At 32.1% G+C, this 134,981-nt stretch overlaps 17 protein-coding genes and 1 non-coding gene across 20 annotated transcripts; 6 read left to right on the top strand and 12 right to left on the bottom strand.

The window, feature by feature from the left end:
- Positions 1-1,407: 1,407 nt before the first annotated feature.
- LOC123909390 (26S proteasome regulatory subunit 6A homolog) lies at positions 1,408-5,967 on the bottom strand. Its single transcript, XM_045960227.1, has 10 exons — positions 5,749-5,967; positions 5,522-5,638; positions 5,069-5,176; positions 3,780-3,971; positions 3,475-3,666; positions 2,862-2,980; positions 2,614-2,701; positions 2,169-2,288; positions 1,929-2,069; positions 1,408-1,683 (listed from the first exon to the last, which is right to left on the bottom strand). The coding sequence occupies exons 1-10, from the start codon at positions 5,863-5,865 to the stop codon at positions 1,606-1,608; spliced, it is 1,272 nt and encodes a 423-aa protein (XP_045816183.1). The 5' UTR covers positions 5,866-5,967; the 3' UTR covers positions 1,408-1,605.
- Positions 5,968-8,657: 2,690 nt separating this feature from the next.
- LOC123909397 (26S proteasome regulatory subunit 6A homolog) lies at positions 8,658-12,797 on the bottom strand. The gene is made up of 10 exons (XM_045960231.1): positions 12,557-12,797; positions 12,315-12,431; positions 11,859-11,966; positions 11,305-11,496; positions 11,001-11,192; positions 10,390-10,508; positions 10,138-10,225; positions 9,705-9,824; positions 9,474-9,614; positions 8,658-9,062 (listed from the first exon to the last, which is right to left on the bottom strand). Exons 1-10 carry the CDS (start codon positions 12,671-12,673, stop codon positions 8,985-8,987), a joined length of 1,272 nt encoding a protein of 423 aa, XP_045816187.1. The 5' UTR covers positions 12,674-12,797; the 3' UTR covers positions 8,658-8,984.
- A 1,660-nt stretch (positions 12,798-14,457) lies between these two features.
- TRNAE-UUC lies at positions 14,458-14,529 on the bottom strand. The gene has a single exon. It is a non-coding gene; the product is annotated as a tRNA-Glu (tRNA).
- Positions 14,530-17,703: 3,174 nt separating this feature from the next.
- Positions 17,704-18,422, bottom strand: LOC123909403 (protein RALF-like 33). Its single transcript, XM_045960235.1, has one exon. The coding sequence runs from the start codon at positions 18,213-18,215 to the stop codon at positions 17,841-17,843; it is 375 nt and encodes a 124-aa protein (XP_045816191.1). The 5' UTR covers positions 18,216-18,422; the 3' UTR covers positions 17,704-17,840.
- A 368-nt stretch (positions 18,423-18,790) lies between these two features.
- LOC123909409 (26S proteasome regulatory subunit 6A homolog) lies at positions 18,791-22,016 on the bottom strand. Its single transcript, XM_045960244.1, has 10 exons — positions 21,825-22,016; positions 21,582-21,698; positions 21,249-21,356; positions 20,834-21,025; positions 20,540-20,731; positions 20,032-20,150; positions 19,782-19,869; positions 19,589-19,708; positions 19,360-19,500; positions 18,791-19,084 (listed from the first exon to the last, which is right to left on the bottom strand). Exons 1-10 carry the CDS (start codon positions 21,939-21,941, stop codon positions 19,007-19,009), a joined length of 1,272 nt encoding a protein of 423 aa, XP_045816200.1. The 5' UTR covers positions 21,942-22,016; the 3' UTR covers positions 18,791-19,006.
- A 2,649-nt stretch (positions 22,017-24,665) lies between these two features.
- LOC123909415 (50S ribosomal protein L18-like) lies at positions 24,666-26,778 on the bottom strand. The gene is made up of 2 exons (XM_045960251.1): positions 26,673-26,778; positions 24,666-25,203 (listed from the first exon to the last, which is right to left on the bottom strand). Exon 2 carries the CDS (start codon positions 25,199-25,201, stop codon positions 24,857-24,859), a length of 345 nt encoding a protein of 114 aa, XP_045816207.1. The 5' UTR covers positions 25,202-25,203; positions 26,673-26,778; the 3' UTR covers positions 24,666-24,856.
- A 7,837-nt stretch (positions 26,779-34,615) lies between these two features.
- On the top strand, positions 34,616-36,464 carry LOC123909426 (probable indole-3-pyruvate monooxygenase YUCCA10). The gene is made up of 4 exons (XM_045960259.1): positions 34,616-35,227; positions 35,412-35,645; positions 35,953-36,078; positions 36,219-36,464. Exons 1-4 carry the CDS (start codon positions 34,616-34,618, stop codon positions 36,396-36,398), a joined length of 1,152 nt encoding a protein of 383 aa, XP_045816215.1. The 3' UTR covers positions 36,399-36,464.
- A 1,403-nt stretch (positions 36,465-37,867) lies between these two features.
- LOC123909432 (heavy metal-associated isoprenylated plant protein 35-like) lies at positions 37,868-39,752 on the bottom strand. Its single transcript, XM_045960273.1, has 3 exons — positions 39,530-39,752; positions 39,365-39,440; positions 37,868-39,248 (listed from the first exon to the last, which is right to left on the bottom strand). The coding sequence occupies exons 1-3, from the start codon at positions 39,590-39,592 to the stop codon at positions 38,176-38,178; spliced, it is 1,212 nt and encodes a 403-aa protein (XP_045816229.1). The 5' UTR covers positions 39,593-39,752; the 3' UTR covers positions 37,868-38,175.
- A 6,935-nt stretch (positions 39,753-46,687) lies between these two features.
- LOC123909441 (respiratory burst oxidase homolog protein B-like) lies at positions 46,688-53,186 on the bottom strand. The gene is made up of 12 exons (XM_045960285.1): positions 52,267-53,186; positions 51,976-52,135; positions 50,881-50,929; positions 50,546-50,659; positions 49,360-49,788; positions 48,703-49,089; positions 48,502-48,597; positions 48,286-48,401; positions 48,046-48,148; positions 47,832-47,908; positions 47,157-47,674; positions 46,688-47,053 (listed from the first exon to the last, which is right to left on the bottom strand). The coding sequence occupies exons 1-12, from the start codon at positions 52,784-52,786 to the stop codon at positions 46,944-46,946; spliced, it is 2,679 nt and encodes an 892-aa protein (XP_045816241.1). The 5' UTR covers positions 52,787-53,186; the 3' UTR covers positions 46,688-46,943.
- A 12,785-nt stretch (positions 53,187-65,971) lies between these two features.
- On the top strand, positions 65,972-70,630 carry LOC123909450 (formin-like protein 11). Its single transcript, XM_045960296.1, has 4 exons — positions 65,972-68,056; positions 68,381-68,571; positions 68,962-69,197; positions 69,775-70,630. The coding sequence occupies exons 1-4, from the start codon at positions 66,393-66,395 to the stop codon at positions 70,501-70,503; spliced, it is 2,820 nt and encodes a 939-aa protein (XP_045816252.1). The 5' UTR covers positions 65,972-66,392; the 3' UTR covers positions 70,504-70,630.
- A 1,645-nt stretch (positions 70,631-72,275) lies between these two features.
- LOC123909461 (ATP-dependent DNA helicase Q-like SIM) lies at positions 72,276-78,971 on the top strand. 2 transcript variants are annotated; one of them, XM_045960312.1, is made up of 16 exons: positions 72,276-72,471; positions 72,648-73,207; positions 73,644-73,863; positions 73,978-74,088; positions 74,405-74,594; positions 74,674-74,980; positions 75,110-75,327; positions 75,653-75,709; positions 75,857-75,937; positions 76,092-76,155; positions 76,330-76,429; positions 76,508-76,591; positions 77,330-77,417; positions 77,752-77,868; positions 77,986-78,078; positions 78,216-78,971. In XM_045960312.1, the coding sequence occupies exons 2-16, from the start codon at positions 72,655-72,657 to the stop codon at positions 78,216-78,218; spliced, it is 2,286 nt and encodes a 761-aa protein (XP_045816268.1). In that variant the 5' UTR covers positions 72,276-72,471; positions 72,648-72,654; the 3' UTR covers positions 78,219-78,971. The 2 variants fall into 2 exon arrangements, with proteins under 2 accessions (XP_045816268.1, XP_045816261.1); XM_045960305.1 differs by having other exon boundaries at positions 72,358-72,471; positions 78,336-78,969.
- A 4,285-nt stretch (positions 78,972-83,256) lies between these two features.
- LOC123909477 (autophagy-related protein 18a-like) lies at positions 83,257-86,387 on the bottom strand. Its single transcript, XM_045960320.1, has 4 exons — positions 85,443-86,387; positions 84,684-84,891; positions 84,361-84,487; positions 83,257-83,692 (listed from the first exon to the last, which is right to left on the bottom strand). The coding sequence occupies exons 1-4, from the start codon at positions 86,172-86,174 to the stop codon at positions 83,602-83,604; spliced, it is 1,158 nt and encodes a 385-aa protein (XP_045816276.1). The 5' UTR covers positions 86,175-86,387; the 3' UTR covers positions 83,257-83,601.
- A 3,003-nt stretch (positions 86,388-89,390) lies between these two features.
- Positions 89,391-90,395, bottom strand: LOC123888671 (pre-mRNA-splicing factor CLF1-like). The gene has a single exon (XM_045937788.1). It carries the CDS (start codon positions 90,393-90,395, stop codon positions 89,391-89,393), a length of 1,005 nt encoding a protein of 334 aa, XP_045793744.1.
- Positions 90,396-94,604: 4,209 nt separating this feature from the next.
- Positions 94,605-96,382, top strand: LOC123888679 (bidirectional sugar transporter SWEET7b-like). Its single transcript, XM_045937800.1, has 6 exons — positions 94,605-94,647; positions 95,040-95,076; positions 95,181-95,397; positions 95,771-95,932; positions 96,036-96,158; positions 96,251-96,382. The coding sequence occupies exons 1-6, from the start codon at positions 94,605-94,607 to the stop codon at positions 96,380-96,382; spliced, it is 714 nt and encodes a 237-aa protein (XP_045793756.1).
- A 1,014-nt stretch (positions 96,383-97,396) lies between these two features.
- LOC123909488 (DEAD-box ATP-dependent RNA helicase 16) lies at positions 97,397-104,921 on the top strand. The gene is made up of 14 exons (XM_045960331.1): positions 97,397-97,888; positions 97,990-98,079; positions 99,395-99,523; positions 100,080-100,180; positions 100,492-100,606; positions 100,962-101,093; positions 101,441-101,506; positions 101,922-102,098; positions 102,307-102,402; positions 102,572-102,709; positions 103,846-103,928; positions 104,036-104,073; positions 104,192-104,403; positions 104,582-104,921. The coding sequence occupies exons 1-14, from the start codon at positions 97,547-97,549 to the stop codon at positions 104,702-104,704; spliced, it is 1,842 nt and encodes a 613-aa protein (XP_045816287.1). The 5' UTR covers positions 97,397-97,546; the 3' UTR covers positions 104,705-104,921.
- A 2,821-nt stretch (positions 104,922-107,742) lies between these two features.
- LOC123909497 (lysine-specific demethylase JMJ25) lies at positions 107,743-114,008 on the top strand. Of its 2 annotated transcripts, none has more exons than XM_045960349.1 (13): positions 107,743-108,711; positions 108,824-108,966; positions 109,068-109,167; positions 109,283-109,415; positions 109,567-109,621; positions 109,710-110,349; positions 110,480-110,809; positions 111,328-111,729; positions 111,847-111,919; positions 112,662-112,747; positions 112,991-113,110; positions 113,267-113,337; positions 113,676-114,008. In XM_045960349.1, exons 1-13 carry the CDS (start codon positions 108,157-108,159, stop codon positions 113,773-113,775), a joined length of 2,808 nt encoding a protein of 935 aa, XP_045816305.1. In that variant the 5' UTR covers positions 107,743-108,156; the 3' UTR covers positions 113,776-114,008. The 2 variants fall into 2 exon arrangements, with proteins under 2 accessions (XP_045816305.1, XP_045816299.1); XM_045960343.1 differs by having other exon boundaries at positions 107,756-108,711; positions 111,328-111,741.
- A 14-nt stretch (positions 114,009-114,022) lies between these two features.
- Positions 114,023-115,807, bottom strand: LOC123909513 (psbP domain-containing protein 7, chloroplastic). The gene is made up of 3 exons (XM_045960357.1): positions 115,180-115,807; positions 114,751-114,961; positions 114,023-114,590 (listed from the first exon to the last, which is right to left on the bottom strand). The coding sequence occupies exons 1-3, from the start codon at positions 115,499-115,501 to the stop codon at positions 114,278-114,280; spliced, it is 846 nt and encodes a 281-aa protein (XP_045816313.1). The 5' UTR covers positions 115,502-115,807; the 3' UTR covers positions 114,023-114,277.
- A 955-nt stretch (positions 115,808-116,762) lies between these two features.
- Positions 116,763-121,008, bottom strand: LOC123909520 (zinc finger protein GAI-ASSOCIATED FACTOR 1-like). The gene is made up of 3 exons (XM_045960364.1): positions 120,575-121,008; positions 119,351-119,747; positions 116,763-118,092 (listed from the first exon to the last, which is right to left on the bottom strand). Exons 1-3 carry the CDS (start codon positions 120,774-120,776, stop codon positions 117,096-117,098), a joined length of 1,596 nt encoding a protein of 531 aa, XP_045816320.1. The 5' UTR covers positions 120,777-121,008; the 3' UTR covers positions 116,763-117,095.
- Positions 121,009-134,981: the final 13,973 nt, after the last annotated feature.

The raw sequence follows: 134,981 nt of genomic DNA on the forward strand, positions 1-134,981 counted from the left end.
AGAGAAGGAGGAGGAGGATGATTGGCATATCTTTTTTGGATGTGGGGTGAGTAAAAAGTGTGGGTTGAAGCAGATCTTTGGAGAATAATTGAATCACGGTACAAGCAATTCTATTCCATATATGTTGTAAACTTGTAATGAGGATGCAATTAGTGCGGGTAGAATTGCTATGGTAGCTTTGGTCTTTATGGAATAACTGTAACAATTAGGTGTGGAACGGTATTAAGGACATGCCAAGAGAATGTGTGACGCGTGCAGCACACAACTAGGCTGAATGGGACGTTGTCAATACAATGCAACAACACATCCCTACTACTGTTACGCGCTCAGAACTGATGTAGTGGCAACGGCCAGATTACGAAATGTTAAAGTGCAATGTTGACGCGAGTTTTTTCACTAGTACAGGTTTGTCAGGATGGGGTTGGTGTGTGCGGCATTGTCATGGCTATTTCATCATTGTCGGTAGCGGTTGGACTCAAGCAACACTCACAACAATTGAAGGTGAAACCATGACATTATTACAAGCTTGTCATGAAGCGGTTGCACAAGAATGGACCAATGTGATGTTTGAAAGTGATTCTAAAATAGTTGTTGATGCTTTACATTCAAATATTAGTGGTATATCTTAATTTAGCTCCATTGTTTCTTCTATAAGTTGTTATCAGAGTCAATTCAAACTTTGAGGTCAAGCTTATTAAACGGCAAGCAAACATGACGGTTCACTTTTTAGCTAGGGCAACTATATCATGGGCTGGCCGCAATGTTTTTGATTATGTTCCTCGTATTAAGAACATTATTATTTTTAACTTTCACAAAATCTTTCGCAAAATCTAACTTGGTTGTTTCGTAACAAAATCAATCCAACAAATTGTCTCGATGTAAATTTTTTAACAATTGTAAGAAAATTCACAAAAGTTCCTCAACCACGTCCAGAACTAATGTTGCACCATACAAGTAGAAATAAAATTTTGAAAACGAAAAAGCCTACCAAATTGACCCTTCCAAAAATGTTTACCATTGCACCAAAAGGATATTCCAGTAACATCCGGTACTGTACTGGTATACTTTTACATTTAAAATAACAAAAAAAAAAAAAGGTGGAAACAGTACAAACCAATTTTTGTTGTTTATTTTTTAGATTGTCCTTAAAATTAGCCACAAAAACAAATTTACAAGCTGAGTAAAAGTTTGTTACTGGATACCAATTGCGTATTTATTTATGTTTGCTAAGTTTATCAACTGTTGCATAAATTATCCACAATTCTTCGAAGATAACCTATAATATAATAACAGCATTTTTGTTATTGGTTAACCAATTTTATATAATTTTACATGAACCAGACACATGATCGCTCCACCCACATATTTAACTGGTTTATCACAAAGCCATGTATTCACCGTGATTAATTAAATAGTGCATGGGAATAAAGTTTCTATTACTTCTTTGAATTGATTGTATCACAGGTTTCCTAAAAGACGATGACAGGATATTGGTCATAAATCATGTAAATAAGTAAACAAATGTCAAACATCAAATAAGGCATTCGCTTAGTCTGTGATGTTTCAGATGTTTTGAACGAAGCATAGCTTGTTCGAGATTCTAGCTTAAGCATAATAGTTCAGGCTTGCTTTCTTCTTTGCTTGGACTTGAATTATACCTTCATTGAAGTCCTCATGGTTCACCTACATTTTGAACAAAAATAAAAATGATATTCCCACATCAACAGGTAAAATATATGAACTAGAAAAAATGGCAATAATTATGACAACAAATATATACACTTAGCATTGTAAACATATTTCATCGTTTATATCAGAGTGTAAACATGCTTAAAGTAGCATTCTGGTGAAGTAATATGAAATATAATTAAAGCAAAGAAGATACAGGGTGTTTAAATTAGTTGTTCCCAATCTGGAAGAAAACATACCTCAGTAGCATCACGGCGTAGAGCCAACATGCCAGCCTCAACACAGACAGCCTTCAGTTGTGCTCCGTTGAAATCGTCGGTGGACCGAGCTAGTTCTTCAAAGTTGACATCGGGGTGAACATTCATCTTCCTTGAATGGATCTGAAATATCAAGGTGGAAGAATTCATCAAATATTCTGCTGCGGAAAAAAAAAAAAGAAAAAAAAAAGAGGAAAAAAGCAGATGAAATTTGAATTATACCTGCAGAATTCGAGCTCTTGCTTCTTCGGTTGGGTGTGGAAACTCGATCTTCCGGTCCAATCGACCAGATCGCATGAGGGCGGGATCAAGAATATCAGCACGGTTAGTTGCAGCTATCACCTGCAATTAACAAGAATAAAGGAAAATGGCATTTTAATCACTTACATCTTAAGTGAACAAAAACAATAAATTTGGTTCTAATGACTCGTATTCACTATTCTATGCTTTTTTTACAGTATCACTATTCAAGTTGTTAAAATGAAGGTCATCATGAAAGAAAATGATAAATAGACGGTCAAAAATTGAAGGGTGGAACAAAACACAACATTTAAGAACATATAACTATTATGCTTAACCTAAAGTGTGTAGTGATCTATGAAACTTTTCCTTATCACATCAGTAAAAAATATAACCATACAGACAGAATGAAAAATTAAAGACAAACCTTAATCCGGTCATCACTACTAAAACCATCAAGCTGATTGAGCAACTCTAACATAGTTCTTTGTACCTCCCTGTCCCCGCTCACTTCACTGCAATCAGACACAGTATGAATCATGAGGTTACTGAAATTCTATACTTTTTTTTTTGACAAACTGAAATTCGACTCTTGAACTAATAAACACTCCTATCACAATGAAAAAAAGGAAATTGGGAAGTTGATCTAAAATCCTGCATGCTGATAAGTAATACCTATCAAAACGTTTTGTTCCAATTGCATCAATTTCATCAATAAATATAATACATGGTGACTTCTCTTTTGCAAGTTGAAATGCATCACGAACAAGTTTTGCTCCATCTCCTATGAACATCTGTAAAAAATATCAGGCAACACCATCAATTGACTGTAAAGAATGTAAAATATAAATAACAATAAATCTTTGTACAATCAACAGGGTCATTGACATCAAGGTTGCCAAACTCGAGTTTTTACGTCAACTCGTTTTAAGCAAGTGGAATTGACTCGTAAATTTGTATGAGAGTTTACCTACGAGAGTTTTACCTCATTAAAATTGTATATACTTATATAATACCATAAATCATTAATAGTTAAAAATTTCAACTTAAAATGATCGGTACGTTCTTTAGATTTGGTACAATTTTACCAGTTATAAACAACCTTGATTGACATGCACCAAAGTAAGTATTACACGCGAGGTAATGGAAAATAAGGCACTATTGTATCACTATTCAATTGTATTATAAAATGAAGGGGGGACAAACAAGTACAAATTGAATCACTATCCATTCCATGCTTAGAATGATATACTGGATTAAAGGAAAAATTAGATTTAGATGATCATACCTGGACAAGCTGAGGACCTGCCAACTTCAGAAAAGTGGCATTTGTCTGTGCAGCACAGGCACGGGCCATTAAAGTTTTTCCAGTCCCTGGTGGTCCATATAAGAGCACTCCCTTGGGAGGACGAATTCCTAACTTCTGGAAGCGTTCTTTGTGGGTCATTGGCAAAACAATGGCTTCAACCAATTCTTGGATCTGTTGACAAAAACAAAGTTATTGATCAGAAGATCAGTCATTATCTTATTGACCACAAATTCATCTAAAAAACAGATGTGATACAATAAATTATGACAAAAATTAAAGCTTACCTGCTTCTCTAATCCACCAATGTCATTGTAGTCTTCTGTTGGCTTTTCATCAACTTCCATAGCCTTAACTCTAGAATCATACTCGGAAGGAAGAGTATCCAAGATTAAGTAACTATCTTTGTTTACACCAACAAGATCACCAGGTTTTAGCTTGTCAGGGTCGACAAGTCCAACAACTGGAAGAAATATTGTCTGCAGTACAGTCAAGAAAACATTATTTAGGTTATGGTTGCAACAAGTTATATGAAGACCTTCCCTTCAATACCTAACTATACTATATTGTCAACTAAGACCCTTAGGGTCCGTTTGATCTGCTAAAAAATCAGGGACTGGACAGGACAACTGTAGTTGTACTGTGTTTGATTGTAAAACTGTTTCAGGAACTGGACAAACTGGGAGGCAATGGACAGGACAAAAACAGAATTTTTTGTCCCTCACTAAACCACAGCACAACTTTTTGTCCGCAGTACAAGTTGTCTAAAATGCCAAAATACCATTTTATTAACAAAATATCGTATAAGACAAAAAAATGTTCAATATCCCAAAAGTTTGTTCTGTGCTGTTCTGTCATGTGTTGTGCTGTTCTGTCTTGTACTGTTCTGTCCAGTACTTACCCTTTAACAAATCAAACACACCCTTAGGGTCTGTTTGGTAAAAATAAGCTATAAGCTAGCTGATAGCTGAAAAGCTAGCTTATAGCTGATAGTTGAAAAGCTAGCTTATTGAAATTAAAGTGTTTGGTAAAATTAGCTTTTAAAGTGGTTATTAAATATAAAATTACATAATTGATAGTGGGTAGTTTATTTTTTAGAGTGAGTAGTTATTAAATTAAAGGGTAAATGTGGAATAAAGTGTAAAAAGCTATAAGCTATAAGCTCAAATGCTACTTGAAATAGCATCTGAAAAAAAGCTATAAGCTAGTACAAAAAGCTTGTTACCAAACACCTCTAATTTTTTGAAACAAGCTTATAAGCTCATATAATAAGCTATAAGCTAGCTTATTTGCGTTACCAAACAGAGCCTTAGTGTTGTCTATGGCGGTCAATGGCAGTGAGCCAAAATCCACAATAACAGCCATTTTGTGACGCTGCAATAGCGGATTATGACCAACCATATTGGTCGATATTTACCAAATCAGAGAGGCCAAAATCCACCACCGATATTCGATAACACTTAAGGCCTCCAAAAAACAAAAGGCAAATAAATACATATAAGAAACAATCCTAAAATGGTATATGAATAATAGATATTGAAATATGAATACAATGTAATGAAATAGTCTATGGCACCTGTCGAGTAGAAGTTTTCAGCACAACACATTTGCCCTTCCTTTGTGAGTCAAGATCAATATTGGCACCATCTTCTTCGGCTTCATCTTCAGGATTCATTTCCAAGATCTAAATACAAAGTTTGGATAGTTCAATGAGTTTCAGCTAAGTAGTTAAAGTAGGATTCAAATCGGGTGAAGGGATAAAAATACCAACATTAACAACTAATTATACTTACTTTAGCCGTTTTAAAAAGATAAAAAAAAAATAATAATAATAAAAAAAAAAACCGGAAAATTAGAATAGACATGAAAAACCATCAAAACTCAATGTCATCAATTCCAGAAAATTCATTCATAATACAAAAGTCTATGATTTCACAATAAAACCCTAAAATAACATAGCACAGTAGACAGATTCAATGATTTGTAAACTGTACTGAACAGAAACTGAAAGCAATTAACAGTAACCTACCTCAACAATGTTACCAACAAGGTAGGGCAATTGTTTATTAAGTTTAATCTTCTCCTGATTTTCCTTAATCTTCTCTTTATACGATTCCAATTCCAGATTCGTTCTCTGCAACTCTTCCTACAAATCGCAACATAAACAATTCAATCAAAATCATAAAATGCAAACCCTAACACGATAAAGTTACACAACTAGAAAATTGAAAGAAAAAAAAAACAGAGAAATTGAACCTTGAGGATACGGATCTCGTTATCGAGAAGACGAGATGCTCTGACGATATCGTCGGTGTTCATAGTCGCTAACTGATCATCTTCGAAGTTCGCATCTTCAACCATTGCGCTCGCCATATTGATTGGAATTTTTCTTCGGAAAGAAAACCTAATGCAAGTGTAGGTTATCGAAGTAAATAAGAGTTTCACATAAACTTGTTTATAATAAAAAAGTTTTGGGCTGTTAAATATATAGAAGATTTTATATTTATATTTATATTTATATTTAAAATAAGATAATATTAGATTTTAAATGAATATTTAGAATTTGTTTAATGTTTTTAAGATTAGTTTGTTTTTTAAAGGATATGATTTAAGAGTTTCTTAATTTTTTAGCCGAGTTATATAGTTATAATAACATGAGAAATGAAAAACAAAACATGAAAGTATGTAACAATATATTTTCTTCTTCCTATAATTTTTTTTCTTCATGTAATGTAGAGCTCATGTTAAGTACATCTGGTCCAATTTACTAAATTTTGTTAAGTGTCAACATGTGCTGATAACCGACATGGATTCAATGCAGTCATTGTGATGTAGTCAGTGTATCACAATCGTCTGATTAAAATCAAACAATTCAGATTCAATGCAGTTAAAATATTTAAAATCAGATTTTTAAATATAAGTCATTCGATCTCAATTGAACAATTTTGATTTTAGTAACTGCACGTGCAATCATGGGTGTTGACTGCACCCAATACAGGTCTGCTCTGCTAATAACATGTTATATGTTATATGGAGGGATGATAAGAGCAGTGATAATATATAAGTGATAATATATATGGAGGGATGAAGAGAAAAGAGAAAAAAATATAATCAGTCTTATTCATCAAGAAAGTGTAAGAGATATTTCAAAAATATATAAACTTGGAAATAAACATTGTTTTACTGGTTATATGATTATGGTTGAGAAATATATTAGAATTATTAAATTGTCCTAGTGGTTGCGCGTTGAAGGATTCAATTGGAGGAACATGGTTTGATTCTTGCCTCTTGTTGTTTTGCGTTTTATTGGTTAATTAATTTGAATTATCAGAATTCGAATTTTTAGCAAAAAGTGTAACAGCAAGGAATCGAACATGCATCCCTTCGTTATGATATGTTTTGAATTGTAACCGTTAATAATGGTTATTAGGAGAAGTTATTCTCTTGATCAAATCATGGTTATTTCTTTATAAATAGAGAAAGTTGGAAACAGTAAATATAAGAAAACTGACATAATCAAACCAAATTCTCTTCCACTTACATTTCTTCTAAATCATCCTTCACTTCATTAATGCATGAGTGAATTATTGGAATCATATTTTTGTAAAATGTTATCAAAGATATGCTTGTTCTGTTAGTGCAAATCACTTCAAGGTGATCAAAGTATCCTGCAGGGTATTCGCTGTACATCCCAATTGCATCCAATACACATTATTGGTGGGGCCGAATAGAACCTAAAGGTTAGTGTGAAAACATACTTTGAATCTTTATGTGCATTCGTCATCGACATCTTCTTTGTTCAAGTGTTGCAGTATCTTCCCCCAATAAAATCTCCAACAGAGAGCACTTTACATGAGTCATAAATGTAATGAGCCAAAAACATGGATCATGAACTTATACGGACATCCACTAATAATATTCATACCAAATATACATATTTAAAAAATTGTATGACCAAAAATTGAAGAATAGTGCAATGTGTCTTGCGAGACAAAATACTTGCTAAAATCGTCAAAACACATGTGTGAGGATTTTTAAACATATAAATAAATTTTCAGTTGGCTTGTGATGAGAAACACAGGTTTAGTTGGCTCATGATGGAAATTACGGGTCGATGGCCAAGGATATTACTTTGCTACACTTTTGATAAGTACCAACAATGGGTAAATCGACGTATATAACATTTTTTTTGAACAAGGAATCGACAATATAACTTAAGTACTTATTGACTTTTTTTGCAAGTTATTTCGTATCAAAACTCATTAGTTTTATTAGTAAAATAGTCATTTCTTACCTCTTGCAAGGTATTGATACATGTCATGAATTCTGGACTAGAAAGGAAGATTTGGAGCATCAACTTGCTCACTAAGCGAGCTCAAAGTGAGCGCTCCGGGTGAGATCAAGGCGAGACCAAAGCAAGAGCAAACAGAATGTCAAAGACGTCCCAAATCAACACCCTCGTTTAGGGAGATTCAGTGAGGTCAAAGCGAGAAGGCTCGCTAAGCGAGCATATCCTAGCTTAGCGTGACAAGACCGTCTAAGAAGCTGCAATGTTGATGTTGCAGAAAACTCAATGGTGAAGAAAGGGCAGCTCGCTAAGCCAGCCATATTTCGTTAAGCGAGCTAATATTTTTAGAACATGCAGAAACCGAATTTTGGGAATTCTTAAACTTTGGAGAACTCAAAAACAGAGAGAAAACAAAGCAAGACCTGTTTCATAAAAGATTGAAAGTGGATTCGCACAATCGTCGAGAAATCAACCATTGATACTTGTTCGTCTCTTTTCTTCTCATCTTTGCAAAGCTACCATAATGAGTAGCTAAATTTTCTTTGTTGGGATTAGATGTAATTAATCGTACTCGTGTGTATTATTTTGATCATGGTGTAATATATGATTCTAGTTATTCATTAATATTGATGTTATCCTTGTTTTCAATGCTTTAATATGTGGATTTTAATTGTTATTGAGAAATACCTTTTAAAACTATAAATACCTTTTGCAAAAAAATAATCTAGAACTAGGATAATCATCTCTTATAAGCTAAATTCTAGAGATAGATTTAGGTTTAACATTCACTAAGTATCGATTCTTAATGTTATCATATTGGTTAATAATAAGTTGAGAGATCGTCGATTAAGCAATACTATTGAACTTACGTCATTGATTAGACATAAATAATGGTTGTCAAGTGATATGTGATAATATTGATTAATAAATAGATACGGTATAATTGATCAGTTGGATACATGAGAAATAGGTTAATGAAGTCTAATCCTAGCAACCACATCTCTCTGTTAATTTCTTTACCATTCACCCCTGTTATATTTCTTTAATTTACGCAAACAAATATCTTTCAACCACCCATTTGAGCATGCAGTAGTGTCAAAAACTCTTAGGGAGACTGTCATGCATTTGGATCCCACAATGCTTTCGCTTAGTCTGCGATGTTTCAGATGTTTTGAACGAAGCATAGCATGTTCGATATTCTAGCTTAAGCATAATAGTTCAGGCTTGCTTTCTTCTTTGCTTGGACTTGAATTATACCTTCATTGAAGTCCTCATGGTTCACCTACATTTTGAAAAAAAATAAAAATGATATTCCCACATCAACAGGTAAAATATATGAGAGAAAAAATGGCAATAATTAAATTATGGCAACAAATATATATACACTAGCATTGTAAACATATTTCATAATTTTTATCAGCGTGTAAACATGCTTAAAGTAGCATTCCGGTGAAGTAATATGAAATATAATTAAATGTCTAAATGTATAATTATTGAACTCAATTCTTAATCCCTCAAACCACAACCGATGGTCACCTAAAAGCTATTCTTGGATTATATATTAGTACTTGACAGGATTTTGTCGTGCTTATAAAAAATGAAGAAATTTTTCAAACAAAAATGTCAACCCAATATCTTGTTAGACCATACAGGGTGTTTAAATTAGTTGTTCCAAATCTGGAAGAAAACATACCTCGGTAGCATCACGGCGTAGAGCCAACATGCCAGCCTCAACACAGACAGCCTTCAGTTGTGCTCCGTTGAAATCATCTGTGGACCGAGCTAGTTCTTCAAAGTTGACATCGGGGTGAACATTCATCTTCCTTGAATGGATCTGAAATATCAACGTGGAAACAGTCATCAAATTTCCTGTTGCAGAAAAAAGAAATAGAGAAAAAGCAGATGAAGTTTGAATATTCCATACCTGCAGAATTCGAGCTCTTGCTTCTTCAGTTGGGTGTGGAAACTCGATCTTACGGTCCAATCGACCAGAACGCATTAGGGCGGGATCAAGAATATCAGCACGGTTAGTTGCAGCTATCACCTGCAATTAACAAGAATAAAGGAAAATGGCATTTTAATCACTTACATCCTAAGTGAACAAAAACAATAAATTTGGTTCTAATTACTCGTATTCACTATTCTATGCTTTTTTACAGTATCACTATTCAAGTTGTTAAATCGAAGGTCGCCATGAAAGAAAATGATAAATAGATGGTCAAAAATTTAAGGGTGAAGCATTTAAGAACATATAACTATTATGCTTAACCTAAAGTGTGTAGTCATGTATGAAACTTTTACTTATCACATCAGAAAAAAAAAATATAACCATACAGAATGAAAAATTAAAGACAAACCTTAATCCGGTCATCACTACTAAAACCATCAAGCTGATTGAGCAACTCTAACATAGTTCTTTGTACCTCCCTGTCCCCACTCACTTCACTGCAATCAGCCACAATATGAATCATGAGGTTACTGAAATTCTATGCTTTTTTTTTTGACAAACTGAAATTCTACTCTTAAACTAATAAACACTCCCTCTATCACAAAATGAAAAAAGGAAATTGGGAAGTTGATCTAAAATCCTGCATGCTGATATGTAATACCTATCAAAACGCTTGGTACCAATTGCATCAATTTCATCAATAAATATAATGCATGGTGACTTCTCTTTTGCAAGTTGAAATGCATCACGAACAAGTTTTGCTCCATCACCTATGAACATCTGTAAAAAATATCAGGCAACACCATCAATTGACTGTAAAGAATGTAAAATATAAATAACAATAAATCTTTGTACAATCAACAGGGTCATTGACATCAAGGTTGTCAAACTCAAGTTTTTATGTCAACTCGTTTTAAGCAAGTGGAATTGACTCGTAAACTTGTACGAGAGTTTACATCATTAAAATAATATTAAAATTGTATATAATACCATAAATCATTAATAGTTAAACATTTCAACTTAAAATGATTGGTACGTTCTTTAGATTTGGTACAATTTTACCAGTTAACTCGCAATAAACAACCTTGATTGACATGCACCAAAGTAATTATTACACACACAAGATAATGGAAAATAAGGCACTATTGTACCACTATTCAATTGTAATAGAAAATGAAGGGGGGACAAACAAGTAAAAATTGAATCACTATCCACTCCATGCTTAGAATGATATAATGGATTAAAGGAAAAATTAGATTTAGATGATCATACCTGCACAAGCTGAGGACCTGCCAACTTCAGAAAAGTGGCATTTGTCTGTGCAGCACAGGCACGGGCCATTAAAGTTTTTCCAGTCCCTGGTGGTCCATATAAGAGCACTCCCTTGGGAGGACGAATTCCTAACTTCTGGAAGCGTTCTTTGTGGGTCATTGGCAAAACAATAGCTTCAACCAATTCTTGGATCTGTTAACAAAAACAAGTTATTGATCAGAAGATCAGTCATTATCTTATTGACCACAAATTCATTTAAATAACAGATGTGATCCAATAAATTATGACAAAAATTAAAGCTTACCTGCTTCTCTAATCCACCAATGTCATTGTAGTCCTCTGTTGGCTTTTCATCGACTTCCATAGCCTTAACTCTAGAATCATACTCAGAAGGAAGAGTATCCAAGATTAAGTAACTATCTTTGTTTACACCAACAAGATCACCAGGTTTTAGATTGTCAGGGTCGACAAGTCCAACAACCGGAAGAAAGATTGTCTGCAGCGCGATCAAAAGAAAACATTATTTAGGTTATGGTTGTAACAAGTTAGATGAAGACCTTCCATTCAATACCTAACTATGAGTATACTACATTGTCAACTAAGGCCCTCAGTGTTGTCGATGGCGGTCCATGAGTGAGTCAAAATCCCGCAATAATGGCCGTTTTGTGGCGCCGCAATAGCGAATTATGGCGGAAAAACCCGCCATATCTGCCGATATTTACCATATCAGAAGCCAAAACCCAACACCAATATTCTATAACACTGAAGGCCTCCAAAAACAAAAGGCAAATCTTAAAATGGTATATGAACGATAGATATAGAAATATGAATACAACATAACAAAATAGTCTATGGCACCTGTCGAGTAGAGGTTTTCAGCACAACACATTTTCCCTTCCTCTGTGAGTCAAGATCAATATTGGCACCATCTTCTTCGGCTTCATCTTCAGGATTCATCTCCAAGATCTAAATACAAAGGTTATCATGTCATAATCAGAAGAGTAAAAAAAAATAAAAATAATTAAAGTATCACGATTCAAATCGGGTAAAGGGAGAAAAATACCAACATTAACAACTATTATACATACTTTAGCCGTTTTAAAAAAATAAAAAAACCCGGAAAATTAGAGATAGCCATGAAAAGTAAAACCATCAAAACTCATTGTCATTAATTCCAAAAAATTCATTCATAATACAAAAGCCTATGATTTCACAGTAAAACCCTAAAATAACATAGCAGTAGCACAGTAGACAGATTCAACGACTTGTAAACTCTAACTGAACAGAAACTGAAAACAATTAACAGTAACCTACCTCAACAATGTTACCAACAAGGTAGGGCAATTGTTTATTAAGCTTAATCTTCTCCTGATTTTCCTTAATATTCTCTTTACACGATTCCAATTCCAGATTCGTTCTCTGCAACTCTTCCTACAATCCGCAACATAAACAATTCAATCAAAATCATAAAGATGCAAACCCTAACACGATAAAGTTACACAACTAGAAAATTGAAATTAAAAAAATATAGAATAGAGAGAGAAGAGAAATTGAACCTTGAGGATACGGTTCTCGGTGTCAAGAAGACGAGAAGCTCTACCGATGTCATCGGTGTTCATATTTGCTAACTGATCATCTTCGAAGTTTGCATCTTCAACCATTGCGCTCGCCATATCGATATTGAAGTTTGATGAAATTTTTCTTCAGGAAAAAGTTGATGAAGTTTAGAGTTTAAATAGAGTTTATAGTTTGATGAAGTTTAGTTTTTTTCCTTTTGTGTGTTTAGCAAGAAAGTAGAATTTTTTTTAAAAAAAAACAAATATAATACATAATTTTTTTTTATATAGTATGGATGATCTATAAAATTTTGAAAAAAAATTATAAATCATTTAATATGTTATTGAAACTCATCAAAATTAATGGTTTATGGATTTTTATTGACTACCGTTAATTTTGGTGGGTCTCAATGACATATCAAATGATTTTCAATTTTTTTCAAAATTTTTATGGATGATCTATATCATATAAACTTTCAATCCAACGGTGAATTTTATAAAATTCGTATTCGTTATAGTATACTTGCTAACTTACGCACCATGCACCGCTTTCCGAAATCATCAAAACCGCAAATTTATTGTTCTAACTTGATTTTTTATCGGTCTCAACCATTTTTTATTCTATTTTTAACACTAATCAGTATCCAAACATAATCCAAAATATAATTGTGTTGATGAATGTGAGTTATGTACACTTGCAGACGATCATAATGTTTTGCAGTAAACCTGAATTAATTAAACAAAATAGCGAACATGTGAGAAGCTTGCGAAAGATAGAGATAAAGTTTGATAAACATTTTGACTAAAAGATAAACGAGACTGATGAAAAATTAGGTTAAAACAACAAATTTACGGTTTTGATCACAGATAACAGGATTTCGGAAGACATTTTCCAAAATCATTTTGGAAAATATTTTCCAAAGCAATTTTGAATTCTGCGTTCCGAAATATTTGATTTTTTGGAAAATGTTTTTCAAAATAGTTAACTTTTTGGAAAAAGGTCATGTTAACTTGTGCCCTAAGGGCACATGTTAAGCTACATAAAAATAGAAATATAGTATTTAATGATACAAAGAATTTAATGTTTAGATAATTGAATACACCACAAGTTCAATAAATGTTTTCCACATTTATCTTCTTAACATGTGCCCTTAAGGGCACAAGTTAACATTCTCCTTTGGAAAATAGAATCCGAAATAATTGAATGTGTATGAAAAAAAAATAGAGCTGTAAACTACATTTAAGCGTCTGTTTGGTTTGGAGTTTCACAACCCCAAACGTGAGTCTTATTTATGAGGGCAAAATTAGAATTTCAAGGGTTAAGAAACATGGGGGTGGAAAGAGAAAATTTCTCAACAAATTTTCAATTGGCTTAATTGGCTCATTTAGTACGCTTTGTGATGACACCTTTCACTGTTTTTTTTTTTGGTAGATACCTTTTGTTGTATTAACTATTAAGAATTATCGAAAAAATAATGAAATAAAATATACTCAAATATTCTTAATTTTTTCACGATACAATATGCTCAAACACATTACTACCATGAATGCAGGAGTTTTTTTTTTCTTCTGTTTGCGCAGACTGAAAAACACATTACCATTGCAATATGTTGAACAGGTTTCACAAACTCCCCCGTATTGGATGACCCTCAGTCAAAAAACAAACAAGTGTAATTATCTTTAATAGAAACATCTCACAAAGGGGTGAACAAAATTGTACACTAAACTTGAAGTCTTGTCCCATTAAGATAAGAATAACTTATAAGAGAAAGAGAGAGGAGTATAATAGCTTTTGATGATGAAGATTATATCAATGAATGAATATTGAAGCACCGAGAGTATAAAATGAAGTAAACAACACACTACAGTGTAAATTTTCTGAAATGGTTTTAATAAAAAAATTCCATTGCCGGGAATCGAACCCGGGTCTCCTGGGTGAAAGCCAGATATCCTAACCGCTGGACGACAATGGATTCCTGTTAAGCTTCTACAATAGTTCATATTTATTTATATTAAACATCTCAGATACTACTTCTTGTTTGTTTTTTGACTGAGGGTCATCCAATACGGGGGAGTTTGTGAGTTGTGCGACACAATTCATAATGTTCTCAATATTTCAATTAATTTATAGACTTGGTCTGGAAATATCAATTTCCACGGTCGAAAATTAAGTCCTGCATGCTAAAAGCTACGACTAGTAGCGACGACAAGTTCACAATCTCAAACCACATTACCAAACATATTGTTGGTGTTTTTGAAGTTGAAACGAGGTTCAAAAGTTACTGATTTTTGCATAGATTGTTTTTATTGGTGCATGATGTTTTCTTTTCTTGCTCAAAACATCATGTCTTGGAACTTTAGTGTCATATGATCATATCGTAGGCAATGCATGTCGTCTTTTTTCAAAACTTTCATTTCAGGTGATATGGAGTAATCGTTATTGGTGGTTGGTGTCAAGCTAAGAGCCGTCAAGGTTGAAGTTAGTAAGGGTATTTTTAAACACTCTAACGCTCGAGTAGTATGAGAATGTGAAGTGAGAGATTTTTGAGATAGAAGTTGCATACATTCGTCCTCCTTGAGAAGGTGTATATATAGGTTACACATAGGAATGACATGGTACTTCTAGAGTGGATCTATTCGGTCTTTAAAATTTTGGGACGGATGAATTGACGGACATAAACCTCAACGCAATCCAAAACATTAGATTATACAAAATGCAAGCAAATAGGATTACCTATGTGCTTCCTCCAATTTTATATTAATTTTTCAATGAATCTAGAAAGTTAAATTTTACTATGAAATCGGGAGGAGTATTATTAGTTAGGGAGACCACATCTTTGGGTGTCACAAACCTATTATTAATTAATAAATTAGTTTTGTGGCTATATAAATTATAAAAATATACTATTTAGTAAGGAATTATTTTGCAAAAAAAAAAAAAAATTCTATGTGGCAACATTTAAAAGTGACAAATTATAACCACTGTCTCATTTATATATGGTTAGCCAATTTTTAATTATGAATTATTTTTTTTCTTATGATGTTGATAAATTAATCCGTATTCATTCCTCTCAAGAAATAAACACGCCCATTTTTGGGTATATATTCTTTAAAATATACTCATTTCACTATACGCCCCATTTTTTTCGCGTAAAAAAAAAACAATAATTTTTTTTCTTCTTTAAATAGCTATAAGTATTTTTTTACAAAACAATTATTGTTTCCTTGAGTAATGAAAAAAACAAATAAATAAGAGCAATATTTTTTTGAGAAACGTTGTGTATAGCGAAAAATTAACATCACAAAGGCATAATGGATAGTTTAAAGTCAAAGATGTCAACACAACAACCACCCTATATGTATCGTTAGCCAAGACACTTTTCAACCGTCCATTCCTTTTTCGTGACAAATTTGTGACTTTGTCTGTCGCGATAATTAACATCTTTTTTTTTTCTTTCTTTCTCGATCAATCAAAGGAGTCGCGGAGCACTACTAAGCCTACATCTAACCTTTCATTTCAATTATATGTTCCAAATCCTAGAAAGTAAAGTCCGATAATAGTACCATTTATTTATATTTTTAAACTTGATATTTAACCTAAAAAATGATTAATTTGAGAGATCAATTTCATTACCTATTAGTGAGAGGCCCAATTAAACTAGAGCAAAGTTTAGAAATTGACATCGGAAGAATTCAAATTTAAGATCTAAAGAATTTCAAACTTAAAATTTAAAGAACACACTTCAAAATCTCAATCTTATACCATCAAACTAACTAGGTGGTTAATACCATTTAAATATATGGTAAACAAGGCCAATTGTTAGGCAAGGCAAGTACTAATTAAAAATTATTGAATCACTAGCCTGTCTCATTGACAATTTAAGGGCTTTTAGCTTGGTCCCCTCCCCCAACAGCATGACCTATAGAAGCTCACCTCTTAAATATTTTCTGAAAGTGACTAGTAGTAAATAGTAGAAAGCTTACCCAAACCTTGATAGTTGATACATGCTTGCCATGTTTGAAAAAAAATGGAAACAACTTGTGGGGTCCTAATGTATAAATAACCAATGGTTTAACAAGGGTCCACTCTTAACAACTCATTAACAAGTATCTTAATCATATAAGACAGATAATGAGAGTTCAATTTTTTTTTCCTATCAAAATATGTGTAAAAAAATAGAAAAGATGGGGAGTCAACAACAACTATAATAGAAAAAACCTCTTCCAGCATACTGCTTTTACTTTTTTATTAGTATATTGATCAATGGAAAATGTTATTTAAACACAATTTTTTAACAAAAATATACGGAGGATTACTAATTACAACAACAAACACATGATTGTCTGAAATTCGCTTTGATTGACTCAGTTCCCCGCATAATCGAATACAAAGGATTGGGTCATGACGAGAGCCCAAATGTACGGAGGATTATAATTGAACTAAGAGCAACCATTTAAAATATTAAGTATATATATTAGTCACATCACTTCATGCGTGGCACACCGATGTGAGATTTTTTACTCACACTTGCTCGCCTTAAAATTGTAAAACATAAGTTCTTTCATACGATACATCTGCATTGTTGTTGACTCACAACATCAATAGGACGACGTTTGATCCCAAAAAAATTGATACAAGAAGTCACTTATCTGTAAGTCAAACTATCAGCTATGGTGCAATTGTTTGGTTGCGAGGAGAACCTTTATATTTGAGGACTATGACATTGGCTTAAAATCAATTGTATAAGTGGATTGAACACCACGTATTTCATTTAAAATCTGACTATCACCACGGACAGAGGTTTCAATATACAGTAAAAATAAATGGAAAAAAAGAGTAAGTTCAATTTTTAAGAGGTTTCATTAAGATTTTATTTACTAATTAACAACCAAATTTTGAATTATTCATAGTCCTCCATATGAGAACCGGAGAGCTATAAAGCACAAACACAGATAAGAACATCAGACATGATAGGAACATTGACGCATTAATACAAACAATAATTTTAAAAAATAACATAATTCAGTATAATCATAAGTGTTTTTGTCATATCTATGTCAAACACTGAATGCCCGCACCAAGACATGTATAACCGAAGAGTGTCTTCACGGCCGGAGAGTTAACACACACAAAAATGCAACATAAATAAATAAAAAGAAGAGAGATTTAATTTTACAAAACACGTTCAAATCCAAATAACAGTAGCACTATATTCATCATCAACATTGATCAACATAAACAATAATCAATTACCATTAATATTAAAAAAATAATAATAATAATTTAGCTCCTGCACCTGGTAATTGCACTGCAACCACGGCTATAAGGATTAGCCTGAGCACCGGGTCGACAATTGTAATACGAAGCACCACGACGAGAACATGGAACTGTGTTCCTCTTCATAGCACCGTAGCTGATGTACTTAGTGGTAGCTAAAATGCGCCGATTGATCTCAGAATCAAGCTCAAATTCCTCATCTCCTAGACATTCGGCTATTGAGCCGCCTTTACAAAGTGGCTTTGTTAAGGATGCCCATCCCAATCCCATTTCAAATTTGTGGTCCCCACCAGCAACTGCGGTCGGAGTGAAACTCATCGCCAATAGTGTAGTGGCGGTGATGATGATCATGATGAAGGTTAAGGAAGATGAACTTGCCATTGATGAATGAAATTTGTTTTAGTTTATGTTTTTCAGATGAAATGAATGAATGAAATTATTATAAGCTATGGTATGGTATGAATATGAAATTAAATGTGCCAGTTGTGAACTTTAAAAACTTTAAAAAGCCTTTATTGTTGAAAAATAGGACACTTGATTTACGTATGTGCCATTGTGATTCTTTGAATAAGCACTTGTTAACGTTGTCGTTACTCGGTGTTTGTTTGAGTTGGAAGCATGAAATATTGAAAATGGAATACAACATGGCACTAATAAAATAAGGAATACGCGTTGATAAATAGGACTATGGATATTATTTAACTATCAAAAATAGATTGGTTTAAGAATTTAGACCCTTTTATTTAGAAATTAAATGTGAAAATATCCGTTTTAAAAGTTGTGTATTTAAAAGTTGAAATATTACTTTCGAATTCTTTTAAAACATACTCTTAGGGCTTAAGTTAACAATACCTACAATTTATTTATTATTATTTACATCAAATACTATTATCAATTATGAATAACTATAGTAATTTTATAATTATTGAGATAATGATTAATAAAAGATGCTTGACTATGTTTAACTTTAAAGGGTACCTAATAATGCCTTCCATATATTTAATGGTAGACCAAAGATGGAGGGGAGGGAGGGCACATAAGAGACGTGTGAAGCAACTAATAGTAATCTACCTCAACAATGTTACCATTTACCAACGAGGTAGGGTAATTATTTACTTTAAATTTTTGTTTTAAACTCGAAAACGAAATGTTGCCTTGTTCGAGATTCTGGCTTAAACATAATAGTTTAAGCTTGCTTTCTTCTTTGCTTGGACTTGAATTATACCTTCATTGAAGTCCTCATGGTTCACCTGCATTTGAGACAAAAAAAAAAGATACAAATTAAGTTCGTCTTGAGTTTTGGCACTGAATTGAACCGAAAAAATGGCAATAATTACGGCAACAGATATATAAAGATTTGATGACTATACACTAGCATTGTAAATTTTAGCAATATGAATTCACAACAGAAGAGAAAAAAGGAACAACAAAAGGAGGGTATGGTTCTAATAAAATTTTCAGATACAAATATCAACCCAACATCTTGTTAGATAATTAGTTGTTTCAAATATGGAAGAAAACAAACCTCCATTGCATCACGACGTAGAGCCAATATGCCAGCCTCAACACAGACAGCCTTAAGTTGTGCTCCGTTGAAATCATCTGTGGACCGAGCTAGTTCTTCAAAGTTGACATCCGGGTGAACGTTCATCTTCCTTGAATGGATCTGAAATATCAACGTGGAATCAGTCATCAAATATTCTGTTGCGAAAAAAAGAAAGAGGAAAAAATCAGATGAAGTTTGAATAACATACCTGCAGAATTCGAGCTCTTCCTTCTTCATTTGGGTGTGGAAACTCAATCTTACGGTCCAATCGACCAGAACGCATGAGGGCGGGATCAAGAATATCTGCACGGTTAGTTGCTGCTATCACCTGCAATTGACAAGAAAATGGCACTTTGATCACCTGCAATCGACCATAAAAATATGAAAAATTAAAGACAGACCTTAATACTGTCATCAGTACTAAAACCATCAAGCTGATTAAGCAACTCTAACATTGTTCTTTGTACCTCCCTGTCCCCACTCGTTCCACTGCAATCAGCCACAATATGAATCATGAGGTTGCTGAATTTTAATACCTACTTTTGCAATCTAAAATTCTATACATGAAATAATAAACACTCCCTCTACCACAAAATGAAGAAAACAATATATATTGGGAAGTTAATCGAAAATCTTGCATATAAGTAATACCTGTCAAAACGCTTTGTACCAATTGCATCAATTTCATCTATAAATATAATGCATGGCGACTTCTCTTTTGCAAGTCGAAATGCATCACAAACAAGTTTTGCTCCAGCTCCTATGAGCGTCTGTGTAAAATTTCAATGTTGTCAAATATTAATCCCAAATTCGCAATAAAAAGATGGGAAATACGATTTACACAAACAACAAAGGAAGGAGTACAAATGAAATAGAGGGAACGAGACTGACCATTGTTAGATAGATAGTAAACATCAGAATCAGATACTAGTAACCAAGCAGGCTTGTACTCAAAATAAAGAATATAAGAAATAAGAAATAAATAAATAAAACTACGATCAGCAGGGTCATTGACATGCACCGAAGAAAACATTAGCCAAGAAAAGACTCTACTCAAGATAACGAAAAACTGAGCGTTATTGTATCTCATTTTATCCACGGTTAGAAATATATAATGGATTAAAAGATAAAAAGATAAAATTGATTTAGATTGTCATACCTGGATCAGTTGAGGACCTGCTAACTTCAGAAAAGTGGCATTTGTCTGTGCTGCACAAGCACGGGCCATCAAAGTTTTCCCAGTTCCTGGAGGACCATATAAGAGAACTCCCTTGGGAGGACGAATTCCTATCTTCTGGAAGCGCTCCTTGTGAGTCAATGGCAAAACGATGGCTTCAACTAATTCTTGGATCTTTTGACAAAAACAGTTATTGAATGAGAAGATCCAGTTATATTAATGACCACAAATTCACAATAAAAACTTAAGTGCTTCAATAAATTAGTACAAAATTACCTGCTTCTCTAATCCACCAATGTCATTGTAGTCCTCTGTTGGCTTTTCATCAACTTCCATAGCCTTAACTCTAGAACTATACTCCGGAGGAAGAGTTTCCATGATTAAGAAACTATCTTTGTTTACAGCAACCAGATCACCAGGTTTTAGCTTGTGGAGGTCAACAAGTCCGACGACTGGAAGAAAGATTGTCTGTAGTACAGTCAAAAGAAAAACTTAATGAGTTTAATGGTTGCAACATGTTATATGAAGAGCTTTCGTTCAAATATCTAACAATTGTTGACTAAGACCCTTAAAACCAAAGGCAGAAAATAAAACATAAACCAAACAATGTTAAAATGGTATAGGAACAATGAATATTGAAATATGAGAACATATATTTCTACTCCAAACACTATGAAATGGTTTATGTCACCTTTCTGGTTGATGTTTTTAGCACAACAGATAATCTCTTCATTTGGTAGTCAAGATAAGTACTGGCATCATCTTGCTCATCTTCATCTTCTGGATTCAATGCCAATATCTAAATGCATAACATTATCATGTCATAATTGGAAGAAAAAAAATGCATAAAATTAGGAGAATCATATAATACCATCAAAATCTATTGCCATCAATTCCAGAAGATTCATTCATAATACAAAAGCATGTGCTTTCCCAATGAAACCCAAAGATAGCATAGGACAGTAGACAGATTCACTAACATAAAAGCGCTACTCAAAACGCAAAGCAATTAATAGTAAACTACCTCAACAATGTTACCAATGAGGTATGGTAATTCTTTACTGAGCTTAATTTTCTCCCGATTCGATTTAATATTCTCTTCGTACGATTCCAATTCCAGATTCATCTTCTTCAAGTTTTTCTACAGCCACAACATAAACAATTCAACCAAAATCGGAAACACAACAAAACAATGCAAACCTAATGCAACTAAGTGAGTAGAATGCGGTAAAGTTACACGTAGAAAAATTAAAAAGAGAAAGGGAACCTTAAGGACGCGAATCTCGTTATCGAGATCACAAGAAGCTCTGATGATTTCATCGGTGGTCATGTTCGCAAATTGGTCATCTTCGAGGTCTGCATCTTCGCCCATTGCCCTTGCCATATCGATTACAACTAGTGTGTATACCGATGCGCCACACAAGGTATATATAAATTTGCAAATATATAAGTTTGAGAGAATTTTTTTAATACTTCCATGTAAAAATATCATTTTTATAATTAAATTTAAAAAAACCGCATTAGTATAGTATCTTTTGCAAGAATTTGATAATGGACTTCTCAACTGTGTGAAGAACATTTCTACTGAAATGTGAACTTTCAAATGATTAATTCAAATAAATTGAAACATAAAGTTTAACCCATTTTTTACTGAATACATAAATATTAACCAAGTATTAATATAATCCAACAGTTAAAAAGTACTAATGCACTTTCAATAATTTTTCATGTCAACAGTAAATAAGTATTGATGCACATTCACTGTTGTCAATTACAAAATTAGATAGAAAGCCTGATCTTTGTGGTACTGTGGTGGCAATTCCAGTCACTAGTTGTGTTCTGATTCTGCTGTACTGTTGCTGGTGCACCGGTTAATCTTTGTGCGCTAGCGTGGTTCTGTTTATACTCGGTCTGCTGCAGAACTTGGTTAGTGCAGGTTTGTCTCTTATCTTGGCTGCTTGTTTTTATTCTCTTGGTATCCAGCCTGAGCTAGTGGATGGAGGAGCTTTTGGTTCACTCCACGAGGCTTTAATTTTAATCACAGTGGAAGAATATTCACTTGTAAGTGTCTAAACCCTAATGAAAGTGTCTAAACCCTAATACCTAATGAGATTGTCAACTATTTTATCCTGCATTCTTCTTTTCTTCAATATATAGAAACCAGCTCCATACTTGATCAACAGAATCACGCTACACAAAATAAGTTTAAACAAAAAGGCAAAATAAATTGATAGTAGACAAAGAAATAGAGTAAACATTGAAAAGAAAAATATGTATAATTCAAGTGCTTTGTTAGTCTGATATATGAATTTTTTTTTGTAATGTTAATCTAAAACAGTATCTATGATTCACTCCTATTCGCGAAAAGTTACAAGACTAAACCAACATACACATTGTTTCAAATTCATACCGATATATTTAAATAACCATTGCATCATTTAAAATATATTTTGGAAATTCTTCAACAAAATAAAGAATGACAAATAATCTTACTATGTTGCAAAATCCTGAATTAAACCAAATGAAGCTCTAGCTCAAAATATGGAAGCCACTGAAAATTATGAAGGGTAAAGACAAACAAATAACTCAAAAATTCAGAAACTAAACAAAAATTCAATTTACAAAGTCACAACATAGCTTCTTCACAATGACCAACACTTCTAACATTTTACAGCAATACCAAACAGCAACCCAGAAAAGCATACAGAATGAAAGAAGAGTTAATCTAACAAACCTAAAGCAAGGCAAATTTAAAATTTTAGGGTTATTTATATTTTGAGGCACAAAGTGAGAAATGTAATGAAAGAAGAGACTCACCATAAAGTAAATAGCAGGAACGAGTCTCTCCGAAGATCTCAATAAATAACCATAATATGACTCTTGTGTGACTTGAGCCTCTCTTGTCTATCGGCCTACGGAATGGAAGTGTGGATTTTTGCAATTTGCATGCAAGTGAGGATGCTTGAAATCAAGTGAGGAGGAATCTCCATTAGAGAAAGCATAGCGCACACTGCATTGAAGCTATAATTTGTAATTTTAAGTGTATGTTTGGCTCTATTGTGAGAAAGATTAAGGGTACATTGGATTGAGATTTCAAGAAGTTTTAAAAGATTTTTCTATGATAAAAGAATCTTGTGTTATTCAATTAAGATTTTTATAAAATACAAACAATTTTTGTGGCATTCAATTAAGATAATCAAATTATTATTTTTCTTCTTCACGACAGCAATAGACAAGAGAGGCTCAAGTGAATCGGTTTTTTTGGAGAAAAGATTGATTCCGGAGGTGTAAAATTAATTTGACATGTTTGGTTACTCTCGAATAAAATTGATTTTTTTTTGCCTCCAAAGTTAATTTTAATTTGAAGTTAGAATTTGTAGCTTTTGAGTTTGAACTACTAATTTTTACACTTATATTTATTATTCAACTCACTTTTACATTAATATAGTCAAACATAAATCATTTTATCGTCGACTCAATTTTTCTTATGCTCAAAATTAGTGTTCAATTCACTTTTACACAAATGTACTCCAACATAAATCAAACTTGATGACTAATGAAAAAAGTGATGTTAACTAATCCTCAATTTGACTCCAAATATAATACTAAGAATAGATTCACACTTACTGATGATACTGTAGTTCCAAATTCAATTTTCAAATTCAATTGAATAAACATTATCACCCAAAATACCATTTGCAATTTTGCAAGCCACACCCAGGTTTGCCATAAACCCAGCGCACCCAGGCTTGCCATAAACCCAGCGCACCCAGGCTTGCCATAAACCCAGCGCTTCAACCTCATATGAGGTAGAGGGACACCATGAAACCAAAACAACAATCATCAAGCAGGGCAGGTGAGATTACCTGCTCCGATAACAACTGAAACTTTTCCAATTTGTGTAGCCACAAGGAATGCAAAAATGCCCCCGTTCACTTGAATAGAAGTGGAAAGACTTAAGATACAAATCAGAATTAGCAGTACTTTCTATCCTTTTTTGGACCCTTGCTTTGGGGGATATCACTGCCCGAGAAGATCATCAGGTTCCATCCAATTCACTCTAGTTTCTATGTTAATACGTATCTAGTTAACCTTGTTAAATTGAATCTCAGTGAAATATGTTCCATGAACAACTTTTGATGGTGTGATGATAAAAATAAACATGAGCAGCAGAAGTTTAATTAGCATTCTTATTTCCTACATCAATAATACAAAAGCCTTTCATCTCACATTCCCAGAAGACAAGGTTCAAAAAGGATGATCTCTCTCATGTACAACAAAACATACAAAAATCATGACTCAAAGCAGCTTAACACCAGCTTCCCTGAGAGAATCAATAACCGCTTTTACCTTTCCATGATACCTCTGTTCTCTCTTCAAATGAACAGAAACAGCAGGAATGTCCTTAAGCGAAAGGCGTTCTGCAAGTAGCTTCCCAATCTTTGCTGCTGCAGCAACATCCCGAGTAGTTTCCAAGCTTGATCTCAAGGCTTTCTCCTGTGAGCTTGCAGAAGAGGCAACAGTAGCAGTTGGAGTGTGGATAACTTGAGCAGTCACATACTTATTCGTGAAATGCATCTTCAGAACATAAGGTTTGAGAAAATTTGTAATCCTGGGAGGCCTGACTGGAGGTGGGATAACCATATCTGTTTTGCAATATAACCATAGTTGAAATAAAAATAAGAATATTTTTAAAATGTTCACTTATTTTTGGCATAACAGGGTCATACATAACTCAAGAAACGAAAAAGAAAAACAATCTTAAAAAATCATCAACTTTCTACCACAGTGGAAAACTATAATCAAATATGAAGTCAAGCATTGCAATGTATCCACAAATTACAAGTTCATTTCATGTTTTAACAACCTAGCATATCTGCATATGCAAATTTCAAAAGATCAATTAAATATAAACATTTCCTGTTTTCAACATTCCTGGACTGGTTATATGATGCAAAACCACCTAAATTTATGGACTATGTAGGGCTTCTCTTTCAAATTTTACATATAAAATATTGATACCAAAAAGGACAAGCAGTAATTTGCACAGAAAATTATGTCACCGAATAGCATATTTAAAGAATATTCTTCCATTGTAAGATCGCATATTAGTAATTCAAGGATTCCACTAAACTCAAGAATTTGTTGGCATTGCAATACTTAAAAAGATTTGCATATCTCATCCTCACACTTCATTTCTAACAGTATGTGCATTATATCCTAATCTAGAAGAGAAACATAGAGCCACTTCTTTATTCTTTGTAGATCTCTACTTTCTCAGAATAATCTTACCAACATGATTGAGAAGCACAAGATAATTATTACCTCATAATAGCTTTTTATGGTTGGATTAATATGCTCATAACGATAATGATAAAGATGTTTCTTTTACCCTAAATTGTCATGAGATTGACCTTCAAATTTGGGTTCACACTGGCTTTTCTAAACATGACTAGTTCAAGGGAAATGCTATCTCTATTCTATGTTTTTTCATGTTCATTATTGTATATAGATTCTCCTGTATCAGAATATCTTAACCTATATCAAAATATTCATTAAAATACACTTGGAATAACACAAGAAAGTGAAGAAAGTGGATACAATGTAATACTTAAATCCTGCACCTTTGACCAATTCCCTTTTCTGAAAATGATATTTATGAACAAACTTCAATGTTATCATGAACTAGGTAGTTGCAGTGATTTGCGGTGAGATCGACAGAATCACGGTAAGCCACCACAATTACAACAAAAGCTAGCTACATTATGAAGTTTCAACAAAATCACGGCGATTTTGCGAAACTCGCCGCTACTCCAAACATACATGCCTTGTAAAATCCATATTGAAACTTCCAAAATCCCTCCCCAATCTTAGCAACAGTATTACAAAATTAGGTTTAATTTTTCAAATTAATTTCTAATAATAGGATTGGGAAAATATACTTATAAACATCAAGTTCATGTAATTAGAAAAGAAATATAAAATTAAATTTCAACGTATACACTTAACAAACAATGGAAAAGAAGCTATAAAATCCAAATCCAGTAACAGAAATAACAATAAAGAAATGTTTAGCGACGATAACAAAAAATGAAAGCAGAAGAATCTTGCGAACCTGTTTGTGACGGGAACGGGAAGGGAGTGGGTTGCCGGACTGGACGTGACGGCGGCGAAGAATGCACGAGAGGGAAGCAGTTTTAGTCTCTACCTGAATTAGTATTTAGGATTTAATTGATATAAGATGGTGTAAAATAATTTTATACTAATAATCGATATCAATCATATTTTCCGTCATTTTATCCTATTTTCTTGACATAACATGACAAAATAATGATTATTTATGGGAGGATCATGTAAACTTATTTTATATCGTCATTGCATATCAATTAAAATCATTTTATTTAAGGAAAAAAAGTTTTGTATTTCTAGTTTTCTACATGCTATTATACTCTTAATTCACGGAAAAATACACAAATTAAATATAAGAGTGAATTACACTATTAGGTAAAATTAAGCTATAAACTAGTTAATAGCTGAAAAGTTAGTTAATAATTGATAAGCTAACTTTTAGTTGATAGTTGAAAAACCGATAGAATGAAATTAAAATGTTTAGTAAATTTAGCTTTTATAATTATAAAATAACATAAACGTATATGATTATTTTATGTGAGCAGGTAGTTATTTTCATGAGTGGGTAGTTTTTTTATTAAAATAATAAGGTTAAAATTGAAATAAAAGGTAAAAAGTTATAAGTTATAAGTTCAAATGCTACTTGAAATAACATCTGATAAAAAGCTATAAACTAATAAAAAACTTGTTACCAAACACCTCTAATATTTTGAAACAAATTTATAAGCTACTATAATAAATTATAAACTAGCTTATTTATGTTACCAAACACACCCTTAATTTTTTTTGAGAGATACTTGAATTACACTATTATTTTTTTCTTGTGTGGAAATAATATACAAGTTCTTGCACTACCATATCCCCTTTTATACAAAAACATGTGCAAGAATAAGAAAGAAAAAAAAATATCCAAGAAAATTAAGCATAAATTTCATTCTTCTATCTATCCCTTATATTAAAACATACTTTTTTTTATTATTTTTTACTTAAAAGAAAAACATACATTGTTCTACTTTAATAAACACATCATTTTAATATTAATTTTTTTATTTATATTTTCTAATTAATATACTCCTTACATCACTCTTAATTCAGCATCTATAATATATTTATATGAGTTTAATTAGAATACTCTGACAGTGTAATGTCATTCTACACTGTCAACCAATTAAAATTATTCTATCAGACGAATCATCCTAAAAATTAAAAATAGAAAAAATCAACTGAAATCTTTCTCAATGAATATTTTCTTGATCATGTCTCTTCTTTAACAATTTGATTTGCATCATTTTGCAATCTTTCACTCCTCTTCATTGTCGACTCTCTCCTTCTTATACTAAGTTTTCAGTTGCACTGTTCTTGGCCATCCCCATTCAAGTTTCAACCAATTTTTGTTTTTTTCAATACCATTTGTTTTTTAATTGATTTATGATTTTTTTTTCTTGGTACAAGATTTATGAAGAGTTATTTATCACATTTAATTAAGATATTTGGAGAGCGATGACATTCTCATCTCATCGTTTGTTCTAACTTTAAAATGGTAAACATGTACTCATGAAGATTAATATAAAATGGTGGTATCGGCAGGTCTTTTAAAAACAACGTGTCCTTAAAATTGATATATGAAACATGAGGATAAATTCTAGCCCAAAAAATATTGAATCGGCAGGTCTTTGAATCAGCATAGAATTTCTATACATCGATCCAAATAGAATGAATATCAATATCATAGGATTTTTTCTGTAAACAAATAAATAAGAGACACTAGAAGAAAACAAATATTATAGGAAAGATTTGATTTGATTTGATTTCATGTGTCTGATAGAATAATTTTGATAGAATAATTTTAATTGGTTGATAGTCTAAAGTGACATTACACTGTCAGAGTATTTTAATTATTAAACTTTATTTATATAATCGTAAATACACCGATACTTATTAATAGGGATGTCAACGGGACAGAGAATCTGCAGGGGAAGCTTTTCAATTCCCTGCCTCAAAGTGTATGCGAGGGAAATTTTGCCTCCATCCCCGTCTCCACGAGGGAATATTTGTCCTCGTCCCCACAGATTCCCACGGTTCCCGCGAAGATCTACGTATATCAAATATTAACAAAATTTTTATATTTTTCGGTCAAATTATGACAGTACTATGACGTTATTTTTTCTGTCTTATGCAAAAAAACAAATATTTTGCATCTTTCTTTTTTTAAAAAATAAAAACAACACATAATGCATTAATAACCAAAAAACATTGCAAAAACATTTGACTACTAATAATCATACAAAACCTAATAGCCATGATATTCCATAGCAAAGTATGAATGATCATATATGGACGGATTCGGGGAATCCACGAGGACGGATGCTTCGTCCCCGATCCCCGCCCTAAAGTGTATGTAGGGGGTTTTTGCCTCCATCCCCATCTACACGGAGATAAAATCTTTGTTTTCGGAGCTCTGAACGGGGCAATCCCCACGAGGATCCGCTCCACCGGATGCAAATTGACAACCCTACTTATTAAAGTTCATTGAATAAAAATATTTTTTTGAAAGTTAGTAAAAAACTAAAAATATTATTCTCTCTATAATATTTTTATATTTTTTTCATAACATGTGTAAAATTAATTAATCAGATCATTTATTTTGAGACGTAAATAATAATTTCTTCTTTTTTTACATAAATATACAAAATTACTTACATATTTTTTTTTTAATTTGTATACTCAAATCGTCAGGAGTGAAGGAAACCGGGAGTATATGGTTTGAACTTTTTTAGATCAAAATCAAATTACTAAATGACGCTAAAACAATTTTGTATAATGTGCACAATTTTTTTTTTTTTTCTTCTTAAATCACACATAAGTTATGTATTTAATTTTTTGTATTGGGGTCAATTGAAATGTAAATTCTAGAATGTTTAGAAAAGTGAAGGTTGATGGAGCTTAGAGATCTCAAGTTCCATGTTTTGACACACCATGCAGTAGCACCTAAAAATATTTTACGGTTATATTTGTGCTCTTGTTTTAGAGTATTGTTAGATGTAATTCAAATATTTATTTTTGGAGAGTGTTGGTGTACTAGATCATGAGGTTGTTGAGAGTAAAGTCTATGTATTGTAACAATTATCACATAGTGTTTATTCTCTGGTTGTCGGTTTTGAGAACGACACCGTGATGTTTTCTCCAATTTTGGAGTTTTCACGTTATATTCTTGTGTTGTGATTGCATTCTTTTATTTTCTCTATGTCTGTTTTTCACAACATTTTGGTCAAGTAGTCTAGTGGATATAAATTTTACCTTTAAGGTATAAGAGTGAAATGACATGGATTCGAACTCCGACCTCCTGCATATATAATGTAATATCCTCGCCAACTGAGTTAAGTTCACGAGACACGCACAAGTTTTTTTTATTATCGAATTAATATATCTAAAGATATTTTATTTGATTTAATGGTCAGATTTATTGATTCAATGATAAAGATAAATTTATGCATGATATATAAAATTTATCTCACTTATGCACCATAAATCAAGTCTAAAACATCTCTTCTCCTTCAAGATCAACGAACGAGAAATCAAGTGGGAGTAACATAGAAACATATAAATCAACTTTACGTTACAATACAATACAATGGTCTAAATTAATTAAACATCTCTTTCTGGTGTAATGCATGTGCAAGAAGCAGATCGATGATGATGGGTTACGACTTACTTCTTATCTTTCCTTGTAGTAATTTGGTTTAACAATGATCAAAGAATTGTGGGTTCCTACAAATTAAGAATGTATATAACACTATTTTCTCTTTGATTTGAGAATGGTCTTAGTTATCATATGAGAACGGTCAAAGTATCATATTTGAATGGTCTCAGTGCCATTATTGATTGATATTGTAATATTAATGTAGGTGGTATTGTAGTACCACTGACTCATATATTGACATAGTAGTATGAATTCGAATGATATCGTAGTACCATTAAAGAAGATGTATTCTTTGTCCGATTTGTACAGTGCAACAACAAATCGGTATACAGTTGTAACTGGACTGTTTTATCCTGCAGACTTCGTGGTTGATAGTCTGCTTGCAAAAATTTGGGTAGTGCCGCGAAACGTCTTAAAGAGAGCGACCTAGTCCGAGACTCAACCTAGTGATCTCTTCGGTGGTTGGAATATTATTTTTAAACGGTTTTTTAAATCCGGTAACAACATGTACCCTGTTTGATTTAGAAACTAATTATGAGACTGGACAAAATACGTAGCAATCGTGAAAGGATTGACACACAATATTTTTATGGGAGTTCACCACATAACCGGTTGGCTAATCCAGTGTTAATTCGTTATATGTCTCACGCTAGAAGACTTAACTGCTTCACCGTAAAGGATTTTCTCTTCCTCATAATTGTGAACCACTGTGTTTCACACTAGAGGGTTTTCCCTTATTCAACTGAGGACTTCCACCTGATGACTCTCATCAGGATTTCAATGCTTCACAATAGCGAACAAGTTGTTATCACTAATTGATAACTCCGTTATTACACACTAAAAGTGATATAATTCAAGGGATTTTGGAGGTCCTTTTGACGTTTTTGAGCTTGGAATGAAGGAAATTACATGGTTATTGAAGCTGCTTGAAAAGGAAGAAAAATGGATCAAAATGGGTGAAAGTCTGTAATTTAGCTTGGGGCGAAATTTTCTGCGCTTGGGGCAAAATTTTTGCTGTCAGAAAACTGAAGTTTCTATTTTTGCGCCTCGGGCGGAAAAAGCTGCGCTTGGGGCGGAAATCTGCTGTCATGTTAGTTTCGTGGTTTCCCTTGGGGCGAAATTCCTGCAGCCTGAGGCAAAAAATTTAATTTCTTGCCTCATATATAAAAGGCAATCGAAGATCTGGATCAGGGGTTCGAAAATTGACTGGGAAAAAGAGCTTTTTGACAGAATTCAGAGATCTAGGAGCCTGGAAGCAAGGATGGAAGTGTGGAAACACATCAAGATCATCTTGTAATCATGCTTTCTTTTACTCTTTTGAATGTAATTTCTCATTTGACTATATCTAGCTAAATTACCATGATTGGTCCTTAGGGGATTCTAATTACTTTTGATCTTGAACCATGTGATTGTCATTTGATATGATTAATGAATTACGAAGTTAGTTTCTGTTGATTATTCCTTGTATGTAATGTTTTGCATGACTTGATAAATTGTGTGATGATTTCAATCATTTGTTTTACTATGAAAATAGGGATGAATTATCGATCTAGAAATAATTGATCAATTGACTTTCGCTTAAGACATTTTGGATTGTTAATTGAGATTTAAAGGATTAAAGTTTTTATTCCTCACTTGATCATCGATAATCCTAAGAAATTAGGGATTAATTATTCCAAAACCGAAAATTACAATAAAAATTACAATAAAAGCATCTTAATCCAAAATATTATTGTTTTCTAGTTAATTGGAATAAAAATAAAGAAAATATTATTGTTTACAATAAAAATCGATTATTCCAAAACCGAAAATTACAATAAAAATAAAGAAAATTGGAATTAATTGTTTTCTAGTTAGTCCAATATTACTAGACCACACAAATCAACTCAAGAATGTTTCTTATCATGTGAATTGTGCTTCAAGTTGGGCCAAAGGATGTTTCTATTTTAATGTATTTTTTTATAAGTTTCATTCCACATATTTAGTGAACTCACGATCTCATCATTGTTTCTCAATACCTACACATTTAAGTGCACAATTAATAGATAAATTGTTCATTTGCTTCATTATAATGAAAACCAAAATTAACGAGATTCTAACATATTTTGTTTTAACATGTCATGACCATCATGATGCCACAATGGAAAAAATCAACAAGAAAGGATTTGGAGTGTGTATTCGAAGACGAGCGATACTTATAATATTAATTTTGATTATGATTATTTAGATGATAATATTGCAACAATAAAAGTATCTAGACGCCTTCATTCCTTTCTTACAACATATGGAGTAATTTGAAAGGAGAGCGCATCTTTATGAAAAACAAAACCATCTTTATGTGACATAATATAAAATGGTGTATTTTTGTATGTTTTCGATCATGCTATGTATTTTTTTTCACATAATCATGTATTTGTCATATTTTTTGTTTATTATGATAAGAATTAATTAAACATTTTTTTTATTAATAATACATTTTTTATTTGTACGAAATAAATTATTCAATTCATATTTCAAAGTATGATTTTATAAAATAAAAAAAATATCTTAAAGTATGACATGTGAGGTCCACTCGAGAGACTCATTTTAAGGACCACTGAATTGGATTAAAATAAGTGTGTTACTTATAAATGATGTGTCGTGAAAGACCTACTCAAAAAACGTAAGAACCCAAAATAAGAAATAATGTGTTGGAGATGTTCTTAGAATATTATAAATAAATCAAATTAATTAAAAAGTTGTTCAACTATTTCGAAATAATTTTAAAGTAAGAGAATTATTATTGACATGTATTTTAAATTATATCTAAATTATTAATAATGTTTTGATATTATTTATAGAAGAGTATTTCTTTTTTCTATTAATTTTTTTCTTTCATTTTTTGGATACATAGACGAAATAACAAACTATTGAAAACTAACCCACACAAAATGAACAAACCGGATTTGAACCCCAATGATGGCGCCCGACCTAAGAATTTCGGCATTTATCTCAATTGAGTCAGAATTTGTGGACAAAAAAATATTTCAACTACGACATAACATTTTCAATTTAATGTTATAAATTAAATTCAATGTATTTAGCCTTAGGGACGGATCTGGAGGGGGGCAAACAGTGGCCACGGCCCCCTCCCTAATTACATACATATATACATAATATATAATATACAATTAGTATATTATAATTTGTAATTATATCTATTATTTATCATTTAGATTATATAAATAAGAATTTAATTGATATGTATTTATAGTGTAAAAATATTTATATTGTCGAACAATTATAGATGTTGAGTTATTAAAAATATAGCATTTTAATTAAAAAAAATAGTTGTTTCAATTGGTAAGAGTTTTGGGTCTCTTAAGTAAGTGGTCAAAAGATTGATATTTGACTCTTGCACATGAACAAAATTAGATTGAGGGGGAAGAACTCATTTTTTGTGTCCCACATATTTCCCGGAGACTTTTAGTCACCAATCACTATTAAACAAGAACTTCGTAAAAATAATACTATAACATAAAAAAAATAATTACATAGACAGTGTAACAAAAAACCTACATTAATTTTGATTATTTTACTATTTTTCGGCCCCAGTATACTAAGCTCTTGGATCCATCCTTGTTTAGCCTAATATATGCTAATACAAAAATTATATACGAAAACGTTTTTTTTTTAATTGAAGAAATACGAAAACGTTATAAATTAAGTTCTATGTATTTAGCCTAATATACATATGCTAATACAAAAATTATATATGAAATATTGTCATTTTTTATACCATATTTAACACGGATGATACAATTCATCTAAAGAAAAAAAAAAGAATGCTAATAAAATTGATATTATTTATAGAAAATATTTATTTACAAAGAATAATGTGATAACTTAAATTATATGTATTTAGACCAACATAAAAATACTAGTATAGAAATAATGCATTTTTTTAATACCATTTTTAACATAAATGGTACACTTTATCAAAGTTTTTTTTTTATATATAGAAAAATGTATTTTTAAAGAAAATTCATATAGAATTTTTTAAATAAGAAAAATATATTAATTCAATGAATGTAAAATCAAACATAAATGTCATGGGAAAAAATTGTGTTTCGTTCATGCATCATTTCATGTTTTTAAGCTTCTATGCGTGATTATAAATTCCACAACTTCTTGCTGGCTTGAAAATATCAAAGATACTTTGATCATAGGACGTCACCAACAATTACAATATGCAAGAATCCACAGTTGTAATTGTAGGTGCCGGTCCTTCTGGCCTAGCCATTTCAGCTTGCCTAACACAAAATTTCATCTCTCATATCATACTCGAAAAAGAAGATTGTTGTGCTTCTCTTTGGAAAAGAAATGCTTACGATCGTTTAAACCTCCATTTGGCTAGTGAGTTTTGTTCTCTACCTTTCATGCCTCACCCACCCTCAGGCCCAACTTACCTATCCAAAGACCAATTTCTTCAATACATAGACAAATATGTCGAACATTTCAATATAAAACCTCGCTATTGTCATGTGGTTGTGTCTGCTGAGTATGATGAAGTTACTAACAAATGGAGGGTTGAAGCAAAGAACACGCGAGAAGACACATCAGAAGTTTATGAATCAAATTATCTTGTGATTGCCACAGGTGAAAACAGTGAAGGTTATATTCCTAATGTGCATGGACTAGGAACTTTTGAAGGAGAGGTGGTACACTCCAAATACTACAAATCTGGTTCAAAATATGAATCAAAAAATGTTTTGGTAGTTGGTTGTGGTAACTCAGGAATGGAGATTGCTTATGATCTCCATAATTGGGGTGCTATCCCTTCCATTGTCATTCGAAGTCCGGTACATTTTTTAACTTACACTTCCTATACAATAATATTATTTAGATTAAAAGAACTGTCTGTTAAAAAAAAACTAGTGTAACATTAGTGTAATATATATATATATATATATATATATATATATATATATATATATATATATATATCGTGTGTTGTGATATTAATTGTTTTATTTATTTTTGTAGTTTCATGTCTTCACTAGAGATTTGATTCGTCAAGGGATGCAAATGCAGAACTATATGCCGACTAATGTTGTGGATATAGTCATCACTTTTTTGGCAAAACTAAAATATGGTGATCTGTCTAAGTATGGGATTTATCGTCCCAAAGAGGGACCTTTACATCTCAAAAATATTTCAGGAAGGGCACCGGTTATTGATGTTGGAACTATTGGAAAGATTAAGGAGGGAGCTATAAAGGTGAATTGATTAGTTGATAGTACTTTATTTGTGTACAAAAATAATTAACACAAGAATTTAATATTCTTCCATTGCATAAATTTAGAATTTTGTATAAAATGTTGGAATACTACTTTTAATTAATATAACATTAAAGTACTATTCCTGAGTTGATCTCGTATTTGGGTTTGAGCTGCATCAATTAATTTTTCCATTTTCAAAAAGATTAAGGTACTGATATGAAATACTCCAGATACATTCACTTTTGTTGACCTCCTTTTGCTTATATTTTGGGATGGAGTAGTAACTTGTAATTTTGATGTAACAGGTTATTCCTTCGGGTATAACGAAAATCGAGAAGAAGAAAGTTGTCTTTGGAAACAACACAGAAGAAGAGTTTGATGTGATTGTTTTTGCTACCGGTTACAAAAGTGTAGTTAATGGATGGCTTAAGGTATATGTTAAAAGAACAATATACATTTTACATTTCATATTTGTGCAATATTGCTCTTTTTATCATTTGGACAATTAGTTCTCATACTCCTTCTAATTCTATATTAACCGATTATTTTTTAATATATGTCTTTTGTGAAGGATTACAAATATGCTCTTAATGAGAAAGGGATGCCGAAAAGTGCTTACCCGAACCATTGGAAGGGGGATCATGGATTGTATTGTGCTGGACTATCAAGGAGAGGCTTATTTGGAGTCAAAGAGGATGCTGAATTAATTGCAGAGGACATCAACCAATCTCTCAATTTACATAATAAATGAATATTATCTATTGAAGAAGAAGTTTTCTCTCTTCAATTTCTACGGGGGTTATTAAAAGTATGATTCAGAATTGAATCTCAAATAATTGTAGTGTGTTATCTAGTCACAATAAGAAGCGCTGGAAACTACAACACTCGTTTCAAGGGTCTTCCATAGATGCGATCACCCTAATTTTTGGTTCTCATGATTGTTATTTATTTATTTATTTATTTATTTCTTTTTTTAATTTTGTTTTCATTTGTGATAGATCATTGGCCTTTGGCAAGTTTTGACCGTTATAATGAATGAAAAACATATTTTGCCATTCTTTTATTTTTCTTATATGAGTTCACTCATAACTATTATTAGTTACTTGAACTTGATGACTTGACTCTTGTTGAAACACTTTTTCACATGCATGTATTAAAATAATCTAGGCAATTTTTGTTCTTTTATAAGCTACTAACCAAATAAACCCACCCTCAAATTATCATTTTGTTAAGCCCCTTTAAGCCTATTTATCTCATTTTTTGTTTTATAGCTCACTACAAGCATAGCAGTAAAAAACAATAACATGTCTCAATCACTAAGCCTATTTATCTCCTTTATGGCCTAGTTACCCTTAAGATTATCTCATCTTTACCTTGGCCATGTTACAACCTTAATAAATACCTTTTGTTCATTACGTGCATGTGTTTAAAGTGCGGATGTTATGTCAAACTTATGGTAGTGTTAGCTTTCATGATGTACTTTGAGTGTAAACAATACCCTGAACACTTAGTGATTGAGAGCACTATATATATACATATCTTGTGAGAGTTTCTATAAGTTTTGATACACTCTTTAGTTGATTTGCTCTCTTGCTCATTTTGCATGTCATAAGATGTTATTTGTGATTGCCATGTTCTTTGAAGTTAATTAGGATGTTCATTTTGCTTACCAACTTTGCACTCTTGAGATTCTTTGAAATTGCATCAGGCTTGGTTTTGAATATTTCTTGAGTCTAGAACTTACTAAAGAATAAGTGTGGAGGATTTTATATGTTTCCAAATTGGAGAGTTTCTTTTGCCGCCCTACGAGTTTCTCGCGCGAGCTATTTTTACTCATCTTCTACTTAAGTAGCGGATGAGTAAAAATGAGAAATTTGAGAAAAAAACACCGTCTGTTACCTAAGTAACGGATGTTGGACCAAAATTGATTTGTGAACAATTACTTCCATAAGTTTTAATGATAACAAAGTATTAAAAATACAAATTAAATTTGCTAAATGTATATCATCTCTTAATACCTTTTATCATCTCTTAGTACCAACAGAGTCGTTAAGACTTAAGACAACAAATAGATGATAACAATCCTGAGATGATCAATATGATAACCCATTATACCCTAGTCCTAGTAACCATTTCCCTCCATCAGATAGCAATAACAATTAGCAATATCAATTAAATTATAGGAAAGGATAAAGTATAAAATTATATCAACATGAAGAGTAAAGTTAAATGATTTTTAAATATGAGTATTCTATTGTCTTAGTATGATACATATCCATGAAGAGCAACGACAACCAGTAAACAAAAGCCGTAAACACCCAGAATTCTTCTAGTATTATTCTACTCAACTTTCCATCCATCATTCATTCAAAGCAACAAAGGAGTACTCTTCTTTTCTTTACTTTACTTTACTTTACTTCATGATGATACTGATTCATTCTTATCTACAGCATTACAAAATTCTCCCATACCAATACAAATTCTATTGTATTTTCAAAAAGCACTCCAACCCAATTATTACAAGCAAATCACATAACACAACACGCATTAGGATTTTCATCACTAAAATAAACAAACGAATCCGACGGTTGTGATGTCGTATACGTTTCATGTTCATACGTGTACGGCCTAACATGATTCTCCATCTCGTTTCCAGAATTCACCACATGCGCGTATTGATACGGTTGCGGAGCCGCATAATACGCTGCACCGTAACTACTACTGCTAGGATACGCTGTATGATGATTCACCGTATAAACAGGTGGACCCGCAGCAGGAGGAGGAGTACCACCATAGTACTGCGGTGGGTAAAACTGTTGGTTATTGTAATAATGACGTGGCGGACCCTCATTGGCTAGATTTGAAATTGGAACTGAACCTTGATGAAAATTACTTTGACCTTGACCAAAACTTTGACCATAACCTTGACCATGTGACCGATTACTTGAACCACCGGTATCAATAACACTCTCATTAGCGTCATTGTTGATAACTTTACCTTTCCCTTTCTTTTTCTTCTTTTTTACTCCGCTGCTATCACCACCGGTTGAACCGGTGGCACCACCGGTGGCACCGATTTTCTCAATCGTTGATGTATCTTCATTATTATCACAAGGAAATTGAACTGCGACGCTAACTTTTTTCTCGGTTACTGGTCCAGCCGGTAACACTACTGTTTGTTTCCTCACTTCCGTCTTTGGTTCATGAACATGTACTACACCGGTTTTCCCGGTTGCGGAACCTTCGCTGGGTTTATTAACGTTACCGTTAACGTTAACTTCGCCGTTTTCGTTACTGGTTTTAACGGCGTTGCCGTTAACTTCAACGTTTTTGGATTTGGATGTGTCAGAGAGAATTTTAACTTTACCTGTTTCATTGTCGTTTTGTGTGGTTTGGTTTGTTTCTAATTCTTCTTCGCTGTTTTCAGATTCTGGGTTGGTCTGTTGTTTTCTCTGCTTGTTCTTTTTGGAATCTGTTGGTTCTGGCCATAACTCAACATGTTTCCCTGTTTTGGTTAATTTCTTGATCAAAATATCGCTGTTTACGTTCCCTGTTACTATCACTTTTTGTTGTCTCAAATCAATTTTTATGTCATTAACACCTAGATTATAAACACAAGAGTATATAAAATCAAATTTTGAAAACAATAACAACAACCCAAAAACAGAGTGAAAAAATTGAAAATAAAAATGAAGAAAAAATGAAAATGATTATTACCATGTATGCCTTGAAGAATTTTATGTACTTTTCTCTTGCAGCCTTCGCAGTGAATGGAGACTTTCAACACTGTTGTCTGAGACACAGAAAAAAGTAACAAGTTCAGAAGGAAAAAAAAAATTAAATGAAAGTGAAAATAAGGGGTTGGGTTGAAGAGTTTTTTACCTTGAAGTTGAGATGCTGTGAATGTTGTTCGGGAGGTTGAGGTTGTGATTCTGATGCGGCCATTTGAAAGTTTGAAGTTGAGAGAGAAAAGCAGAGAGAGAGGATGCTATTGTTATGTTAGTAGAGAGAAGAGGAATATTAGGGAGAAAGGGTGCTTTGAAATTGATGGGAACGCTTAAAAAGCAGAGAATAAAGGCATCAAAGAATATTTTTAGCTTAAATTAAAGTAAGGAAAGTAGCATAATAGTGTAAGCTTTCATGAAAAGAAGGACCTCGAAAAAGAGACAAGAAATATCCTGCTTAAATAAAACCAGTCATTTGATTGATTTTTTAAAAAAGTTAAAGGAATTCAATTTAGAAGTAGACACCTATCAGTCAATGTAAGCATTTGATGCGGTTTCAGCTTTTTTGCTCTCTTGAAAATCAATTTCCAATGTTTTTGATTAGCTACAAACAATTATGTTTATAGGCCGTTTGGTTCACAAAGGACTCATTATGCCAGAGGAGTTCCTATCCTTATTTAAAGTGTTTAATGTGGCGTTTAAGTCATAAAATTCTTTTATTTATTGAATTAATTTTTTGGATTGAACTCTCTTCATGTGTTTAAGTCCTAATAATTAGTGTTTTTATTGAGAGTTGTACCACGAAAAAGACCGCCTAAAAGATGAATTAAGGTGTTCTACCGCATACTAATAAATGAGTGAAGTCGTTGAAAGAAAATGACTATTACTGGATCGATGCCAATAGAGTGAAAGCCACCATAGATGTCGGCTAAGGGCATGAGAATGTTAGGAGTACCACATTGAAATTGAACATGCCATAAAATTCTCTCTCATGTTAAACTAGTCTTTTAGTTTAGAGTCTTCTCGTGTGCTTAAGTATTAACATCCGATGAAGTAACCGTAGAGAGGATGAAGAGAGGATGAATATTGATGTGTATTTGGGTGGGTTTAAAGAAATTTCTACCCTTGATGTTTTTTAGTTGCAATTAAATTTTATTATTAAATTGGTCCCCTACGGATATAAAGTGCGATGAGGATAAATATATAAACATTTAACATTGCACGTGTTAGTCTATGTAAACATAACTCAGTTGATAGAGAATATTGAATATAATATATAACGATCGAGATTCAAACTCTAACACTTCTACTTATTATTTTTAAAAGTGAAATTGATCGATGGTTAACTAACTTGTCATCAAATGATTCATGTGTTATGTATAATCATACAAAAGCCAATGATTTGATAAAAAAAAAGTCCAGGAGGAGATTTGGAGTGAATAAGTCTAAATTTTGAAATATGTTTGATATTTTAGAAATTTGAACGAATAATATGATAAATAAATGAATAATATTTCAATCATACAGTCTCATGAGCTTAACTCAGTTGACAGGAACGTTACATTATATATGTAGATGTGGGAATTCGAACCTCAGTCATTTCACATAACCACATTAAGAGTGAAATTTCTAACCGTTAGACTATTTTAAAAAATATTTTATAGTGTTTGTAATATTTTTAAAAAAATAGTGTTTGTAATTTCAAAAAGAAAAGTATATCATCTCTCCTTCATCCAAACCTAAAGAAATCTTTTATATTATAAGCTTGTATACACAAGCAAACTCTAAACCCTAATTTATTTTCCCTATTTTCCCTCCATTTTATCTTGCAATTTTTATTAAAAAATAATACAATTTTGTTTTGACTAGGATTCGAACCCGCAACCCTTCAATACAAGGCAATATTTCCAACCACTATGACAAGTATACCAATTGTGATTAAAATTATGTGCAATAATTGATAAGCACCATCAATTTTAAAAGTATATCATATCAAAATTATTGTTGACTATATTATTCATCACGAAATATTTTTATGTCTTTCCTGATCAATGATTTTTTTCTACCGGATCATAAATTTAGAGAATAATAAATAATTATCATGTGAGATTTGGAAAGTTATTATCACGTGCAATTTGGAAAGTTATTATCAAACTCAATTCTGCTAAATCAATTTTTTTTTACAATACGACCAAACACAACCATAGTCATGTCACTAATCACATTCATTATTTTGATTTTAACATTGCAGATTTAATATTAACCGATGATCAATTGATACAATATGCACTAGCTGACCAATTGTGATTTAAATTATGTCCACAAAGTGTTAAGCTCCATCAACTTTCATAGGAAAGATTTCATACGACAATTAAGAACCATCAATTTTCATTGCACAATTTAAACAATTAAAAACCGATAATCTCTTATATTATAAGCTTGCTAACATAAGCTAACCATAAACCAAATTTTCCCCCCTCTCATTTTCTCTTTCTTTTTTTTAAAAAATACAGATTTGTCATCAAACCTGCATCCCTTACTTACAATAAAACATTTCAACCGCTAAAACATGTGCTTCAATTATGAAAGAATTTAGGAATCCTAATATGTTAACCCTGTTTTTAATAAATTTGAATGGTGGAATTAATCACAATTTTTATTTATTTATGGATGTCTACTTAAGTTTATGTTCTTGATTATGTCTTTAATTTTTTTTTTAACCTTTAATTATCATCAATATTTTAACCTTTAGTTATCAACAATTTTTTTTTAATAAGTAAACAAAACGATGGAGTTCCAAAATTATTTAAAAAATATATAAAATATAAAATAAGCACATAAACAAATATAGAATAATTAGTCCATGAAATTCTCTATACTACTCTTATTGAAAATGCTCTTAGAATTTTTGTATTTTATTTTTTATTGTTACATATTATACCTAATTAGACCCATGCACCGCATGGGTCAAAATTCTAGTTTATATTATGACACTATTTAGTATGCTTTTATACGAGAAAGTATCTCTCAATTTTGTTCCCCTCAATTTTCCTCAATTGTACATTATGGCCATTAATCAATTTTATTTAACATTTTATAATTAAAATATTATCAAATGTTTTTTATCTAATGGTTATTTTCTCAATTTCTTTTTCCAACAAAGAGAATCCATTATCTTTCTATATTATGTAACCAAAAAAGTATGCTGAAATTTTCCAAAACTATTTTCTTAACTTACTTTTTTTTTGTGTGGTATGTAAAAACTTAAGGTGTCAGCAGTCTAGGCCTAATTAATTGGATCATTAAGAGTAAGAGACACTCTATATTGAAGAGAATTTATCGAACTAAAAACCATGTCACATTTCACTCAATTGACACAACGGAGTTTTGCATTGTATTTATTTTTTGTAAACATTTTGCATTGTATTTCTAAAGTTTATCATATAAAACGATACCTTCTTAGAGAAATGTGTTCTGACAAGTGTGAGTGGTTAAGTCTCATATTGCTTAGAAAAATGGAGGTTGAACACTTTATAAGTGAGATGACCCATAAACCTAACACCTTAAGGTTTTGGGTTAAATTATGGTGTTCAACTCATTTGTGAAACTGTTCTTGAGCCTAATGTGGATGATCCCCCTGACTGCCCCTCGTGGTGACCCAACAAAATGTACATTCACTCCTAAAAAAAAATATTCCACTCACTTATTGATAGACTAACTTAATCGTCAGAATACTTATAAATTCTGGAAGGCATCAATCGTTGTTATCAATGTCTCATATTTTGAAATAGAGGTAATAATTATCAAATAAAAGTTTTGTAAAACAATTTAAGGGGGGTGTAATGGATTGAGATTTCAAAGGATTTTAAAAGACTTTTTTATGATACAAAAGTCTTGTGGTATTCAATCAAGACTTTTACAAAAGTCAAATAAATCTTGTGGTATTCAATCAAGACAATTAAGATTTTTTTTTCAGGGCAACAAAATCCGCTGGTATTCAATTGAGATTTCTTACCACTTTTAAAATGTCTATTGGTATTCAAAAGTCTACGGATTTTGATAGATTCTTCTTTGGAATGGATTTTGACAGACTTTTTTATTAAAAATACACACAAAACACTCATCCAACAATCTCACTCCAACCCATGAGACTTTTTATAATCTTCCAAGACTTTTTTTTCTCTCTTCATCTTCTGCAGAACAGGAATATTACCGAATTCTTTCTCTTACGATCTATTCACAATCAATTTTTCCTTTGAATGACAGTCTATAGGCATACTGGTTATTGTTGGCAATCGATTTCTTTTTCTTTTTTTTTTATAATTCATTGATTCATGATTTCAATTTTTATAAGCTACATGCATACTGATTATTCATATGGTTTTTTCTTCATCGTTCATACATATATGTCACTTTAAAAAATCTGTAACATAGTTTTACAACTTTGAAAAATTTTGTAACATAATTTTGTAACTTTTTGCAACAAAAAAAAAATTATGCAACTATTCACTTTTTTTTATGATTCATGGTTGTTTTTTCATCAACCTGTTAATATTTTTTTCAACTTTTTTCAACGTTTATTCATTTTTTTTATTTATTTTTACATTTTTTTTGTTTAATATCCATTTATTTGATATTCATGATTGTTTGATTTTTTTAAGGAATGATTTTTTTATATTGATTGATTCATTATTATTTTAGAAAATATTTATATTGAATTTATTGAGTCATTTAAATCTTAAAAGTCTATAAAGTAATTTGAAATCTTAAAAGTCTATGCTATAAAGTCTCACAAATTCTTGTGTTAAGAATCTTGATTGTAAAAAAACTTTCAAAAAAGTCTTCTAAAATTCCATAAAATCAATAAAATCCCACAAAGTCATTTAAAATCTTCAAGACTTTTTTTGCTAAAATTGTCTTGTGAAATATTAATCCAATACACCCCCCTAAGTTACCTAAAAAAAAGAAAACGATGCATTTTAGGGGATGTATTGAATTGAGATTTCAAAGGATTTTAAAAGACTTTTTTATTATAAAAAAATCTTGTGGTATTCAATCAAGACTTTTACAAAAGTTCAGTAAATCTTGTGGTATTCAATTAAGACAATCATGATTTTTTTTTCAGGGCAATGAAATCTGTTGGTATTCAATTGAGATTTCTTGTCATTTATAAAATGTCCATTGGTATTCAAAAGTCTACCGATTTTGATGGATTTTGTTATGGAATGGATTTCGTGAGACTTTTTAGTTGAAAGTATAAATACTACACTCCTCAAATAATCCCACTCCAAACCCTGGGATTGTTCCTGCTCTCCCATAGACTTTTTTTTCCCTATTGCCGTCGGAACTCATCGGTTCAAAATATGTTCTTCTCTTATAACTTGTTATATAGTCCATACATATAATTATAAACCTCTAACATAATTTTACAGAGTTTCTTCTCTTACAAGTGGAATGGATTATATATACTTTTCAATCAATTATAACTTGCGTCAGATCAAAAATTTCTTCAATGTATATCACTCACAAAAAACGATTTGCTATATTGTTCAATAATCATCATACATATACCACTCTCAAAATTCTTTAACATAACTTTTTTTTTTGTTTTTGTACCAATTTAACATGTAATTTTTTTCCCATCTGTTATGTTGTTTATTTTTTTATTTGTTTTGTTTTCTTGATTGATTGATTTTTATTTTGTTATATTGATTAATTGTTATTATTAATATTGGATGTTATTTTAGGAAATCAATAACTTTGTTTCTTTTTTTTAAAAAAAATTACTGAATCATTTGAAATCATAAAAATCCATAAAGTACTCTAAAATCTAGAAAAATCTGTGTAATCAATTCTTTAAAGTCTTGATTTGAAAATCATGATTGTTAAAAATATCATTTAAAATCCCACAAAGTCAATACAATCCCACAAAATCTTCAAGACTTTTTTTTGTTAAAATAGTCCTTTGAAACTCACAACAAATACCGGTCGCTCTCATATTTTGCTTCATAACATGGCAAGTTATGTATTGACAAAAAGGAGCAAAAGGCAACACTCTCTATTTGAAGTCTAATGTTTACATAAAGAAAAAAGGATGCAATATCTTTCTTCCTTTTTGCTACTTTTATACACATTAGTATGCAATTAACATGTCTAATACTATAGACAGTTCAGATCTTGCTGTAAACCACGAAAAGGATGAGAATTGGTGTTGTAAAGCAAGACTCACAACCTTCTGTGTTAAGTTACTAATTAACTTTCTAAATCATTACCAATAATATTAGGGCCGGCCTAAGAGGCAAGCAATCCAAATAAGGTCTTTCATTTCAAAAATTTTGGCAAAAAAACGTTTTAAAAAATTCAATTTATATATAAACTAAGGCAAATTCTATGGTAGATATGTTAATTTCTAATGTACTGGTTCATTAGATAATTAAATTAATAGATAAATGATTATTTTTTAAAGTAAATTATTTTTCTTATCATTAAAATAATTATAGTAACTACATATTATTCATCAAAACCGTCAAAAATATAAAATTCGATATTTTTTGGATTTTTTAAAAAAATATTAGAAAAATTAGTATAATGCTTATAAACAATAAAATTGTGTTTTTTCTTGTAATATTATTATTTTTAAAATACAATAATCGACTAATAGTTTTTTAATGCATAAAAATAATCGCTAAAAATATAATTTTTTATCGATCTTTGTTTAGCTTAGTTGGTCATGATGAAGGCTAGCTCGTATCCTAATGTTCAATTCCATATTTTGTTAAATTTGAGAGTGCCGTAAATAGTATCAATGTTGTGAGAACTAAATCCAATGAACAAATTATTCAATTTGTCAAATTAGTTTTAGCTAAAAGTTGAATTAATTACAAAAGTTGAATGAAGGGGAAAATATCTAACATATAGTTCAAAATATAAGAGAATCTGTTGGTATTCAATTGAGTACGAGTCTTCCATTAGATGAAAAGATTGGATGTTAAACACTATATAACGGAGAAGACTCATAAATTTAATGTCTTAAGATTTTAAGTTAAGATGTAGTGTTCACCTCTCATAAATTGGATTTCTCAAAGTGCAATGTGATGGTTTTTTAGACCCCCTCATGGTCCAACATGTTCAGACGGCGTGTCTAGTTGAATAAGCAACATCATTTTGCAAGTAAATATGGACGAAAAGTTTTGCACTTATATATATATGTAAGAGAACTCATTAACTCAATAACTTAAAATTTTGAATTAAGATGTCGTATTCAACTCAAGTTAGCTTTCCACCTAAAAAATAAGAACAATATAAACAACTTATCTAGGTGCAGCAAAAGCTAGTTAAGACTGCAAAATTTGACATCAAATATCACACAGAGGGCATTCTACAAGAAATAGACTTCAAATCACATTTACTACATATCAATAGGCCTAAGTTCTATTATAGAGTATCCCATTCAAATGGAGCTACCTATATACATATATATACTTCTGCAGTAAAAAATGATTCAACTATATATGACTATAATCAATCAAGATCAATATGTATTAGTACATTTGAAGGGGACAAAAAAGAATCTAAAAGTTTTCTTTATGAAAATCAAACTTGGTGCCAGTTTTTCTTGAAAAATCCAAAGAAAACCTTCTTAGTTCTCCAACTAATCCATGAGCTCCACAGTAAAAAACACCTAAAAAAATAATATATGGTATATTTTTTAAATTAGCTTAATAATATGTTAACTTAACTTAATTTGAACAACCAAGCTAATTAAGAGTAAAATCAATACTTACCAACTCTTTTATCAGGATGTTTAAGAGCAACATGTTTAAACACACTACGCCAATTTGGCCTAGCAAAATGTGTCTTAACCCTTGTATCCGAAACTACATCCACACCATTTTTGGCATGGTGTAAGGATTGAAGCATTGTGATCAAAGCCGAACGAGCATCGCCTTCTTCATACACACTTGTGCAATAGTTATGAAGCTCGATTACTCCTTCCTTATCATTTTCTTCTATCTCATTCATAACACCTTTAAACCATTCAAACGAACCTTGCTCTCGAGTAACCCAATAGAAATATGCTCTCTTGGTTGCAAAAGGTTTTTTCTTATTGTTCTTAACTCCGTTTTCTACCCCTCCTTCTTCTAAGTCTTCTTCTTGTTGCTTAATGTTGTTAAGCACGTCTTTAAGTATGCTAATCAAAGGCGTTGCGCCGATTCCTAGCCCTACTAGAAGAATAACTTCGTAGTTTTTGTAGTCTTGTGCTGGTGCTCCATAAGGTCCATCAATTCTTAGCCTTGGCATCCTGCAAATTAATTTTTTTAAATTGAGATTTACTATGCTAATATGATTAAAAATGAAGTTATCCTATTAATTTAATAAAGATTTAGTTCACATACGCACTATAAAAAAATTACACTCTCAAATAAAATAATCAGATCATTAAAAATGTTTGACTATACCTTGGTAGACTTAGTTTGCCCGGTAACATATCAGCGCGTAAAAGACCACTTTGGTCATCATTTGCTGGTTGACATGCCTGCATAAACCATGATGATGCAAGTAATTAATAAGAATTTATGTCATGAACAATTGAACATGAAAACATCAAAGAAAATGTACAATTTATAATATTAATTGAATTTCCAAATTAAAATAACATATAGATTTATTTACCTTGGCGAAAATACCCTTTAGTTGTGAAGTCCAATCACCCAAAGTTCGAATGTGAACACTTATATAATCATCTCCAGGAGCTGAGGTAATAGAAAAGGGATGCCTGAAAGACAAAATAGAAGATGAGAATCTTGAACTTAAATTAAATTAATAGGTCATCCTAGCTATAACTATTTGTATGAATAGTAACAACAATAATATAATATAAAAATTTTGAACTTAAATTAATTAAGCACATACCATTCAAATGGGGAGATATCTGAACAATTAACATAAATATACTGGCCACTAGTGTACTTAAATCCTTGTGGCTTAGACACATGCAATGCTAATACATTTCCTGGGTACACTGCAACCTGGATTTTTTTTTTTATGAATAACATTATAATTTCATTAAACTAATTAAATAATTAAATTGAAGTGAGTGAAATGAAATTCAATTCTTAAAAAATGTACCTTCAATATCCTAACAGATTTGTAGCCAGATCGAAAAGCACGAACTAGTCTTTCGCATCCGTATAGTATCATAGGAACCGCAAGATACATCCATGTCTATGTCACATTGTTTTTCGTAACAAAATTCAGCAAATTAAATAACAACAAAATTTAATGTAACATCATATTCAGCAAATTTATTTGAGTAAGATCATCACATACCGTTTTCTTATACCATTTCTTGCTAAGGTAAAGAAAGTATCCATGAATGATAAAAAGGACATAGACAATGACGAAAAGGTGATGTGAATACCAAAATGCGTTGAAACCAGTGAGTTTTTTTAGAGGTTTTGGAAGGTTAAGTCTATTACGACGGAACCAAGGTTGGGCCAAAATGAAAGCTATAGCCATGAGCACAACCATGACCACCCCGGTCCAACCCTCGGTTCCTTTAACGAACCACCAATAGTTATTGGGCCTGTCGTCGCCAAAAAATTGTTTCATGGGTTCATATTCCTCATCCGTGGCGTGTAATAACCGTGGGAAATCACACGTCAAATGTGAAATTGCATGTAATCCAACTCCAATTGCAATCCCAAAAGCTATCACCTAAATCAATAGTAAAAGGCACAAAGAAAATTGTAAGTTATATTTCGCGCCAACGTGAAACTTTTTGTTTTTTTTTTTTTTTTGAAACACTTTTTGTTTTTTTTAAATAAACGATATTCATTTATTTAAAACATTATATTTCGCGCACAAAGATAATACATAATCAGAATTGCTAAAAATAAAACATGAGACTTGTTATTTCTCTCCAATTTAATGTAACATTATATTTTTGATTTTTTTTTTCCATCATTTCAATTGTTTAAATTTTACCTTATGAAAGTTGATGTTGTCATCAAATGGAACCACCATTCCAAGCTTGGTCCTACTCCTAAGCCAAGTGATAGTGTTTCTACATACAGGCAACAAGATCAAGGCCATATTAAACTTGAGTGTCTCGGCACCGCCCTTAGCCGTGGTTACACAATAGCCCATGACATGAAAAACGGCGCGATGCTTGTATTGGATGAACTTCCAAGTGAAAAGTGCAGCACAAATTGAAAGCCATAGAGTTATGATCCAAACACGCTTCCAATTATCTTCCATAAAATATGTTAGTTCTCTAAAAGCCCGTTTAATAGGATTGTGCTCTTTTGTAGGGACTAACTTCTGGCTCAACATTTGACTCAATACCCTACTATCTGTTGTTATGTGAGTTGATTGTGCTGGGGCTTGCAAAAGAAGCATTTCCAAGTTGTATAGCTGCACAAAATTACACAAAAATTTAATGAAGAATTATGTGTAGATTTAATTCATATAACAAACAAATTGAAATAGAAGATGGTTTTTCTCCTCCAAATTTCTCTTTTCACTCAGAAAACTTCCGAAAACGTTTTTGAATTTCTTTTTTTTCTAGTGTAAATTTTAGTTACATTTATGGTGGGAAAATAAATTTGGGGGTGGGAGAAGAGAAACCATCGAAATAGAATATGCTGGTCCAATTTTGATGAGGCCCTTGGGCCCAATTCTCACTAATGAGCTCCAATTTTTATCCAATCAACTTAATTTATTGGGAGTTACTTTTGCCGCCCTACTGTTTACTCAAACACCGTCCGCTACTTAAGTAGCGGACAACATTTTTTCCCAAAATTTCTGATTTTATAACCTCCGCCACTTAAGTAACGGATGTGTAAAAATAGGGCGCACGAGTAACCAGTAGGGTGGAAAAAGTAGCTCCCTAATTTATTTAGAGAACTTTTTTTTCGCATCCATTATTATTTTTAAAAGGGAAATGATTAATATTACGATGAACTAGACAAACAAAATATACGGATTATTGGATCATGAGGGAGTCTGGAAATCATCACATTGTGTTTGAGACCACATTTTAATCCAAAATCTTAAGATATTAGATTGACGGGTCATCTCACTTATAAAGTGTTCAACATCTACTCATCAAATAGGATTTTAAAAGTAGCTCTCATTTATTTATTTATTTATTTATTCAAATAATACAAACCTCAATATATCCAAGGTTGTTTGGGTCCAGCTCCTCCATGATAAGGGCTGCATATTCCTCCGCTCGTTCTTGTAATTTTGATAGCCTATTAGCCGAAGCACTTAAGGTGATAATCTAAAACAAGAAGAAGAAGAAGAAGAAGAATTAAACATACTACAACATTCACACCTCCACATGCAAAGTGTCTAGTCTATTAAAAAAAACTAAAATATATATAAAAAAAAATAACCATAGTAACAATAAATAAATTGTGATTTTGGTTTTTTTTTTTTTATAATAAATTAATTAAAAGAATTGCTTAAAACAAATAATTAAAAATAAAAAAACACAGTTACCTCTATTACTTCTTCTTCAGTAATTCGTCCATCAGCATTCTTGTCCACCCTGGCATATATTATAGTGGCATGAGTCAGAGGCTGAGTAGTTAAAAAGTACATTATTTTTATTCTTTTATTTGACTAAAGATACATATACGTAATGTTCTTAAAATCATGCTAACTCACATTTTAGTATTTTTCTACAGTCAACAACCTAACCAATATTATTTATTTATAATTAGTTGATCCATGCATATATGACACCCTTCTCGTTTTTGCTTGCTTTACTTTTTAACTGCTATTATATAGTACGCTAAAGACTCAATAAATAATTCCAACCCCAAAGAATATTCGGTTATTCAAATTCAACACTAGGGATAATTTTCTGTAGATAAAAATGAAATGGAGTAAAAATTATATAGTAATTTCACATTTGATATATTGCAATTCATATTTCACACTATTAACATTTTATATATCATGTGAAACTCTGACTTTAATGGACACCTGCGTAAGTGAATAGTGGAACCGGTGTCTTTCAGGTTAGCTATCTAATCTTAAAAATAATTTTATATATATTATTTCTGGATCCTATCCTTTTAGTTGTATAAATCAACATATTCATCAAATAATCAATTAATTAATACTAGTATATAGTTTTAGCAAGCAAGGTTTCAATTATGCAAATAATATTAATGCGGTTTGCCTATTTGGAAAGATTACGAAATATTTTAAGCAAAAGTCCACACAATATGTAATGATTTCTTAGCATGGTTAGATAACTGAACACTCTACTTGGACATTTAGTCCAAATATGACACATTTTCTATTTTGAAACCAATAAAATCATTAGGGCGTCTCTTTCACAATGACAACTTAATTTATTTTTAAATTCGAAATTTAGTCCAAAAACTGATTAATTCGAGAGATCAATTCTATTGCCAACTAGTGAATAGTTCAATTAAAATTAGTCAAAGATCTATCTTAACGGATTCAACATAAAAATCAGCACCGGATAAAACGCCGACAACTTAATAAATAAATTGTACTTATCCATAATGTGCATGTCATATCCTGATCATCAATAAACAAATAATTATAAAGTTTTCTTACATGTCAAAAAATGTCTGAAGCCTTGAATCAAAGCTTTGATCTGAAATTTGCTCCCAAAATTCTCTCAACTCTTCCTTTGTTATGGAAGCAGCTTTTATACCTCTACGACGTGCTAATGCATCAAATAACTCACTTGCAAACTCCTTCGATTCATGCATTCCTAGTAATTATAATTATAATTATAATTAAAGTAAAATGTTATAGTTGATTATTTGTATAAAAAATATGTATTATAAAAATTAATTTCAAAAAGTAACTAATGATGAAAATGAAATATTAATAGTAACATACCTATGCATTGGCTAAAGCGAGTCTTGGGCAATTTTCCATCAAGAGACAATTCATCAAAGCGCTTCTCAACTTGTGACCAACCGTGATCGGTTCCAACGTTTTTTGTCATAAACTTAAGACCTTGTAAGGCGCGAGCAGCAGCTGATTTTGATCTATCAACCTTATCGAAAGTCTTAAAAGACGCCATTCGTTTAAGCTCCTGGGACACTTGTCTCAGTCGAGCTGAAAACGAAGACGGACGCATCTCAAGCCGGCTTGCCAGAAGCGTCGTTTCAGAGTCTCCACCACGAATGTTTTGAACGGAAACCATGTCATCACGGACATCCAACGTTATCTCCACCATTTCACCACTGTCGTCCACGAAACTTGCGCTTTTGGTCATGCTTCCTTTCCGTTTGTAGTTTGATACTAAAGGCCCGCTAAGCGGGCCACTTAGGGGGCCACTGAAACCTACTCGCGAGCTTCGACTTTCGGTTTCTGGCTCCGACCATGATTCATGATGATTCTCTTGAATTTCCATTTCTAATTTTTGTTCTCTCTATTCTTCCCTCCCAAGCCAATTAGAACTTTCTAACTAGCAATTAAGTAGTATGTGTGTAATATAATACGAATACAATATCCTATAAATGTGTACTTATAAGTATGCTAATGATTATATGTGAGTGATTGTGTTTATTGACAATAATTGTTACAAAACAAAACAACTTATGTGATGAGAAATTGGAGAGTGGATGGGATTATTATGGGAAAGTTTCTCTATTATATAAAATAATAGAAAGAGAGGTGAGAATGGGTAATAAGGTTGAAAGTGGAAATGAGTTGGAAGGATATGATATGATATGAGATATATAAATAAGAGTCAAATAATGTGAGAGTTGAATCAAGGGGCGCATTTGGATATTGTTGTTCTGGTTTTGTACACGTTAGTTGACGGACACGAACGGTGAGTTGTTAGTTGGGATTCAAAGGTTTTTTTTTTTTTAATTAGTTCTTTGGGCGGTAATTCAGAGTTTGGTCGTAAGGTTAGAAAAATCTGACCAATAATTTTTTCCATCAAGAATCAAATTCGGATTCTTCCAAACGATCCATCTAGTAGTTCAAATGTTTTATTTTACTTAAACTAAAGACACATTTTAATTAAGACATTGAAGTTAAGTGGTTAATGAATTTAAAACAAATTGTTTGAAAAAATTTGAGTTCGACTCTTGGTGTAAATAATTTTTTGTCAGATTTTACTTACCTTGCAGACGAATTCTAAATTACTAGACGTCTTTAGCCCAATATAGGTTTGTTTGGTAAAATTGAACTATAAACTACCTTATAGCTCATAATTGATAGTTTATAGCTGAAAAACTAGTAGAAGAATAAAATGACATAAAGACTAAAAATAAAACAAAAATTTTAGAGGAATAAAAACATGTGATTTTATTTTATAAATCAAAATTTTCACTAATTTTATAATGACGGAAATGTATTTAACCCTTATTTTATGTCCAAAAATTCAAACGACACTTTTGAAAAAGAATTTGAACATGTTTTCTAAGAAGTTGCATTATTTGGCTTTCATTATCAGTGCGGTGGAAACAAAGAGGAAACACAAAACAAACTCCACTTTCAAGTGTGTAGGTAAACCCTCACTACAAAATATATTGGGATAGATTTGAAAGAGATGTAATCATTAGCTTCTCTCTTTTTCTAGAGCACTTGCTTCTTCTATTTTTAAATTTTCTTTTGTTGTATAAAGAGCAATTATATATGCTTTGGATTAAAAAAAAGAAGTCAAAGATATGCCTTTATTTGATGCATTTTAGGAAAAATAAATCAAAATTCAGGCAATTTTTGTTATGTAAGAAATTCCTTACGATCACATGTTTGATAAAACCTATATTTATTCATTAATTCTTATGTTTAATGTTTTTTTTTATCTGATCACTATATTAACTTGATTAAGCCATTAAGTTTGATATAGTAGTAAAGAGTTTCGGTAGTATGTTAGAGATACTGGATTCGATCTTCAACTCTATTATAAACAAAAATAAAAAATAAATTGATTTCAATGAATAATTCACTATTGGCCTTACATTTTGTGAGTTGATCTAGAATTAATCGTTTGCTATTGAATCATTTAATACGACTAAGAATTTATCATTCATGCTTTTGATAATATGAGTAGACTTAGAAGATTAAGGTGCTATATATTAGATAAACATGATTTTGAGTCAAAAGATTGGACTTAATATAATCTAATTTGCTAAATTGTCGTGAATAGTTCAGTTATCATGGTTAAAACCTTAACTACCTGCACATAGAGAAAATGAGAGGAATCCAATCAATTTTTAATCAACTTTCGTTATTATAAACTTTTGTTCAAACAATATATTAAGAAGTCTCACATTCGATGTGAGTTGGTCTGGATAAGAGTTTATAAGTAAGAGACAATCTTTACCTTACAAACTGGTTTTGTAAAATAGAGTTAGGTCAAACTCCAAATTCTAAGATGGTATCAGAGCCTCTCCAAGATTCGTTGGACCCCCCGTTATTGGATCACTCACCATTTATATCCATGCACCAAGCTCAATAGTATTGAGAGTGAGAGTGTGTGTAAAGAAGTTTCGCATCGGATATGAGTTGACATGGACAATGGTTTATAAGTAAGAGACAATTTTCACCATACAAACCGATTTTGTAAGGTTGACTTAGATTCAACTCTCTATTCTAAGAATCAAACTGAAAATCCCCCTTTGCATGCTTTTAAATCATCCTAAGTTAAATTATTGTTTTGTTGAAATAAAAACAATCCACGGGGGAGATGATATTTTTTATCACTATTATTGCTTAAACGAGTTGGTACACTTGTCAAATTAACCATCACATTTCACATAATATCCATAGACTATCTTATTGAAATATATTGTTTAGTAGTATATATTTTACTTGCTTAAACAACACTTGAAAAAAAAAAAAAAAGAAACTAAACTTGGCTTGGCTTGAAGCAAATATTTGATAGTTTCTCTTCCCACCCCCCACATTTCTTTTCTACCCCAAAACACGTTTTCTGCGTGAGAAGAGAAACTTGAGGGAATAGAAGCTTTCCAAATATTTTTATCAAAAAGAATGAAAAATATGGGCTTGAGCTTGAGGCCTTTTGTTTCTTTAACTGATAGGACCTTAGGATGGCCTTGGCTTACCATTATCACTATCACTATTAGCACCGCCACAATCTTCATTAGACTGATCATAGTTCAATTTAGATAGAAAATTAAGTTAAACCGAACCATAACAACATTATAAAAGAATCAAACCGGATCTTTATAATTTTCTGTAGAATTAAACCGAACTGGATTAATGGTTAGCTGATTTTGTCTAAACATTTCTAACGAAAGCAACCATTTTGATACCAAATCCACAACATGGGAGACTAAAATGAAACATAAAATAAAGATAAAGTGATGATTCAATTTTTTGAGATATTAATATTATCATCTATAACTCTAGAATGAAAGGAGTTGGGTGGAAATGCATCCAATACAGTCACTAATCGTGTAGACAACCAGAGCTGGGGAAACAACGACGAGATTAAGATTAACGAACTCATCTTACAGATCCTCTTATGGCTGAGGAAAGAGTCCTGGACTATATTGATGATGATCCCACGCGAGCAGTAAACCATTCAATAACAGATCTAAAGGCCATGATAGCAAACAGTGTGAAACTGTGTGGTTTCACTGCTGCAGCCAATTCAGGTGCCAGTTATTGCATCGCTTACATCAGTAGCCTTATTATATGGAACCCGGCCTTGTTCATTTTTAAAAACAGAACTGTTTTGCCAAGTACAAATACCAAATTAGTCCTGTATATATAACTTAAATAATGGTAGGCTGGACTGGATGATTGTCTTTCAGGTAGGAAGTGTTGATCCTAATCAACATATTTACTACGAGAGTCTTGTATCACCACAATTTTAAATACACATTTGTCGAGTATAATAGTCCTTCAGGTTTTGCTTACATTAATTTTTTGTTACAACTCTTTTTACCTGAGTTGTTTTGTTTCTGTTTTGTCTTTTCCTTAACTGCTTTGATCTATATATGCACTCATCTTTTTGGTTTGCATTTTTATATAGCATTATGAATATATTTTGTAAGGACAGTGTCTTTGATATAACATGTGTCTGATATTGCATATAATTAATGTGCTACTTAAACCAAACAAGATAAAGGATTACAACCGAATCAAACGAGAGGTGCTGAGCCCCAAAATATCAGCAGAAAAAAGATCTTTAATGTTACTCGGACAAGTCTCGAAAATAACAATATTGTAGTGTTGCATGCAACCCATATTTGCCAATGCATCTGCACATTTGTTGGCTTACCGATAAGAATGAGAAATCTTTACTTCCCACTCTCTATTCAACAATCTTTTGATACTTTTCACAAATGAAAATCTCATAGCACTACTGGTCACATTCATGATCATATTCACAATTGATATAGAATCAACATTAACTTAAACTTTTCTAAAACCTTTTATCTCACCTAGCTTCAGTCCCTCTAATACACCCCACAACTCAGCTATAAGAGCACTTCCAATTCCAACAAACTTGGCAAAACCACCACACCAGTGACCTCTCTAATGATACCACCACAACCTGCCAATCTTTCACCTTTACTAGCTCCATCAGTATTCATCTTCACCCATCTGTCCTCCGGCACATTCCAGCGAACCAAATGAACTTCCTTCTGCACCATATTCACAATTTTTCTGTTCACCCGCGCTTTATATAGCATAATCTTATATGTTAGAATGAATCAGTCATTGTTCTCTTGCATTTTTTCCAGTCTCAGTATCAACAATTGAAACTTATATGTTTGGCAAAGTAAGCAATGATAGCAGCATAAGAAATAAATCAATGTAGAAACAAATAACATACGCTTCACCGATCGTTAGTTGGTTCAGTGGTGATTCACGCTGAACTTGGTAGGGAGGATCACGGTTCGATCCCCGCAATTGCGATCGGGAGGGGGCTGAAACCACTTGATGCCAGAACTGATCCCCGAACCAGATTAAACTGGTGGTGAAAAACCAGAAATAACATACGCTTCAAGCCCTTAACAATTTACTTAACTTCTTAGTACAAAACTCAGATTCAAATTGATTTTTGAAACATGATATCTTGCGAAAAGTAAGCAATAAAAATGCTTATTTGACTAATATTTTTGGATAATAGTATCAATATTTCAATATTCCTTATGAATTTTTCTAAATGGTAGCATTTGATAAGGTCTATAATATTTTTGGATAATAGTATCAATATTTCAACATTTCTTATGAATTTTGTGCATGATTATTTGTAGGAACTAAAAGTACAATAAAATTAAAATAAGAACTAAACTTAAAATGTCTCTATTTTATATAACCGAAAATATATTTAATCCTAAATTATAAACATTACAAATATGAAATACTATTATTTGAACATAAAAATACATACAACATATGTGATTATATAAGAATATAATCCCCTGATTATTATTGATGAGAATTGTGATACATATACAATTGTTTCTGATTCTGATATAGAAACTAATAAAGCCTAATTAATATAATTACATATTTGACAACTCAAATAATAATACATAATGAATATAGAATAAACATAATTGATTCTAATACTCCCCCGCAGTCGAAGCGGGAGGTGGACGAATGCTGAGGCTGTCACGGAAATCTTGGAACAATATCAAGGGAAGACCTTTTGTGAAAACATCCGCAATTTGATATCGTGATGGTACGTGTAGAACTCGGACTTGGCCCCGAGCCACCTTTTCACGAACGAAATGAATATCCAGTTCAATATGTTTTGTTCTTTGATGTTGGACCGGGTTACCAGAGAGATAAATTGCACTGACGTTGTCACAATAAACCATGGTGGCTTTGGGGATGGGACAATGTAACTCAAGGAGAAGATTGCGTAGCCAACATGATTCAGAGACCGCATTGGCAACTCCACGATATTCGGCTTCGGCACTAGATCGAGATAAGGTGGGTTGCCGTTTAGATGACCAAGATATCAAGTTATCGCCAAGAAAGACACAGTAGCCAGAAGTAGAGCGTCTGGTGTCGGGGCACCCACCCCAATCAGCATCGGTATATGAAATTAAAGAAGTAGTGGATGAAGGGTAAAGATGCAAACCATAGTGGCAAGTTCCCTGAATATAGCGCAGGATACGTCTAAGAGCATGCATGTGGTCTTCCAGCGGATTGTGCATAAAGAGACATATCTGTTGTACTGCATAGGAGATATCAGGACGAGTGAAAGTAAGATATTGGAGGGCTCCTGCAAGACTTCGATATAGGGATGGATCCGCACAAGGATCACTTTTGGTGGCACTCATCTTAGGTTTTGTGTCAACCGGGGTTAGGCAGGGTTTGCAAGAGGACATACCTGCTCTTGCAAGAATTTCTTCAGCATACTTTTTCTGTGATAGAAATAACCCTTGTTGGTGTCGAGTGACTGCAATGCCCAAGAAATAGCTCAAAGGTCCCAAATCTTTCATAGCAAACTCAAAACTGAGTAAAGAAATGATAAATTGTCGCAAACCATCAGACGAGGTTGTGAGAATAATATCATCAACATAAAGTAAGATGTATGCCATATGATTATTTTTCCTGTATATGAAAAGAGAGTGATCACACTTGCTTTGAGAGAAGCCGATAGATGAGACATAGTCGGCAAATCGCTTATACCAAGCTCGAGGAGCCTGTTTGAGCCCATAAAGTGACTTGCGGAGAAGACATACATGATGAGGTTTTTCTGTATCGCGAAAACCTAAGGGTTGATGCATGTAGACTGTTTCTTTTAGTTCACCATGTAGAAACGCGTTCTTGACATCCAACTGATGAATTTGCCAAGATCGAGATGTAGCAATGCTAAGAACTGTTCGAATTGTTGCTGGTTTTACAACAGGACTAAAAGTCTCTCCACAGTCAATGCCAACCTGTTGACCTGCACCATCACCTACAAGTCGGGCTTTATGCCTCTCAAAAGTACCGTCAGATTTTTCTTTATGTCTAAAAATCCACATAGACCGAATAACATTAACATCAGGTGGTCGTGGTACTAAATCCCACGTCTCATTTTTAATTAGAGCCTTAAATTCATCATCCATAGCCAATTTCCAATTTGGGTCTTTAAGTGCGGACACGGGGTTTCTAGGTAGAGGAGATTTTGTAACATGGGTGTGGAGACCATAGTATTTTTGGTTTGGTTTAAAAATGTTATTTTGGCTCCTAGTTATTGGTTTGGTGTCTGCGTGTACAGTTGGTTGAAAAATTGGAGGAAGGTTTTGTGGTATGGGATCGTGATGGTTTGATGGTATAGGAGATGAGGGTGATGTATGTGATGTTATGTTTGGGTTTATGTTTGAGTCCAATTGGTGTTGAAGTGAGGAAACATCTGGTGTATTTGTGTTTAAGTTCGGAGAAGGAGAGATGTTATGGTTTGTGTTATTGGCTGGTTGTAGATTAGATGGTCCGGTTTGGTTTTGGTACATTAGATGTTGTATGGTGTAGGGGGACAAGTCATTGTCTAGGAAAGTGTATGTATTAGGTTGGGGAAGATGCAGTTTTGCATATGGAAAAGTGGTTTCGTCAAAAAGGACATGACGACAAATAATAATTTTATTTGAAGAGAGGTCTAAACATTTATAGCCTCGATGGTTTGACGGATACCCAAGAAATACACATTTTGTGGACCGAGGTTGAAGTTTGTGAATTTTGGATGAAGGAAAAAGAGGAAAGCATAAACAACCAAACACTCGTAAGTGGGAGTAAGACGGGTCTTTGTGGTACAACATTTTAAGTGGTGATTCAAAATTGATAGTTTTGCTTGGTAATATATTCAGAAGGTAGGTTGCCATTTCTAAAGCGTGATGCCAAAAGGAAGTGGGTAATGACGCATGAACTAATAAAGTTCGGATAATATTGTTGATGGAACGTATTTTTCGTTCAGATTTACCATTTTGAGAAGATGTGTAAGGGCAGGATAAACGAAAAACAATTCCATTAGTTTCACACATTTTTCGAAAATTACTATTTACATATTCACTACCATTGTCGCATTGAATAGTTTTAATGTCACGTTGGAATTGTGTGTTGATGTATGCTCTTAGTTTTTGAAACAATGGATAAACTTGGGACTTATGTGACATAGGAAAAGTCCATAGAAAATTTGAATAATTATCCAAAAAAAGAACATAATATTTGTGACCAACAGAACTTAAAACAGGAGACGTCCATACATCACTATGCAATATATCAAAGGGCAACAAACTTCTATTAAGAGAAATCATGAAAGGTAATTTAACATGTTTACCAAGCGGACAAGAGTGACAAAATTGAGAATGTAATTTCTTAGAACTATTACATTCAATCAAGTTATTTTGCTTAAGGGAGTGTAAAACATTTTCTCCCGGATGACCTAAACGGTCATGCCAAAGTGATGATGACAAAACTGCAAATGAAGAGGTAGGCTCGAATTTATTGGGGGATGGTGCGGTAGTGATGGGATAAAGGTCACCTTGGCTCTCACATCTCATTAGAGGCATCCCCGTCTGAAAATCCTTCACAGAGAAACCAAATGGGTCAAATTCAATAGAAACTTTATTATCTGTGGTAAATTTGCGAACAGAAACTAAGTTTTTAATTAAATTTGGGGCATGGAGTACATTGTTTAGGACAAGAGGAGGGTGGGGGGCTGTTATTTGTGTACTACCAAGACCGTAAATTGGAACAGATTGGCCATTTCCTACGATGATTTTATTATTTTTGCTCAATTTAAAATAAGATGAGAGATTACCTTGCGAGGACGTCATGTGGGAAGTGGCTCCGGTGTCCATATACCAAGATGGGCCCGGCTGAGCAAGGTGTAGAGTGCGTAATGCATTGTCAATGTCAGTTGGACTAGGTGTATTAACATTGAAAGCAGCTGCAGCTTGTTGCGGTCTAGGACCAAGAACTCCACCTTGATGAGGGTTGGTGGTATTGTTGGGCATCCTCCCATTGTTGCTCGGGTAAGGACATGGTGGTATGTACCAAGGAGCCCACTGTGGCCAAGGGCTGCCCCATTGCTGCTGTTGTTGTCCTCGGCCACCACCATCGAAATGGTTAGGCCCGTTTCGACCACCCCGAGCGCTGTTCCGTCCACCATTGTTGCGGTGGTTCCTTCTTCCTCGGTTACTGCGGTTTTGACTTCGAGGGGTGGGAGGGATGACAGGTTCATCTGATGCGGTTTTGACCAAAAGTGCCGTTGTGTTAGAAGAGCTAGACTCACGAGCAGCACGCTGAAGCATGGTAGTTTCTTCAAGCTCTAATCGTGATTTTGCAGCGGCAAAACTGGGCAGAGGGTCATGTTGTTGGACATATGTCACGAATCCAGCATACGCATCGGTGAGACCGGCGATCATTTTTAATACCAAACGGGTCTCAGTAACAGGAGAGCCAACATTGTTCAGTTGGTCGGAGAGAAGCTTAAGATGGTTACAATAAGCTTTAGTGGATGGAAAATCTTCCAGGTTGGTGTTGCTGAATTGATTTTCGAGTTGAACGGCACGAGCGTGTTTGTTATCATTAAACATGGCTGCTATACGTTTCCAACATTCTTCAGCAGTGTCATTAAGCACAAGTATAGAGGTGAGGATATCTTGTGTGACAGTTGCATACATCCACTGTAATAACACAGCATCAAGGCGATTCCAAAGATCGGAATCCTTTTCCTTCGCGGCAGCCGCGACTTTGCGAGCGGTTTCATCAGAAGGTGGGATGATGTGATCAAGAAGGTTGTGAACTCGGGCTTGCACCTAAAAAAGTGCAGACCAGGATAGATAGACATTAGCATCATTATCCAACGTGACCGGGATGATGGTTTTGATGTTGGTAATGGAGAAAGCAGTGTGAAAATTTGATTTTGATGCCGTAGGAGCAGGTGGGTTTGACACCGACGAAGTGTCATCGGCATCGTTTATGGATTGGTGCTCGCAGGCATGGTTGAATTTGAAGGAAGGGAAATAGCCAATGGAGAGGAAGCGGCAGTGGAGAGAAAGAAGTTTAGGTTTGGATCGTGAAAACTGATACCATATAAGAATATAATCCCCTGATTATTATTGATGAGAATTGTGATACATATACAATTGTTTCTGATTCTGATATAGAAACTAATAAAGCCTAATCAATATAATTACATATTTGACAACTCAAATAATAATACATAATGAATATAGAATAAACATAATTGATTCTAATAGATTATTTTTATATTTTTATTTTCTACAACTTATTGTTACACACAAAAGTTAAATTGAACATCAAAATTTTGATGTAAAAACCTCATTTTCCTAGGAGAAAAGGAATATAAGTGTTAGAGTGAAATTTAAATTTTACTTATAGCAATAAGAAAAGAATGGAAACAAAACAGCCAGGGATTTCAGTTTAGGAACAGAATCCAAGGATAATGAAGTATCTATTTTTTTCTCTATAAATTTATTTCTATACATTATATATTTTGCATAGGATTCTCTCTATTTTTCTATTCACCCATTTGCTTCTTGTCCCATATTTTTTTGTCAAAACATAGGTAATATTCTTTACTGTTGGACCTTAATTATATATCATTTGAAGCTTCACCACATCATGGACCCTTGTTTGTTTCTCTCATTCATTTCCTTTTCTTTTCTAGTGAAGTTTTTCCTTTTTTCTTCACTTAGAAATTATCACAAGGTTTGCAATATTTGATCAAAGCTGTTGTTGCAATGTTATTTCAACTTCCTAACTTTTTTCTGCTTTCAAGTTTAAGAGTTTGTTTTATACTTCTATCTAAAGGTTTATTTAATTTTAGTGGAATGGTCCCATACCCAATTGTGTGAAGATTTTTTAAATAAAATCCACTATTGTGATTATGATCATAATTTCAGGTGAAATGATCATATCAACAATACTTGACCATAATTCTAAAGTAGTAACAGTAACACACCCCTTAACAATCCAATAAAAGCATGGCTATTTTGATCACAATTTTAAAGACAAAACAAAAAGTAGCCATACTTATTGAAAAAAAAACCACAAGTGGCATATAGAAAAGTGATATAGCTATTTAAATGTGTGAAAGTTTAGTCACTAGGCTATTTGACAAAAAAAAAAGAACAGAAGATATATCTGCCATTCTAAAAAGAAAAGAGATATGTGTGAGTTTATAAGGAGAGACATCGTTTATCGTACAAATTAATTTGTAGGGACGAGTTAGACCACTATAAAAGTTATAGTGAACATCAGATCCCGGGACAAAAATTTGACACCGTCTTTCTCTCCACTCATATCAGGGAATCCGAGACATTTTCTACACTCCCAACACGAAACTCGAGACATGTAAAAAATATTAAAAAAAACAAAAAAAAAGTATATTTATTGTATATTTATTAGCCGATTGAAATTGTGTTTGAATAACATATTTGTAAAAGTTATTATGGTATCAAAACTTATAGATTTGAATCGTATATCCACACACAAACCTCAATAGTCTCAAACATAGACCTGAATTTTTTATTTATAAAAATAGACATTTTTATCTTCAAACTAATTTTGTGGAAATGCATTTATCTATAAACATCTATCTATAAATATAACAAAGAAGATATTAAGAAATCTCTTCCAATTTAACAAGAAGTATTGGATTGGAATCCAACTCTGAAAATACAACAGTGTTAAACTTCATGAAGCTTCATCATTATTATACCAAAAGAAAGAGTACATTTTTTTTATCACTCTCTAAAATATAAATTGCATGCCCTTAGTCCAAGGGACATTTAATCTTCTTTCTTGAATGTGATAACAACAGGAATTAATTGGGAATGCGACATACACAGCAGGTTTTGCAAGCAGATGTCAAGACTAAAGCAATATATATTCTCTAGGTTAGATCATAGTATATGTGCATGCTGTTTGATAAATTTAACACAAAAATCCATTTTCTTCTCCTCTCCCTTTCTTTCTCTCTCCCTATAGTTAATGCTTGTGAGCTAGGAATTGGATTCCATGAATTCAGGAACCATACAGTCAGGCTGCAGTCAGTAATTTCCAACCGTACGATCAAAATTGAATGGCACAGATCTTATGCAGTTTTATTTTTTAAAATAATAAAAAATCTGACTTTAAAACCTGAACCGTCTGATTTTAATCGGACAGTCCAGATCTTGCTGACTGCATGCAGTCATGATTTTTGACTGCACATAATCTGCATCCTTGTGAGCTACTCAATTGGCTATTATTCTAATCCATTTAAAAAAAAAAATTAAAAAATCATTCCAACCAAAATGTGAATGGAAAATAAGTTATTTTGTACTACCATTAAAGAATATACTAAAATTAACACACTTGAGAGTGAATAATCAATTAAAAATAACCATGATGAAGAAGACAAAAGTACTCTCTTTGGTTTCTCATTATTAAACAATCAACATCTAGCTTTTAGCCTTACATACATGTCTTCTTCACGTGAGATGTTAAGGAAAAGTTTCCTGGTAGATTTGGTATATTTAATTAGGTGAATCTAAACATTTTACTTTTTATATTGTCTACTAAACCTTACACATATTTCTTTTTAAAATTTCACCACACAGAACAAAAGCTAAATCAATAAACACTTATTTGGATTAACATTTGCATCTGATTAAGTCACTACCGGACTCACATCCTATGCCTATATTTATCATCATGATAGATATGTTAGAATTATGATGATTGACCGTCATTTTTTAAGAACTATACTCTATAATTTCTGCAAAATCACAGCAAATTATTATAATTTTGACATATTCACCGTGATATCAAAACCGAAGTATTTTCACATTTGTTTGTCTCACGATAAAAGAGACAAACTTGAGAATTACTTTAAACTCAAGCCCAAAAAAAATCCAAACATGCAATAAATTCATCAACTAACTAACTAGGACACATTTATATTTTCTTCAAAAAAAATCTAGGACATATTTATTTTCCCTATGGTGAGTGAAAATTTGTCCCCACCTTACGAACCATTGATGTTGATATACAAATAGAAGAGGTTGGAGAAATCTTATAGAATCACCGATATGGCGTTAGGCAAGTCCAACAAAACATGACCCCACAATCCACTTTTACAAATCTTCTCATTAAATCATTTTTAACTACTAAAAAGTTTTTTGATGCAACATCATCAAATATCATGTCTCAATTCTCAGATACTATATTAAGTAGTACTAACCTTTTGAATCATCATCATCATCATCAACTTAACACAAAAAGTTAGAAAATGTTTGTTGGAAGTGAGTTATTATATGATGATCACAAAAAGAGAGTATAAACACTCCGACTCAAAATAAGTGTCACAATTAACTATTTCATATATAACAATCCACAATTTTGGTCATTAATATCTTTAATTATTTGTTAAAAGTTTCATATCGGTTGTGAGATGACCTGATACAATAATGATATCAGAGTTTCCTCCACAACATGATAGTAGACGGTGTTCAGTAGATTGGACTGATACTATAAATATCAGAGTTCCTTCTACTGAACCGTCTGCTATCAAGTTTTTGATTAGACCATCCGCATTTTGAAATAGTGCACATAGTCAAACTGTGACCATTATATTAGGAGGGAGGGAGGAGGAAGTAACAAATTATAACATTTACTTTTCTGACAAACAAAAACATCATAAAAAAGCAGACAAGACAAAAGAATTAAGTCAAAGTGTAAAGAAGGAAAAATTCTCCAAAACTGTGTTAGTATTATTTATGCATATGCATTAACATTGTCTCATTATAAGGTAAGAATTGATTAATGTAAGAGATAAGAGTGTAGGAACAGGGAAGTAAAGAAGGCCTGGTACAACTACAACTGCCAAAGGTTCAGGGGTTCCTTGGAGTAGCATTAAAGACATAGTTTTAGATCTTCTTTTCCTCAACACACATTCACCAGCACTATCCAAATGACAAAAAAATAATCACTTTTTTGATGGAGAAAACAAAAAGGAAATAAGCTTTTATAAGAAGAAAGTTGCATTGATAACTTGGTAACTTTTAGCTGAAAAAAAACACATGAGTTTTGGTTCTGAGTTTCTTACAATGTTCTTCATCATTATCACATTCTTGATTACTTTATCATCACAAAGTACTCACATTTTGAGTGTTGGTGCTTTAATCAATTCAGCTGGAAGTTTCCATGTTCATAGTTTACAAGAAAGCTATTTCTTGAAGGAGAAAAATGAAGAACAAAATGAAAAGTTTCAAGTTGTGAAAATTTCTGGTTTGGATGAGAATGAAGTGAAACATGGTTTTATAGTTGAAAAGTTTAGATCTTTACTTGGTTTAAAGAGTTTCCACAAAAGGGTTCATTCTAAATCCAATTCTGATTCTGATTCTGATTCTGATCAGTTTCTTACACCTTCACCTTCTCCATCACAAAACATTGAAGCTGAAGTAGCTCTAGCTCCAGCTCCGGCTCCGGCTCCAACACCTTCTGGATTAATCCATTTTCATCCTCATTCTCATCATCAAAAACATCACTTTCATTGGAACAATCCATCTAAAAAGTTTCATCATGATGATGATGATAGAGGAAGAACTAAAAAGATACTAGTAGCTGTTTTTGTTTCTATTGGAATTCTTTCATTGGTTAGTGTTTTTGGTTTAATCTTATTCTGCAGGAAAAAGTTCACAAATCACAAAAAGAAGAAACCAAAAAGGACAATGCCTATATGTAGCAAAACAAAAGATAAGGTGAGTTTAAATAATCAAGGATTAGATCTGTTTTATCTTGATGCATTAGGTGAAGATATTGAACAACAATGTAGTACAACATTGAAAAACACTAATGATGATGACAATAATGTTAGTAGTAGTTCTTTTACTAAGGAAATTGTGGAAATGGAATTAGTAAAGAAAAATGAAAATGATTATGTTGTTGATGATGAGAAAAATTCTTCATCTTGTGTTGATGAAATTGTTAATGAAGATTGTGATTCTTCAGAAGATGAAAGTTTTCATTCATTTGTTGATTCACAAGCAAATTCAAGACTTTCTAATGCTTCAATTTGTAGTCTTAGTGATACACATTCCTTGGTGTCACCTCAAAATTCATTTTCATTATTACCAAACCAAACATTTCCTAGTTCTCCACAAAACTCAATTATTGTTACAAACACAAATGATTCTCACCAACCACAACTACCATTTAGTCCAAAACAAAAAGACCAAGAGATTGAAAATGAAAATGAAACCTTTGTTCAACTTCAATCACCTCCTCCTCCACCACCAACACTGCCGCCTCCGCCGCCACCTACACCACCATTGAAAATGCCACTTTTTACTTTACATTCACTAACATCTTCATCTAGAGTTTCATCTCACTCTCCACTTTCATTGACTTCTCATACCTTATCTTCTCCTATGAATTCAGAATCTTCTTCAAGATCAAATCAAAGTCCTGAAAAAGATTCATTTTCTCCTTCTCCATCTCCACCAAACCTCACAAAATCTCCTCTTGGAAGCATTCCTCCACCACCATTTCCACCTCCATTTCCAAAAGGAAATAGCAACAATAATGGTAAAACACCACCTCCTCCACCATATCAATTCCCTCAATCACCACTTGGTAAAGATGGTACACCATTGGCTAAACTCAAACCACTTCATTGGGACAAAGTAAGAGCTGCACCAAATCGTACAATGGTTTGGGACAAACTAAGATCAAGCTCATTTGAGTAAGTTCAACTTCATAAGTGCATGTCTGAATTTGCAGTAAATTTGACAGAATTACGATGACTCTCTAAAGTTAACTTTTGTTAAAAGTTAGCGTAGTCTATTGTGATTCTGCCAAATTAACCGTCAATGCAGACATATTCAACTTCATAAGTGCGTGTCTGAATTTGCAGTAAATTTGACAAAATCACGATGATGCTCTAAAGTTAACTTTTGTTAAAGTTAACTCAGTCTACTGTGATTATGCCAAATTTACCGTCAATGTAGACACAATCACTAACCATTTGTCTTAATTATTTATATTATATATCATTTTATTTTTTCAGGTTGGATGAGGAAATGATTGAGTCACTTTTTGGCTATAATTTACAAAATTCAATTAATAATGATGAAAGTAAGAGTAAAACACCATCTCCAGGGAAGCATGTACTTGATCCAAAAAGGTTGCAGAACATAACAATATTATCAAAAGCTTTGAATGCGACAGCTGAACAAGTATGTGATGCACTAATGCAAGGTAAAAAAAAAAGTACTCCTTATTTATGAACACTTGTCACACATAAAATTTAAGTTCAGTCCATGTGGTAGAATTATTTTTTAACATGTATCCAAATTCCAAAGTGCAATTGTCATAAATATATGCTGCAAATAAAATAATTAGTCCCATACTGATGATTTATTGTTAGAATATACCATTAATTTGGTTCTTAAATTGTCACTTTTTTTTAATAATTTTTTTTTGACAGAAAACAGTAATGTAATAATAATATTAATGCTATAAAGTAAAATGGAACAATGACTTTGATTTATAGCACTATTGAAGCATGTGCTTTGTACACCATATTTTGAGGACAATTTAAGGTCAAATGAACAATTTCAAGATGTTATTAAATTATTTGAAAAGCAGGGAAGGGATTGTCTTTACCACAATTAGAGGCACTAGTGAAAATGGTACCTACCAAAGAAGAAGAGGTTAAACTCTTCAATTATAAAGGCAACATCAATGAATTGGGGTCCGCAGAAAGGTTTGTGAGAGCAGTGCTTAGTGTACCATTTGCTTTTCAAAGAGTTGAAACCATGCTTTACAAAGAGACTTTTGATGATGAAGTTGTTCATCTAAGGAACTCTTTTTCAATGCTTGAGGTAACCATCTATCCAAATTTTAATTAAGATTTGACCTTATAATCATTGATGACATTAGTCTATGTAATACAGACACTTCAAATTGAAGGTGTGTTCGGTGTTAGATATATGTCAGTATTAAATATTGATACGATAATTCATATGGTTTCATTCAATCACTTACTCCCTCCGGTCACTATTTAGGTTCAATGGACCACTTTTTAAGTTCATTGAAAAACTGATGTATGTGGGCTATATTATGTACCAGACACATCAGTTTTCTAATGAATCTAAAAGGTAGTTTTTTTGCTTATAATAGTGACGGGAGAGAGTATATTTTTTCAAATTGTTGTTGATATCCACGTGTTTATGTTAGATTTTGTGTCTGAATCGGTGTTTCATAGAACTTCTTACCCTACATGGACATGCATTACTATATTTTCAAATGTTAAGGCTAGAATTACTAAATGAAATATTTAAATGTAACCACTTGTTTCGGACATTTGACACGTCTTCAATCTAAAGTGTTAGTATTCAATGTTACATATAGCTTAAACAATCTCACACACAAACATTGTGTTAATGTCCTATATACCAGGAGGCATGCAAGGAGCTAAGATCAAGCAGACTCTTCTTGAAACTACTAGAAGCAGTACTCAAAACAGGAAACCGAATGAACGTCGGAACAATACGAGGAGGCGCAAGAGCATTCAAACTCGACGCTCTACTCAAGCTAGCAGACGTTAAAGGAACAGATGGAAAAACAACCTTACTCCATTTCGTTGTTCAAGAAATCGTCCGTTCAGAAGGAATAAGAGTTTCAGATAGCATAATGGGAAAAATAAGCCAAAAAAGTAACAAAAACAGAACAGAAGAAGAAAAAGAAGAAGATTACAGAAAAATGGGACTAGAATTAGTTTCTGGTTTAAGTACTGAATTGTACAATGTTAAAAAGACAGCAACAATTGACTTAGATGTTCTTGCTAGTTCAGTTTCAAATCTATATGATGGAATGATTATGATGAAACAACTAGTGGAAAATGAGTTACATGAAGATGAAATGAGTCATAATTTTGTTATGACTATGAAGATATTTTTGCAATATGTTGATGGAAATTTGAAGGAATTGAGAGGTGAAGAAGATAGAGTGATTGCACGTGTTAAAGAAATAACTGAGTATTTTCATGGTGATGTTAGTAAAGAGGATAATCCATTAAGGATATTTGTGATAGTGAGAGATTTTATGGGAATGTTGGATAATGTTTGTAAAGAGCTTAGAAAGTCTAAAGGTTCACGTACTCCAAATCCTCTTGCTCCTTTTAGATAGATTAGATTTTTAGACTTTACACTTTCATCTTTACACTTTCATGTGTGTGTTCATAGGAATTGATTCAAATTTTCAAACAACTTGAGTGTAACTTTATTTTATAGTGCTATTACCTATTGTTATTATTATTCCAATGTGTTCCTTCTTTTTCCACACAACTTGTATTGTATATGGAAATATAAGAACTAGAGAAAAAGAAATAATTCATGTCTGCAAACTGTGTCTCAATTTTGGTGACCTCAACATAGGATTACATGTTCCGGGCATCAAGCTGAATGTTTGCTAGTGGTGATTTTTTTTTTAAGTTTACTCATTAAGCAATAGTATTGAGATGTCACATTCAAGTGTATAGTATCTAAATAGTTGAAATGTTTGTACATGAATTATTATGGCAATAGTATATGAATTATTATTGAAATATAAAGGATGTCAAATTATTGGGGGTGCTTTTGTTTTTGTTGATAATGTATTTTTTTTATCATTTAATAATAATATGGTAAATACATATTGAAATATCGATAAAATTATTGAAACTAGTTAGAGATGCAGCCATCTAGACAAGAATATGAGCGACTTCATTTGTTTATCTCTCAATGAACTTAACATGAGAGTTCACAAGACAAGTAGCTAGAATAAGCCCACACAATCACTTAAAATAGCACCAAGATCGGATGTATAGGTTCTATTGCTCTAAAGACCGTCAATCACCCTGAATGGGTCGGCCTACCAAACCCAGTTTTTTCCCGGGCTTGGGCCTTGCAAATCCTAGCCTGGATTATTTTCGAGCTTTTTAGCCCGGCCCGATAAACCCCATTTAAAATATGGGCTAGCCCGAATGGGTCATGGGCAGCCTGCAAGCCCGAATAAATATAATAAAAAAAAATTAAAAAATATAAGTAATTTGGATGATTTGAACTTAGTTTGTATTATAAGAGTTTCTTTTGCTGCCCTACGAGTTTCTTACATATTATCCGCTACTTAAGTAGCGAACGGTGGTTTTTCTCAAATTTCTCATTTTTACTACTAAGTAGTGGATGAGTAAAAACTGGTCGCGCCAGAAACTCGTAGGCAGCGGATGAATATAAATAGGGCGCGCGAGAAACTCATAAGTAGTACATGAGTAAAAATAGGGCGCACGAGAAACTTATATATGTTTATTTTTTACTTTTTTTTGCCAAAAATTTTGCTAGACAACAAAATTTAAAACAAACAATTTTTGTTATTGGAAAAAAAATATGGGCTAGCCCAAAAGCCTGAAGCCCATACAGGTCCGGGCTTGGGCCATACTTTTTCAGGCCCGTTTTTCATTCGGGCTTTTTAGTCCGGCCCGATGTAGCTCGAAGCCGCTCGGGCCGGTCCGATATGGCCGACAGCCCGTTTTGACAGCTCTAAGTTCATCTACCCATCTAAGAGATCTCAACAAGCCCATGATTTCACCAACCTCCACATCAAGTATACACTTTAACCATTATGTTCTTGCGTTCACAAACCTTCCATATAAGATACTCAATTGACAATGTTGTAAGAGTTGGAGAGTGTATGACCTTGTGACGACTACGGTCTACAAATGTGTCATGGTTGGTAGATTTTGACTTCGGCATTGTTCACATTATGTTTGTGGGTACTTCAAAACCCATGAATTACACGTTTAATGAATATCTGCATGTATATGTGTAGATACAAATATCATATTTATGGAGCGAACACAAATATCATATTATCTTTCGCCATGGATTCCCATTCACATCTCTAGTCTAGGGTGGACAGTACGTGACTCTTGCGATCCAACTCACCTAAGTTTTAACCTACGAATAGAACCCCTGTTTTTTGTTTTTTGTTTTTTTTTTTTTAAAAAAAACCTATTTTTCAATTAAAAAACTACTCCTATATGGGAAGAATATAACCGATTTGGCGGGATTATCACTTGAGAGAATCAGAACAATTGAAGAGTTCATAGTTTCACATCAGGTACGCATTACTCTCACAATTCTCTCTTCTTCTGTTTCTATCAACCGTACAATCTTAGGTCAAACCTTCGTAGAAATAGAACACCCATTGTGAAATTTCAGATTTTTCCCCCAAATCAAAAGAGGGATTTTTTTTTCTTATACCTAATTTCACATTCTGCACAATTTTTTTTCAAGCAATGCGATGGATTCCAACAACAAATCCTCCGATCAAGTAATTTCAGAAATGGTTGAAATGGGTTTTGAGCATTCCAAAATTCTTGAAGCAATTAAAGTAGTGGGTCTATCGATTCCAAGCATTGTGGACCATATTTTCAATACTAGTACTAGTAGTAGCAGTAGCAGTAATCGTGAATCATCCACTACCCACATCTCAAAATCACTTCCAAGTAATGGGAAAGCTCTCAAAAAACGAACTTTTTCATCTTCTCTTCAAGTTCCAAAATCGAAAACAATCAACCATTATTTCCAATCTAGTAGTAAAGTTAATGAGAAAAACAAAAATGTTGTTGTTGATGTTAATGATGGTGGTGATGATGACGTGGAAGAGCATAAGGAGTCTTTACCTCAAATGGGATTTGATCTTGATCCCGATGTTGCATCTGATTGGGAGATGAGAGCTAGCATTCTGTTGCAAAAGCATTTTGGTTTTTCTTCGTTGAAAAGTTTTCAGAAGGAAGCTTTGTCTGCTTGGATTTCTCGTAGAGATTGTCTTGTCCTGGCTGCTACTGGATCTGGTTTTGTTCTTTATCTTTACATAAATGTTATTTCAACAACAATTTGAGACAACGGGATTCAATGACTTTCTAAGTAGTTAACATAGTTCGCTTGTGTGATTGATGCAGTTCAATGAGTGGTTAATGGGGGTATCAAGATTTGATAACTTATTAACCATGATTTCAGTTGTTCCAACTACATGTAAACTTGATCACTCGAAAATCTTGGTTTATCACATTTAAAGTTGTGGTTTATTGCAATATCGAATATATGTATTAATCACTCATTGAACTGTGTTAACCATGTATGTGAAACTGTGTTACCATTTAAGAAATTGTCGAATTTTGTTTTCTCAAATTGTTCAAACAAATATAATTTTTGCTATCTCTATTTGTTCATAGTTGTTGTGTTCAGTGTAGCTGTGGTGGATTTATTCATGGTGTTACATATTTGCAGGGAAATCCCTGTGCTTTCAGATTCCTGCATTGTTAACTGGGAAAGTGGTGGTTGTGATTTCGCCTTTAATAAGTCTAATGCATGATCAATGCTTAAAGCTAACAAAACATGGAATCAGTGCTTGTTTTCTTGGCTCTGGGCAGCCTGATAATACTGTTGAAAAGAAAGCAATGAGTGGCATGTATAGTATAGTGTATATTTGCCCAGAGACAGTTCTAAGGTATGGTTAATGCCTTAGGGGCCTCGAACTTTAGTCTGTGTCTTAGAGAAGTCTTCATTTTTTGTCTTTTTTTTTTCTTCTTATGTTTGGTAACTGCAATATAATCCAATGTAGATTGATTCAACCTCTGCAAAAGCTTGCAGAAAGCCATGGTATTGCTTTGTTCGCAATTGATGAGGTACATTGTGTTTCTAAATGGGGCCATGATTTTCGTCCAGCTTACAGGTCTGTTACTTTTATCCCGTCTATTTATTCATTGTGTATGTATCAATTAGTGTGCATACAACATCTTTTATCCCTTCTATTTATTCATTGTATCAGTTAGTGTGCATACAACATCTTAAATTATCATAGATTGTGGGTTGTGTGTACATCAAAGAAACTAAGATAAATTTTCGGTTGATTTGTTCGAGTGTCAAACATATCACTTTTATCCTTTGTTTTTTTCTTTTTTGCATAGTTCCCGATTTCTTAAGTGTATTTATTCTACTGTTGCAGTTTGTAAGTATCATATGTTTTTAAACGTCTTCTCTTGTTTCAGCCGACTGTCTGCATTGAGGGAAAATTTCACTACTGGCAAGCTAAAATCCTTAAAATTTGATATACCTGTAATGGCATTGACAGCTACAGCTACAAAGAGAGTTCGGGAAGACATTTTAAAATCGCTGCGTATGTCAAAAGATACAAGTGTTGTTCTCACATCATTTTTTCGACCTAATTTACGGTTCATGGTGAGTTTGTTGATGACAATTTGTATACTTATATTTCCCGTTACTCCATAACACTACAAATTAACGGTGCTTCATTCAGGTAAAGCATAGTAGAACATCATGGGCTTCTTATGAGAGCGATTTTCATGAATTGATTAAAGTATATGGTGGAAATAAAAAAGCTTTCACCTCAGATGAGGCAGATGATGTTTCCAATTGCTCTGATGCTTCTGATACAGACAGTGTTTCTTCTGATAATGTGGATGACAACCAAGATGACTATGATGAAAGAGATATTAGTTCCATGCACGCAAGAAACACCGGCAATCATAAAAAAAGAAGAAAATTGACAATTGAGTTCCTGGAAAATGATGTTGATGTCTTTCAAAGTGCGGATGACTTGGATGGTACTGATCTTTCTGCTATCTCTCAGTTCATTACAAATAATTGGTCATATTTAGTTCAGAAACTGAAAGCAGTTTCAGTGCTAGTAGTAACATCTAAGATTCCTAATTTTTTGTGTTGGTACTTTTTAGTTACCTGCGGTGAATTTTGTGTACAACCTCCTCCGAAGCAATGTGAGTTATCTGAGACAGTTGATCCACCTGCAAAACCAGAAAAAAGACTCAAAATGCTTAAGGAGCCTTTGGAACGAGGACCAACAATTATATATGTACCCACCAGAAAAGATACAGTGAGAATTGCAAAGTATCTATGCAAGTCTGGTGTGAAAGCTGCTGCTTACAATGCCGGGGTATGCATTATAATTATATTCAAGTTCGTTTAATTAGATGGTTGTTTATATTTTTAATGAAGATCATGTCTTGACAAAAGAATCTTCAATTGTAAGACACCATATGAAGTACTAGGACAGTAGGAAGAAGAATAATTTAAAACTTGTTATTTTTCTTTCCATTTTTTTTAAAACTATTCTGGCATGCTCTACTGTAGATTTCATTGAACCAAGCGTGACAGTTACTTTTGCATTATGAGATAAATAAGAAAAATTTCCTGCCACTATTTCATTTATAGCATTGTGAGGTTTCAAACCAATTTATGAGTTCAATTACTGTCTCCAGCTGCCCAAGTTGCACCTAAGAAGGACTCATAAAGAGTTTCATGAAAATACCTTAGAGGTATGGATCTCATATTTTTTTAATATGAATTGGCGTGGTCAGTTATAACTTATAAGTATTGCTATGTCACCATTTATTACTAAAATTGATATGCTGGATTCAGAAATTTCAGTTAAACGTTTTGTGCTTGTGTTTTATCATCTTCAGGTTGTTGTTGCAACCATAGCATTTGGAATGGGAATTGACAAATCGAATGTTAGAAGAATCATCCACTATGGTTGGCCGCAGGTCTTTTTTCAAATACATTTTTCCTTACATTATCAATTATAGTTGAAGTTTTTATCTCTATATGCATTCCACATTTCATACTTTCGCTTCCTGAGTTGTCAATTTTTTTTCCTTTTGGAGATACCTCAAATAAATGTATATGTACTTTTATTAGAGTTTGGAAGCCTATTATCAAGAAGCTGGACGGGCTGGTCGAGATGGGAAGTTAGCAGATTGCAGTAAGTTTAACTATATAGGAGTATACTTCGCAATACTGTTTTCCTTTCTTCTTCTTCTCTTCATTCTCTTTTGAATTTTGAACTCACCTTGCTCCTTTAATATTAAGTAGGTTGGTTATTGTTTTATTCTTTTGCTTTACTTATGTCTTGTATTTGTCCCCCTTTTTCAACCAGTTCTATATGCAAACCTAGCAAGGAAGCCGTCACTTTTGCCGAGTCGTAGAAGTGAAGAAATGACTAAACTAGCATATATCATGTTGTCTGATTGTTTCAGGTTCGTTATGATGAATATATCTTATTCATCTTATTTTCTGATTTTATGTTAATACTGAATATTATTGTCTATTTGCAGATATGGAATGAATACTTCATGTTGTCGAGCAAAAACACTTGTAGAATACTTCGGAGAGGATTTCAGCCATCAGAAATGCCTCTTGTACGTGAAGTTTGGTCTCAATACCTTGCTGTTTTATTATGTTAGAAGTCCCACGTTTAGTAGATAAAAGTGTTCAATGTGGTACTTAAAGTCATGAAGTTTTCCCACCTAATGTACTAATCTCTTGGGTTAGATTCTCTTCATGTGCTTAAGTCCTAACAATTGGTGCTTTCGTTGAGAGTTAGGTCTCAAAAAGGGCTACCTATAGATTGGATTAAGGTGCTCCACCGAATACTAATAGGTGGGTGAAGTTCCCAAAAGAGGAAAAGGCTACTATTGGGTCAGTGTCGATAGAGTGAAAGTCGTCGTGGACGTCGACTCTTAAAGGGTGTGGCAATGTCAAGACTCCCACATTGAATATATAAGTGTGATCAACGTGGTACTTAAGTCATGAGAAATTCTCCCACCTAATTGACTAGTCTTTTGGGTCGGGCTCTCATCAAGTGCATTAAGTCTTAACTCAATGTGGGACTCCTAACATTTTAACAGTTTAAGTGTCAGTTGAAGTGAAAATTTATTCTAAAATAGGAGACACTTGAAATACTTTATATATTTTAATTTCAACAAGTAGCCTGTATCAAATTACCTTATTTATTGTATTAGCTTATCTGTTTTCTTTTGTAACCAAAGGATTATCTTATGGCTGTATTTACTTGTAGTGTGTTAAGTTTTGAGCCATTTATTAATTCATGCTAGCCTTTACACAGTCAATTTCATGATGAACCTCCTTTCATGCAGATGTGATGTGTGCACTAATGGACCACCTCAAAGACAGAATCTTAAAGAGGAGGCCTGTATTTTACTGCAAACTATAGGGGCCCATAATGTATGTCTAATATTTCATATTTATATTATACCAACTACACTTGCATTTATCTTATTTGTGACTTTATACCCAAATATTGACCCTTGGACTTTAACAGCATACTTTTTAAACATATATACCTCATCCTACTCTGTGTTTCTGTTTTTATTTATCTAGGTATAGTTTCAAAATGATAAATTGGTTAAACAAATGCTTTGTTTCACGGAGTTCTGGATCTAAAGTTTTTGCTTCTAAGAGCTAAAGTTTTGTGGAATGAAATTGTCATGGTCCAGTGATTGCTGTATTGCATAAGCGGAAAGAAACTGACGTGTCATCATCTATGCTAATTTTTCAGGCACATATATATTCCATGGATTCCTCATATAATGATGATATCCATTTCAATTCTAAGGATAGAAGACTAGGAGAGAGGCCAAGTCTTATGACGTTAGTTAGAAGTATAAGGGAACAGGTAAACCTACATATAATTATCAGCTTGCACTGAGTCGTTGTTATGGTGGATGCTCTATGTTGTTTCTAATTCGTGTAATAGGTTTTAATTGCTTCCATTTATGATGGCCATATGCAGTTTCAAAAGTTTTTAACCACTGATATATTGTGGTGGAGAGGCCTTAGTCGAATTTTGGAAGCTAAAGGATATATCAGGGAAGGAGATGATAAGGTATACTTGCTTTAATAATATATATTACCTGTTATTGTATATTGATATTAAATAGCATTTTCATAATAATTTTAATTGTTGAAAGTGTTTGATTTGTTGTCCCTGAAAATTAAGAAATTATATGAACATTTGTGCAGTGATTCTACAAGGACATAATTTAACATAATGATCTTTATCTGCACGTATTTGGTCTTGTTCCATGCGCGTTGGTAAGTCAACTGCAATTTGACCTCAAGTTTTCCACTGTACAATTGCAGACAAATGTTCAGATAAAATACCCTGAGCTAACAGAACTAGGTTTGGAATTTGTGAAGTCCATGAATGAAGAAACTTTCTATGTTTACCCTGAGGCAGATATGTTGCTTGAAACAAAAATTGACAAACCATTTTCCTCATTCTCAGAATGGGGAAAAGGTTGGGCTGATCCTGAGATCCGTCGCCAGCGCCTAGAAAGAATGCAACAAGATAGAAGTCCAACGAAGCGAAAGAGTCCCAGAAAGCAAAAAAAGAGGAGAGGTAAAAAAGTGAAACCTGATTTGAGGACTTCCCGAGGTAGACTAACAGCAAAACTCACAAAACATAAGTGACATGCAACATTTTTCTATTCTTTTTATTTATTTGTGTTCCCACCTTGGTTTCAAACTAATCAAAACACCCTCTTGCGCTATCTTTGAAGCAACGGGTTATGTTTTTATTCTGTGAATATGTAATTTACATTGAATGACATTGCATCTTAATCAAGACAAATACTTGATGATAAAAAATAAAAAAAAAAAAAACCATTGTATGGCAGCTAGATTGTGCTTCTTTGTTAAGTTTGAATTTCTACTCTTGTAGAAGTAAAACTCTTATGAGTTCGCGTTGAATAATTTATCACAATACCAAAAATAACAAGAAAAACATAAACTTATGTATACATTTTATGCCATTAATTTTGCTATCGCATTTTCATTGAAAATAAACGAAACTGTTAAAATCTTTAACAAGGCCAAATACTTGTTTGATCAACATCTACCATGCAAGTTGGCAGAAAGTGAGCACTTAGATATGTATTTTGCCACAAAAAAGGACAGATAATTAATTCATGTTGAAGAAATGTAGTAACCCCAAACCGAAGCAAAGTATAAAGGTTTGTATTGTGTTGCTCATATATGTCTCCATGAAGCATAAACATAATGTGTCATGGACATTGGCAATATCATTTTCGCCATAATAGGCTTCTCTGCATCCTTCATATTTTGCGTGCCAAACCTCAAGAGATGGCAAAGGAAACAAGTGACTTTGGAAAAACTAAAAATCATTCGGGAGGCTTTGGAAGAAGCAGAAGAAAGAGTAGTGAGATTCCAAGAAAGACATGATAGAATATTGAATTATATCAGCGCGTCTTACTTGACCAATGCAGAGGTTGTTGAGGCATTAGCGGGTGCGCGACAAAACATGAACCAAGCATTGGATTTTGCTGTTCAATTAAGGTCAATTCAGTTTAAAACCATTAGCTCGTTCCCAGATGCAATCCATATGGTTAATGGTACAACAAATACACAGAGCATCAGCATAGGCTCCACAAGAGGTGCTTGATTTGAATTGCTATTGATTTTTTAATGTTTGATTTAGATTATTCGGAATGTAATGTTCATTAGATTTCCTTGTTTCTTACTAATTTTTAACATTTTCATGACTCTTGATTTACGAGTTTAATAACCCGCGATATTCTTAAATAAAAGCACTTCACCTTCAGGGAGTTTGTGTATTCTTTACATTCCACGTAAAGAATAAAGATAGTATCCACTAAGCTCATATTGCACCCATCAAGGTTATCATAATCTAGTTTTTAAGTAAATTCGTTTTGCCTAGGTGAAACTGAAACGTAGATTCAACTCATAAAGTTTATCTCCTATTAAAATAAACATATATATAATATATATTTTAACTTATTAAGTTTGAAGGTAATCTAAAATTAATAATTTTATTTTTAATTTAGAAATTCAAGTGTTATGAATAATAATTATAGAAAATATGACAAAATTAATATACTATTAATTTTAAATTAAAAAATAAATTGTAAATATTAGATAATTCACACTTAATTGATTTTCTCTTAATCTAATTAGGTAAATATGACTATAATCATGCATTTACATAACAAATAACAAATAGCATAACAACTATATGTCCATCAATATCAATATATCTTATAAAGAAATAATATCTCTCTTTTTTTTCCACTTATTAAATATGACTCTTTACATCATGCATATCATGCAAGATTGAATATTATATATGATTGAAATACAAAAGTGATTGTATATTTTAACCCCTGTTGTTTTAATTTTTTTTACGAAACCCCTATTATATTATGTATCTTATTTTAAAATATTTATGTATCTATTATTTATCAAATTAATTATTATATTTAAATGTATACAAATCTTAGCTTAACTAGCAGCTATGTTGAAATTGCTAGGCTGGACACCATTTTATATATTTTGCAATATTACGTTGTTTCATCAAAATAAAATTACTTATTTTTATTTTTGACTTTAAATAAAATTACTTATTTGTTTCTCACTTGTTTTTGTATTGTTTTATTTTTTTTTCACACATGTGCATAAAAATAGGAGACAATGTTGGAAACATACGAGTATTAAAAATTAGGCCTAATTAGTCTTTTGGTTCCTTATATTTTAGGTTTCGCAATGGTCCCTTAAAGAAAAAAAAGTCTGGATTGGTCCTTTAAAGACACATTTGTTTCTCAATTGGTCCTTTCCGTCAATTTAAAAAAAAAAAAAAAAAACATATGCAATTGCTATTAGCATTTTATACAACAATCAAATCAATGATAAACCTTAACATTGGAGAAATCGGCAGTTAGTAAAAAGGACCTTTTTACCATTGTCGATGATGATAGGGTGATCGGAAAGAGCGAGATAGAGATTCTTTTTAGTTGGAATGTTGTTGGCGAGGGAAGGAGAATGTAAGATGATGGAGTCGATGAAATGGGGATCGGAAGGGAGAAACTGATTCCAGACAGCATCGGAATTTGCGGCAGAACGGAAAGTCTTGGAAACTATGGAGAGCCTTCCAGCGTCAAGTGGAGTGGTACGAGAGAGTATGGCGGCAATGCACCCTTCCGGTAGTTCCTCAAACGATGTCATCCGTCTTCTTCGTTTTACCTACGAAGAGAGAATAGAATGAATGCTAAATAAGTGCTAGATCGTCAAAGTGAAAATTGCGCATAATTTATAGCATGAGTTTAGGACGATGCAATCTAGATTGTCAACGATGCAATCTAGAGACATTGGATGTTTCGTACTTGTCACATTATTTATAGGTACAAGTACCCTTTTATACATTAACAACATAATTTATAGCATGGGATGTTCGCATATTCATCTTAGTTTAAGTTATATCTTTTAATTTAGAGGAGTGCTAGCAACACACTCTTTAACAAATACACTTTAACACACTCTCTTCTATTGGTTAAAATTTATATGGGTCCCATAAAAGTTATATGGGTCCACATTTTTTTATGGGACCCATGTGAATTTCAACCAATAAAAGAGAGTGTGTTGGAGTGTGTTTGTTAAAGAGTGTGTTGCTAGCATTATTCTTTAATTTATGACAAGGTAGGATTGAGAGAACATTCATCAGAGCATTCATAATGGAGATATTCATTTTTGAGTACTTAACTGGACTCCACGTGTACACATCACTTATTTATAATTTTTTAATAATAGTACCTAATAAATACTCAATCACTCCAACCCAACATCTCTTAAAAAGTTCTAAATGGGTCCCACCAATAACACATTTCACCAATAACTATACATCATTATAAATGAGACCCGCAAAAACAAAATAGATATCACTTCCTATTGTAGAACCAGTACCTATTAGATACTCTTTGTGTTTTGCTCCAATCGGAGTACCTATTAGGTACTACTAGTACTTAAAAAAATAAGTACTACGTCCCAAAATATAAGCAAAAGGAGGTCAATAAAAGTGAATGTATCTGGACTAAATTTTAAACCAAATACATCAACTTTCATTGACCAATTTTTGCTTATATTTTGAGACGGATGGAGTACTCACCATTGGAGATGATCTAAGTTATTATAAGTCAGTTGAATTAGTTATAAGATTGAGAGAAAATTCATTGTGATTTGGTGTCACTTTGGTTTGACACCTGTGTCAACGATCATGACTATTATTATTATTATTATTATTATTATTATTATTATTATTATTATTATTATTATTATTATTATTATTATTATTATTATTATTATTATTATTATAGATCAAATAACACCAAGGTGTCAAAACTTAAAAATATAACACCTCCAATAATTATTCACCAGATAATCGTCTTACAAAATTGACGATTGGATTGAACTATATTATAACATAAATCATATCTATAAAATATAACATTAATCGAAAATTATTTGATATGCCAATGAGATACATCAAAATTAACTCATAAGTTTTTTCGCCAAAAATCATCCCAAAAATCTCGCTAATTGATGTGTATTCGAAACATAAGAGCTAGTAATCAACGGTCTGCTTATATTGGTGACATCTATTATTACAATTATTATTATTATTATGCGTAGAAAAGTTTTGTACAACAAAAAAAAAAACACAGAGAGAAGTTGGCAAGACTTGCATTATGGATTTGGATTGCATGTAGTCATCAGAGAAAATTTGGTCGTCTGATTAAGATCAAAAACATTTCTATGCTTGTTCAAAAAACATGCCCTGTTATGACACATATTAAGGAACTTAAAAATAGGAATTTTGTATTGAGAACAAAAGTGTGACTTTGAAAAATTTAAATGCACAACTTTTAAGAGTAATTTTTAATATTAAGTACTCAGTACTCCCTCCATCCCAAAATATAAGCAAAAATTGATCAATCAAAGTGGATGTATTTGGTCTCAATTTTTAACCAAATACATAAAGTTTCTTTAACTCATTTTTACTTATATTTTGGGACAGAGGGGTGCTTAACATGTGCCCTAAAGGGCAAGCTTTTTCCTTCTGAAAATAGTTAGCTTAGCATAACAAAACCAGCATTCCCAAAGGATTGGATGACATTAATGGCTTTGCCTACTGTATTTACAGAGTGTCAATCTGGACCCAATAAATTTAATCACACCACCAAGCTCAAATATATACACGACAACAGAAAGGATTGGACGACATTAATGGCTCTGCATAATCTCTATTTACAACTTAAAGTTATTATAAATAAGGCTGTAAATAGAAATTCAAATAGTATTCACAGCAAGTGTCAACAGAGATATATACAGAAGAGATCTTTTATTTAGTACGAAATTTTTTATCAACGAAACACGCAAAAGCTGATTTGATGTATTAAAAGAACATTCTACTTCCAGGTTTGGCGGAGTACGCCCAATGTTATGGTGAATTTTAAACGGCAAAGATAGTATTCACGTACTTCGCTAACTTCCATCTCGTACCAATAAGTATTTCTCTATACAGAATGATGCACTCATGCTAGAATGTCTCTTCTGGCTTTAGGAAATTGTAATATTCAAGTTGTGTCATCTCCCCACCTGTTGCAGAATCAAACTGACATCGATAGAAGCTGCATTAACAATTCAAATAAACAATTGCATCAGATGTTTTAATTCATTTGACAAAAATAGCAAGTCATAGACTACGATGATAAATCGGTATGGTAAAAATTAACCATCTAATCTAAAATTAACAATTATGTCCAGATGCTTTATACCCCCTCCTCCCCCAGTCCCTAATGGTTGGTCTAGAAAACCAATATAAAAATAAGCATATTATTTTGTCAGGGAAAATGAGTCTAAAGTGTCTAAATTTATTGTTTCTTGATCAGGGACAGGAGTAGGGTTTTAAATTTGGTAATCTTTAATAAATTGAAGTACAGAATATATTTGTACATTGAAATTACAAATATAATCGTGCAACTAGTTATTTGGTGCTGATATTGACGAAGCATTTTTAAAAACCTAAAAGAAAAAACAAATTAGCAAGTAATCTGACTTCTCTGTTAAGATAAGACTACCATTGGCACAAACCGTAATGATGCCATCAGCCTCTATCAATTTTAGAAGGTAATGCACACAGAAGTAAATTTTAAAAGTTCAGTTTTCAAATCATATTTTCACCATACCAGTCGCCTAGTCTATATCTGAATGTTTCTAATATCTCTAAGCAACACATGAAAAAAAGAAGGAAATGACAGACTAAAAGATGCACATATATGATCCATTACTGAAATACCTGCCATCCATGCCAAGTATTACAATTGTATTTTTCTGATGACCAAAGGCAACATGATATTGTAAACCTTCTTGCAAGCGAAATTGAGCCACGGACCACTCTGAGCTAAAATACTTTGGTAACACACCTACAAAACAGGCAGAATCAATACAATTGCGAGCAACAGCTTGTTCTATCAAAAATCTTAATTTTCAGACCAAATAAAACTCTCTACTATAACGGCAACAAAAGTTTTTCTGGTTGTTTTATAGTTACTACACAAAAACTAATTTCCATACACTGTAACTGATGAATGAATAGCTCAAGTGTGCAAATACACAAACCTCTAATAAATGAAAGAGGCAAAGCCGTTGTTGGGCTAGTAGGACTAGACTCAGATGTAGTATGTGATCTGTCGTGCCCCAACAATCCCGAATCAACCTTCAGGTTGAAAACATGAACGGTTCCCTTGTCACTAGAAACAGCTAGCCACTGAGCAGTAGCAGAAAAGGCAAGGCTATATATCTCAGCTCGGTCAGCACCTCTCCGTACCTGAAATCATCATTCCCATTCAAACTTTCAAAACAATTGAACTCATCACACACACACAAAAACCCTAACCAACATTTCAAAACAATAAGCAACAAATGAACCTCAACCTAAATCTCTAGCAAGTAGCGGTATTTCAAATCCTAGTAACAGAATGGACAAACAAATTCTTAAAAATAAACCAAACATCTACATAAACAAGGCAAAACAAAAAACTAATGATCATATTTTTATATGTAATATTTAGGTCCAGTTTGGATTGACTTATTTCAGCTCATCTACTGACATAATTTTTGTCAGACTGTTTGAAGGAACTAAACAGCTCATGACAATTTTCATAGGTTTCTTTCAGCTTATTTTCATAAGTTCTCCAATATAATTTATGGAAACAGCTCATGGCATATATAAAAACAAATTATCTTTATTTTATCTTTTTCTATAGGAAATAGCTTATGTAGGCTTTATATATAAGCATTAAGCACTTATCAAATAAGTTGTTTATCCAAACAGATAGTATAGAAGAAGAATATGAAAATGCAAAAAGTCAAATCAACCTCTTGGAGCAAAGAACCATCCAAAGTATTGAAAATCCTAACAAGAGTCCCCTTGGAGCTCGCGGTAGCGAGCAAACGTCCATCTTGGGTTATAGCAAAACAAGCAATTCTAGAATCATGTGCCATGATGAACTTAGTTCTCTTTGAAGCATAATGTTCAACCCTAACCTGACCCTTCTGCAACCCTGGACAAGCCAACACCATAGTTCCCGAAACATGTGAAACCTCACAGAGACCCTTAGGGTTCGCAATAGTTTCAATTTGATGAAGAACTTTAAGATCAGCAAAATTGTACACAAATATCTTATGCCCCAAAACAACCACAATTCGATCCCTTCGAAGACGAACACCTTTCACCTCCGATCGAAACGACAACTCACCGATACACCGTGACTGATGATCATCCCAAATCATCACCTTATTGACCGGATACCTAGGGTCCGATCCACCGCCAACAAAAGCAAGAATATTGCATCGGAAAAGCATATGAACCAAACCGATTCCACCGCCAGGACCAAAATCACGGCGGAAAATTTCACGGAAAGGGTCGCAATTGTAGATTCGGAAGCCTTGATCGGTGCCGGCAGCGAAACAACCGGAGTCTTGATTGAAAGAGAGATGGAGGACGGTGGAGGTGGAATTTGGGGGTGGATTAGGGGAAGATGGAATTGGGGTTGAGGAAGGTGGTTCATCGGAATCGAGAGGCATTAGGGTTTGAGAGGTGTGAGACATTTAGGGTTGAGAATTGAAGGTTAGGGTTAGGGTTAGGGTTTGAATTGGAATGGGGAAATTGGGGGAAGAAGAGAGAATAGAATGAATTTTTGTTTCTTTCCCAAGGTTGGTTGGGTTGGATTGGGTTGCTTTTACTTCTTCTTCAAGGGACATACATGTCATGTTTATTTGTACAAACAACATAGTTGACAACTACTTTAGCTATATTCCTTCAAAAAAAACAAACTACTTCATCTATATATTATGTCAACACATAAGATAAAAATTACGTAGATACTATTACATAAAATAAAATAAAATATTATTATTTTTAAATCTTATCTAACAAACTTAAAATAAATAAATAAATAAATAAATAAAATCAATAAGAGTGTACGCGAGTTGGGTTGGATCGAGTTTAGCCAAATTCGTTACTCAATACAATCAAAGTTAAGTTGGTTGGATTTGTTTTTTTTTTTTGACTTAAATGATATTCATTCATTCAAATTGATAGAGTACATCGATGCAATACAAATTTAAAGTTGCTAAAAATAAAAAGAATAAATCTACGAACAAACTCACAATATCCATATTAATAGCATAAAACGGCAAATTGCATATGCCTACAAATTTAAATATGACTATATTGAAGTGTCCGGAGTATCCATGCCTCCGTGTTTGTAGCGTTGATGACACCAAAGTCGACGTTGATTGAATTTGCACTTTATCGAAATTAATCCTTCAACATGAAACAAATAAACACCGCACAAAGACAGGACAAACAAATACACCGCACAAAGACGGGACAACAAAATACAAAATACTTTAAATATAGTATTACTAATGTTTAATATTTTTAAATATAAAAATATTAAACTATATTATAAAAAATAATAACATAACATAAATAATAACATGAAAGAGAAAAGGAGAAGGCATGTCAAGGTAAATTGTTTTGTGGATAGTTCCGTGCCCCTGCACTTCTCTCCCTGCTCACCACCACAACCCTTCCTCTCCAACATTCGAACGGTGAAGACAAGGTAATGGATAGTTTTGTTAATAATTTAGGATTTTCTGAAATTTATTGAATTTTTTGATTTATTCTTATGTCTAATCCTCATTGTGATTGGTGGAACTTGGTCATTTTAAATTCGCATCATTTGTTTCATTGTGTTATACTATTATTATATTTGAAAATTTTATGAAAATATAAGCAACATGTTTCGTTATAGATTATATTTTAGTAACACAAATGCAGAGAAAGTAGTAGCAAACAACTCTTTTTTCCTGATACTTTAGTAAGTTACTAGTGTTTAAAGAAATGTTTTATAACCATGTGTTCTATCTATAATTTTGATTCTCTGGTGAAAAATGCATGTTTTAGTGTATCTTGTAGTAGGTTTGATCGATAGTTAGATGATGATTCATGAAATTTAACTTTAAAATTTTGATACTTTAGTAAGTTACTAGCATTTGAAGTGTAGACTACTCTGTATTACAGTTGAGTTTAATATATAATTAGATTAGATTAGACGGTTCATTAAATGCAATGAATGTGAAGATGATAACCAAGGAAAGAAGATAAAAAAGAAGCAGATGCTAATTGAATGAAACACACCGAAGGATAGCAGAGAATGATACTGACTGAACAAGTAAATTTTGTTAGGCAAACTGCTTCTGCAATATGCTAGGCCAGTGTGATATCGTTTGAAAATTATTTATAAGTTAGAGACCCCTTACCATACAAATTGATTTTGTGAAGTTGAGTTATACTCAATCCAAGTTGTAACAATTTTCATTGCCGAACACTCCAAGTTGTAACAAATTGGTGTACAATCTGTTTGAATTTCATACCAATGTGAATGCTTATTTGAGAATGTAAAAAAGTGCTATGCAGTGAACAAGCTCTGGAGAAATGAGTACCGAGCTTTCGGACACCCACGTTGATCCAGCTCTGTGGGAAATTAGTGGACACATGCAGTGTTGAAGAGTAATAAAGAAAGACTTTGATGAGGGGTTTGAAGCCATTGCTTGGAGGCTTCTTGCAGATATTTTGCTATACTTTGTCTGTTCAAATCTGTACTTATTATGGTGGATTTGTGTTGACATAGTTGTTTTTCAGAATCTTCACCAAAATAAAGATGTTATTTAAACTCAAAAACTATCTTATCAACTATTTGCTATTTTGTTATCAATCAGAGTCTTAGTGTTGCGCACTAGTATACTGTTATTTTGCTTTGTTTATATAATTTATGATTTTGCATTTTGATGAATTCATGCTCTGGATATATTAAACTCCTTCACATTGTTCCTAATATATTTGATAATATAAATAAATATGATGGCCATTATATTTATAAGATTCTGCAATTTTTAATCTCTTGTATAAAACTTTAGACGGCATGTTGGATTTAGAATTGAAAGAATTTTTAAAAGATAATAACACAATTTTATAGTATTCAATTAAGAATTTTACAAAATATCAATAAATCTTGTAATATTAGGCAAAGCAATATCAATAAAACCAGTTGCATTGTTAAAAAACTAAATTAAAATCTCACATTTTTGTCTAAATCTAGATTTCTAGCTGTAAAATCAGTTGTGATTGTGAGATAAAACCATATTTAAAACAAGTTTCACGAGAGAAGGGATTGTAACTAATCTAGAGTTTGACCGAAAAGTTAATAAAATGCGACTATAACGTCTTTTACAGGCTTTACAACCAGTGAAGCACTGGCATGATCATTGGTAGCATGAACATCAGGATATCCATTCTTTGTTGGTAGCGACAAGAACAAACTTCTCTGGTAAACAAGAGATCTGAATCGCAAAAAGAACTTTGATAACAAATGAAGACATTTCAATTCATAAAGAAGCCTTCTACACACACGCATCAACTTAAGTAATCTATTTCATATAAATTCTATGGCTAAAGGATATAGAAATAACGAAAGTTAAATAGTCGTGACTTGAGATGAGATATGTTTCTTGTTGATTTTGATTATATGATATCTAACGACTAGAAACATGTCAATTAGGCACAAGTAATTCTGTCTTTTAAATTATTCCAACGAAACATACTAGAATAGTTATGTATAAACTTGCAGCATAATCACAATTCTACATTCAGTCAACAATCCTCATAAAAAAAACCTCATACATTGCATAAACTCATAAAATGCAACTTAGAGTGGACTAAGCTAGCATCACCTAGTTACAAGATATTATTAATCATCATCAGAATTCAGAAGACAATTTCTGCTTCTTCCATCTGTAAGCAGCTTCCAAAATCTTGAGATTGGATCTCTGAGTTTCCTCGGGGAATATATAATTGAATTCAAGAAGCCTTCTGTGAAGCACTCTTGCTTTCTCGAATTCGCACTCAGCAACTTCAAAGTCGATGTATGCCTTCCACAACAACTCAGGCATGTCCAAGTCCAATGCTGGCTGACCAATTGCAAGGTCAAATATTGCCCTAGCTCGCCAGGTCTCAGATAACGATCTCTCCAACTCCGCATACTCTATCCATGCGTAGCAATTCTGAGGTGACCACTCCAGATATTTTTCATACAGTCGTCTGCATCGGTCTACATTACCAAGCTGCAATTCCATCTCTATATACTTCTTAAATATCTTATCTTTAGGAGCCTTTCCAATAGCGTTTCCCAAGATTCGACGTGCGCCTTTGAGATTCGACTGACGAATTTCAAACTGGGCTGCTAGAAGCCATATCTTTGAAAACGTAAACTTGTGATGAGGAATCAGGTTGAGACACTCCTTGTATACATTTCTTGTTCGCTCGATATCTCCAGCATCAATCTCTTCAAAAAGGGCGTAATTAATCCACAGATAGATATAGCGTTGCCAGTATCGCTTCTCCTCAGCCGGAGGAACATTAACTACAGCTCTCTTGTAAATCTCCCTTATTCTTTCCGTGTTCCCTACGCTTTCTTCTAAGCGCGTATAATCGAACCAAGAATCGTAATTGAAAGGATTCTTCTTGACTTGATCTTCATACTCAAATCTTTTTCTCCAAGAAATAGCATAATCAATTGCATTCTTGTCACCAAACTGTTTCTGAAATGCCAGATACCTCCTATACAAATCTTCATCATCCCTTTTCTGGAGACGGAGCTTTGGAACGCTGATTTTGTGCTTTTGAAGACGTAGTTGTCTAGCCTCGCCAATAATCTGCTCCGCCGTGATTTGGATTGGAGAAGGTGTTTTTTTCTTCACCGTCATTGGTAACAGAGAGAGATAGAGGGGAAAGGTGAAAAAGAGATTTGAGTGAACTTGTGTGATGGCTGCTTTATGTGATTGCTGCGCTTTAAATAGGGATACATGACTTGTAAGTTACGCACAAATCTTTTTTTAGATTGAAAAATCTTTTTTTTACATGTTACGCAAGATTTTTTTTTTTTAGATTGGAAATCTTTTTTTTTTGACCAAATCTTTATATTGTTAAGATTTTTAAATTGCGTAATCTTTTTTTAAATTGCATAATAATTGTTTCTGAAGATTTTTTTATAATTGCTCAAGAAAATGTGTGATGGATTGTCTCTTACTCTTAACAATTTTAATATATATCTAGATTAAATCAAACTCTATTTTGTTTTAACCATTTGATGCTCAACAAAATGTGTGATGGATTAATTATTATCTCTGAAATACAATAATTGACAAATAATTTTTTGATTTAATAAATAATTATTAATTTATTAATTAATTGATCTAATGTACCGGTAGATTGAATTTTTTCATATGTACCTGTTTACGTGAAAAATTCCAAATTTATATCCAACAGTACCATAGAAGCCCCCTAATAAGTTTGAGGGCTTTTTTTACTTAAGCCTCAACAAGTTTTATTAGAAAATTGAGGTTTTCATGTAGTATGTGATTCTTAAAAAAAAAAGTAATTCTACCAACTATGATTAAGGGTGCGTTTGATCTGCTAAAACTTAAGGGACTTGATAGGACAACTTCAGTTGTATTGTACGTGTTTGATTTCAATACCACCTAATTGGAACGAGACACGTGACATTTAAATTTTTAGCAATATAACATTTCGATGTCAACTAATTGGATTACCTGTGAATCAAAAACCTAGTTATCAGAAAAGGATTATTAAGTTGCTACCAATTCTACCGATAAGAACTAAAGAAATAAATTGACCAAATTGAAATGTAAAACCCTTAAGAATTTAAATGTCGACAATGTAACAGTTCAACATCAACTAGTTAGATTAACTATGACTCAAGAAACGTAATTCATATGAAATGAGTGTTAAGTCTCAACTAATTTTCTCAACTCTGACATGGGTAATCAATTCATCTCAGTTAATCTATTCAATTTGACCTAATTGAAATGATAAACACTTAAAAATTTGAATTTCAACATTCTAGCTAACAATTCAATCTCATATTGTTGGACGAATTATTACACCAGAAACCTAGTTATTATGAAAGGATTGTTAAGTCACAACCAATTAGACTGAAAGGAACTAACGAGATAAACATTCTCAATCTCACTATTCAACTTGACCACGTGAGAATGAGAAACACTTAAGATTTCAAATTCTAAAATCAAACAATTCAACCTCAACTAGTTAGATTAACTATGACTTAAAAAAACTTAGTTCAAAAGAAATGACTATTAAGTCTCGACTAATAATGTCAATTGTGTCAATAGAAATAAAAAAATTTAGATCAAACCCTTCGACTTGAAACATAGTTCATATGCAAACTTAACTAATTATACTTACTTTATTAAGGAATTCAATTTTTCTCAATCAAGTCGTTCAATATCACTTAATTGGACTAACAATAACTTATGAATTTAAATTTCAACAATCAAGCATGTCTAGAACAATATCAAAAGTTCATTTACAAAACTTTAATATTTTTTAATATGAGACGAATTAAATATGAAATTTCTAAATCAAAATATCAAGATAAAAGTAACGAATATTTTGACCTAGAAATCAAATTTCGTGCTCATTACTTTCTAAATCAAAATATCATAAATTTACATCAACTTTACAACATGACCAAAATTGCATGCATAAACATTTTGTGGGGATCAAAACATGACATTTTCTTATGCAGATGAAAAATTAAATTTAGTAATTTTGTATCGATAACAAACTTATTTAACCCTGTAAAATATAACGAATCACTAAAAATTAACAATATTACAATAAAATATATAAACACATTAAAAAAATTAAGTTTTTTTACTAAAAAATAAATATTTTTTAATAATTATAGGCACTAATGATTAGGTGGTAATCGAATATTAATCTTTATAAATTAATAATATTAAAAAAAATGAAAGGTAATAATATTGAAATATTAAAATCGTAGTTGATCAATCATATTAATAATTTTAAAAGTTTTTTTGTTTGAATAATTAAAAAAGTTATTAAAATTATATTTTAATTTTTAAGAAAATACAAAATACTAAAATAATATTATTTATAAGATATTAGAATAATATTAAAATATTTGAATTTGTTGAAAATCATATATAAGTTGACAGATATAATGCATGATTTGATTTATTGTGAAAGGATATATTTGCCAATATTAAAAAGTAGTGTTTAATATAAAAAACTTAATAAAGAAACAAAATCTGCATTAATTTTTTTTTTGACAAATCTGCTTTAATTACTATATTACTTGTTAACCACATCAGCGGTGTACCGGTACACATCCACATAATATGTGTACCGAAAAATTCACCTAAAAAAAATGCTCTCAAAGGTTGCCACATAGATTATGATGAATGAGAGGATGCTCATATGAAAACAATCATGAGAGAGAAACTCCTAAACATATAATAATATATAGATTGTTAAGATCTTTAAATTGCAAAATCTATAAATTGTTCGTTAAGATTTTTCTCAATTTTGTTAAAAAACAAAATCTCAATGGATTTTTTGACTTTTGAATAAAATTTTAAGTAAAATTAATTTTTAGGAATAATTGCTGAAACCGTAAAAAATTTAATATATATTTGGAAAACTAAAGTTTTTTTTTGTTACATAATACATTTTTTTTGTACATAATATATTAAATTTATTGAAAAGATAAAGTGTGTGCAAAAAAATTATTGATGAATTAAAATAAGGGTATAATAGGAAGAAAAATTGCAAAAATATTTTTTTTATAAGCAACATTAGCTGTTAGTATTACAATGTTATATTAGTTCTTCTCTCTTTTGCCATGACTTGAACCATGAACCTCCTCCTTAGCTCAACTAGTTTAACCAATTGAGCTATCATTCCCACCCAAAAAATATACTTTCTTAATTTATTATTTTTTTATAAGTAAAAAGTAACGGAGAGAGCATATATATAAAAAAAAACATTTCTTTTTTATAAGTTCTCTCAAATAGTTTTACACTCAAAATATTTATAAGATAAACTCATAAAGGTTATGTTAGCGAATTTGGATTTAACCTTTTAATATTAATTTTTTTGGTGTGATTTCAGCAATGTAATATGAAGATTCTATCCTTTAAATCACTCACTAAATATGCTAGCATTTTTTGTGAGAAGTTAACTAAAATTCGATAATATTACGAAGGCAAAAACTATTTAACCCAAACAATCTGTATACCGTGAGAAACTAAACACTATTTATCCCTTGAATTTATATAATGAGTCCTAAATCATCAACGCTTTTCTATAATATAGCGAACAAATACTTATATAGATAAACTCATGAATCAATCAATGAGAGTCCGTTTGAATTTAGCTTATTTTTGAATTTATGAAAATAGCTTATGTAGTACATAAATGAAGTTTTATGTTAGTTCATAAGTTTTTACTAACAAAATTTGTATTTTTATAAGCGTTTGTTCATAAACTACCTTAAAAAACTTATAATAATACATAAAAACTTATTTATTTGAATAAATTGTTTCGTATAAACTCAAAAATAAAACAATTCAAACTGGCCCTAAGTGCAAAATGATCAAATGTATTAACATCACATATGACACACGATAATGAGATAAGTATTAATACCAAATTTTGAAAAACAAATAGTAACAAATTAGCTCTATAAAAAGCTGTGAAATTTTTCTACCAAAAAAAAAAAAGCTGTGAAATTTGTTTTCAAAAACTTAACAAACTTATCATTTAAAAGAAGTTGTAATAAGCGTAACTTTTTTCATTCATTTCATTTATCTTTATCACACCTTCTATTAAAAAAGCTGTGAAATTTGTTTTCAAAATCGAAATAACAAACTTATATCCTTTAAAAAAAAGTTGTAATAAAAAATTTGTTTTCAAAAACTTAACAAACATATCATTTAAAAGTCGTAATAAGCGTAACTTTTTTCATTCATTTTCATCACACCTTTTGTTATAGCTTCTTCTCATTCTCTCAATTCTTCAACTTCTTTGCAAATCGTATTCTTTTTTGTTTTGTTTTGCAATAGAAAAATATGGTGAGCGCTTCATTAGCTCGTAACGTTGTTGGCATTATAGGTAATTTCTTCTTCTTCTTCTTCTTCTTCTTCTTCTTCTTCTTCTTCTTCTTCTTCTTCTTCTTCTTCTTCTTCTTCTTCTTCTTCTTCTTCTTCTTCTTCTTCTTCTTCTTCTTTCTTTCATCTCTTAGATTTCAATCGCTAATTTTTTGTCTGAGTTTTGATCCACATTGCATTGATTAATGTGTGTTTGACTTGAGTTAATTTAGTTGATTTGAACATTTTTCTGCTAAATGATTCATGCATGAAGAATAATTTCAGCTCATTCTATTAATCAATTTCTGCATGAAGAATAATTTGAAATTTTTTTGTTAATCAATTCATCATGCATGGTAAATAATTTTAAATTTTTTTATCTTTTTCTGATCGATGTTCTATTTTGTTTGAATGCAGGGAACGTTATCTCTTTCGGGTTGTTCTTCTCGCCAGCGTAATTCAATTCTCTAACTTTGTTTAGTTACTATGGTTTGTGAATGCATGAATATGAATATGATTCATTAATTAAGGCTTATTACTCATTTGAATGAATTGCAGTCCAACTTTCTACAAAATTATAAAGAAGAAGGATGTGGAGGAGTTCAAGCCTGATCCATACATAGCTACTGTTTTGAATTGTGCGTTTTGGGTATTCTATGGAATGCCTTTTGTGCACCCAAACAGCATCTTGGTTGTTACCATCAATAGTGTTGGCCTTGTTTTCGAGTTCGTCTATCTTACCATCTTTTATTTATATGCAAAGAAAGAAGGAAGGGTAAGTATTATATGCTTTCAGTATTCAATTCATGTATCATGTGAATGCTAAGAGTATAATTTTATAACTTTGTGAAGTAGAATTCAAATCTCGTTGTAAAATATATGTAATTTTTTAATGTTTTGTTTTTTCTTCAAATTAATTAATCAACGAAGTGTTAGTTCAGTGTTATTTAATATCGTAATTTAATATTTAGAATAGAGTTCATATTCTCTCAAAGTCGGAAGTAAAATGATTATTGATGTCACTTTGATTGATAATAATTTCCTTGCTATCTAATTAATTTCTGATCTAACCAAATAATTGAATGTTAAGAGTTATGTAGTCATTTTAATTATGATTCTCATCACTACTATTTTTTCTCTAATTTCAGAAGAAGATGCAACTTTATCTTTCTATTGAGGCAATTTTATTTGCTGCCATTGTTCTTACAACAATGTTGGCACTACATGGCACTACTAAAAGGTCATTTTTGGTTGGTATTCTATGTGATATCTTCAACATAATGATGTATGTCTCTCCTCTTACCATCATGGTAAGTAACTTCTATCCCATTAATTAATTTATATATATAATATTTGATAGAATATTTTCATCAAACTCAATTTGATATTTTGTTACATATAATGAATTAATAGGCAAAGGTTATAAAAACAAAAAGTGTGAAATACATGCCATTCTGGCTCTCTTTGGCCAACTTCCTTAATGGTTGTTGCTGGACAACATATGCTCTAATACATCCCTTTGACATTTATGTCCTGGTATATATATTCTCCTATATTTTCAATTGAATGAATGAATTTTAATTAATTCATTTTTAATAATTTACATACCTATGTATTAATTACTGCAGGTCAGCAATGGCATTGGAGCAATCTCTGGATTTGTTCAGCTCTTACTATATGCTTATTTCTGGTGCAGGGGAGAAAATAATGATGACAATGATGATAATCATGTTTCAAAGTCAGCTATGGCTGCAGTTTAATTGATATTTGATTATGGCACTTGTATATTTTTTCTTTTCCAACTCCATTGAATTTGTAGATAATTTTTCAAGAGCCATAATTCCATTTGATATATATAGTTTATATTTCAAGCAACCTGTTAACAATATACTAGATACGAAATAGCTAAAGAAAAAGCAGCCAGGGTTCCAATAATATGACAATAACATTACTTATGTAAATAAAGGTTACAAAGAAAATATAAGGGTTATTTTTATTTTTTTGAAACAAAAATATAAGGGTTATAAGGAGAATGAAATGTTATAAATTGGATTCCGTAAAAAAAAAATTAAAAATGAATGCACTAAGACAACATATATATATATATATATATATATGCACACCCACTGTTTTTTTATGAAGGTTTGCATTAGCAACATACACCTTAAGATATATTTAACTACTTTTTAATTATCATTTGCTAACACACACTTACTAAAAATTAAGTAGGTGTATTATAGCAAATGTTTATAGGAGTTGCTAACGTACACCCACTTATTTTTTAGAAGGTGTGCATTCTTAGGGTGTATTTAACTACTTTTTAGTTATAACTGGCTAACACACACCTTCTTAAAAATAAGCGGGTGTACGTTAGCAAAACTCATATATATATATATATATATATATATATATATATATGAGAAGGGATCCGTTGACTCCAGGAGTAAGTCTCTATTGACTTACTCCGCTTAATAACTCGAAATCAGTATTATATTTCTTCAATCCAACCGTTGAATTCAAAGTTCTCATTGAGTAGATCAACTCTACAAATTTTTATAAAAATTAAAAAAATGTAGTTATGTATTCAGACTATTGAAATTCAACAATTTTTTTAAAATTTTATCGTACGTTCAATTGAAGTTATCGGTTTTGAAAATTTAGATGGTGCGCAAGATGCTTAGAGGGTGACAAAATAAAATTCCGATTTATTTATTTTTGGCCCATATCATGGCTGGCCCAAACCAAATGAAGGAAGGAATGCAACACTAACCTAACAACTAACTACTAAGCGTTTAACATCTCCGTCTTCTTCTCTGTTCGGCGATACCTCTGAGCGCCACACCCAAAACGACGCCGTATTTGAATTTCTCCGGTAAACCCTAACCTTCCGAAAAACCTATCAATTCTGAAAACCTCAACTAGTAATGGTGACCGGAACAAACGAAACTGCACCAAAAGAAACCACACGCGGCGAACACACACAAGAAGAAAGTGAAGACCAAAGTTTCGAACAGTTAGGGTTAGACGCACGTCTTGTTCGTGCTTTACAGAAGAAAGGAATTGAGAAACCAACTCCAATTCAACATGTAGCGATTCCATTGATTCTGGAAGGTAAAGACGTTGTTGCTAGAGCAAAAACAGGGTCTGGGAAAACACTTGCGTATCTTCTTCCGTTGCTTCAGAAATTGTTTACTAGTAATGGTGATAGGAAGAAGTTAGCTCCTAATGTTTTTGTTCTTGTTCCGTCTCGTGAACTTTGTCAACAGGTGCATTCAATTTTTATTCAAATTCTCAACGTTTTTTTTCCTATTGTTACAAAAATGGTTCAATTGTATATAATTTTTTTTTTTTTAATGTTTGATTTCAGATATACGTGGAAGTGAAGTCATTACTTGAGTTATGCAGAGTTCAGCTGAAAGTTGTGCAGTTGAATAGCAATATGCTTGCTACTGACTTGGTTGGTTTTGCTCTCTATGATTATTTTCTGTTGTTGTAAATGTCTCTAGGAAGTAGGTTTAGGGGCGGAGCTACGATTTTAACCTCGCGAGGGTCCATGATGAACACACCATTTTGGATTATATATTGGCGAATTGATATAAAATGTAGAACGAGACAAAGTTACCAGGAGTAGTTAATATGGTTACTTGTTAGTCCTTAAAAATCTTAAACGTAGATCAAATTAGTCTATAGACTAAAATGTAATGAAAAAATATTCTAAAAATGGACTCACATAAAAATCATAAAGACCTAATTGGTATTTTGCATATGTTAGTGATCTAGTAAATAAGTCTCTGTATATTTTTTTTTTGTAGATAGACGGAATGACAAAGCCATTATAAACTCACACACACAAGTCTCTCTATTTTTTGTGATGCATCAATTTGAGTATTTAGGGTCTGTTTGGTAAAAATAAGCTATAAGCTAGCTGATAGCTGATAAGCTAGCTGATAGCTGAAAAGCTAGCTTATAGCTGATAGCTGATAGCTGAAAAACTAGCTTATTGAAATTAAAGTGTTTGGTAAAATTAGCTTTTAAAGTGGTTATTAAATATAAAATTACATAATTGATAGTGGGTAGTTTATTTTTTAGAGTGGGTAGTTATTAAATTAAAGGGTAAAAATGGAATAAAGTGTAAAAAGCTATAAGCTATAAGCTCAAATGCTACTTGAAATAGCATCTGAAAAAAAGCTATAAGCTAGTACAAAAAGCTTGTTACCAAACACCTCTAATTTTTTGAAACAAGCTTATAAGCTCATATAATAAGCTATAAGCTAGCTTATTTGTGTTACCAAACAGAGCCTTACTCTTATCATTAATCACTAATAAATAACACTCATGATAAAAAACTGAACTACACTTTTCAACTTTGTGCGACAATTAATTACTTGTTCCCTCGTTTTCCTTGGGGCACACAAGATTTTTTGAATAAACTCGCATGTCATATATTAGTTTGTTACTTTGTTAAGTTACGTGGCTGTGAGAACTTCCTTTTGTTTCATCTTCTTTCCCTCTATAGTTCATTGCAGTAGATTAGTTAGTAAAACAAGAATAGAGTGGTATGTGAATCCTGCATAAATATTAGAAGATTTAGAGTAGTAAAAACATTTAATAGAAAGGTGGATGGGGGCTAGGGTGGCTGTAGGTATACAAGTTACTCCACCCATGAGTAGGTTCATATATGCATGTGATGGTTCACGTGGAAACTATGTATTTTATTTGTTTTAGAATATGGTTTGATGATTGATTTAAGCGTCTAAAATTTGGGTTTGCAGCAAGCGGCTCTGGTTGGACCTCCTGATATTTTGATCTCCACTCCTGCTTGCGTAGCTAAGTGTTTGTCCAACTCAATACTTGATACGGCATCCATTAATGGTTCCCTTGAAACTCTAGTTCTTGATGAGGTGAAATTAGATTCAAACTATTGTTTGTTTATATTCTTAGCATTTGTTTGGTATGAGCGATGAGCAATGTTACTAATAGTTTCTCAACTTGATATCCAAATTATTGTTGGTTTTAATAATTTTTTATTGCTTTTCAATTTTTAAAATGTTGCTTATTTTTAATTTTGGCTTAACTATACTTTTGATATCTCCAGTTTGAACTAAATGCTATATTTTGATGACTCAAGTTTTTTCTGAATCAGTGAAGTCCCTCTATTATTATAGTAAATAGTAATTACTACTATTATAGTAATGAAGCAAATTTGATCTTGTTGTCGATTTTCTTATTCATGCAACCTATGATTTTTTATTTTCTATCCAAAATATTTGAGAGTTTATTATGGATTTTAGATCAAAATAAGGCCAAAAGTTTTGAACTTAAAAATGTAATGAAGATTTCATAGAGTGAAATTTGATATTTTGGTTAATAAGTTTTGGACAATTCAAGTAGACGTTGAACAACTGTTCATTGTTTTATATCCTGTGACATGATCGATATCCAAAATAATCTTTTCAGGCAGATCTTCTGTTATCATATGGGTATGAAAATGACATTAAAGCTTTAACACCTCACATACCCAGAAGTTGCCAGTGTCTTCTTATGTCAGCAACATCAAGGTGTGTCATTTACTTGAGTTTCAGATTCATATCATTTTTTTTCCTTTCTTTTTGCTCAAAGGCTTTGTAATATAATGTGGATGCTACATCTCATTCTTCAATTTTTTTTAATTTTTTTCTTTACTTGTTCTTGCCCATCATTTCTTTTGAAGATTGTATTATATACTTACTATTGAAGAAGTGTTTATCTCTGTAAAACTGTTCTGGCTTAGTGTTTTGCTGTGCATAAATGACCACCGATCATTATGTTAAGTCTTCCATAGAATCACATCCATTCACAATTGTTTCTAATATAATGTTTTCTTCTGCAGTGCCGATGTTGACAAACTAAAAAAGTTGATTTTACACAATCCCTTTATTTTGACTTTGCCTGAAGTGGGAAACCATAAGGATGAGGTCATCCCTAAAAATGTTCAGCAGTTCTGGGTAAGAGAAGACATTATTTAAACTTCTCTACACGTCTTCTGGATATTCTTATGTTATTTGCGCTCAAATTAAATCCTTATTGCATACGCAAAAATATTGTATTATCATTTTTTTCTTTGGAGAAGGGAGACCACCACCTTTTCTATATTTGGGATCTGTCTTGTAACAGACCAAGAGGAAAAGAACCATAGGTTTTGGCAAGGAAGGTTTAATTAAGATGGAAAAGAGCTTTACAATTATATTTTATTATTTTCCTATACACTTCTTTCATTTATGCTTTTTGATTTCTGATTCAGCATTTTTTTCCTGTTGAGCTGCTAAGCTTTTAACAATTTTTTTAATATTTGTTTATCAGATTTCTTGTCCTGCCAATGATAAGTTGCTCTACATCCTTGCTATGTTGAAGTTGGAGTTAGTCCAAAAAAAAGTTCTGATATTCACCAATAACATAGATACGAGTTTCAGATTGAAACTATTCTTAGAAAAGGTATGTGCTAGACATAAAATCATTGATAAGTTTTCACCTAACAAGTTTATGCACTCGGGATAGTTGGTCAATGGCATGATATTAAAGATTATTTGACCAAGTGGTCAAGAATTTAACCCTGGTCATGCCCATTCTTCGTAATAAAAGTTGAGTTTTAGCACATGGTATGGCTGCTCAAAATGTTGTGGAGTTTTGATCAACTCAGGAAAATCATGTTTATTAGTTACAATTATTTCCTTATCAACACTGCTTACACCAATCTAAATATTTATAGTTTTGCACCTGGGGTTATTTTGTGTTCATCACTTCATCCTTCCTCTCATTTTTAATTTTCTCCATCCTTCTAGTTTGGGATCAAGTCGGCTGTTTTAAATGCTGAATTGCCTCAGAACTCCCGTCTCCATATTCTTGAGGTATGTAATTTTATCCACTTCCATCTTTCTTTTGGTATGATAGCAGCTAAGGTTTTTCGACTTAACCCAGTGCTCTGGTGTGTTCCTATTAGTGAAGCATTAGGAGGAGTTATGATTAATTTGGTTTGGAAAAACATTTTCTATTTTTCAATTTTATTTTTAATTACCAAAATGTCGTTATGTTTCCTATTTTCAAACTTTTTTTTTTTGTTTCCATAAAAACCTGGGAACAAAATTAATTCGGAAATTAGGTAGCATTTTTGTAAATTAAAACTGATAAATATAAAATGTTTCATCAAACCAAATCCTTATATTTTCCTAAAAATGGATTTATAATTATTTATTTATTCACATTTATTTATATATCTATGTTTTTCATTTTATTACATGATGTTGATGAGCTTATTTTCATCAGGAATTCAATGCCGGCCTATTTGATTATCTAATTGCAACAGATATCAGCCAGTCAACGGATAAGGTTGAAGCACCTAAGGAAAATATTGTTGGATCGCAAAAGAGAAAGTACAAGAAGCTAAAATTAGATTCTGAATTCGGAGTAGTAAGGGGAATTGACTTTAAAAATGTATACACGGTATGCATGTCATCTCTCATATCCCTTTCTGACATGTTTTTTGTCTGTTGTATGTTTGAAATAATCGATCTGCATATGTCATTATAGAAAGAGACTAAGTTGTATTCTATGGTAGATTTCATCTTCTGGTTTATATATCTGTTTCATTGGGTTATTGCCTCGTTCACTGAAATAATTTACTTAATGCCTGACTCTTGCTGATTAACAGGTTATAAACTTTGAAATGCCTCGCAGTGTGGCCGGATACGTACACCGAATTGGACGTACTGGAAGAGCATATAATTCCGGTGCTTCTATCTCCTTGGTGAGTTTGTTACACAAACAAAGCTCCTCTTTTCCACTGAGTAAATTTTACGAAGTATTGTTACTCGTTAGATTTTTTACTTTTGAATCTGTCTTGTTCTTTTGGGTAATACTATTGAGATCCAAGTCACATAATCCTGGCCATTTAGATATTCATTGTTTCTTCATAGGTTTCTTCAGATGAGATGGATACCTTCGAAGAAGTACAATCTTTTGTTGGGGACAATGAAAACAATGGCTCAAATACAATTACCGAGTTTCCCTTACTCACCAAGAATGCGGTTGAATCTTTACGGTATAGGGCTGAGGTGAGTTATCATTCCCCATACTCAACAAAAATATCAGTCTTTCATAGATGCATCAACCAATGAAATCTTGTTTGAATGAATTAGTATGTATTTTCTTCATTATACATTTCTGATTATGAATCCTTTACTTTAAAAAAGAAAAATTCTCATCTTATATTATGTTTCAATATTTTTAGGCCTCATATGGTTTTACATGATAGGATATGGATAAGACTAGGAAAGGGTATGAACTTAATATGATCTTATCCATTCTAATACTCGTGAGATAAGCCATAGATAGTATTATGTCATTGTTATCCCATCTTGTGTTTGAGGTGGACTAGATAATGATGTGATAAACATTATATACCAAATCAACCACTTTGTAAGGTGAACCTGGAAGGTGCCTTGTGGCTTTGGAAAATGATGGAGGGTGCCAAGTAGTGATATTAAGTGATTTTGAGGTGTTGGCGGCAATAGCAGCGAACGGTGTTGTGCAGTGGTGGACGGAGCTTAGGCAGTAACAAGGAGTTTGGGAACAACAGAGGTCGTGGTGGATAATGCCAGCTGGCAGTTGAGGGTACCTTACAGCAGCGCAGGAGATGTCAGACAGTGCTGGCATTGGCTCAAGGTATTAGAAGTGGGGAGACAGTGGAAGGTGTATGGAAGCATGTGTTGTCATAGAGAAGGGAATAGGGTAGAGAGGGTCATGAACAATGATGAAAAGGAAAAAAACTTTTATCATACTCATTTTGAATCCCACTCCTTACGTTAAATTTAGACTTATTAATAGGTTAAGATTAGGGCAAGCCTACTAGGTAAGGTTATTGTATCGTACTGACTCGACAAACATTGGATTGTAACAGGATACAATAGTTTACGTGATATATCTTCCAATTATTCTAGCTATCAAGTTTGTATCCAGAAGAACAAGAAACATTACTTCTATGATTGAATGCCATGTCATTTCTGTCTCACTTACGCTTGCCAATTTGAGATATACTAGCATCATGCACGTCTTTGCAGTTGTTTTATTTAACATTTTAAATGAAAATATATAGAGGATATTGTGGTACTCTCTCTGCGCTTTTGCAATGCACACTTAAGTATATTGGAGTAACTAGCTGCTTTTGTAATCTGTATGCATTGCCGTGTAGGATGTTGCAAAGAGTGTAACTAAAATTGCTGTCAGAGAATCACGAGCCCAGGATTTGAGGAATGAAATTTTGAACTCTGAAAAGTGAGTCCCCCAGTTTCAAATTTGTTATGCTCGAGATTTGTAACTCTGGTCTTCAATCTTATTCCTTTTCTAATCCATTCCTGCACACCTTTGTTTTTCTGTTTTAGGCTGAAGGCCCACTTTGAAACTAATCCAAAAGACCTAGGTAATATTATTGGTTGATTTTTTTATTTTTTATTGTTACCGTGTATTGTGTGCATTTATTTTTGCATTTTTATATTTGAAGACTTTAAACTTAAATCTTTGAGATTCTATTTGAGCAGATCTATTGAAACATGACAAAGTTTTGAGCAAGAATGCCCCTCCTCCACACCTTCGGGATGTCCCAGATTACCTAATAGACAAAACAACAAAAGAGGCAAGAGACATGGTTAAGCTTACAAGAGATGCAATGGGTAATAATAATCGCCGACGGGGATCAAAGAGAAAATCAAGAAAAGGTGGTGGTGACCCTCTGATGGCCATCTCTACTGGGGTATGATCCTCTATGAAACTTTGTTGCCAGGACCTTTGTATAGATGAAAACGACCTTTGAATAGAGCCATTAGATTTTAAATATTGTTGTTTAAAAATGGTATCTGAAAATGAGGGAAGAGTGTCTTATGTCGTTATTCTGTTTCTGTACATAACTGACGGATTCCAATTTTCTTCAGGTATCAAAAAGACCACACAAAGGTTTTAAAAAGGACGGTAGAAGCAATGGTTTTAAAAGGGACGGTGGAAGCAATGGCAGAAGCTGTGATAGACAAAAACACAAAAAGACAAAGGCATTTTGATAGGTTTGCCTTTTTCGACAGAGCTTATAACAGGCTCCACAGTTTTGTTGTAATGTTATTTTCAAGCATTGTACATCAAAATAGTGTGAAGTCCATTCATATGGCCAGATGACCTAAGTATTTATTGATTATCAAGATTATTTTGAACTTGTTGTGTTAAAGTTCTGCTCCCCAAGATACTTATCCTATCTAATTCAAGTTAGTAGAGTTTGTTTGACTGGATTTGTTAGATACTAGTATGTGACATGGTGAAAATTATGGCAAAATTCTAATAGGATACTTGTCATGTCACACACATGCGTGCGACATTCTAATTAACTACTTCCGTTTGCGTTCATAACAATATTCAACTTTTGTGAAAAAAAAATAGTAATGTTCACTTTACCAAAAAAAAAAAAACATGTTCAACCAGTTCATCCTACAATCAGTTCAACTGTTACAAACTTACAATGGCTTTTATCAATAGATCACGATTACCCTGCGTGGAATAAAAGTTCCAAGACCTTCATCCTATAACATGACACGGTTATAAGTGATAACTCTAGCAAAAATAAACCAAAGTATTTGAATATTGTTGCCATAAAAAATGATACATCATTATATATTATAGGTTCGTTTAATCTGGAAAATATAAATACAGGACAGTACAAGAAAAAACAGCACAGGTCCTCTGGAACAAACTTTATGTTGTATGATGTTTTTTGGATAAAAGGTTATTTTGGTATTTTAGACAAGTTGTGCTGAGGACAAAAAGTTGTCCCGTGGTTTTGTGAGTGACAAGAATTTCAGTTTTTGACTTTTTGTCCGGTTCTTTGGCCCCCAGTTTGTCCAGTACCAGAAACAAATTTAAAATCAAACACAATACAACAGAAGTTGTCATGTTCAGTCCCTTATTTATTAGCAGATCAAACGCACACAGAGAAGATCCTCCCCATTAAATTTTCCGGTGCAATCATAACCGTTCATTTTGTTTTTGTGCAACGGTACAGATCTTATAATAATTAATTCAATGGTGGATAATTGGATGATGGCAAATTCGTTAATCCTCAAATTGAACTGATTTTTGGAGCTCAAGATCTATTGTTGATGCAATTTGGGATTCTCATTTTGGTCAATTGGACGTAGAAGTTTTGTTACAAAATTTGTCAGACACATAAAATGAGTTTTTCTCGCCAACTAAACTTTTTCTATTCACAAGATTCACTAATCGAACTCATGAACACTTACTTAAAAGATTCAAGATTTAAATCCTTCATAGATCAATGCAATGTTGATAAACAAATATCTAAATATCAGTGATAGAAAAATCTACATGTAATAACTAATATCTATAATTATATTGGATGCATATATAAATTTGTTTACATAGATATAAATGAAGTTTTCTCTCCCGACCCCCCTCATTTCTTTTCTACCCCCCAAAAATCCCATTTTGCCCCTTGCGGTATGAAAATTTTTTGCCAACAAACTTCGGTTTATATAAACCGAAGTTTTTAAACATGGAAAAAAAATTCGGTTTATATAAACCGAAATAACATATACCCCCCAAAAAGAAGGAAAATTTATGTGAAAATTCGTGTAGAGCTACCTGTGGTAAATTTAGCATATCTCTCTGAATATAGGTCGTATGCTAATGATTTTTAATCCAGTGTAAAGAAGACAAAATTTACTACAAGATTGACACCGGAATTATTAAATTTCATTAAGTATAATATGAGAAAATCTACCTACAAGTTTGAGCAAAGTTTCTATAAAATGTTGTAGAGATACCTGTGGTAAATTTATTATAGCTCTCTGAATATAAGTCGTATGATAATGATTTTTGATCCAGTGTAAAAAAGACAAATTTTACTACAAGATTGACACCGGAATTGTTAAATTTCATTAAGTATAGTATGAGAAAATCTACCTACAAGTTTGAGAAAAGTTTATGCTCTGTTTCTGTACCAGTACTCATTATTTGGTCAAACTGAACCAATTGGATAGTTAACCCTAAAAAAAAAAATTATATTTGTATTCTTGACACCCTAAGCTTTCCAACGAGTGGTCGTTTACTCAAATCAGACATCGTTTAGTATTTCAAATAAATTGTGGAAGTTGAGGGTCTCATGCAGAATTTATGCAGGAAAGCTGAAAAAAAATTTGGAACACAATATTTCGGTTTATATAAACCGAATTTTTTTAGCATGACAAAAAAATTCGGTTCGTATAAACCGAAGTACCCCCAAGGGCAAAAATGGAAATTCAAGGGGTAGAAAAGAAATGAGGGGGGTCGGGAGAGAAATCATCGATATAAATAAATTAAATCACTCAAAATATTTACTAGTCCATAAAATTAAGGCTTAATAATTATGGTCGTCTCAGTTTTTAGTTTCACAAAGTTTTTTAAGTAAAGAAGTAAAGAATCCTGTTTTTAAATTCAAAATTTTAAGCATAAACTTTTCGTTCAAGAAACCTAAATAACCTAAATTTATTCATAATTTTTTTTATCGAGATTTCATTGATTTTAACAACCACATCTAACTTAATTAGTAATCCCGTCGCAAAAAATTTTCATTAGTAATATATTTGGTGAAAACTCCTCTACTCATTTTATTTGGATATGTACTGGTGAATAATTTTTTTAGAGTTTAATGAATATGCTCTGTCAGTATAAATTAATTTTACACAGACATGCAATAAGAACCAAACATTTTTTCATGTCATACAATTGTAGTGGGATATAATGAGATGATTTGATGCATAGTTGTATTGATTGACAGTATAAAATTAGTTTAGATCGTGCATACACATTTTTCTCATTTTTTACACATAATTGTGTCTTTTTTAATAATACAAAAATAATTGTTTTTTTTTATAAACAAAAAATAAATTAATTAATTAATCACTGTTGCGAATACAATCTGAAATAACTTACCACAAAAAAAAAAATATATACAATCTGAAATATTTTATTTTTCTAAATTTGCTCTTAAATAATAAAACAATTTTTTTTTTTTTACCGATCTACCTCTGTTTTAAAAAAAAACACACACTAACTAAAATCTAAATAATACTGCAGGCGCAAGAATGGTGATCCCTTCTCTTCTTACAGTAAGCTTTATTATCATCACACCCAACAACTTTCTGCATTTCAACTCTAAAACGACGTCGCTTCTTCATCCTAAAAATTTCCCCAATGTTCACACCCTAACAATTACTTACAACACTTTCCTAAATCCTAACTACACTTTCCTTCACTCAAACTCATCACAACAAAACCAATTCCAATTTCCTCACTATACTTCGCGTTAGGGTTTCACTCTCTCTTCTCGTGCTTCATCCATGGTAACTGTTAGGGTTTACTTCAATCACTAAATTCACTCAATTCGCTCAATTCACAACTCGCACGAGTTGGATTTCTGTGTTGTCAATTCAATTTCGAGTTCTTTGTTCAGTGCGTGAGAAAGAGAATGGATCACGCAAAATCGAACAACATCGATGAGAATGTAGGAATTCCAGACGATTTACGTTGCAAGAGATCAGATGGTAAACAATGGAGATGTACAGCTTTATCTATGCCGGATAAAACAGTTTGTGAGAAGCATTACATTCAAGCTAAGAAAAGAGCGGCGAATTCGGCTATGAGAGCTAATCTTAAGAAATCTAAACCTGATTCTGATGTTAATTTAGAAAGTAAGAGTGATGATTTTGATGCTCCACCAGTTTCTACTACTATTAACAATAATAACAATAATCAAAATCGTTCTTCTTCTGGGAAGAAGTTGTTTGATAAGGTTTCTAAGAATCAGTTTCGTTATACTCCCGAGGGACTTATCGGTTCATCTGCTGGTGGTAATACTTCAAAGCCTGGTGGTGATGGTGATGATACTCCTGATGGTGTTGATGATGAAGATGCTGTTATGTTAGAAGAGAATTGGGTTTCCAATGACGAGCTGGCTGTTTCTGCTGGTGATGATTCAGCTGGGAAAATGACGCGGACAAGTCTTGATGGGAATGCTGCTACTGTAAGTTTTGTATGGTTGATTTGGTTTGGCTTGGTTAGCTAGTTTGTAATGGAATGGAAGGTTTTGTTTTTGTTGTTGAATTGAAAAGTTGGTTTTTGTAATTGCTTTGTAGGAATGTTCTGATGGAGCGTCGGATTCTTCTCAAGAGAATGGCGGGCAGACTTGTCATCAATGCAGGAAGAGTGTTAGGGATAAAGTTACTTGGTGCCTTAAGTGTGATAGGAGAGGATATTGTGATACCTGTATATCAACATGGTGAGCACGGAATTTTAGTTAAGATATCGTCTTTTGCTTGATTTTTTTTGGCTCTCTTTGTTTTGGATGGTAACCGGGTGTTTTGGTTTACTTCTTTGCAGTTATTCTGACATTTCGTTGGATGAAATTCAGAAGATATGTCCTGCATGCCGTGGTATATGCAATTGTAAAATTTGTTTACGTAGTGATAATTCAATAAAGGTATTTTATTTTAAGAGTTACTAGCATACTATTTGATTATGCATACCTCAAAGTTTTGCATATGCTGTGTGTTTCTTTTCCAGTCAGTAAAATTTCTGGTTTTGCTGATATTAAGGTTCGGATACGTGAGATACCTGTATTGGATAAGTTACAGTATCTTCACGTGCTGCTCTTGTCAGTGCTTCCTGTGGTAAAGCAGATCCACCATGAACAATGTTTTGAAGTTGAACTTGAAAAGAAGTTGCGAGGTAAGATGCATTTTAAATTGTTTTTGGGTTTGCTTGCAGCCTTGAACTGCTATTAGTATTTGACTGTATTTCACTTTCTTTCTTTTTTTTTTTTTTTTATATCAGAATGTACTAGTATCTGACATTGTGGAAATAATGATTTCTTTCTCAGGTGCTGAAATAGATCTTCCGAGGACAAAATTGAATGCAGATGAGCAGATGTGCTGGTACATCTACGGCACTTTTATTGAGAAGATGTTCTTTATTCGTTTGTAGTATATGGCTAATTATTTATGTTGATTTGTTTTCCTGCAGCAATTTGTGTAGGATACCTATCACTGACTATCATCGACGCTGTCCAAGTTGTTCATATGATTTGTGCCTTATTTGTTGTCGAGATCTTAGGGAAGCTACTGTACATCAGAGTGAAGAACTTCAAACAGAGCATGCAAAAACTACTGAGCGAAACCTATTAAGCAAATTTCCTAATTGGAGATCAAATGAGAATGGAAGTGTTCCATGCCCCCCAAAGGAGTATGGTGGTTGTGGTTATTCATCATTAAATTTAAGTCGGATTTTCAAGATGAATTGGGTAGCAAAATTGGGAAAAAATGTAGAGGAAATGGTTAGTGGATGCAGAATGAGTGATGTTGATGGTCCACCAGAAACCGGATTGAATGCTCTCAGACTTTGCCAATATTCTCAAAGAGAGGCTAGCAATGATAATTATCTTTATTGCCCAACATCTGAAGATCTCAAAACTGATGGGATTGGCATGTTTAGAATGCACTGGAAAACTGGTGAGCCCATTATTGTTAAGCAAGTATTTGATAGGTCATCCATGTCAAGCTGGGACCCATTGGTCATATGGAGAGGGGTTCTAGAGACAACAGACGCAAATATGAAAGATGATAACAAAATGGTTAAGGCCATAGATTGCTCAGATGGATCTGAGGTACACATATATGTCGATCTCCTTTTTTGGCAGTTTAAATTGTATTGATTATCTATTGCTCTGTCTACTAGTTAATCATTTTTTAAATTACTCTACTTTATGGCTGAATTTATTCTCTTTGCATCGACAGATTGATATCGAGCTTGGTCAGTTCATGAAAGGATATTCTGAGGGGCGTATTCTTGAAAACGGTTGGCCACAAATATTGAAACTCAAGGATTGGCCTTCACCTAGTGCATCTGAAGAATTTCTTTTGTATCAAAGACCCGACTTTATCAGCAAACTGCCTTTACTTCAGTATATTCACTCCAAGTGGGGCCTTCTTAATGTTGCAGCTAAGTTGCCTCATTACTCATTGCAGAATGATGTAGGACCCAAGATCTATATATCCTATGGGATTAGTGATGAACTTGGCAGAGGTGATTCTGTGACAAAACTCCACTTCAATATGCGTGACATGGTATATTTCTCTATCCTCATTGACCCAAGATATGCAAAATGGTCGTTTTATTTTATGTTTTGAATTTAAGTGGACACATTATTTTACAAGCTACAACATTATAATTTTGGTTTAAATTTCAAGTGTTTTAATTTGTATTAATTTGATATTTCATTGTTAATTTATGCTTAGTTATATATTTATTGTCATATAAATTTTCTGATTAATATATGGTGGTTGCTTATATTTATAATTAAACATTTGCAGTTTTCATTTTAAGTTTTTAGTGACAATTTATACTGTGCCCCTGCCGTTTAAATTCAAATGCCCAAAAATTTGGACTGTTTACCCAAACTCTGTTAAGTACTAATTTATATTTTTGTCTATCTGTTTCTTTTACCTGCTATATTTTCTAGAGTGAAATATTGGAGTTTTGATTTATTTGAAGAAAGAAAAGGAAAGTAGCAGGCTATATGAGTAAAGTAACAAATGACAAATGTGCTGGTTTTTCGGACACTAAATTTACTGATTTTCAACAGGTGTACCTTTTAGTCCATACAAGTGAAGTGAAGCTAAAGGACTCGCAGAGAACTAAAGTTGAAATGGAGAAAACTTATAAGGAATCTGAGGTGAAAGAATCTCATGAGGATCCAAATATATGTTCAAGAGGGATTTCACCCGATTCATCTCTATGTACAAAAATTAATGGACTGGATTTGGAATCAGACCAGAAGGATTCAACTATGGATCAAGGGTTTGAAGTTTATTCTAGTGCTGGAGAGAATATGGTCAATTGTGAAATTCCATCAAGACAAAATGGGGACGTCTCTGAGATAACACATCCTGGAGTTCTTTGGGATGTTTTTCGTCGGCAGGATGTTCCAAAGGTTACTGAATATTTGAAAATGCATTGGAAGGAATTTGGGAAGCCAGATGATATAGTAAGTGCATTTGTAAGTCTTACAAAATAAATTGTGACATTTCTTCCCAATTATTTGGTTAATTTACTTGTTTTGATATTTTATTGATGATGATAATTGTACTCCTCTGTATTCAAGGTTACATGGCCTCTCTATGATGGAGCTATTTATCTTGACAGACACCATAAAAGAAAGTTGAAGGAAGAATTTGGTAAGATATTATTTTATTTTTTTTATGAATTGTTAAGAGCTAGATAGAGAAGTGGTAGTTTAGGTTGACACAGGTGAAGCTGCGCAGTGCCTTCCTTACACTTGCTAGCTTATCATGGAACCTTTACACTGGGCAGCAGTGACATTTTACTCTTCCTGTCCTAAAAAATCGTTCCAAAGCTTTAGGTCACTTTCCTGCTCCCTTACTCCTCATCTCGCATCAAAATGCTCAACTCTTACCATTTATATCGCCGCTCATAACAAAACCTTATGCCTCCCCTCATTAATCATCCAACACGGGTCAGGCAGCAGTTTCCCATTTCACCCTTACTTTCCATTTTTCTATACCTCACCCTTCATTGCATGCTTTGTTAATTTTCTGTGCATAACCTTTGATTTTATTTACTTTATTTAAATAATTTTCAATGAAATGTTGGTCGGACCCCTTCTCAATTTCATTTTTTTCTTTCTTAAATGCCCTCAGTTTTTTTGTTTTTTTTTCCTTCTTGAAAGTTCTCTCCCTATTTTTATGCTCTTCAATGTTTGATCAGTAAAATAATGGATAAATACATTTGCTAGGAAAAAGAAATTGTATGAGGTCTAATTGAGGTATCTTAGAACAATTCACATGTCACAAAACCCTGGGTACTAATGTGCCCAATCGTGGGGCAGACTAGAATTTTGGAAAATAACTGTTGTTTTTATTTTCTTCTTTCTAATGTAATTACTGTCTTCCTATGTAGGAGTGGAGCCTTGGTCATTTGAACAGAATTTGGGGGAAGCTATATTTGTTCCTGCTGGTTGCCCTTTTCAAGCAAGAAATGTTCAGGTGAGTTCATTTTCCTTGTGATTTCGCTTTATATAATTTAATTGATGGCCTTCATTCATAGATTTATATCCGTTTCTTGAACCACTTCCAAAAGATGAAGTTTTCATCTGATTGGTGTCTATCATTATTAATATTTTCTCTTCAGTTATTACGAAATATTTCTGAATGCATTATTAATTCTCTCGTATTGAACTTGTCATAGTATTGTGATTTGTGATCATCTCTATATTTTGAAAATTTCAGTCCACCGTTCAGTTGGGTCTTGATTTCTTATCTCCTGAAAGCCTGGGGGAGGCTGTAAGGTTGGCAGAGGAAGTTCGCCGTTTACCTAATGAACATGAAGCAAAGCTTCAAGTTTTGGAGGTCAGCAAAGATGACAGTTATAAATGTCAAGTTCTCTTTTTGTTGTTTACCACTTGCCTATGATTTTTGTCTCCTTTAAATAATGCTTGTCAATTACTATATTTTAGTGACACTTAGATCTTACCTCTGAACTTACTCTATTTGACATTTATGCAGGTTGGGAAAATATCTCTTTATGCAGCAAGTTCAGCAATCAAAGAAGTTCAGAAACTTGTACTTGACCCAAAGTATGTAAATTTCATATTTGACTTGTTTATTGCAATCTCTCTCTCTCTCTCTCTCTCTCTCTCTCATCTCTCATCTCTCTCCTGCATGTGCAATTTTTATCATCTCAGAACATCTTGCGTGAAATAGAAAATAAATTCATTTGATTGACTGATGTATGTATGTATGTCCTTATCTTTTGACTTAAAAGTCTTTTTCAACAAGGGTTTTGGTATTGGTTAGTTGCCCTGTTATGTTCCTTGCAAGTTCAACCAACATGTCTGTTTCCTTATTGTTTGATTCTGTGAAAACATTTGTCCCATATCTCCTGCTGTGTATTCACAATATGTTGTTTTTCCAGACTCGGCGGAGAGATTGGATATGGAGACCCTAATTTGACTGCAATGGTTTCTGAGAACTACGAGAAGATGTCTAAGCAGAGGCAGATCACTTGTGCTTGAACATCCACATTTAGCACGGTTTAGTAACAGTAATGCGGTTATGTACAGTAATTGTATTTGAGCAGTATTTTACAGGTTTATATGTTTCGGTGTAGTAGATCAAAATACGTAGATCATTGTTGAATGTGTATAATAGTTATCGACAATAGAGATAGAAAGTCATGCTGTAACAGGAGATTTCAGATATGTATTTTATTTGAAAAAGTGGAATACAAACATGTAATTTAGTAATATATATGAAGTCACATTTATTTCTATATGTGTTGACCTTTTATTTGAATTCAAAAAATGTTTGGGGTTCAGAGTTTGGCAATAAGCCAGGCACCATACAACTGAAATTGCATTAGATTTTGTGAACCTCTGTAGCCAAGCAAATCAAAACCTTAGCTTTATAAACAAAATAAAGAAATTACAAACTTGATGTGAAGTATTTAATCTGTTCTCATGGCCTCAGTCTCTTGGAACTACCTAGTATTTTCTAAAGAAGTTTCAATTTGAATCACTAAGTTGTGAGATTGAACGACTCAGCAATTGTATAGAAATCTAACTTCAATCCTGGCCAAGCTGATTCAGGTGCCTGAGCATTCAATGTATAGAGCCTACCATCACGAGAACAGCAGACGCAAACATTGTGTCGCCGAAATGAGGGGCTCTCAACTCTGAATTCCAGCTCGTAGTATTTCGCATTTCTAACAGGATCCTCTCTCAAATTTGATTTTACCAATGTTCCCTTCAAGTCCGGGCGCTGTCCTGATCCTGTTATGGTCCGAATAACAGCTTTCCCCACCTCCTCCGGACTTCCAAATGCTTCAATCCTTGAAAGAAAGTTAAAAATACACGCTCAGGCTCAGCAATCCCTATGTTAATGAAATGACATTGACATTGCAATTAACAAGAGTAAAGGAATAATAACGTGAAGTAGCAACAAACTTATTCCTAGCTAGCAGTGAATAGTGATGGATGGAGGATACTTACGAGAAGTCTTGAGCAACGGGAGAAACAATAACACTAACATTGAGTTCACCATTAGAACCCGGGGGACCAAATGCGACATCTGGTTCTGTGACATTAGAACGTGGCCGTGAATTCAGTGGAGGAGGATCCAATGATAGTTCCATTTCCCTTCTTTTAGCAGCTCGATACAGCAGTGTCTGATCTCCAACCCAATTCACCGGGTATATAAATTCTGATCATTTCATTTAATATACAAACAAATGTAACAATTAATTAATAACTATAGTACTATGCTTTTTAAGTATAAAATAAAAATACTCTGGTATACATCTTATTTGGATATGACACGATACCAATATTGCGAACCTATCAGAGTTATCCCATCAGTGGTGTACCAAGACATATCCAAATAAGATGTGTAGCATAGCGTTACAAAGCGATTAAAATTACCGAATCCCTCTCTTGTGTCAATGTACCGGGTGTAGCCACCAATAGGATAAAGCACATCTAGCTTCAGCTTACGACCATTCTGTGGTGACAAACCAAGAAAAAAACTTGTGATGCCACCAAAATTTGCACCCAAAGCTACAAGTGAAGCTGACCCTATACCCACAAGAAGCCTCCGTTCAAATTTCTTGGCCAATTCCTCTGCAGGAGACCATAATTCTACTTCTTTCACTTTCATTTTTTCTTTACTTTCACTTGAACATCTTGTTATGCCATTTCTGTTCCATGTTCCAAACCTCCCTTGAAGTCGTAATTGCATTGCCATGTTTCAACCCTTATGTCATATAAATAACAGTACAGTACTTTGCCAAAATTATATATGCTGGTTTCATTTACGTAAGATATAAATCTTCTACATTTAACTAAACTCTTCCTTTGGGAATAAAAATAACTGGTATGCAATTATAAGAAAATAAATAATAACGTGGTAGATTATGATTGGTTGGATATCATAGCCCTTATCTAGTTTTTGTGGCTCTCATTCCTTCTGGTTCTCAACAGCCATTTATTTACTCTACATTTTTTATAAAATGGTTATCTTCGCCCGTAGTTGCATAGACTAATCTCTAGAGTTTTGTGAGACTCAATAGACAAAAATCCTTCTTTAAATTTTTCAACATCATTGTATGTAATATAGATATCAAACTTGAAACCTTGACTTAGTTAAGTAATTTTGTTAGGAAAGAAAGGTAAATCATTATCGTAGGGCAGACAGTAATTTTTGGTCTCGAAGTTACCTCATAAATGCATCATCTAGTAGGGCAAATGTTCCCCCATCCGTATCTATCATATGTGTTTAACCACTTAGACGGAGAGCTATTCCATTTCATTGACAACCGAAATAGATCTAAATAGCATGCCTGGAGCGAAGGAAGAGCTTAAAAAATAAATGGAAAAGTAAAATCAATGAAAGGCCAAGATGTAGCCTTTGTGTGCGGAGAAAGCCACAATTGGCTGAGATGACGAATATGTCGTCGATACAGTAACTTCGTACCTCACTGATGACTGATGATATTAGCCAAGGGGGATAAATCGTACTTTTTTTATCGTATCAACGCTTATAGGAATGTGCAGTTGGTGGGGGCAGGATTCGAACCTGCAATCTTCAGATCATGAGCGTGACGAGTTAACCAACTACTCTACCCTACTTCTTCTCGTTATCTTTTTTTTTTTCTTTCACTATTCCCACCAAAAATAGGTCCCCTCCCCAGCTTTGGTTGTTTGTCCCGGGATAGAACCAGCGCTTAGTAAGTAAGCGGGGTTGTGCATTTAATTTAGAGAAATGATATTTGTACAACCATTTTTTAACAACTTTTGAGACAACTTTCTCTCTCATACTCACATTATCTTTTTACTTTCTCTCTCTATTGCTTTGATTTTTGTGCCAACACCTACTTTCATTTGTAAATTTATTGTTGTCCCAAAAATTGTCACCTAAATTGTTGTTCAAATAACACAACTCTTAATTTATTTGGCAATATATGTATGTTTTATACGTAATAGTAGTAGTATGTAATGAATGAAAATGAAAATTCAAGCGGGTACTATATTGAATAGGGAATTCTTAATTAATGATTTGCCATTGTAACATCTGAACACAAATTTATGGAACGAAAAGAGTCTACTACACTCTAAGTCTACGCATTACACTGGCTAGCTTGTCATGAATGCAAAATGGACCAATTAATATCAATGATTTGATGTGTCATGGTCGAAAGAAGAGAGGTGTGGGGTATTCAAATAATAAATAGATAAGAAAAAAGCAACCCACTAATAATTAAAAAAAAGTTGAATAATAATATCATTAATTATTTCTTGGTTTGAAATGCTTCAATATTTTCAGGTGGTCTTTTTTTTTTTCAAATGTTGCTTGTTGCTGAAAATGATTCAAATCCTCCATTTTTGGTTGACCAATTTCTCCAAACTTCATCAGCTGCTGCAGCAGCACTTTCTGCTTGTTGCTGTTGTGTACCCCCTCCTCCATAGAAATTACCATGTGCACCTCCCCCTCCTATCCCTAATAAATCCAATGTCATTACATCTCCACCACTTGATCCTTTACTTCCACCAATGTTCATAACAACATTATTATTATTACTTGATGCACCCCCTCCTCCTCCTACTCCTACACCCACTCCTCCAACACTATTAATGCTGCCTTGAGTTTGATTGTTTTGTTCTATAATCTTGGATAAAGCTTTACTTTGATCCAATATAGCATTAAACATATCAACTCCATTCATTGATCCATTTACACCTCCCCCATTTATTATTCCATTTGCATTGAAATTGTTATTATTATACTGAGCTTGTTGCTGCATGTAGTGATTCATGAAAGCATGTCCTTGCTGTTGCGACACACCAAACAAAGGCGGCGCCATCATGTTTCCAGCAACGGCTTTTTCCGGCATACTCATACCGGCATTATTATTACTCACAGTTGCACCCATTTGAGCAGCTTTTTGAAGCAATGCAGTAGCTGACATATGAGGTGAAGTAGCAGCTGATAAATGCAATGACCCATTTTCTTCCAAGATATTGTTGAGTGAATTATTTGAACTGAGTTGAAGAGAAGGAGATGAAGTTGATGATGAAAGACTTCTAGTGAATATGTTGCTGTTGAATTGTTTTGCTGGCACTGACATGAGATCATGAGGTGATGATAATGGATGCTTGTGATCAGTGTTAAATATTTCTGATGAAGTTGCACCAATTTGTGGAGGGTTTATTGGTAATAATGAAGAAACAAGATTTGGGATTTGTTGATGTTGCAATTGTATTGATCCTTCGTTTGCTTTGTTGTTTTCTTCAGCTAATGCATCACAGAATGCTCTGTGGGTTATGAAGCTGTCTCTTCTGCAGATAATAAAATAATAAAATAAGATTAAAATACAATTAAATATGATTATATATATAGTTGCTTATGAAGACCGTGCATGTGTATTATTATTATGAAATAAAAAGACTATTGTTTTCTATACATACTGTATATACGTAGGAATCTTTGACCGAGCCAAATATATTTAATAAATATATATATATGCAGTGACTTATACTTGCACTCAAGTAACACTTTCACTTTCATTACCAAGCGTTACGTTGTTCTCGGTGGAATTATACTCATATTAAAGTAAGGTTTCTATATGAATAAGTTGGAAATGGATCAATTGCAGTCAAACGATATGCAGTCAGTATATTTATATATAGTAACCATTCGATCAAGATCAGATGGTTAGGTTCCTATTTTTGTTAATTTTTTAAATATAAATTTAATTTTAAATCTGACCGTCCAATCTTATATTAAATGGCTTAGATGTGACCTAATGCAGTACAGTTAGGAAGGATTGATTGCACTCAAACCTGATTCGAATGAATTTAGTGTAGTGGATGAAAAAATATGATTGGAGTGAAATACCCCTAAAGATGACCAATCATATTTTCTAATAAAAATTAGTCATCGACAACATTGATAGATATTTTGCGCACCAATAATGCGGTTAAAAAAAAGTAACAATATACCGTAAATGATTACATTCTAATCAATTTTAAAAAAAAAAAATTGGTATCCGATCGGCTCAAGAACCAACTAATCCGAGGACCAATGCCACCGTCACATATGCTAATCAATTTGTTACTGTTGATGATTATTAATATATACACTATGTATGGGATGGTATATATCATTTCATATATAGTTTTTTATATATAGTAGTTAGTTTTGCTTGAGACAACCAAAAATGTTAGTTGAAAAGATTGAACTATAATAACTTCTTTGCTGTTCCAACCCCAACTGGTTAGTTATCTGTTAAAGATGTATATATAGGATATGTTTGTTCATAGAGAAAAAAAAAATTAATAACCGCTAAAACATAAACTAGAAAAAGTTTAAAAAATTTGAATTCTCAGATGAGAAAAAGTTCATAGGGTATGTGGTCAAAGGCCACTACAATATATCTTAATCTAAGCTGCCAAAACGGCACGCACACACTTTATTATCAAAAAGACAGCTACTGCATGAAAGTAGTTCAACTGGTGCAAGAAACTATGTAAGAACACTATTCAAAAGTCAAATTAATCAACAAATTTTTTATATTCACATTTCATACACACATACCTTGAAAATATTGTTCCACAGTCACATTTGTATTCCCTTGTACCACAAATTTTGGAATGAGCTTTCCAATCAGATTGAACAGCATATTTCTTAGAACATTTATCACATTTCCACTTCTTCTCACCGTGCTTTCTACAAAAGTGCTTTTTAATACCAGTAAGATCACCAAGTGCTCTTGCAGGATTATGATGAACACATGATGGTTCAGGACAAACATAAACTCTTTTTATAATTTCATTACTTGTTCTTTGTTTTAGCTTCCATGGTAAATTGTGTCCTCTTCGGTGCAATTGAAGGTTTTGGTCTCTTTGAAAACCTTTGTTGCATATTTCACATACAAATCTGTTTGTAGCCATTAGTGTTGTTGGTGATAGTGCTATCACTTCAGCACTTGGATCTAAATTTAAAAAAATAAAAAAATAATTAGTTAATTAAATTATATATTTATGTGTGTGTGTGAAACAAAGAAAAAAAAGAAAAAAGAAAAGGAGGAAATAAGAGTCAATAAAAGTCAACAGTAAACAACAATGATTGTTTGTGAACCACAGCAAAGCAATAATTGAGTTTCAGTTCTTCATTTTCTTCTTACACACACCAATAATTCATTATTTATTTTAGCTATATTTATTATATTCTGACTTAATTTAAAACATATCCCCCTATAGATCTTTGTCTTCTATACCACATCAAGGTCTTATCCTATAATTTCATGGAGCCTAAAAATGTCTTAAGTGAATGCACTCTAATAAATTAATCAAGCATACCAATATTTTTTTTAAAAATTAATATTGGCCTTTAGTGAGATATCAGTTTTGAAAGAAAAAAAAAACATTTTGAGCACATTTTAGTACCAAACTATGGATCACTATGTATTTTTTATTTGTAGACTTAATCAATTAGAAGGTTTATGATTTATATATATACTATATAGTATATACTTAATAATTTTCTAGTTTTAGATTTAATTAATCAGTTAGAAGGTCTAACAAATGAAACTATACAATAATTTTGTTATATGATGTTCTAGGAATTGGTATTCATGTGCTGCAGGCCATGAATAACAACTTTAATTTTATATTTTGGGTTACTCCAACTTTCATTTGATTATTGATTATGATATTTAAATAAAAAATCTTGTAAAAGTAATTAATAATTAGAATTTGTTACTTAAAAGTTAAAACCAAGATTAATGAATATGCAAATAAAAGGGGGAAATATAATTACCTGGATTTCCTGGTAGGTTCCTTTTTCTCTTAAGAGGTGGTTGTAAATTAGTGTTGGAAGTACCATTGGTGTTATTATTTGTAGTTGAAGTATGAGAATGTGGACTATGAAATTGACCAAGTATTTCTGTTTGTTTAACTCCATCTTCTCTGTTATTCTCTGTAGAGAAGCTACCACTATCACAACTTGTGATGTTTGACATAGCCAAATATTATTAAGAACAAATGTTTCCTATTTTGTTTCACTAGCTACTAGTATTGTTGGAGTAAGAAAGAAAGAAAGACAAAAAAAAGGAAGAAGAGGAAGCAGAAGTTGAAACAGAAAAGAAGGGATTTGTGGAAGTAGAGGAAGACAAAAAAGCAGGAAACTCTCCTCTTTTTATGGTGTGTGAGAGATGAGAGTGTTTGTTGGCATAAGAATACAACAAACAGAGGCTTTGGATTTGCATTGTAATTAAATTATATATTGTGTACTCTTGCTTGCAGGCACTGTTTGTAGTAACTGTAGATATGCCCTTGCCATTCTTGATTATTATCAAAATGCCCCTCACTTTTTAAAAAAAAAAAATATATTAAAGAGATAAAGTCTAAAAACGAGTTTATAAGTAACCACAATCATCGTTTTACAAATCAATTTTGTAAGGTTGTGTTATATATTCAATCTAAAATTTAATCAAAGTTATCTAAGATTAGTTGGACCACATGTTATCAGGTCACCTCTATTAGACTACTCGAGTTATCACACTTTAGATGTCTAGTCCTAGAGTTGAGACGATATGTTAAGACCATTAGCAGAGCCACACAGAGGGGGTTCAACCTTCTCGAACATTAAAATTAGGTTTAAATAATATTTTGGTCCTGTAACTTGGCGTGTTTTTATTTTTTGTCCAAGTATCTTCTTTTTTTTTATGCAATTCATCCATATATGTTAAAATCTTTTGGTTTCCCTAAAGCTAAAATTAGTAAAAAAATCCAACGGAAAACCTACGGATTTTCCTTTGAATTTTATGGCAGATTTAAAATCTGCACGTTTCCTGCGGATTTTCCTGCAAATTTGCCTACCAATTTTAGCTTTAGGGACTAAAAACAAAAATACGTCAACTTATAGGGATGAATTCCTCAAAAAAAAAATACAAGGACAAAAAGTAAAACACGCCAACCTATAAGAGCCAAAATATCATTTAAACCTTAAAATTAAAACACATATCTTTATATGTTTTGCATTTTAAACCTCGTATTATTTTTTTTGCACAATTGTCATCCATTTTCAGTTTATATTGAGAAAGATGTAATCAACAACATTGATAATGAATTCATTATTCAACGATTTTAAAACATAAAATTGCTTAAAGAAAATAATTGTAGAGTATTTATATAATTTGTTGAGTACATCGTAAATAGAGTACAATTTAATTTTTGGAGTATATATTATTGATATACATTATTATTATTATTATAATTTTTAATTAAAGTCTTTTGTAAAAAAAAAAATTGTTAATTAAAGTCTAAAAATTTGAAATTTTGGATCATGTGACACTACCATTTGAGTAAGTAATTAGATCAATATAAATTAAAGTGTGCATAATTCTATTTTTACATGTTGATTTTGTAAGATTGTATTGCACTTCTATTTTGTTTTGTTGAAATGGTTAGTTGGATTAACTCATACTAAAAACTAAAATTTTGTTTTAAAAATATTTCTACTTGTTATTTATGAGATTTGAGGAAGGGTATTATGGGAACCTTATTTGTGATTAGTTTAATTAATTTAAAAGTATAGTTTATACTAGTTTATTTGACGTAGCTAGAGGACGAGGGATTCAAGTTGGAAAAGTTTGTCTGTTTCTGAGGATATTTTAAAAAGAGCAGCATTATTCCTAAATCACCCTTGTCCTCTCATCAAAATAACAAAGCTGCCACTAGGAACAAAGCTGAATCAGCCGCCTAGAGTATGTAATTACTGATTTAACCTTAACTCGTCACGGGTGGACTCTGATCGAATCATTCTCGAAAATGACCCCACAATAATACAAAAATTCTCCTGTTCACGTGTGTTTCGGGTAATTTCCAATGGGTAATTAGCACTTTAAAATATACTATTATAATGCCCTTTTCTAATGTTAAATCATAAATTAAAGTCATTACCGCATGAAATTGTGTTATTTATTTACTGCAGAGAATTGATTGGTGTCCTTATTTATTTTTTCTTTTCTATTGTATTACAAAAATTTAAAATGATGGTGTCACGTACGATTAATTATTAACCATTTGAGTTTAATATTTTGGTTAATAATAATATTTATTAATTAAAGAAAATAGTTGTAATTCTCTCCACTCTTTTTCTGCCGCCACAAATCTTTGTTCTTGGTTGATTTTTATGTTTTATCAATTAAAGAGGGGTGGTTTATGATTAATTTTGATCTTTGATTGTTTTTTATTTCATTTTATTTAAATAAATGAAATAAACCCGTGCGTTGCACACTTTTTAGGTTTTATTCCAGTTTTCTCTCTTGTGATTGTTTCATCTAGTGTTGTTTTAATTCCGTCTTAGTGCGGAGTATTTGTTTTGTTTGTCTCGTCTTAGTACGATGCTTGTTCTTTCTTCATATTTGCAGGTTTGTTTCGATCCAAATACAGTGCAGATTCAATGACTTTAGCATCATTGACATTTGAAGTTTGACAAATCAATCGTAGGCTTTGTCAAAGACATTAGGCCGTTTTATGTTATTAACTCGGATGCTATGAGTCTGTTTGCAGATTCATCTTATTATTTTTTAGCGAAATTGAATATGTAATGAGTTTAATTGATGTATTTCATATGAATTTGAATGAATGAATATTGTTGTTTTTGCGTCAAAAAAAAAATTAATTAATAAAATTACAGTCTCTCAATTTAATATTTTTATAGTAAAAAAAAAAAGAGTTTAGCATTATTTTTGCTAAGTAGAAATATTTACCGGAAAAAATGTTTTCAAGAAATTAGGTCTCTTGTATAAAAAAATAAAAAATTTAGGCCTCATTACTTTGTTTTTTTGGCGTAAATTATATGTTCTCTGCACTCAAATCAGCAGCAAAATCTCCTAAAAGAAAAAAGAAATATTTAGGTCGATCTCTTTATATTTAAAAAAAAAAACTCATATATACCAATCGTTAGTTGGTTTAGTGGTGATTGACGCTGAACTTAGTAGGGATGGCCGCAGTTGATCCCCCGCAACTGCGATCAGGAGGAGGCTGATATGATATGCTGTAGTAATTTTTGTCAAAAAATAATAATATGAGATATACTAAAATAAATGAATATTAATTTTTTTCATCAAATAGTCTACTAGTTAAAATTCTTCTGCATATAAAATGCTGATGTCCCTAAGCTAAGCTCACGGGACGTTAAACAATGAATATTCAATTTTAGTCAATAAAAAAAATAATGTTCCATTCATATTTTTTTTTTGTCAGGATATTATTATATGTCTTTGTTTAATAACAACAAAAAAAATGTCTCATTTCACGTCGGTAGTGACTCATTTCTTAGATAATATTAATAATAATTAGTTATTATATAGTGAAATTAAATTTCAGTTGTTGAACTTTATTTTTGACACTACAGAACTTGAAGTGGGAGGGAGATTTCAATAAGAAAGTATCATGAAACATAGGTTACTATTTGATCACAGATTTGGGTCATATATAAAAACTTATTTTCATTATTTTTTATATATCTGTTTTTTCTTGTACACGGTTATGATTATTCAATTAGTATTAGTATACAATGTAATGTATTACTCGATTGGCAAGAGTCAACAAGATTCATAATGGAACATATGAGATTCAAAAAACTCAATAATATTATATAGTGATTTTATTTTTATTTTGTATAAGAACTATATATATAGTGACTTTTAGTCAAAAGATATGTATATTTTGGTTTGATCAATCCTTTTAGGTTGGCAATTTTGTTCCATTATAATTATTTAGTCTACAATAAAAACTGAGTATTGTCATTGTCATCTCAAAAAAGTAGAAGGATGAAGAAATTTCGTTTCTATGCAATGTGGGTCTATATATATATATATATATATATATATATATATATATATATATATATATATAATTTACTTTTTTGTAAGAAAATAAAAGGTATTAGAAAGTATATTTCATTTTTGTAAATAATACAAATTTCTTAGGATATTTTTTTGTTCTCCTAATTTTTTTGTCTACAAATATTTTAACAAATACCATTGAAATTCACATTGTTAAGTCTTACATCGGTTGTGATATGACCTGAATATATGTTTATAAAGTAGAGACAATCATCATCTTACAAGTCAGTTTTGTAAGGATAAATTATGCACAATACTTAATTTTAAGAAGGTATCAGAGTCTCCTCCATAATCAGCGCCGTCTGCTATACAGATATTTGATCAAACCATCCACAATTTATATTAACGTTTAGGGAATTTCGTTTCAATACAGTGTGTGTATATAAAGTAGAGCTGGGTATGCGGGCTAGCCCGCCCCGTTTAACCCGCCCTGCGTAAACCCGCATATTAAATGGGGCGAACAAGCCCGTCGGCAAATATAAACGAGTTATAATATTAAGTCCGAGTCCGGTCCGCATAAGCCCGCGGGTTAAACGGTTAACCCGCGGACTATTACAAAAAAAATAAAAAAATCACTTTTTTCAAAAAATAAACTAAATTAATAAAATATTTATATAATGAAAGCTTAAAAAATTATATTATTAATAATTTTATGTTATAACATATAAATTGTAACTAACAAATAAAAATAAATAAAGTTTGTGATATCATTGAGTTTATTTATCTTCTCTTTGTAAGTAATGCAACTAAAATCAAATTCAACCGATTCTTATCGTTATTTTTGTATCGTCCATTTTAGTGACAAAAACTTTCTACATGTACCCAAAAAGCATAAAAAGATTAACAGATTCAACTTAACTAAATCACATCAAGGTAACCAAATTATTCAAAACATAATAGCGGAAAATACCCCCAAGAAAAATAACTTCTCATTTGGACATGTATCTTTTAAATACTACCAAATGTATATACAGTTGAGACAAAGTAAAAGATAGTGAAAAAGAACAAAAGATTATAAGTAGAAGAACATGCCTGAATCATGATGTTTTGTGTTGTTGTCTACTTGATTAAAATTGGAGTGTGTTGTTGCTTTTTATAATTAGGGTTTAGACTAAGTCTTTTTTTTTGTGGTTAAAAAAGTTGAATTTGGACATGGACCAAGTTATTTATATCTGATAAATTTTTGTAATTAATTATATAAAAAGAAGGCGGGCCACGGGCTAACCCACAAATCCGAGGATTTAACCCGCATAACCCGCGGTTTTAACGGTCCAACCCACACGGGCAAAAATGTAAACGGGCCAAAAAAATTTGGTCTTAAGTCCGTGCGGGCTGCGGGTTAAACGGGTCGGCCCGCGGACCTTGGTCCGTATACCCGGCTCTAATATAAAGAACATATAATTTAATTTTTTATTAGAAACTAAAAGGTATTGGAATATATTTTTCATTTTTGTAAATAAAATTAAATTATGTACCAAAAAAAAATAAAATAAAATTATTTGGTTCTCCTTCTAATGTTTTTTTTTTCTCCTATAAATACAATGACAAATACTAATGAAACTCACATATATTTTAAAGTTTTATATATTTCATACTAAACTAAAAAAAACTAAAACATCATATCTAATAATATCGATCAATGCGTCAAAAAAAAAAATATCAATCAATATTATCTCTTTAATTAGAAGTTATAAAATAACTACAATTTGATCTTCTGCAATTGTGACGAGAGAGAACTGAAATTACTTTGATGTCAAAATTGATCTTCTAATAAGATTAGACAATCCGGTGAGTCTAATAAAAAAAAATTATGAAATTTGGTTTTGAATTTCATCTTGACAATAATACAAGAAAGAAAAAATTGTGTCGTATTGATGGGACTTTGGAACCGCAGCTAAAGGTATGGTATGCTATCAAGTTATCACGTACTCCTTTTTTTGGTATAGTACATGATTGATGATGAACAATATTGAACCACTTATTGGCTCCAGCTTTTGTATCTATCTTCTTTTCTCTTTATGAAAATGACAATTTTGAGCTTATTTATAAATTAAACTCAATTTCATCCAACAAATTATTAATTTATAACTTTCTAATAACGAAAGAAAGTGACCATTCCATCTTAATGCGCTGTCATGGCCACCGTCCTTTACGTTCTTTTCTTCTCTGCGTGCCCCGCGAGTACAAATTCATCATCATTAGTATTTGAAAATTTTGTTTTTTTAATTTTGGTGAGCCGACTTATATTATTGGATATAAGTTTAAGCGGATCAGGAAAGTTCAATTGAATCGATGATTAAAATAAATTCAAACAAAAAATAACCGATTTTTATAATTCGGATTTAAAATCAAACACCAAACCAATTAAAAATTGATGTGGTTTGCTTCGGTTCTTGATTTCGGTTTTTAAGAATATCGATTAATAGATAAACCGAACCAATATAGATATATTATTAACCATATATTTAGTTCAGTCACACCATGTTAATTCAGCTTATGCATATACTGTTTCGATGTTCAAATTGAAAATAAATTCAATGTCCTATATTCTAACTTTGTGTGCATATATATATATATATATATATATATATACATAATATTCAAGTGCTTTTATGCATCTCCAATATCTTCCATTTTATCTCCCATGTAAATTGTAATGCTCCAAAAGAGGAATTTAATCAAGGTTGATTGACTATTCTTTACAAATAACAAGCTTAACTGTCTTTTGAATATTTTTAGCATTTTAGTCTTTAAGGAAGACATATTTGCTTCTAATAATAATCTTTTTCTCGACAAGATCTTATAACTTGTACCCGAATTCTTCTTTTCCATAACCCAAGAAAATGCATTAGGAAAATGCAGATTGGATACTAAGGTACTTGTATGTGCACTTATACCAACTTATTTATGCAGATAATTGCTCAGGCCCTTACTTTGTACCCATAATGCAAGTTTTATCTATTGTGGTTTGTAGATATTTTTTACGGTTGTCCAATATATACAAGTCCAATTGTCAACATACCATTAATATATATGTGGAAACTAATTTTACAATTACTATGAATAAAAATAGAATAAATATATACAACATAAAACAAGCAATTTGCCCGAATAAATAAAACATAAAACAAGCATTATACAAGCAATAAACTTCAAAATAGTCCACAAAATTCAATAAAATCCAACATTATTATATTATACATGTAATAAAATCTAAAAAAAGTTCTTTTGAATAAACTGAATTGATGGGTCGCCCCACATCGCTAATTAGAACCCTTTTTCTTTTGCAAATTAAGCGGGAGTGAAAATTTGTAGAGTTCAAAATTTCAACTCACTTCATCTTTAAAAATGTTAAATGAGTTGAGTTGACCCGTAAGACTAGCTAACTATTTTCACCCTGATTGAACTATATATGCTCAAAGCATTACTCCATCTTATAATAGACAACTAAATTTGATATCTTAAATTTTTATCAAACATTGCGTAAAAAAAAAAAATCTAATCAAACATTGTCTCAACAACCATGATTACACCTTTTTGCTCATACTACTAGTATATAATTTATGCATGTGCACATATATTTTGCATTATTCTAGTTCCCCACAATTCCAATGGGTTCCTGTTTATTTTGGTGATTTTTTGGAGTAAGAATATTTTTGAAAGTGTATGAATATGTTTTATTGTAATAATTTTGAATATCCTTGTTTAATAAATTTTGCTTAAAAAAATAAGTACTTTTTTTAGTACATAGACAAAATAATAAAGTCATCATATACTCACACACATAAGTGAGGGAGCTGAAGTTCGAACTCCAGTCATAGCGTTCGGCCTAACAATTTCGGCATATATTTACCACTTGAGCTACAACTTGTGACAAACTTATTATTTTTTAAATGATAAATTATTGTTTAGTTGATCCCTCACTTATAAAACAAAATGGTTAACCCTCGACAAAAGTCATCCAAAAAAGATTTGATTTATTTCTAAAAAATGAAAATTGAGAACTTTTGATATACCATATATGGATGATTTGCTGTAAGTCTTGAGCCATGGTATGACTCATTGGTCCCACTAACTTTTGATAAAATTACAGCATTAGGTCCCATTGATTAAGATTGAAAACTTTTTAATGTCTTCCACTAGCAACAATAATATAAGAAACTACATTACTTATATAAACATGTTGTAGCCGATGTTATTGTCGTTTCCACAAACCACACATTTCATACAATATACTAAAAAAATAAACTATTGTTAAGATTCACTATCTTGAGTGACAAATTAATTATTATACTATAAGGTAAATGAAAATAACATAAAGAAATAGGAAAAAGGAAACAAGTAACGGCATTTTTGTAGTTTCGTTGCTTGTATAGTTTGTCATCATTTCCAAATCATGGACTTTGTTATCAACGATGATTATTGCATATATGATCGAAGCAGACATAGAATAAAACAATCAATCTATTATGAATACAAACAATGATACAAATTCTAAGAATAATCAAACGAAACTTCCGGTTTACATATTCATATAATGATACAAAGAAAGGACATTCTTTGAGTAAAGAATAAATCATAGGATGATTTGTTTTTTTCTCCGCTTTCTTTCTTTTTTCTTGTTGCCCGGTGAGGAGATTTTGTGTTTTATTCATTTGTATTTACTAGTAGTAACTACTAACTAGTAATATTTTAAAAAAAATTCCTCTTATTTTATTTGCTAGGAATAAGATTTTCTCCACAAACAAAGGGGATTAACTAGGTCAGTGTATAGGAGAGGTGAATGCAATAAACTAAAATTTGAATTCCGACCGAAATATGTGTTCATATATTTTTATTTTTTTTTACATAAATTAGGTATCAAATTTTGAATATGTTAACAGATATGCATCATCTTATCTAAACGCTATATATATTAGGTAAAAATGTGTTCATATTAGTATTGTTTTTCTTACTGTCTCAAATATAATTAACTTCGGTGCAAAAAATCTATTGAAACTAAAAAAAAGATTTTGTCCACAAAATATATACATACATATTAAAATATGAGTTTAGTGATTATGCTCTAACCAAAAAATATAGGACTTGAATTTTAGATATTTAACTCTCTTAACTTTTAACTCAAATGAGTTAAGTTATCCACATCATTCCAATGTAAAACCAATTTACATGCGTAAATATTTTGTTCTCTTAAACTACTATAATACAGATTGATTTAGCATCACTATAAAAAAATTAGATACTTAACAAAAAAAAAGAAAAAGAAGAGTACAATGATTTCTAATTTTGTCACTATTGACTGATTTAGTTTTTTTTTTTTTTTACTTTTTCTGTGTGACAAATATAATATTATATATATGAAATAAGAATTAAAAAAAGTTCAGAGGTACACATAAATAAAAATGGCATCCAAATTTCAAAAAATAAAGAGCAGCTCAACACCTCAACTATGAGAGAACCCGACTCTCCTGAAAGAAGCTGGGATCGACTACCGATGAAAGACATACACCAAAGGTCCAAGGGGACCTCCAACCAACCAAGACCACGGTGACCCAAATCTACATTCTAACAAACTCTAACCCGAAGTTAAAGAAAAAGACACTTGTTAGTATAAGTTAAAGAAAAAGACAATTAAAACATTGAATTTAAGCGGTCAATGAGTTTTTCCTAATTAAAACGATTTATTTAGTTGAATCCGAATTTAATTTTTGATGAAAATAATTATTGAGTAAACTTTATCTTAAATCAAATTATGAATTATAGAGGTTTCTTTTCTTTAAAAATCAGAGAATTAATAATAAAAAAAATTATCATTCATTTTTTTTAATCATTTTTTTCCTTCTTTTATATTCTTCACGTACATCGAGGCTGCTGGGGATAAATAATGCGCTTATCCCTGTATCCAGTGTACCCTAACTCTGTAAAGGCAAGATGAAAGTTACTGATCAATCATTTTAAGCAAAAGTTTTCATGCATGATTTAAATAAGCTAAGAAGTTGCACATGCGTGCCACATGTATAGGACATTAATTCATCAAGTTATATCAATCGGGTCCAGTAAGTCAAAACTAACTATTTTTTGTATTTAAAATTAAATCAATTTCAATTAGCAATGTCCATTAAAGTTGAATATTCTCATTCAAACGTAAATCCGAAATCTTACTTAAAATTTTGATATTTAATTTGTCACATTGAATTTAACTTGGTAGGGACATCACATTATATATATATAGAAGTTGAAATTTGAACTTCGAACATTCCAGTTATTAACATTTGGTAGCTTTTCATAATTTTTAGTATAAAATATTGTTGGTTATTTTATCATAATTGAACGCAATAATATATCAGTTTATAAAATAACCGCTACAATTTCTGGTATACAAATTCACAAGAGTCTTTTACCTTTTTAGAGGAGCAACTACAACTATTGCTTATTACTTGTTATTACCCTATTTTGAGTGAATCAGTAACCAGCCTTTATGTTGAAGATCCCTAGATTCCTATATTAAGGAAAATGCTACCAAAGTACTGATAGTTATAAGAAACTCCAGTGAGAGTGGGACTAGTTGAACTCGATCTTTATGTGTTAAGTCTTAATAATTGATATTCTTTTTAGTGAGGGTTGAATAAGAAATTATGTGACCACTTATAGACTTAATTTATATGCTCTCCAGTGAATAGTAAGAGATGAATAAAGCCATGAACGAAGAAGTGACTACAATTAAGATATTGAGCTCAAGTAGTTAATGAACTCTCTCTAAAATGAACCGTTTGAGATAACCTCCTGGTAGGAACAATTTTAGTCGGATATTATTTACCTCAATGTCATTCTCACAGGATCCTCTTTCCCTTAGAACCAATGTTGCGACATTTTAAGAGTTTCATAGTGAATAGATTAAATGAAAACTTTATATCTAATAAATTAGTCTTTTTAGTTGGACTGTCCTGGTATAAGTTGTATTATACTCACTAAGTAGTCATTGGCACGGGAGGCTGTTTTTTATACATTGATTCGATCTCATGATATGGGATGGACCACCAAGGACGTTGTTTCAAATGATATGAACTTGCCCAAATGCTTTGATCCTTGTCATGTGCAACTACTGCCTATATGTCTTTGTTACAACTGCTAAAAGTAACATTTTCTACCAAAGCAAAACCTTTTCCTTTTTGCATATTTCATAATCATTCTCTTTCCTTGTCTTTTGGTATATGGGGGTAGGGAAGAGAGGATCGGGATTTGCTACGGTAATTAAATCACACAGTTTCACGCAGTTTTAATATCAGCCATTGTTTCTTGATCGGACGGATCTGATCAAATCAACTATAAAATCCATCAAAATAATCACAACCATACATAACAGATCGGACGATCCACAATCAAAACTGCGTGAAAACTTTGTGGAATATTATAGCAGGAAATCTGCTTCCGGGAAGAGATCAATGATGGTGAAGATTTCTTTTTTTCTTTTGTAAAATATAATTATTAAACTTAAATTGGTAAGGTGAGATCCCCATAGAGATTGCAAATAATTTTAAGTTCTTTTTGTTATAGTTTGGTAAATAATGATAAAAAGAAACCCCAATTGAGATTGATCGGTTTAGTTGGAAGTGCAATGATTGTTATATATAGCTTTCAAAAACCTTTTACACTTTTTTCTTTTATCCATGTTATTTCAAAAAAAATTCTTTACTGTCCTCCATTGATACTTCAATGATAAAAGTGGTAAAAAAAATATGAATGATTAAGTAAATAAAGGGGATATACTTTTGAAACAGAACATTGGATTATATTGTCTCCTCAATAGTACATGATTTGGGACACTCAATTGCCTTTAAAAGGTCTACACATTTTAAACCATTAACTAAGTACACTTTTGATTACTTATTTATTATCCTTTTCATGTATAATTATTAATTAAACTCTTACACCTTGATGTATTTAAATACTTTCATCTCTAATATATATATATATATATATATATATATATATATATATATATATATATATATATATATATATATATATATATATATATATATATATATATATATAATTCCTAGATAGTTCTCCTACTATCCATCTTAACCCTAATCCACATCACCCACTTACATCCAATTAAATCACACAATAATGCCACATCACTTCCTTATATTATATCATTTTCATCTCTATTTTTTTTTGTTTCCACATCACTTCCTTATATTATATCATTCTCATCTCTATTTTTTTTTTATATTATATCAATCTCATAATAAATAATAAAGAATTATGTTTCTCCAATTATCCAAAAATTGATGTCACAAGATGTTACAATTTTCTACATTATTATTGAATTATACCTCTCCAATTATCCAAAAATTGATGTCACAAGATGTTACACTTTTCTACATTATTATAACATTTCTTAGTGACAATGAAGATGAACATAGTTGGATTCTCTTTCAACATTTATCCCATTTAAATGTCAATCGTTTTCATAGAAACAACAAAGAGTTTATAATTTAGTCACACAAAAAAATACGAAGAGTGTATACATTATTGACTTAATTACATTATAATTTTAGAGAAGAGTGAAGGTTATGCAAAAAGTTAGGTTATGGGATTGAAATATATAATAACCATTATCATTATCATATTTCATTCAATTTTAGTGTGTCGCCTATGCGTTGCACTATTGCATTGGCTGGCGCACCCCACAAAAAAAAAAAATTCATTCAATTTTGATGGTCCGTACTCATTCTCTATACATATAGGTATATATATTGGTTGGAGGAAGTGATAAGTACATCACTTTTATATTATTATTATTATTATTATTATTATTATTATTATTATTATTTTCATTTTATAATACTTATTGTTACAATTTATACGAATAATTTTTCAACATTATAATATAAAATACCACATAACACCTGTGCATATATATATATATTAAATCTTGTAAAAAAAAACTCTAATATATATACCTATATATAAAGAGGATACAAAAAATTTAGTGTCGACTTTTCATAATACCAACAATACCCTTGATTTTTTTTAGTAGCAACTATAACATTTTTTATTAATAAATTCACCATAACATAAGTCACATTTTTTTTTTAACAACAAATTTTTTTTATTAACAAACTCGGTACTCCATCCGTCCCAATTTGATTGACACAGTTGACTGTTGTGCACTATTCATACATGTTGATTTGACCTTAGTTTTCTACTAATAAACAAAAATAAATATTAGCATATAAGATGTTGGTAAATATTAAATTTTTATAATTTTTACTATTATACAATTAAAAATATTAATCATCAAAGTTATGCATCGGCATGCTGAAACAGTCAATTGTGTCAACCAAATTGGGACGGAGGGAGTATAACATAAGACATGTCTTTTTTTTTTTTAACATAAGTTAGACACGGGCAGTCGTGGAACGCGCCTGACAAAGTTAGTTATAATATAATTATTTTTTTTTCCTTTTGTAGTAGTTATAATATAAAAATAAAAATTCATTTAGTTACTAATAAGTTGACTCATACCTCATACTCAAAAAAAAAAAATTGACTCATACCTCATAAATGCTTGAGTTCAACTTCATTGTATGTACAAGTGTAAAAAGTTAAAAACTTAATTAGTGGACAATCTGCAGTTAAATCTATGGTAACTTTGATCCGCGATAGAAAATCAACTCACATGTTTCGTTGATATTGCTCAATTGATAACTATTAAAGATATTATTAAAGCGGACAATATTTAAACCCAAATTTTTTACTTCTACACATTTATACTGTGTGAGTCAGCAACTAAACTATTGTAAAACAAAAAAAAACTCAAATAAAAAAAATTCTATCAAAAAAAGTTTCAACAAAATAAAAAAGTTTTAGTGATATGTACATGCGGCCGAACGAAATTGCGACGTGGAGTCCATGATGGCAATGCATGTTCTTCATCACTTCACTTAAATCGAGATAAAAAGTAGAAGTTTGAAAGACTATCCCTAATTTTAAGTTGTGTTACTTGAACATCAAAATACTACGGTAATAAAATAGGTGACATCATATATATTTATCGTTATTTCTCTCCTATTTTTTATCTTTTATAGTTTACACACATTTTAAAAATATACACAAATAAATAACACATGACAATCATTTTTTATGGTACAACATAATTTCTCCTCATTTTTTTGCCTATATATGTTGATGAAATTTCCTGGAAACGTTTTTGAGCTTGTTGTTTCTATCTGTCTAAGATTCTATTTAGCTTAGTCCAGAATATTGTACGTCCGTTCCACGAATACGCTTTGGCCCATA

The sequence above is a fragment of the Trifolium pratense genome, linkage group LG1 (assembly GCF_020283565.1).
Source record: "Trifolium pratense cultivar HEN17-A07 linkage group LG1, ARS_RC_1.1, whole genome shotgun sequence".
In the NCBI taxonomy this organism is placed as follows: Eukaryota; Viridiplantae; Streptophyta; class Magnoliopsida; order Fabales; family Fabaceae; genus Trifolium; species Trifolium pratense.

Bases quoted from the DNA above. Each gene is read 5' to 3' on its own strand.
- LOC123909390 (XM_045960227.1), bottom strand. From the start codon at position 5,865: ATGGCGAGCGCAATGGTTGAAGATGCGAACTTCGAAGATGATCAGTTA. The intron at 5,639-5,748 runs GTTCAATTTCTC...TGCGATTTGTAG, and splicing joins ACGAGATCCGTATCCTCAAG to GAAGAGTTGCAGAGAACGAA. The intron at 2,702-2,861 runs GTATTACTTATC...GTCTGATTGCAG, and splicing joins GGAACAAAACGTTTTGATAG to TGAAGTGAGCGGGGACAGGG.
- LOC123909397 (XM_045960231.1), bottom strand. From the start codon at position 12,673: ATGGCGAGCGCAATGGTTGAAGATGCAAACTTCGAAGATGATCAGTTA. The intron at 10,509-11,000 runs GTATGATCATCT...TATTTTTTACAG, and splicing joins CAGGTCCTCAGCTTGTGCAG to ATGTTCATAGGTGATGGAGC. The intron at 10,226-10,389 runs GTATTACATATC...GGCTGATTGCAG, and splicing joins GGTACCAAGCGTTTTGATAG to TGAAGTGAGTGGGGACAGGG.
- LOC123909403 (XM_045960235.1), bottom strand. From the start codon at position 18,215: ATGGCAAGTTCATCTTCCTTAACCTTCATCATGATCATCATCACCGCC.
- LOC123909409 (XM_045960244.1), bottom strand. From the start codon at position 21,941: ATGGCAAGGGCAATGGGCGAAGATGCAGACCTCGAAGATGACCAATTT. The intron at 21,699-21,824 runs GTTCCCTTTCTC...TTGTGGCTGTAG, and splicing joins ACGAGATTCGCGTCCTTAAG to AAAAACTTGAAGAAGATGAA. The intron at 19,709-19,781 runs GTCTGTCTTTAA...TGTCAATTGCAG, and splicing joins GTACTGATGACAGTATTAAG to GTGATAGCAGCAACTAACCG.
- LOC123909415 (XM_045960251.1), bottom strand. From the start codon at position 25,201: ATGGTTATCCCACCTCCAGTCAGGCCTCCCAGGATTACAAATTTTCTC.
- LOC123909426 (XM_045960259.1), top strand. From the start codon at position 34,616: ATGCAAGAATCCACAGTTGTAATTGTAGGTGCCGGTCCTTCTGGCCTA. The intron at 35,646-35,952 runs GTGAATTGATTA...TTGATGTAACAG, and splicing joins TTAAGGAGGGAGCTATAAAG to GTTATTCCTTCGGGTATAAC. The intron at 36,079-36,218 runs GTATATGTTAAA...TCTTTTGTGAAG, and splicing joins TAGTTAATGGATGGCTTAAG to GATTACAAATATGCTCTTAA.
- LOC123909432 (XM_045960273.1), bottom strand. From the start codon at position 39,592: ATGGCCGCATCAGAATCACAACCTCAACCTCCCGAACAACATTCACAG. The intron at 39,441-39,529 runs GTAAAAAACTCT...TCTGTGTCTCAG, and splicing joins CACAGCATCTCAACTTCAAG to ACAACAGTGTTGAAAGTCTC. The intron at 39,249-39,364 runs GTAATAATCATT...TTTATAATCTAG, and splicing joins AATTCTTCAAGGCATACATG to GTGTTAATGACATAAAAATT.
- LOC123909441 (XM_045960285.1), bottom strand. From the start codon at position 52,786: ATGGAAATTCAAGAGAATCATCATGAATCATGGTCGGAGCCAGAAACC. The intron at 50,660-50,880 runs GTAACTGTGTTT...TTCTTGTTTTAG, and splicing joins CTGAAGAAGAAGTAATAGAG to ATTATCACCTTAAGTGCTTC. The intron at 48,598-48,702 runs GTATGTGATGAT...AATGTGACATAG, and splicing joins AGAAATGGTATAAGAAAACG to ACATGGATGTATCTTGCGGT.
- LOC123909450 (XM_045960296.1), top strand. From the start codon at position 66,393: ATGAGTTTTGGTTCTGAGTTTCTTACAATGTTCTTCATCATTATCACA. The intron at 68,057-68,380 runs GTAAGTTCAACT...TTATTTTTTCAG, and splicing joins CTAAGATCAAGCTCATTTGA to GTTGGATGAGGAAATGATTG. The intron at 69,198-69,774 runs GTAACCATCTAT...CCTATATACCAG, and splicing joins ACTCTTTTTCAATGCTTGAG to GAGGCATGCAAGGAGCTAAG.
- LOC123909461 (XM_045960305.1), top strand. From the start codon at position 72,655: ATGGATTCCAACAACAAATCCTCCGATCAAGTAATTTCAGAAATGGTT. The intron at 73,864-73,977 runs GTATGGTTAATG...AATCCAATGTAG, and splicing joins TGCCCAGAGACAGTTCTAAG to ATTGATTCAACCTCTGCAAA. The intron at 75,710-75,856 runs GTATGGATCTCA...TATCATCTTCAG, and splicing joins TTCATGAAAATACCTTAGAG to GTTGTTGTTGCAACCATAGC.
- LOC123909477 (XM_045960320.1), bottom strand. From the start codon at position 86,174: ATGTCTCACACCTCTCAAACCCTAATGCCTCTCGATTCCGATGAACCA. The intron at 84,892-85,442 runs GTTGATTTGACT...TGATGATTTCAG, and splicing joins ATGGTTCTTTGCTCCAAGAG to GTACGGAGAGGTGCTGACCG. The intron at 83,693-84,360 runs GTATTTCAGTAA...TTGTTAATGCAG, and splicing joins ATACTTGGCATGGATGGCAG to CTTCTATCGATGTCAGTTTG.
- LOC123888671 (XM_045937788.1), bottom strand. From the start codon at position 90,395: ATGACGGTGAAGAAAAAAACACCTTCTCCAATCCAAATCACGGCGGAG.
- LOC123888679 (XM_045937800.1), top strand. From the start codon at position 94,605: ATGGTGAGCGCTTCATTAGCTCGTAACGTTGTTGGCATTATAG. The intron at 94,648-95,039 runs GTAATTTCTTCT...GTTTGAATGCAG, and splicing joins TAACGTTGTTGGCATTATAG to GGAACGTTATCTCTTTCGGG. The intron at 95,077-95,180 runs GTAATTCAATTC...AATGAATTGCAG, and splicing joins GGGTTGTTCTTCTCGCCAGC to TCCAACTTTCTACAAAATTA.
- LOC123909488 (XM_045960331.1), top strand. From the start codon at position 97,547: ATGGTGACCGGAACAAACGAAACTGCACCAAAAGAAACCACACGCGGC. The intron at 101,094-101,440 runs GTATGTGCTAGA...CCATCCTTCTAG, and splicing joins TGAAACTATTCTTAGAAAAG to TTTGGGATCAAGTCGGCTGT. The intron at 103,929-104,035 runs GTGAGTCCCCCA...TTTCTGTTTTAG, and splicing joins GAAATTTTGAACTCTGAAAA to GCTGAAGGCCCACTTTGAAA.
- LOC123909497 (XM_045960343.1), top strand. From the start codon at position 108,157: ATGGATCACGCAAAATCGAACAACATCGATGAGAATGTAGGAATTCCA. The intron at 108,712-108,823 runs GTAAGTTTTGTA...ATTGCTTTGTAG, and splicing joins TTGATGGGAATGCTGCTACT to GAATGTTCTGATGGAGCGTC. The intron at 111,920-112,661 runs GTAAGATATTAT...CTTCCTATGTAG, and splicing joins AAAGTTGAAGGAAGAATTTG to GAGTGGAGCCTTGGTCATTT.
- LOC123909513 (XM_045960357.1), bottom strand. From the start codon at position 115,501: ATGGCAATGCAATTACGACTTCAAGGGAGGTTTGGAACATGGAACAGA. The intron at 114,962-115,179 runs GTAATTTTAATC...TGAAATGATCAG, and splicing joins TGACACAAGAGAGGGATTCG to AATTTATATACCCGGTGAAT. The intron at 114,591-114,750 runs GTAAGTATCCTC...CTTTCTTTCAAG, and splicing joins CCCGTTGCTCAAGACTTCTC to GATTGAAGCATTTGGAAGTC.
- LOC123909520 (XM_045960364.1), bottom strand. From the start codon at position 120,776: ATGTCAAACATCACAAGTTGTGATAGTGGTAGCTTCTCTACAGAGAAT. The intron at 119,748-120,574 runs GTAATTATATTT...TTTTAAATTTAG, and splicing joins GAACCTACCAGGAAATCCAG to ATCCAAGTGCTGAAGTGATA. The intron at 118,093-119,350 runs GTATGTGTGTAT...TATTATCTGCAG, and splicing joins TGTGGAACAATATTTTCAAG to AAGAGACAGCTTCATAACCC.